Genomic DNA, 122160 nt, shown 5'->3' with positions numbered 1-122160 from the left:
GAATAGATAGCACTATAGAAGAGCCAAAGTTGGGAATATTTTTTTGATAATTTGGATGATGCATATCTATTTTACAATGAATATGCCACAAGAATTTGATTTAGTACTCAAAAGAGCAATGGACATACAACATAAAATATATTAATAAGAAATATGACTTTTTTTATTTTGCTCAGGATTATCAAAAAGATGGACAAATAGATAATGTGAAATATCATCATGACAATGTAATAACTAGATGTTAGGCACACATGCTTGTTGCTTTGAAAGAAAGTGGTCAATATTGCATCACTCAGTTTGAAAATGAACACAATCATGAGGTTATAACTCCAAGCAAAACATGCGTGCTAAGGTTATATAGGAGAATGATAGTGGCCCAAACTACTTAAGCTAATCTTGCAAATAAATTAGGTATAACTCCAAAAGCATGGGCGGTGCCAAGTATGTTGGTGGGGGGGGGGGGTCCTTGGCCCCCAAACTTTTTTGTTAGATAATATTTATATATAGTTACTAAATAGAGGTAAGGTAAAGAATGTAATAAAATGAGTCAAACCTTCCCACTCCATTTTCCTACATAACCTACCTCTTCTACTCCCACCTCATTTTCTTGTTTAACTTGCCACCCCCCAAAAGAAAATTCCTGGCTCTACCATTGTCCAAAAGCCATTATGGAGTATATAGCCAATTAGCTTGGACGAGTTGAGAATCTAGGATTCACTCATGCTGGTTATCATAATTAGATGTGTACAAAGAGATATAACAATATGAAAATGGGTAATGCATGAGCTATTTTAAATTTTTTTTAAGAAGTTGCGAATGGAGAAATCTTCACCCTTCCACTCCATACAACTTGATTCTATATATCAAATTACAAATGCCTTTTGGATTAATACAAGAATGGTATTTGACTATCATTTGTTTTGGGATGTAACTTGCATTGACACCACCTTTAGAACCAATTGAGCTTACAATCATTTGTCGATGTTAATTACCATATCCAAACAGTAATATTTGGAGTTGCATTAATGTATTATGAGACTATTAAATCATTTAAGTGGATTTTTAATCATTCTTGAATGCAATGGATGGGGAAAAGCCAATAATAATCTTAACAAATCAATGTACAATAATGGCAAAGGCCATACAATATGTCTTCCTAAAGGCTAATCATCGCCTTTGCATTTGGAACATTTATCAAAATGCAATTAAATACTTGTTGCACGTTTTTTGTGTTTTCAAGACATTTGAGAATGATTTTAACAAATTGATATATGATAATGAAAAAGATGATGAATTTCTCATAGCATGAGAATTGATGCTTTGTAATTATAATTTGAAAGAGAATAAATAGTTGAAAGGGTTATTTAAAGTGAAAGAGAACTGGACATTAATTTATGGGAGGACCACCTTTCTACAAATATAAAAAACACTTAAATGAGTGAAATCATGAATAATTTATTAAGGGTTATTTGAAGTCATCATTGATCACATCTCGATTTTTGGACCATTTTAAAAGAGTTGTGAAAGATAGGCACAAAAAAAAAACACTAGAGATTGATTTCAAGATGATCTAAAGCAAGCCCCATTTGAGCATATAAGTGTCGTTTCTTCAATTAATTGTAGAGGTTTATACTCCCACAATTTTCAGAGAATTTGAGGAGTATTACAATTCTATGATTTGTTTTATAGACAATAAAATTGAAGTTAATGAAGAGATTAAAATCACTGTAAGCATGCATGGCAAAAAGTAGGAGTATGTTGTAATATTTTCACCATTGAATATGTCAATCTTATGTAATTGCAAAAATCACTGCAGAAATTTTAAGTTTGTTGGTTGCTTTGTACTCATGGGTTGAAAGTGTTTTCTAAAAATAAGTTCATACATCTTCCATCATAGTACATTTTGAAACAATGGACAAGAAATGCAAAAGATGGAGTTGCAATAAACTATCATGGTAATGCAATTAAGATTGACCCAAATTGTAGATATACTATGAAGACAACTGAACTAGTGAGAATTTCATGATACATATCAAATTGGGCTTTAAAAAATGAAAAACCTTACTAGTATGCATTGAATGAGTTTCAAAATATTCGTATTGGAGTCGAGAAAATAATGAAAGTGGATGTTTCAAATGGTACACAAACTATTCATTCTATAAATACTGGAGATGAGTTGGATGTGTATACACAACATGGTAGTCAATTAAGATCTTGTCAATTGGTTGAGAATTTACAAAATGAGGAGGCAAAGAGGAAATAAACAAATGTAATATCATTTTATGATGTCAGAAACAAGGTGTCAAGATTTGCAAAGAAATCCAAGAGTGTCAAGATTAGTTGTGGTGGTGGTAGAATAAAGCAACCATTTGAAAAAAGAAAGAAGAGTAAAAAGAATTCCCAACCCTAGCTACAAATTTCAGCTAGTTTGACAATGGAAGTTCAACCTTCAGCTTATCTTTAGTTATTTTTACTATTACATCTTTAGTTCTTGACATGTTTGTTTATTTTTTTTATATTTTTGTTTAATAAGAGTCATATGGTATTGGTTCAATCATGGCAAATACTCTTGATCTTAATCAATTTGCATGTCAATCATATGCAATGAAAATTGGTACCATTGAATTGGCAAATAGTCTAGAACTTAATAGTTTACTACTCACAACCCATAAGCATGTTAGAGTTGCTAGAGGCTTCATTAGATTCAAGCATAGTTGGTAACCAAATGAGCCAAGTGAAGTTTGCATATTTTGTTACTCACAAACCCATTATTAGCTTGCTATAGTCTTCAATATTTTCTTATTTCTTGTAGGGAAATATCATGAATGCACCTCACTGGTATTTCAATACAAATCTGGATCACAAAAACCAACCAACATCTGAAAATAGACAATAAGACCATGTTGGTGAGCATAATGTTCCCCTTTTTATATATAAGTATTTTTAGAAAATCTTATCTAGTCAATATTATTGAAATAGGGTGAAATTTGCTTATGATTCTACTATTAGAATTAGTCTACAAAATAACTATTTTTCTTATATTTTATTAAAACTACATTAAAACAAAATGAACCAACAAATTGAGCACTAGAAACAGAGACAAGTAACAAATGACATATGAGCAACAAATTTTAGCAATAATGGGCCCTACCAAAATGATACAAAGATAAATGAGAAAAGAAGGCATTCACATCATAGACCTAAAAAGTAGAAGTTTGCTCCCTATTAGCTTGAGAAAATCAAACACTTGAAACCTAATTAGAAAAATCTCATTGCTTTATAGTTACTTATTTGGTAAAATTTAATTCCCATCTTATATGTTTAGATGCTCACAAATTAAAATGCATTCACAATTATACTGAAAAAGTTAATTTCTTCATCTATATGCTTTTACTTATTGTAGTGAATGCTTGATGGGATTGAATTGCAATCGAAATATTTGTTTAGTTAGCTCTACAAATTAGTTAAGTGATGAAGAAGTGGGAGAGAAGAAAAAGAATTACCATTGGGTTCTATTTTAGGTAAAATACAAAAATCCTAGAAGTTTTTGACAATCATAAAAACCTTCCCTATAGTTTCACTGTAACAAAAAAACTCCCTTGAACTTTTAAAGAACTCGACAAAAACCTCCATTCTGTCATTGACCTAGATGAAAAACATTAGACCAATGCATCATTTTTTTTTCAAATACCCATTTTACCCTTTTGTAAATTATTCACATATTTTTTCTAAAATACCCCTATTTGAAAATTGACAAAAAATCTCCCTTCAACCTCTTTATCCTCTTTTCCTATCCCGGAACTCAATTGGAGGAATACAACTATTTTAGACCCTCGATCTTGGTGTAATTAAGGTCCCTAGCAACCTTTAAAATTTGGTGACTTCTCCACTACAAACGCAGTTCCCGCCTTTCCCGTCCAAACACAAGCATAATATGCCATCTTGACCTCTCTAATGAGCTCTTCGGCAGTGTTAGTGAAGCATGCAGTCATAACCTCGACTGTAGCCACTATTATCCAACATCTTTTTAAAAGTTCAACAAAGGAACTATAATGTTGTTTTAATACTATTTTCAAACTATTAAAGAAAAAAATTTGGAGAGGTGATAAAATAAAGTAGAATAAAAAAAAGAAGAGGTACTCCAGTACAGAATCAGAAAACTGCTCGTTGATAACCAACAACGTAACAATAGCCAACTTTTTTCCTTGTTATTTTCTTACTCTTAAAATCAAATAAGCTTGTTTAATGTTTTTGCAACAACAAAGAAAATGAGGTTGCCTTGCCATCTTTGCCATTAGTTTCTTTACACAACTCACGGTGTCAACCTCGTTTATAGAGGCTTCATTGTTGTCGCTGCTAAACCGCCCATGAAGTCTCCTATGGGATTTCTAGGCAGATAGGTTCCCAAATACATTCAAAGTATTGATGAATATTCCTTTTGAAATTAAGAGGGATGAATTGGTCATTTCTCCTACCAGGGTTGACTAGAAAGAGACATCCGACGCTCACTTTATCATGCTCGACGCTCATGGTTTGAAGAAGGAAGAACTGAAGATAGAGGGAAGAGGAGAATAAAGAAGACCACCAGCACCGAGTGAAGCGATCTCATGGCAAGTTCTGGAGGCAGTTCCAACTGCTAGAGAACATGGTAAAGGACAAGTTGGAGGATGGCATTCTTAAAATCTCCTTCGCCAAGCTGTCCCTAAACCAGATCAAGGGCCCAGAGTGGTTAGAATTGAAGGTGGTGAGGGGGAGAAAAAATAGGCAAATGCAGATGACTTCTCCACTCCTCTCAAAGACACCTTCGAGAGGGGTTTTCAGTTGCAAAACTAGGTAGACGTAGGCTGATGACTTTGGGAGAGAGAGATCAACGGTGAGAAAAGAGAGTAAAGGATCCATCTTGCATTGTGCCCCGTTTTAATTGGACAAATATATAGAGTTAGGAATAAAGCTTTGATAGGCGTTCTTGAGGCATTCAGAAAGTCCTCCCATCAAGGACTTTGAAGTCTCTGAACACATTACATTCTACTTTAGTTCTTTATTAATTAATAGGAGTCTATTGATCTCCTACAACATGGTCTTCAACGTTACCACTCCAACAATCAGCACAACTACTCCAACAATCTTCCACTTGGTTTGTTGTTTGTTATTTATTTATTTATTTAAGATTGGGATTTTCTAGAGAAATGAGGCAAGGATGTTAACTACCTTGGTTTTGATGATTTCAACAAATACTTGAGCATGAAGAGATCCTTGTCAATTTAATGCAAACAAAACCCATTTTCATGTTGAAGTACTTACAAAATCACCACCCCCAAGTTACAAAGTTACCAAACTGGGCATAATAGAATCAGCTCACAACCCCAGTAACAATCAACAAACCATAATGGTATATATCATCTAGATATCAGGATGACGAAAGACAACTGGTAGTGATAAACTACCTGAATCAAATGTACACATAATAACAAATATCTGAAATACAAAACAAGCTCCCACTAATTAAATAAATTCATTTACATTACGTACTACCATATCACTAACATGTTGTTTGAATGTTCTAATTGGAAGTCCTTTAGTCATAAGATCTGCTAAATTGCTTTATGAGAAGATATATTTATTGACCCATCATGCACCTTTTCACGAACAAAATGATACTCGACACTGATATGTTTTGCTCTTGAGTGATGTTGTGCATCCTTAGAAAGTGCAGTTGCAGTGGAATTATCATAATAAAGTTACAAGGATTTGGATACAAAGTCAACAACGAGCAATCCTCTTAGAAAGTTTCTCAACCATATGGCATGACGTGTAGTCTCACAACAAGAGATGTATTCTGCCTCCATGGTAGATAAAGCCACGCATGTCTGTTTTTGGCTCCTCTAGCCATCATAAAAACATACCCAAATGTATATTTTCTAGAATTTGATCATCCCTTATAATCAGAGTCAGCATATCCAATCACCTCCAGATTTTCAACTTGGCCATATACGAGCATATAGTGCTTAGTTCATTCAAGGTATCTCATTACCTTTTGATAACTCTGCATTTTGATGCCTTAAGGGCATCAATTCAGGGGTATTTTTGGCCTTAGAATAGTCAAAATATGCCATTTACCCAGTTAAATTCAATGTTGTGACCTCTGAGGGTATATGTGCAAATTCTAGGGAAAACTGGGAAGTTTTCATGGTTGAAATGCATATTTTAGGAAGTTGGTGTGAAGTTCAGCTGAGAGAGGGGGTGTTTTGTGAAAAACTAAAAGCAGGTGGGCGCCTCCTAGCTGCTAAACCCAGTTTGGCGCCCCTCCTACAGTATTAGCATGCTCCCCACGCATTAGCAAACCCTAGGGCATCTTTTAACCCATTCTTTTCACTCTTAACAAACCCTAGCCGCCTCTAACTGCTAAATCCTCACCTTCCATCCCTTCTAATCTCCACCATCCATTCTAGAGCACTCTCTTTTTAGCATTCTAACCCTATGAGCCACCTAACTTCTAATCTTCACCATTCAACCTTTAGTCATTAAATCTCAGCCTTACATAATATTGGGTGTCCTCTCATTCTCTTCTCAACCTTAGGATCATCCCAGAACCATCATAACCCTTCATTAGAAACCCTAGGGCACTCATATCTTTGCTAAAACTCAACTGTCTTCCCCCTCTTTCTCTTTAATCCCAATTATATCCACCCTTCTCTATAAAAAGGACCTAAAGGCTCTTGAGAAAGGGTTGGATTTTGCCCCCAAGTAAGACGGAAGGCTGATCTTGAGAAGTTCAAGGGTATAGGAAGAGGAGGATGCCCAGGCAAGAGGAGGGGTTACTACTTGAAGTTCGCCAACACCACTACTGCCACCACTAGAATCGGATCCCAACCACTTTTACTTTATTTTAGTTTTAATTTCTATTCTTTCAATTCCAGTTTTGTTATTTCCTTTTTGCAATTTATTTTCATGCCGTTTGATCTTCGCTTTCTTTTCTGCAGATTTGGAATTCGGCCAGGTAAGATGGAAGGCCTAGCTCGAGAAGTTTGAGGGTCAAAGGAGAGATACAGAGACTGCTACCTCTAATTGGATTATAGATTTTTATTTCATTTCTTCCGTTTATTTATTTTTGTATTTATTTATGTTTTTGCACTTTCAACTTTCAGTACTATTCAAATTCTATATTTTTCTAGTTAAATTAATTAATTTTTATATTTATGCAACTCCTTCTTGTGTTCTCATGTCTGGATTTGAGTACATATTGATTTTTCCCTCACTTCCCTGTGGACACGACCCGTTATCATCACTTTACTATGTTAGTAGTTGTTTGAGAAACGGTAAAAATTATAAATGTTTAAACAAGTGTTCCAGAGTGTTTAACGACCCGCTTTCGGACACACCACCTTTTTAGCTATTTGCCAATGTTTCCATCCTGGATTGCTTTGATATTTCCACAACATTCCTACCGTAAAACATAAGTTAGGTCTGGTACAAATCATGGCATACATTAGGCTTCCAACTATAGATGCATAAGGGATGTTCTTCAATTTTTGCCGCTCTAAGTCATTCTTAGGACATTGATCAAGACTTAAAGTGTCCCTTTAACAAATGGAGATTCTCCAAAAGAATAAGATTTCATGCCAAATTTCTTCAGCGTTCTCTTTATGTAAGTTTCTTATGAAAGGCTAAGAAGTCTCAACTTCCTATTTTGACATATTTTAATTCCCAAAACATAGGATGCCTCACCAAGATCTTTCATGTCAAATGAGGTAGATAAGAATTGCTTAGTTTCTAACAACATTGACCAATAATTTCCTGCTAAGAGGATATCATCAACATATAATATTAAAAAAGCAACTCTACTTCCACTGACCTTCACATAGATACAATTGTCTAAAACGTTCTCTTTGAATCCAAACGATGTTATGACAGTATGGAATTTGATGTACCACTGTCTTGAAGCTTGTTTAAGTCCACAAATGATAAAACCTTTTCCTTCTATGATAAAACCTTTAGCTTGAAGCATATAAGTAACTTCTTCCAATTCTCCATTGAGAAAAGCAGTTTTTACATCCATTTGAAATAAATCATAGTCATAGTGAGCTACCAATACCATTAATGCACGGAATGAATCCTTCTTGGATACTGGCAAAAAAGTCTCATCATAATCTACTCCTTTTCTTTGAGCGAATCCCTTAGCAACCAATCGTTCCTTAAATTTCTCAATGGTTCCATTAGAGCTTCTTTTGGTCTTAAAGACACATTTACAACCAATGGGTTTACTCCCCTTTAACAAGTCAACCAACTCCCATACTGAGTTATGTTCCATTTAATTTCTTCTTTCGTGGCTTCCAATCATTGCTTAGAATTCTAATGTTTTAAGGCTTTTGAATAATTTCCTGGATCATTAGCAACCAATCATTTGGAACTGCAGGTCTTCTAATTCTCTGAGGTCTTTGTAAGGGTCCAACATCAACATTATTTGGAATAACATTTAGAATGAGATTCGGTAAACTTCATCAATCAAGTCTTCCATTTGAATTTTACCCCTTTCAAAATTGTCATTACTAGTTTCAAAAACTTCACATCCCTAGATTTGATGATGGTAGGGTTTGACGGATCATACAACCTATATCCCTTTGATCTTTCTGGATACCCCACAAAGTAGCAACTAATGGATCTGGATGAAGTTTAAGGTAATCCTAGAGATAAAATCTTAGCTTCAACAGCACAACTCCATACATGTAGGTGATTCAAACTTGGCTTGTTTCCAGTCCATATCTCAAATGGTGTTTTGGGCACCGATTTAGAAGGCACTCTATTCAAGACATAAACTACCATTTTAATAGCTTCTCCCAGAATGATGTAGGTAAGGTGGCATTGCTCATCATACTATACACCATATCCATTAACGTCCTATTTCTTCTTCCAGCAATGCCATTTTGTCGAGGCGTACGAGCTATTGAGGTTTATGAATAATCCCATGCTCTTAGAGAAAGGCATCAAAAATCTCAAACTCACCACCTCTATTAGACCTTACAATTTTGATTCTTTTATCCAGTTGATTTTTTACCTCAACTTTGTAAACCTTGAATGTTTGTAAGGCATCTAATTTTTTCTCATTTAGATATAGATAACCAAATCAAGAACAATCATCGATAAACGTAATAAAGTATCTATGTATACTTCAAGCAGGAACTCTGAAAGGACCACAAATATGAGTGTGAATGATCTAAAGGAGCCCAGTACACCTAGTACCCTTGGGAAATAGTTTTCTAGTCATTTACCCTTAAGGAAATCTACAAAATCACTAAGATTGTCAAAATCTACCCTTGCCAGTATTCCCTCTCTTACTAGTTTATTAAGACGATCTCTAGATATGTGCCCTAACCTTTGATGCCAAAGCATAGATGAAGGTTCCATCTCTTTTCTTTTAAGTGGAAAGCTGTCAACATGACAAGATTCAACATTCACAAGCAATAATGATTTTGCATATGATTGATCAAGATTTAACTTATAAAGCCCATCGAAACAAGTTGCAAAGCGAATATTATTCAAACCATAACTGATAGTAAGACTTCCTCCAGAAAAATAAAATGAATACCCACAAGTATTTAACTTTGAAACTGAAATTAAGTTTCTTCTAATAGAAGGCACATAATAAGTGTCAAAAAGATCTAGTGTGAATCCAGATTCTAAGATAAGTCTATAAGTGTCAATTCCTAAGACTCTGACATGCTCTGCATTCCCCATGTAGATGTAGATGCTCTCCAAATCAACGTTCCTTACGTTCAGGAACCCCTGTAAGGTATTTGAAATGTGAACAGTGCAGCCAGAATCAATCCAAAATGTATTTAAGGGTATATCCACAAAATTCAATTCTGAGCACACTAAAGCTAAGGGATTACCTTGCTTGCTCTCCTTCTTCTTTAACTCCCAACAATTAGACTTGTAGTGTCCTGGTTTTTTGCAATAATTACAGGAAATTCCTTCTACCTTATTCTACTCAGGCTTAGTGAAAATTTGCTCCTTAGGGTTATACTTATGGTTTTTCCTTTTTCCATTCTTCTTAAACTGTTTTTTCTTTGGTCCCAGAGTAGCAACATGTGTAGATTCAATTTTGCCTTTCTTCTGTCTCTCCTCCTCTAGAACACATTGGTTTATCAACTCATTCACACTCCATTTGTGAGTACTAGTGTTGTAATTAACCACATAGGTTTCAAATGACTTAGGCAAAGCAAATAACAACGCATAAACAAGGAAATCATATCTAAGTTCATCTTCAGATCGCGTAGTTGATAAACAATCCCATATACTTTACTGATGAATTCTCTAATATTCCCATGTTGTTTAAATTTTACAACAAAGAGTTGGGAAAGCAAACTCATGATCATGGCCTTTGTGGAGTTTATAAACTGACTATTGATAGTATCAAGGGTTTCCCTAGAAGTATCAGAAATGGGAATGCCAGCCTTCAGTGGTTCAAAAATTCAACTTTGAATAATAAGAAGAGCCATTTTATAGGCTTGTTGCCAACTGGTATATCTAGTGTGAGCTTGGTTACTTGCATTTGTTGGAGGTTGTAAAGGTTCGAGTTGTGTGAGGCAATTGTCATATCCACAGGCTCCCAAGACTGTGTCAATCTGACTGCTCCATCTCTTGTCCATTCAAGAGTTCAATGGAGAATGATTGAAATTGAGAAAATAGGTTTTGAGTGTTCAAGGCTGCCATGCAAATATGAATACCAAATTTACACATTAGGAGTGAAATAAACAAACTACAAATGACAAAGTTATATATAAAATCACCCTCTCTCCTTTGGGTTCAAGAATGATTTCATAATAACCAAGTGAGTTTAATCACACTACAAGGCAAACTACACATGTATATAATGACCATTAATCACTTAAACCTCTGGGTTCAAGTATTTAATAATAAATATACACACATGAAGTTCCCTTGATCACTCAATTAAATCACGATAAATAATGTAACATTTGGGTTAATCATTCACGGGTTCAATGGAATGGTCAACTAATGCAAAATCACAAAGTATCTGATACCAATTTGAGCCCCAAATGCTTTGGCTTTTGGTCCTCAAATTGATCTTAAGAACAAATGAATAGTCAATCATTATATTGCACATTCCTTAGTTTATATATAAGCAGAGAACAAAATATGATTGATGGTAATAATGTCTATGCATGATCATTTAAAAGTAAAATTAATGATATTCACCCTTATAAAAATTTTTCATTCAATTAAATTAAAAAAAGGAACCTTTAATTATCAAATATAATACAAAAAGAGCTTATTTAAGGCTGAACCGAGCATTTTATTGCCAAACAAAAGTGCAAAAAAGCAACTTAATTTAGAATAAATGGTCAAAAATATATTAAATAGGTGTTGATATACTAAATATCCCGTGAACCGGTCAAGAACCGGTCTAAAACATATTGAACCGGTCCCAAAACCTATTTTGGTGAGTTCAAAACCGATTTGGTTCGAATGGACCAAATTAAATTGATCTGAATGGTTCGGTGTGTGTATCGTGCCCGACATGGTACCATGGCCACGATGGCCCACCGTATACGGTACGGGTTTGTCGAAAATGGGTCATAGTTTACTCGAAATTTTCATCTTCTTTGCCCGACTTGCTCAATCGGGTTTTGTGCAACCCGAGTTAAAACACCAATTTTAGACCATTTGTTTTCGGTCATTTACGGCGATTGGTCAGCCTCCAATAGATCGGATATGGACGACAGTCAACTAGGGATCTGACATATATTTCATCGGAATCTGGCCAAATCGCCAGTAAATGCAATTTTCGTTTTTAAGCATTTTAGACGGCTCTAATACCAATTTGTAGAAAAAGAATGTTGGAAATCGACATAACATTCACCTCTAAGCATTTTAAAACTAAAGTGAAAATCAAATAGGCGCATACCTTCCATTTTGGCTACTCAGGACTTGAAGAAAACTCTTACTCAGTTTGCTTGTCTGAGACACTCTCCACTCGACTCCAGGCTTCCAACGATGGGATAGAAGCGACTAAGAGGACGCCTTGCCGAGTGGTGACAGACTCTATTTATAGGTGCTCTTGAGGCATTCAGAAAGTCCTCCCATCAAGGACTTTGAAGTTTTTGAACACGTTACATTTTGCTTCCGTTCTTTATTAATTAATAGGAGTCTATTGATCTCTTACAACGTGGTTTTCAACGTTACCACTCCAACAAATATGTAGAGTGTAAAACGTTCCATATATAAATTTCAAAATTGGGTTAGTTTTGCATTGACAAATTTACCTTCTTACCAAACAGACTTTTAGTGTAATGGATGCAAACACAAATTCCAATAAAGCATATGCATTTTTTTTTATCAAAAGCCCACTTGAATGGAAATTTACTTCTTTTTATTAATGTACTTTTACATCTTATTATCAATGTAAATATGCATTGGAAAATATGTTTCATTTGTCAATGCATAAATGTAATAATGCCAAATACAGGCAAAAGTGAACTAGAGTGCAAATTTACCCCGAATTGGAATTTACACTCCTTTTGCATCGTTTCCAAACGCAGCCATAGCAGCATAGGTTGTTGAACGAGCACCATTTACACTCTCACAATTAATCAAAGGCAATTTTGTAATTTCAACAATTTTCGTAAGAGAGATTTTTATCGAGTTTTTTAAATATTCAAGGGATGTTTTTGTTAAAATAAAACTACATATATGCTTTTTATATTTATCAGAAACCTTAGGCAAGGTTTTGTATTTTACCCTTTATTTTAAAAGGGTAAATTACAAAGACCTTCCCTGTACTATGGGGTCTATGACAAAGACCCCCCCCCCCCCCCGTACTTTATTTTGTGACAAAGACCCCCTTATACTATGACCGTGAGACAAAGACCCCCTTGACCGTTAAATCAGACGACGAAATGCATTAAATTACCAAAATACCCCACTAAACTTTTCTATTTTCTTTTTTTGCCCATTTCTCTTAAAACCTATTTAACTTGTTCTTTTCCCTTTCTTCTCTTCTTTTCCCCTCCCTCACCATCCTCTCTCGTTCTTTCTCTCTCCCAACTCTCCAAAATGAACCGCCATGGCCTCCTTCACCATCCTCTCTCATTATTTCTCTCTCTCTCAATCCTATTTAACCTATTGTTTACATGATCGAAGAAGCCACCGTGCTCGTCGAAGATGGTCTTCTGTGGGTAGCCTAAAGCTAGCTACTTCTTGATGTGGCTGGTCGAACCGTGAGACATTGCAGAGTAGACGAAGAGCCTGTTTGGTTGGGTTGGCCCAGAAATCATGGAGAACCATCAATCAAAGATGGTGAATTCACGCACCAGGGAGGCGTATATGGATACATTTTCGGGTTTGAATCCTTTCATCACAGTGTTTGAGAGATTGGAAGACATTGTCAGAGCTTGTTCGACAAATCCTGACATAGAAGGAATGAGGTTGGATCCAAAGACCTGTTCTTGGACAGCCTTGAATGAGTGTCCAGGATCCGAATCAACAAACTTGGCATCGTCGGTAAAGCAGATTGATTGGGACTATGGGGTTTTAGTTGGCACAGGGTTGCATTCCTTGCTTGTAACTCCATTGGTCGATGGGTTGACAGATTTCTTCATCCACCCGAGCATGTGATTGAAGGACCGGTCCTCGAGGACAAGGATTATGATGGTTTTGATGGGTGACTGGTTAGAAGCAACAGCAGAGGAGAAGGTGATGAGCAGGAAGAGGAGAAGAGTGGAGACATGAGGATATTCTCTGGTTTTGAATCTTTTCATGTGTGGTAATGACTAATGAAGAGGTGGAACTATAGCAAAGGAGATACTCCTCCAATTTCTCTGTGAAGTTTGAATGAACTGGGGGTCTGGGGCGGAAGTTTTCCCAATGAAGTATTGTGGAATTGGATTTTCTACAATTGCTCAAGATAGAGCTAAAATTGTCTTTCCACAAAAGATATTCAGAATTATAAAGCTCAGAGACAATAAAATCATGAGATTCAGTTCAAGAACAGAGAAACCGGGGAGGCTCTGATTGATAGATGTAGGTTGGAGTCTGAGAGCATATTGGGTTTTTTCTTGGACAGATTGTCCAACTTGCGATGTTGTAATTGTAAAAACTAGTAGGCTGGATTTGTTCACATATGAAACTTGAGGTTAAAATTCCTAGCAGCAGTTGATTCAACTCTAATGCTTCTGTGGAGTCACAAGTTCCTTCTGTGGCAATTTCACCTGATGAAATAAAATGTACAATTCTGTATTTGCTCTCATTGAGGAAGAGATGGCTGGAGGCCCTGCTTATTTGGTTGCTATCATTGTTGAGTACTTACGGAGTGCGGCTGTGGAAAAACTCCCAAATCTGTATGTTTTGACTATACAACTACTAGCTCGTAGTGATCATTATGCAGAGCTTATTCTTCTTGATATCGAGTAGAAGAAAAGGGAGGAGAGAAAGGGGAAGAAGAGAAATCGGGGAAGATGAATAGTATTTTTTCCGAATAATTATTACAAAGATAATATGGGGATTTAAAAATATTGCAAGGGAGGATTTAAAGGGAAGGCTAACGAAAGGGGGTCTTTGTCTCACGATCGTAATAACAAAGTACAGGGGGTCTTTGTCACATACCCATAGTACGGGGGTCTTTGTAATTTACCCTATTTTAAAAGAATAACTACCATTTGTGCTTAAAACATAGAGGTAGTTTAAATATTTTACCCTTTTATATATAAACCAAGGGAAAAGCCCACAAAACCGGTTGAAGACGTGAGGTGACAAGTTGTTTAACATGAGGACAAATGTGCTTCCCTATTGGATGTGGTGGATTCCTCCGTCAACGTTTTTTTTTTTGGCTCCAATTAATTACAGATTTACAGTTGGAATTGGGAATTTGGAAACAACTGTGATCACGGAGCTGCGGTGTTGGAAACAACTCATTCCTCCCTCTGCTGCGCAGTGTTTCGCTTTCCCCATGCTACCAGCCTACCAGTAGTCCAGTACCAGACCAGTCTTCTGCAAAACGCGTTGCGCGTTGACTTCTGTTCTGGGTCATCGTCTACACCAAGATTGGTTAAATTGCAACACGCAAATACCAAAACCTACAGCAATTAAGCCCGTAACCGCATCAACAGAGTCTCTCCTGACCTATGTTCAGAACAATGTATCTTCCATCATCGCTTCTATCTTTCTACTTCTTCCTCTCCTTACTTCTGTCTCTGTCCGATCTCTCACACGCCCAACAAGCTTACGTTAACAACAAGCAGCTTAATTGTTACAATAACCTTTCTGTAACAAAAGGGTTCCTCTGCAATGGCCCCCAAAAGTCTTGCAACTCCTATCTCACCTTCCGCTCCCACCCTCCCTACAACAGCGCCGTCACCATCGCCTACCTATTAGGCTCAGACGCTTCAGACATCGCCAAACTCAACAACATCTCCGACATCGATACCGTGCCCATCGACATACTCCTCATAGTCCCTGTGAAGTGCACCTGTTCAGGTAATTTCTACCAGCACAATGCCAATTACACCTTGAACTCTGCGTCTGAGACCTATCTTTTAGTAGCTAATGACACTTACCAGGCCCTGACTACCTGCCAAGCCATGATGGACCAGAACCCGTATGAAAGTCATAACCTCTCTGTTGGTATGCGACTGTTGGTTCCTCTTAGATGTGCTTGTCCTACTAAGAACCAGACTGAAAGTGGTGTAAAGTTCTTGCTCACTTACTTGATTAAACAAGGTGACAATGTTTCTGCCATTGGTCAGATGTTTGGTGTTGATGCAGATAGTATTAATGAAGCAAACGAGTTGCAGGAGAATAGTGTTATCTATTATTTTACACCCATTTTAATTCCTCTTAAAACAGAACCAACCCCGATCCAAACTGCATCCCCCCCGACACTACCGCAGTCTCCGGAACAATCTATTGGCCCTGATAAGGGAAGTAAGGCTTCGAAAAAATGGATTTTTGTTGGAATCGGAATTGGAGTTGGTTTACTTTTTATGGCCTTGTCTGGGTTTCTGGTTTGGTTCACTCGTGTCCGGTCTCGGCAAAGCATGCCAATCCCAGAAGTCAAGAAGCTTGGAACAGACTCTGTCGACTACTCCGCCATATCTGAAAGCCAGCAAGTCGGGTATGTTTCATCTGAAGGGGTTAGATATATAATTGAGTCCTTGATGGTGTATAAATTTGAGGAGTTGCAAAGGGCTACTGAGTTTTTCAGTGAAGACCACCACATCAAGGGATCTGTTTACCATGGTGTGATAAAGGGTGATAATGCTGCCATAAAGAGGATGAAAGGAGATGTGTCAAATGAGGTCAATATGTTGAAACAGATCAACCATTCTAATGTGATTAGGCTTTCAGGTTTCTGTGTGCATGAAGGGAACACCTATCTTGTTTATGAGTTTGCAGAGAAGGGTTCGCTCAATGATTGTCTTCATGAGAAGGGGTATAAGAATTCTTCTTCCCCTCTTGGATGGAAACAGAGAATTCAGATTGCCCATGATGTAGCAGATGGGCTTAATTACCTTCACAACTATATCAGTCCTCCTTATATCCACAAGGACTTGAAGAGTGATAACATTCTCTTGGATGGTAACTTTAGAGCCAAGATTGCAAATTTTGGACTGGCGACAAGAGTGGTTGAAGAAGAGGAAGGTCTGCAATTGACAAGGCATGTGGTCGGAACACATGGCTATATGGCACCAGAGTATATTGAGAGTGGAGTGGTTACCCCAAAACTGGATGTATTTGCATTTGGGGTGATTATGTTGGAGCTTTTATCAGGAAGGGATGCAGTCAGTGCCTCTGATGATGAGAAAAAAGGAGATCTCTTATTGTCTGCAGAAATAAAACAAGTACTTGAAGGAGAGCATGTAAGAGAGAAGCTGAGAGATTTCATGGATCCAGTTCTGAGGCATGAGTACCCCTTGGACTTGGCCTTCTCCATGGCCCAATTGGCTATGAACTGTGTGAATCAGGATCTCTGTTCTCGACCAAGCATACCTGAGGTCTTCATTTCCCTCTCTAAGATTCTCTCGTCTTCATTGGATTGGGATCCATCGTATGAGCTTGAACGCTCCAGGTCTCTTGAGCTTGGAAAGTAAAGCAACTGTTCCACTTATGAAGACAAGGTGGAAAGTTATACAGGATGGAGACTCTCTATGGTAACAACCATGCATCTTGCAGTGAGCAGAACACAGTATCTCCAATGAAGCTACTCTTCTAATACATGCAGAATTCAAAGAATTTATGCTCTACAGTCTGGAGTTCCTTGTTTAAAATAAAGGGACGATTTATGCAAGTCTGCTATATCAGAATACTGTCATAAGAGCAAGAACAACTCCTTTATTGTATTTCTGTATCAATTTCGATGCTTGAAGAGTGGGCATTGGCTCAAACCAACAATGATTTCTTTTAGTTCCATGGAAGTTAGAAAAAGAAGATACTCAAATTACCGTTTTTTATTCTAGAGTTGCTTGTTGTTTTAAATAAAGGAATGATGTATGCAAGTCTGGTGTATCAGAACATTGTATTTTTGTATCAACTTCAATGCTTGAAGAGGCATTATCTTTTTCTTTTATCAGTAACAGTAATTTTATTAAAATATATATGGAAATTACAACCAAATTGGAGGGTTAAGATATCTTAACCCTCTCTTACAGAACTGAAAACACCTATTACAATATAGCCCAAAAGAAATTAGTTCTTCCCACCCCCTGTTTAGCCAAGGTGTCAGCCGCGGAATTAGTACTCCTCTTGGCATTATCTTGAAGAGGCATTATCTCAAGCTATGAGCTACTCACTTTAGTGTCATAGAAATAAAAAGTGCTCAAAATGGCTGCAATTCTGTATCAACTTTGATGCTTGAAGAGTGGGCATTAGCTCAAACTGTGAGTTTTTAGTACAATAGAGACAGGGGCAAAAGCTCAAATTTCCAAGTATTTTATAATGTTATGTCTCCAATTGCATGAATACTTTCTCCTTTTTATGTTTTTCACTTTTCTCCATAATGTGCTTGATTAAAGAAAATAACTGTGAGGATTAGGATGATTTTGATATTCTTATTACATACATTGGATTGTTTGGTCAGTGCTTTACAGTTCAGCATATTCATCTTCCTCCATTAGGGCACATTAAGGCTGTGTTTGGTTTGAAGGAAAAGGTAGGGAAAGGAAAAGAAATGTAGGGAAATCTGTACACACCTTGTATGGGTTTCTCTACCTTTTCCTTCAAACCAAACACAGCTTAAGTGAAGCAATGACCTGGTAATTAATTTCTAAAATGGTAACTAGCAGAAAACATGGAAGATCAAGTATCAGTTTCGGGTCTATTCATGGAGCTGTTTGTGGTATTTTTCTAGTACATAAAAAGTGAAGGGTTTTTTTTTTTTGGAGTCCAACTACAAGGAAAATTGAAACGCTTGGTCGTTTAAATAATATGATAAATATCAGTTGTCCCACTTAAAATAATTATGAGCCTTCAAACAGGAAGCCAGATCTAGTTTAGCCTATGGATATTTTTTTGTGTTGCTTTCTTTCTTGTTTCTTCCACTTCCATTTGCCAAGGTATTATTTCATCCACCAAGGTCCATAAGTGGTTTGTCTCTTCAAGTGACAATCTGCACTTTGGAGATTTCAAGTTCCCCTCATTGTGTACAGTCTATGGCAAACTGCACCACGGTTATGTGTGGGCATACCACATACATATAGAAGCTCATGATCTAGGCCTTACTTGCTAGGAATGGGATATCTACTACATGAAATGGAACTAGTTAGCTAGATTGTAATTAAGAAACTGGAAATAAAGTTCCTATAGCTGTGTAATAAGATGCCTTAAATTACCTGATAAATTTACATTTAGGCTCAGTTTGGAAGGAGTACAAATACAAATATGTAGTGTAAAACCTTGTATGTTGTATTATTTTGTATGTATTTGTACTTTTTCCAAACTGATCCTTATGATTTCATTGTCCTTATGGACCTTATCAAAATCATGTCGTTTCTTTTTCCCCCAGCAACAGTCTCATCACACAAAGCCTCAGTTTCTATGATGCAGGTTAATGACACTAATCCTCTGGTGAGGCCTCAACAATTTTCATCTGTTCCAGTTTCTCTAAATTCTACCACTGGTTTAGTCCAATCACCACCGTGAGGGGAAGATAAGATGGATGTATTACCAAGTAGTTCTAGGAGGAAGAGGAGGAAGCGTATTAGGAAAGAGACATCTGATGAGTTTAAGGTTGCGCCTCCTCTGCTTAAAACTGTACACTCTGAATGGCTGGTAGGATTTGTTTTGAATTTCTCATTTATTCTTTGCAGTTAGACTTTTGGGAGCTTTCTTAGTTTGTTTTGTTTTGTTCTTCCTCGTATTTGTCTATTTGGTATAGAAATATGTATGGTCTTTGCCACCTCATGGGGCACTTTTATATGCCAAGAAAGAGATCAACCATGCCCAGTAGTTACTGATGATCCTGATCTCTATTCTCCTTTGAAATATTTCAATCTTTAAAAAGTAAGTATTAAAAAATTCACATGTTGGTACCTTTTCATTAATTCAGTATATGCAATGCAATGGAATCATTATACTGTGAGTTAAATATGGCAATCCTGAATATCTAGTACAATTAAAAAAAAAAAGGAAGAAGGAAAATCTCCTGTCACTATTTGAAGGGGTAACTTGGTCTAAGAGTGCAGAGTTATGTCTGAAATAACTAAAAAAATTGTACTTGATAGGATCTTTTATATGGCATAGAATTTTGACAACTTTATTTTCAATTCTATGAGAATTTTTATGAAAGCATTTCATTTGCTTCTCTTCAACAGAAGTTTCATTTTCCTATAATGTCTCCTAATTTTTGGCCTAATTCTTGTTCTGATGCAGTTTCGAAAAAAACAAAAAATCTTGCTCTGATGGATAAAAGAACTATGGTTAGCTTCTCAAGAAATTTCCAACTGAACAATTTCATGAAATCTTTTCAATTTCTTATTGTACTATGTTCGACTCACTGTGTTTCTCTTCCATGAAGTACATTGAATATATAGAAATGGCTATAACAGAGTTTCTATTATTAGTAGTAACAACTACTCTGGGAGAAATGTTATTATGTAGTGCGAATGATTTAATAACCATCTTTGTAGCTCTCGATTATTTTAGCTTATGCTCCTACCTATAAAATATTCACTCATTGATGGGGCAAATGTATAACTTCCAAGGAACTTCAATTGTGCCTATATTATTCATCACCATAGGAATGAGGCTGCGAATGCTGCATTCAAATTCTACCTGTTGCACGAGAAAAAGTTTCAATAAATAAACTAATGCAGATATATTTACTGCAACTTTAGTGAAAATGCATAAATAAGATGTTTCACCTAAGTTTAATAGCTAGGAGGAGCCCAAACATGAATCTTTTTTGTTTTTTGTTGCGATTGAATTTTCAGGAGGAAGAGATTGGAAAATGTTTCCCATGTAAGGGTCATTCAGGCAAAGATGTAGTTTTGGAGTATTTTAGACCAAAACAAAAAGGATGTCTTTTGGAAGAATATTCTGAGAAAGAAATAACCCTTGTATGCTCTACTGAGTTGATGCTTTGTGATTATGAAACATGCAAAAGGACGACTTCTCTGTTGGGATGGATGATTTGCAGGAGCTACGAAGCTAGAAAAGATACATGTAGAGTATTTTTCAGTGGGGGTAGGCATGAGGAGGCTATGGGTCAATCTAATAGATGATGAGAAAAAGGACTCAATTTTGATGGATTTTTTGGTTGCAGTGAAGCCATTGTTAGTAACTGCAAGGAGTTCATTGGTGGTTCAAAATGGACATGGTTTTGTTCAATGAGACATGATTTGAAAAAGTATTGATATGGTATTGAACAGAGTTGAGCTATGTAACACGATTTACTTAATAGCTGGGAAGATACACCAGAGGCTTGCTTAATATAGTATATGTTTGGTTCTGTGGGTGCTTATTGAAAAACGCCACCACATCAGCACCACATAGGCGTTGGTGTTTATTGCATATGAAACCACTGTTTGGTTTCACCTTTTATCAAATAAACACTAGAAAACTGAAACACTTTGATGTATGTGCATGGGGCATTTGGGGAAACATCAAATTCATATTTCCCCCAATTCCTGGGCATTTCTTGAAATGAAATGCTGATGTGGCACACTTTATCTGAGGTGGAAAGCAACTTTATAGGGTGTTACTTGAAACACCCATAAAACGTCCAATCAAATAGAAAAAGCAAAAAACGTTTAAAGTAGAGTTTTTTTCAGAGAAATGTTTATCTAAAAAAACGCCTCTCTGGATACTACTACAGAACCAAACATACATATAATTTGATTCACATATGAATAATTTATTCTACTTGGCAATAATGTTCGTGCTGCAGTCAATAAGTGACTTCTAACTTCCTGCTTGCATGAGCCATAATATGTTTATTGGCAGAATGACAGAGATGATTCCTTTGTTGTCACTGGCCTTAATTTGAGTTGTTATAATTGTTAGACTAAAAGTAGTAGACTTCTCACTCTTTTTAGTTCATAAAAGTTACAAATTGATTTTCATATATATTTTATTCTGAGTACGATGTTGTTAATGGTATGATATTCTATCCTAACAGTGGATTATCTTTGGCTTCTGTATGCATATGGTTTCCATGATAATGGTCAGATAGAAGGGTTATGGATGTTAAGACATTGGAATGGTACCCAACCTGTAATACTTGGATATTCTATGTAAATATGACTCTTATTTTTATTTTTTATTATAAAGTATAGAGATGGTTTTGGGATCTGATATATCATGTATATCTTCTTGATCATCAATGAACTGAGTTGGTTGGCCAAACAAGTGGTGTTAGCCCAATGTATATTGGGTTTCTCTTTGATATCAAGCATTTGAGACATCTTTTTTACTTTTGAATTCTTGTTCATCCTTCCTGATTTACCAAGGGTTTCAAACTGTTCTGTGATAAATAGCATTGAAATTCATGCCATTAAGCCTAGTTATACCTTGGAAATATACTTCTATGGCAGTATCCATCTATTATCAAGAAATTGTTCGGAACTTCTATGTGCCTTACATATTGTTGGGGAACCTTTTCTCCCCAAGTTCTTTATGCAAGTACTTTATGTATGAGAATTGATTGGTTTTTCTTTGTCCCTACTAAACTCTCATTTCTTACTCTAAAGGGATGGTTTTCTTGTAAGAATTACTCTCTTTTTATAGATATGATGTCCTCTTGGCATCCTGAAATTATGTCTATTTTACTAATACTGTCATAATGTAGGACAAGACCACATGTAAAGTTTGCTCTCTCTGGATTTGTTGCACTGTTATTTAACATTGAAAGACCCCAAGGTGCAGACTAGCTGGAACCAACAGTGGGTAATGGCCCTTAACCTTGAAAGACCTCAGAAAAATGTCTGATACTCTCACGAAAATTGCTGAATTTGAACAACTAGAGTTGATGGGAACTAAACAATGAAAAATTGAAAAGAAAATAAAACAGAAGAAAGGAAAAACAAAGAAAATAATAAGGATTGTGGCCGGATGAGTGGAACATGAGAACTGGGGAGGGAGTTAAAATATCCAAACTAAATTCAGGACATAATTTAGATTCTAGGGTTAGTAACATGATAGTAAAAAAAGATAGAAAACAAGTTATGAAAGATGAATAGAATTGAAGTGTGATAAAAATGAATAGAAAGTACCAGAAGGTTGCAACATATAAAGTGAAAGCTTTATCTTTCACTCAACATTGATGTGCATTCTAGGGCCTGTACTTTGATAGATAGATGTAGCTTTCCAGGGTTTGAGGGGTGTTGTTTTTTTCATTTTTAGAGTATAAATACAATCTGGCCGCCAGGGGAAGAGACAGTGAATCAAGGGCAGATTTATCTCAAAAGTAAGTACATAAGAAAATTTTGAACTGTTCAATTTGAAAACTAAATAGTAAATACATAAATACTCAATTTCAGTTTGAATAACTGAAACAAATTAGGAAGTAAATTAAAGAACCTAGAACTGAACAAGAGCAATTTAGTTTTCCAAAATAGTGATTCTTGTAACAAATTCACATGGTGTCCACTCATATGACCAGAACTCTCTCAAATAACATCCATCATTCCCTATGCTAATTTAGTAAAATAAAAATAGTGATTTCCATAACAGACTCCTATTTTGTCATACGACTATAGCTCTCTTGGATCACATCCAAATCATGTGACATTGGTAGGTAGACCAACGCCTTTCAATTTTCAAATGATACCAAAACCAAATTCATCTTTGTTTGTGTTAGAAAAGTGTGAATTAACTTTCCAAAAATCTATTATTTGATGATTTATATCCATTGTCTATAGCAAGAAAGGTCTATAGATCCTATAATTATTAACAGGCTGAGCCTCACCACCACACAGCTACCTAATCTTACAATGGCTAACTTTTCTTTTAATTCATGAATCCTCGCTACAACTCATTTTTCTTAATTTGAATTTCATGATAAACACAATCTCTTAGATTTGGTTATAGCCATGCACTACTTGAAAGCTACAGGATATTTTAGTTTTGATAATGGGATGCATTAATAAATGCCCGTATAACTCTTTGATAAGGCATATAGATGGTTAGATACACCATATTAGCATCATTTTTGGAATCAAGAGAAACATGTGTTTATATAGCATGCCAAAAAATTCAAAAACGTTCAACATGGCATCCAGATTGTTTCGACTGCTGCTATAGTAACCCGAACCAGCAAGAGGAAGAAGAAGAGAAGAAGAAGAAGGAAAAGAAGGGATTGTCGAATCTGATAGGTAAACCCTATCAGTCGACCCCTTAATAGTAATTTGTCTCTAATAATTTCTACAAAGACTAAACTGCCCTTACTTAAATGTGGGGTAGAGTGTCTCTAATAAAACTGCCACATAAGCATACAACTTAACAAAGATAAGATGATTAAACTACCCTTATTCAGCTCACTTTAACACTCCCCCTCAAGCTGAAGAATATATGTCATATAATCCCAGCTTGTTACATAGATAGTTCGCTTTCCCTAAGCTTAGAGCTTTTGTAAACAAACCTTCCCACTAATCATTCGAGCCCACATGTTCTGTGCTTATCTCTCCAGCAAGAACCTTCTCCCTCACAAAGTGGCAATCAACCTCTATGTGCTTCGTTCTCTCATGAAAAACAGGGTTGGATGAGATATGGAGTGCAATTTGATTGTCACAGTACAATTTCATAAGTTTATCCATGTGGAACCCAATTTCTTGTAGGAAATCCCTCAACCACACTAATTCACAGGTAGTGTGTGCCATGGCCCTATACTCGGCTTCAACACTGCTTCTAACCACAACCGTCTGCTTTTTACTCTTCCATGTCACAAGGTTTCTTCCAACAAATGTGCAATAGCCTGTAGTAGATCTTCTGTCATTCACTAAGCCTGCCCAGTCTGCATCTGTGTACCCAACTAGTTCAAGTTTTCCTCCTGGTTTATACAATAGTCCACGGCCTGGAGCTCCCTTCAGATATCTTACAATTCTAAGAACTGCATCCCAGTGAGGTATACGAAGGTTCTGCATGAATTGGCTCACCACACTGACTGCAAAGGAGATGTTGGGTCTCGTGATAGTCAGATAGTTCAGCTTCCCCACTAGTCATCTATACCTTCTAGGATCTTCAAATACTTCCCATGTATCACTACTCAACTTTAACATTTGGTTCCATAAGGTTCTCAGCCGGTTTTGCACCTAACAGTCTTGTTTCTTCCAGTAGGTCAAGAACATATTTTCTTTGGCACAGATTTACACCTTGTTTTGACCTGACAACTTCTATGCCCAAGAAATACTTCAATGTCCCAAGGTCTTTTGTTTGAAAATGATTTTGCAGAAATACCTTTAGTTTGTCAATCCCCAATTTGTCACTGCCAATAATAACAATATCATCAACATAGACCACTAATAAAATATTTCCAACCTCTAAGTCATAGCTGAACACTGAGTGATCAACCCGGCATTGCTTCATTCCAAAACTCTTCACCACTTCACTAAACTTCCCGAACCAAGCACGCAACGATTGTTTCAACCCATAAATTGCCTTCTTCAAGTCTGCACACCTTACCATCCTCCCCCTGAGCAACAAACCCAGGTGGTTGCTCCATATATACTTCCTCCACAAGGTCACCATGAAGGAAAACATATTTTATGTAAAGTTGAAACAAAGGCCAATCATACATAACTGCTAGGGAGATTAGCACACGAACAGAGCCAATCTTAGCCACCGGAGAGAATGTCTCTATGTAGTCCACTCCATACAACTGTGAGTAACATTTAGCAACGAGTCTGGCCTCCAGACGCTTCACACTACCATCTGGCAAGTATTTAATAGTATACACCCATTTACAGCCCACAACATGCTTATCAGGTGGGAGAATAGTGAGCTCCCACGTTTGAGTATGTTGAAGAGCAGAGAGTTCCTCCTCCATTGCCTGTCGCCACCCAGGTGAACTAAGAGCTTCTTGGACATTGTTAGGTATGGAAATAGATGACAAAAGTGAAACAAACTGACAATGTGAGGTGGAAAGGCGAGATAATGAAACAAAATTGGAAATGGGATGGAGAGTAGAACTGCGTTTACCTTTCCGTAAGGCAATGGGTAGGTCAAGTTCTGAGGGTTCAGCAACAGGAGCCATGATAGGATCCGCAGATAAGGTAGAAGCTGGAGGAGGGGCCGGTGTCGTTCGACGTGTATACACTTGCCGGATCGGTGGTCGTTCAGTGGTGATCTGTACAGGATGAGGTGATGAGTCTACTCCAACAGCAGCATCCAGAACTGGATCACTGACAAGAAGAGGAAGAGGAAGTAAGGGTGGAGATGAAGGTGCTTAAGGTCCTGAGAAGAAGGGGACAGACTCAAAAAATGTGACATCAGGACAAACATAGCACTTTCGAGTAATGAGATTATAGCACTTGTACCCTTTTTGAGTCTGAGAGTAGCCAAGAAAGACACATTTAATGGAGCGTGCAGCTAGCTTGTCTATTCCAGGACTCAGATTGTGGACAAAGCACACACAGGCAAAGACACGATGAGTTAATGAAAATGGAGATAAAGTGGGGAACAAGATAGAGAAGGGGAACCGACCATGAAGAATGAAGGAGGGCATCCGATTAATGAGGAAACATGCAGTGAGTACAACATCACTCTAAAACCGTTTAGGAACATTCATATGATGAAAAATAGACCGAGCAATTTTAAGGAGCTGACTGTTCTTTTGTTCAACCACCCCATTTTGTTGAGGAGTTGATGCACATGAGGTTTGATGAATAACGCCATGATGTTCTAAATACTGTTGAAATGAAGTAAGAAAGTATTCACGACCATTATCTGAACGAAGAACTTTGATTGGAACACCAAATTGTGTACGTATTTCAGCATGGAATTTTTGAAAAATGGAAAATAATTCACTTCTTTCTTTCATTAAGTAAATCCATGTCATCCTTGAACAATCATCAATAAAAGAGACAAAATACTTGTACACATTATAAGACTCTATTTTGATCGGGCCCCAAACATCGGAATGAACCAAAGAAAAATGACTCGACATACGACTTTCAACTCTAGGACTGAAGGAAAACACGACGATGTTTCCCAAACTGACATGAGTCACACTGTAAAACTAACAAATGACTCAAAGACATAACTAATATCTTGAGTGCCTTAAGAGAAGGATGTCCCAGTCGGCAATGCCACTATAGAGGAGTAAGTGAAGTCTGAGGAGCAATTGATGATCCACCACCATCAAGATAATACAATCCACCAGCTTCATGCCCCCCACCAATCTTCTTCCCCGTCTTGAGATCCTAAAAAACACAAGATAAAGGAAACAAGGTAACAGAACAGTTTAGTTAATTTACTAACAGACATAAGATTGAATGGAAACTTGGATACATATAGAACAGATGATAAAGAAAGAGAAGTCATGTCAACATTATCTACACCACAAATGGGAGATGAAGAGCCATTGACAAGTGTAACAGTTTGTGATGTGGAAATTTCAAAAAGAGAAGAGAACACACCGGGAGTCCCAATCATGTGATCAGAGGTTCCAGAGTCAATAATCCAGGGAGAGGTTTTAGATGACATGCAAGCAATACCTGAGTGGGCAAGAGTAGCAGTGGTATGCTGTGAAGTGGTTTGAAGGAACCGTTCATACTCATCACGCGGTACACTCACCATCTCCCTCCCAGAAGCAGATGTAGATGTGGAAGGTCTGCCTGTTTACTGTCACTGATATCAACCTCACCAGCTACAACATGATTATCCCATTTAGAGGGAGGGATCCAGGGTTTGATGAGCCATCTACGTGAAGGGTCCAGGGTTCCTCATCCCAGTTCGCGCTTGGCCTAACTAGGAGAGAGGCAGCGTTGGTTGCTACTTCACGACGCTCGAGCTCAACCAGCTCGGGAACCCCGGGCTCACTCGCACTGGGGGCCTCGTGTTCCACCGGCCTGGGGACTTCGGAGCTAAAGGTGCATTCTACGACAAAATCTGCCAAGGCTTGGGCCTTGATAGCAGTTCGCGGCTTATACTGGAGTTCGTATTCGCTAAGCTCGATGGCCCACTTTGTCATCCTTCCCGAAACTTTGGGCTTGAGCAATACTTGCCTCAGAGGTTTGTTGGTAAGGACAACGATGGTGTGAGCTTGGAAGTACGGGTGGAGCTTTCGGGCTGCTATGACCAGTGCATAAGCTAACTTTTCTATCTCTAGGTACCTTGTCTCTGCTCCCTGCAACACTTTACTAACATAATAAACGGGTCATTGGACCTGATCTACTTCTCTTATTAGTACCGAGCTAACCACCTCGTCACTTGCCGAGAGGTATAGCTCTAAAACATCACCCTCTTCGGGTCGGGTTAAGACTGGGATGCTGGCGAGGTGCCTTTTGAGCTCATCGAACGCGAGCTGGCACTCTTCAGTCCATTCAAAGCCTTTGCTTTTTATGGCCTTAAAGAAGGGCAGGCAGCGATCTACCGACTTGGACATGAAGCGGCTCAGGGCGGCTAACCGGCCATTCAACTTCTGAACCTCCTTTAATTTCCGGGGTGGTCTCATTTCTAGGATGGCCTTGATTTTGTCCGGGTTGGCTTCAATGCCTCGCCGGTTAACGATGTACCCTAGGAATTTACCCGAGGTGACACCGAAGACACACTTGTTCGAATTTAGTTTCATATTAAATCTACTCAAAATTTCAAAAACTGAATGTAAATCTTGTATTAAATCAAGTGAAAATTGGGTTTTGACGACCATGTCGTCTACATAACACTCTATGTTTTTTTCAATTAGTGGCTCAAACAGTTTATTTACAAGTCTTTGGAAAGTGGCCCCAGTGTTTTTCAACCCGAAGGGCATGACCATGTAACATTACAAGCCGAACTCGATTATGAAGGCAATTTTTTCTTCATCAGCTGGGTCCATCCTGATTTGATTGTAGCCCGAATAGGCGTCTAGGAAGCTCAGCAACTTGTGCCCCGAGGTCGCGTCCACTAGACGGTCGATCCTGGGAAGTGGGAAGCAATTCTTTGGGCAAGCTCAGTTCAGGTCGGTGTAGTCGATGCAAATGCGCCATTTACCGTTAGCCTTTTTCACCAGAACGGGGTTGGCCACCCAGCTCGGGTAATGAACTTCCCTGATAAAATCGGCTACAAGGAGCTTCCCGACCTCCTCGTCGACTACCCTCCATCGCTCTGGGGCTAGGTTGCGTTTCTTCTGTTTAACGGGCCTAACTACAAGATCAGTGTTGATCCTATGAGTTATAATGTTGGGGTCTATGCCGGGCATTTATGCCACTGACCATGCAAAAACATCTAAATTTTCGAGTAAGAAACTTACCAGTTGAGACCGCAAGGGTTCCTTAATAGAAGCGCTGATCTGAAGCACCCGAGCTGGGTCCTCTACCGAAACCGGGATGGGGATGGTCTCTTCGGTAGGTGTGGCTCGCTCCGCGAACTGCTCCGTAGGTCGCTCTAGCTCGAGGTCGTCTACTACCTTGGCCTTTCCTTTGAGGGTGGCTACGTAGCACTTGCGGGACTCGAGCTGATCGCGCCGCGTCACTCTGACTCCAAAGTCTGTAGGGAACTTCATCACCAGGTGGTAGGTGGAAACTACTGCTCGTAAGGTGTGGGTGATGGGCCAACCTACTATTGCGTTGTACGGGGAGGGGGTCGCGACCACAAGGAACTCATGATTGAGCCGTACCATACTAGGCCAGGTGCCAACCTCCACCGGTACAGTGACTCTCCCTAAAGGCCTGACCTCCTCCACTGAATCCCACAAGTGAAGTGTTTGTGGGCTTCAAGTCACTTTCCTGGAGCTGGAGCTGATCGAAGACCGCCTTGAAGAGAATGTCTGCCGAGCTGCCCGAGTCGACTAGGACGCGCCTGACCTCGAAGTCGTTGATCTTTATCTTTATGACGAGCGCGTCATCATGGGGATAATGGACCCTTCGCGCATCATCTTCTATTAAGAAGATCAGTTCCTCCATCCTTGGCCACTTCGGGGGGGTTAAGCTCTTCCCTGGCGGCCTCGCGGGCTGATGACCGAGCTGCAGCTGAAGTGCAACCCACGACAATTGATCCTCCGACAATTACATGGATGGTTCCCCAGACTGGTCTCTCATCGGGAGACTGCCTCTGTGACTGTTCTGCTTGTCTGCTGGACTTGGGAGCCTCTTTACTTTGCTTCCCCTGCCGACCTACTTTATTATTATTGTTCTGTACAAAATTTCTCAGATATTCGCGACGGATAAGTTCTTCTATCTCGTTGTGGAGGTTCTTACAATTTTCGGTACTATGACCGTGATCTCTATGAAAACTACAAAACAAATTTTTATTCCTAGCACTGGGATCGGCCTTAAGCCGAGGTGGCCACTTCACATATGGGGCGTCCTTGATCGCCATGAGGATCTCGGCCCGCTTTGCGTTGAGGGGTGTATAGTCCCTTTCTACTGATGGAGCTCGGAAAGGCTGAGTTGGCTTTGCCCCCCGAGCTTGGTCCTTCTTCTTCTTGTTGTCACTTGGAGCTGACTGAAACTTGGCTCCTAGTTGTGACAGATGACACCTGAGATGAAGAGGAACGTGAAGGATTCCCGGGGAGCTCTCCCGGCGGGAACACTCTGATGGCTAAGTTAGAACTCTGAGGAAAACTCAAGGAAAACACAGAGAGTTAAGAGTGCTGAAAGTGCTAGCTTCAATACCTTTGCTTCATGGGGGTCGGGGTCCTCTTATACCGGAGCTCAGTCACATCAGGTGTAACCGCCACTACCCTAACCGTTATTGCTAGGGCTGAGGTGGCAGGTGCAGGCTATTGCTACAAGGTACGGACTCATCAGGCGTGCCATGCTTTTCAGAGACGACAGGCACAACGCCGCCTGGCAAGGGATGCAAGCACTGCCACCGGATCCGGCAGGTACGGATGTCAGGTGGATCTCCCCTGCAGGCTGCCGAGCTACTTTGCACCGAACCACCTGGGGCTGGTTTGCCTTGCACCGAGGTGCCGAGGTGCTCGCAGTGGAGGTGAGCCTTAAGCAAGTACAAACAAGAGTCTCAACGGTGCTGCCTCAAGGTGTTTCTCCCTCGGGACACTTAGCCAAAAGCTAGGGTGCTCCCTTCTTAGGAAGGGAGAGCTCGGAGCCTCTTAGGAGGAGCTTGGGTCTCAAGGGGAGCTTGGGTCCCTTTGTACGGGGGGAGCTCGAGGCACTCCACCCTCAGGCTTGGGGCGAGTTGGGCCTTGCTTCTCGGCGAGTTGTCACACCCGCCGAGTCGTTTGGTCGGGCCTCGGCGAGCTTGTTACGCCGAGTTGTGGCCAGGCTATTGCGCTGAGTTGTCACTTATGCCAGGTCATATCCACGTGTCCCCGTGCTATGAGGTCGGGCCAAATCACCCTACATCAACGACCACAAGGAACTCGGCTAGGTCAATGCATTACACTTTACACCACTCGGCCACTTACAGTAGCCCTTACACCACTCTGCAACTTACAGCAGCCCCTACACCATTCGGCTACTGTACACACAACCCATTCTTGAGATTTTCTCCAAGAACTAGGGCAACAATAAACCTAGTTCTCTAGGTTCTGATCAATACTAGCAGGTTCTTGAAGATTTTCTACCCAGAAATACCAGCAGCACAAGGAGAAGAAATAACCGACCTTCTTTTGAGAGTCTCAACTAACCATTCACTACTTAGGTCGTTTTTCTTAATGAAGAAGGTTATGCGCAGCAGAGAGAGATGAGCTTAGATGTTTCAGACCTAGGACGAACCAGTTTTCTCCATTGATAGCCCAAAAACGAAGAAAGAGAGGTCACGAACACTGCTAAGATGTTTAACGAACTGAAGTAGGTCAGGAACATGGCTCTGATACCATGTTTCGACTGCTGCTACAGTAACCCAAACCAGCAAGAGGAAGAAGAAGAGAAGAAGAAGAAGGAAAAGAAGGGACTGTCGAATCTGATAGGTAAACCCTATCAGTCGACCCCTTAATAGTAATTAGCCTCTAATAATTTCTACAAAGACTAAACTACCCTTACTTAAATGTGGGGCAAAATGTCTCTAATAAAACTGCCACATAAGCATACAACTTAACAAAGATAAGATGACTAAACTACCCTTATTCGACTCACTTTAACACAGATTAATTGCACCTTAACCAGTGTCATTATGAACTTGTGAATACATCCCTTGAGAATTATGCTTGTATTAGTCTTTGATTCTACCAGTTGTGACCTAGTATGGTGTTTTCCTCCCCCCTTTTCTTTCTATAATTCATAACAGTTGCTACTCAGATTTAACTGCTAGCTTACTCATATTTAGGCTTGATATATATAGCTCTCATGTTTTATGAGTATGAAGTCACTAGTCGTTATGAAATTTGACTTATGTCTCCAATTGCATGTATACTTTTTCCTTTTTATGTCTTCAATTTTCCCTATAATGTGCTTGATTAAAGAAAATAACTGTGAGGATTAGGATGATTTTGATTTTCTTATTATATCCATTTGGCTGCTTGGTCAGTGCTTTACATTTCAGCATATTCATCTTCCTCACTTAGGGCACATCAAGTGAAGCAATGCCCTGGTAATTTGATTTCTAAAATGGTAACTAGCAGAAAACATGGAAAATCAAGTACCAGTTTGCTTGTGATAATTTTCTAGTTCATAAAAAATGAACTGTTGTTTAGAAAATGGCATTAAATCCTCATCTATGTTTTATTTCTAAAAATTAAAAGAAAAATGCTACAAGAGCAACAATGGCAAAGATGGTGGTGAATCCAACAGGTTTCGTCTCAATTCTTCTGATAGACTCTTCTTGCTATTAGTTGTCCCTGTGGTAGCCCGAAGCTAAATACAAAATACTATTAAGTATTAAATGGAATGGAAGGGATAAAACTGTCCTCAAGAAATCAAAAGGGGTATACAGTATACTTCCTCAAAAGTATCATCCATCATGTGCATATTATCTATCGAAAGTTTTGAACACGAGAGAGAGAGATTCTTACTTTGGAATTAGGTTGGAATTCAACTTCTCCCTCTATATCTCCGTTAAGTTTGAATAAGATCTTTCTTAAATTTAATATAAAGCCTAAAGCTTTCACATTATCCCAAAAATATCACAGGTAAAAGTCACAAAGTGGCCCCCTCCTCCCCCAACGCATTTATGAATTGTGAATTACATTTATTTTTCCTTATCATCGTTGTGGTTATTTTTGGTAAAATTAGTGGTAATGTAATGTAATTATCTCTCAGGTGTCTTTAAATCCCAACTCCCAATGGAGTAACGCTTTGCGCGGGAAAACGATGTAAAATGAATTCATCTGGTACCCATCGCTTCGCCTCCCTCTGGACTGTGTTTCAGGCTTTCCTCCATTGCATTTGCACAAAAACTTTTGCATATCATTGTTGATTAGTGGAATAATATTCCGTTATTTCACAAGGAAGAAATATATATATATATATGTTCTTTGCAAGATTTTGCATTATTATGAAATTAATATGGGATGAAACTTGAAAGAAAGGATGGCCTTTTACTGAATAAACTCATTGACCCCCAAACTCTGGTATGCAAAGCTCAGAATTACATGCTTCAGCAGGAACAACAGCTAGAGCAATTGGATTGGACCTAAATATTGAGATAAGTCAGTGCCAATCTCAAGAAGAGCTCACCATTAAAATGTTTACTGATGGGTATTTTGATCCAGCAACTAGTAATGATGTTTTTGGGTTTGTTATATTCTCCAATCAAAACTATATTATTGCAATGCAAAGCCAGAGGAAGTTCTGATGCAGAATTATGAAGCATAGTTCAAAGTTTCAAGGCAGCATAACAGTTGAGATACATCAAGGTCACTGTCTTTTTTTATGCTAAGAGTATAATTAAGAATTTAGCGGGCAGAGGCAATAAATTCAATTGGATGGATCTTATATAGATAAAACAAGTTCAGGATATTGTGAATAGTATGGATCAGGTTAAATTTGTATATATTAGCAGGTATTGGTGATGCTTGTTCTGATGAAAATGTTGATGTATATAATCAGGAGGTGATGTACCACTCTCCCTGTCAAAGAAAGGCCGAGAGAAGCTCTGCTGCAGTATGTCCTGATTTTTTTTTGGGTGCTCTAGCTTCCACTTCCAACTGAAGTTTGTCTGTTTTTTAATTTTTGGGCTTCGCATAAAACACTTCATCTGTAAGATTTCTGTTTCCCGCTTAAAGTCTAGAACAGTACGGACAACGAAAATAAAGACAAAAAAGGGGAGACAACCCAGCCCCAGCAAAAGAACATAAATCTTAATTAACTAGGTTTTATATTACCGATAAATGATAATTAGGTTTTGAACCCTGTAATCCAAATTGATTGAATATTTCGGTCAGATTACCAAAATCATCACCCGAATCTGAAATTCTAAACATCAAAAGCAATGACATAACACAAAAAAATCATAAAAAGAATGGAAAACCATGAATACCTAAGGAGAAATGAGAATGGGGTTACGTTAAAATAGTAAAATCTCATACCAAAAGACCATGAAACAGATCGAAACAGGGCATTTAGGCAGTGGTGCATGACACTCAGAGAAGAAGAGGGTGATGATAAATAAACCTCTCAACTCATAATCTGGGAGACTGAAAACTCTTGCATTCAGTATTCCAATAATAAAGAGAAAAACTAGGAAGAGAAAAAAAAGTTGGAACTTGGATAAACAAAGGGGAGAACACACTTAGGTCAATGTTTTGAAAACTCCACAGCCATGGAGGCATTTATCATGATATAGAATTTCCCCCAGAAGGTACAACAAAAAAACAATTGAAAAGGAAACATGAAAATAGAAGCGGATTAAATTCATCTGCCTGCTTTAATACTTGAGAGATACTCTGTGTAATAGTACAAGCAAAAAGCCAGGTTCAATGTTTCAAATAAAAGCTCTAGACCCTTTTTTTCCATTACCAGTACATAAAAATCGCTCAGAGATGGTAAGACAAACAAGATCCTAAAAGGGAAAGGAAATAAATATGAAACAAATTGATATTTGATACTAATTTTTCACCACATCCAAGCTAGCTAGCTAGCAAGCAAGCACTGAGGATGAGAGGCCAAAGTGTTTACACAGAAAGCAAAGAAGGGGAGGGCTTGAAGCCGAAAGAGTGACAGGCAACGAGGTAAAAGGCGACCTTGTGCTTCAACTTCCTCTTGAGAAGGAAAACTTTGCCCTCACTCCATCGAAGGACGTAAAGGACTCGCTCTTTCAGTACATTAACCTTTCCAGCTTTTGAGACTTTGAGCATCCCTTGTGTCGTTGCATCTGCGTGTTCATCATCGATGACCTCTTCGTCGTCCCAGTTAAGAGGGTAGCTCCTCAAGAACACCCTTCTGTTGTTGTAGTCTTCGTACCTGAAGCTTCTCACTCTCTTCTCACTTTCTTCTTCCTCCATGATCGAGGAATCCATTATTTGGGAAAGCTAGGAATAAAATACACTCGACAATGTTGGTGGGCTCACTGAGAGAGAAGAGGAGGAGAGAAACCCGACAAGGTTGATGATGATGGGGTTTGTCTGTCGTGTTTGTGTGTGTATGACGGAGAGCGAGAGAGAGAGAGAATGCCCTGATGGCTTATCCAGATTAGAAGAGAACAAAATGGAATGAGATCTGCCAAATTGAATAACACGACAGACACAAATTCATTCGTTTATATAAGCCAATGCATCATTGACGTACGTTGTATGACCGTTCCAAGTCGTTGATTAGGAATATAAGGGGAACAGGATCTGAAGGAGTGTTCAAACTTCAAAGCTGTGGGATTCAGGTTGTCGATTCGATAAGGCTGCAACTTTGGGTCGGGTTGGTTGAATTCAATCCGAATTGATGCTCGGGTTAGGGTTGAAATTTATGAATCTGCTTTTATTTTGGGTTGGGTTAGGGTTGATCTTTTGGATAATCCAACCTAATCCAAATCCCACTCTATAGTATATGTTATATACAAATATATATGTTATATATATATATATATATTATATATCATACATTGATTTTTTTAAATGTATGAAAGTTGTATAGCCCTCACTGCATACTATCATGTATTTTTTTTAAGATAATCATTTCACTTAATCCTAAATGAAAATACTAAAACCTTAGTAATGTATTTTATGTTTTTTGAATATTTTATTCTTCATCTCCTCTTTAATCTTTGGCGCCTATAAAAGATCTATCATAAATCATAGTAAATTATAGTCATTTCAAACACTTATTTTTCTGATTTTGTACTAAAAGAACCAATAAAAACATCAACAAACAAATACTAATAAAACATAGGACTAATATATATATATATGGTGAGTTAAGATTTAGATTAAATCGTTTGATGAGATTTTAAGGGATGGGAAGAAGGTTGGGTTGGGTTAGGGTTGAAGGTCGGATTGGGTTAGGGTTAGGGTTGGGGGTTTAGAACTTAGGATTGAGCTAGGATTGGCCTCAACCCGATTTAATCTGGCCCAACTTGCAGATCCAAACTGCCCATCTCATTAGTTTGTTAAAAAATGTGGGAAAACATGGACTATAGCCATGGCTCAGTCATTTTTGACTTCCAAAACTTGAGTTGAGATCTTCTGTCAACAAAACACGTTCCAACCCTCTACCAATTAGATTTAACACCGCACTATCTTATCATGAGGTTGAATCCCACCATAAAAGTGGGATCCGCCCCACACCCCTACAATAAATCTCAACCGTGAGAAACATCACTCATTAATAACTTGAGAGATGTTCCCAATGCACGCTGAGATATACATATGAGGCGTTTGTGGGACACAGATGTGATCTTAGAATCCAAACCCATTTAAACCAGCAAAAAACACCGTCCACTCTTGCTAGTGCCAAGTCAGTACTGAGTATGTAGAAATCCAACTAACAGTTGGACTTTGGTGGGTGGTGGATAACAGGATAAAGCCCAGTAGAGAGCATCATAAGGTTATAATTGTAAACAAATTAGCGTTCCTATTCAGGGCGTTGTGAAGCCTAAATTAAAATACAACAGGCTCATAATCTAATACAAGTTTACATCAAAAGCCATTCAAGAGTTATGATCATCAGACAGGCATGGTTTAACAATATGATATGTCTCCTCTCATATAAGTAAGGTTCTAATACAACATTCATTTCACCTTTGCCAATACATTTGGATGTATCGATACAATCTGGGCACAAAACGTAAGCCATCGGAGGGTCAGTTTTACTGATTCAGATTCTCTGAACCTGATGGTTACACCGTTAAATGACCAAAGCATATGTCATTGACCATGACAAATCCAAAGCTGATCTTCAAAGTATAGAAGACCCTCCAGTATTACAAAATTCAAATTTTGTATGCCTTCCCCCCTCCCCTCTTTCCTTATGTGTGATGTGAGTATATGTTCTTTTTCCTTTTCTTCTTAACCTTTATTTGTTCTTCTTTGGCACTGAATTCAACAGATGAAAAGGTGCAAAAGAAACGGAATCGGATATTTGGAAGATCTCCTGACTCAAATAGAAACTGCACATTTCTTAATAATACTTGCCAAAGGTTTCTGCATAAGCTGACAAGCAGACAACTCAACTACAAGTAGCATACATCTTCCATTTTGTTTCCAATTCAATAATTCAGCTACACAACCCCAAAAACCCAATAATTCAATTGGCCTTCAGATGAACAATAATTCGGTTGCCCTCTATTTTTATTTCTTTTCATAAATGGAGCACCATGCTTCTCCATAAAAGGTTCATTGATGATGTGTGGAATCGCCAACCACCTTACTCTGCAACCCAGAGAGATATTGTGACCAAAACAAACCACCATCCATTAAATGGGAGAGCTAGACCACACAAATCTTATACTTCTTAGTTCAAAACACCCTGTATCATATATTTGGGTATTCAATACACTTATTCATAGGTGTTTTTAAGAATTTATTTTTTAATAAATAATATATAATTGAAAAAACATGTAATTTAAGGTACTGATGCATAAATTTATTGATACTTTTAAGAGAGAATGACGGTTCAGCTCAGGGTCAGAATTCTTAGGTTTAGAATACAGTTGGAGTAGGTGATAACTTGAAATTGATGCCAATTCACGGGAAACGTTGATGTATAAAATAGAGGTATTTGATATTTTGAATATTTATAAATTTAAATTAAAATTCAGAAATCTGTAATAGACCTATCCTTACTTTGCCGTACTTTTTAATCAAGCCATAGCCCATATGCGACATCTTGTACGAGCGACTTTCAAGTATTTATCAACCACATCTAAGCTTGTCCCAATTATACGGTGAATCCTATTTCACCCTTCCATTTAGTTGAGTGTCATATCCTTTAAATTATATCGGCCTTCTTATTATTTCTAAATTCCGCCAAAGCCCTTCGCTTCTCCGGTCCCTTCAACTGCTACACATTTTTTTAGACATTTGTGCGACTTTCACAAGTAATCCAACAGAAAATTGATAAGCAAGGTTCACAATCAGTCGATGCATATCAGTTTTCAAAGCCACAAATATGATAAATACAACAATTTGGGATAAATGACCATGGACCTTTTGAATAACAGTCAAGAAGATAATATGAAAATTGAACGTTTAAAGAAAGATGTAAAACAGATATTGAACATTCTATAAAAGCATTTGGCAATTGATTTACCTAAGAATAAATTTTAATTCCATTGGAATTATTTCATTTTTTTATAAAATCTAAAATGAAAAATGGATTTTGAAATTTCAACACAGTTCATATATTCGAATTAGATCCAAAAAGATAAAAATAGATAGATGTATCTAGGGAATAATTGCTTCAAAGCAAATCCTCGTATGCTAAAGCTTGCAATGTAAAACATTTTTTCTCCCGTGTTACACCCTTTGAATCACATTCTATGCAATTCTTGCGTCTCACAACTTGGAACCTTGACTTAAGTCTCCGTTTGGTTTGGGGGAACTGGGAAGATTTGGGTGGGATGGGTTGAGAAAATATAAAAATTTAACTTTCCATTATTTGGCTTTATAAGAGAAAATAGTAGGAAAAGTGCCCATCACAAAACAGAGTCCACCTTGCATCCCCATTTTTTCCGTCTCGTAGGCATTGTCATGATGAGCAGAGGAAACGAAGCTATGCTTGTTGCATCCATTGCTGCAAAGTGCTGCTTGAAGACCGGACCTCATCATGGCCATCGTCATCATTTCTTTGCCTTCACCATACCTTCTTCCATTGCCACTTCCACCATTTCTGCCTCTGCCACCACTCCCGTTAAACCCATAATCTTGCCACCATACCCACCACTACAACCACATTGGCCATCACCGTAACCATCCCTCCTGCTTCCCTGAAACAAGATCCACTGAGGCTGGTCACCATCGTCCAAGGTAATTGCAATTCGTCAAGACTGGTCACCTAAAATAAGATCCCTGAAACACGGATCAAAATTCCGTCACATATCGGTCCGTATCAGTAGATACATATTGTATCGTGCCCTTCCCAATATGCCCCTACAGGGGGTGTATCGGGCCAGGCCATTGTTCAGAGGGTAGCCAGGGCTTAAACCAACCCCTCTAATCCGATTTTGAAAAAAATAAATAAAACACAAAAAAAAGCATTGATATAGGCCGATACACCCTACAACCTGTATCGATATTTAGAACCTTGCCCTAAAATACCTACATCTTCGACAGTATCAATCATGGATTCAACCTTTTCTCACTCAGCAAAGCTCCAAAGCCCTTCATCCCGCTAAACCATTTCACAAACTCCAGTTGTTTTGGCACTCTCCCGAGCCATGGATTTGATCTTAACTTTGAACGAAATGTCCAAAAAAATCACCAGAGATCCGACCGTTGGGACAGGTAGAGGTTGAACCGTTGAAGAAGAATCTCTCAAAGGCTCTATTTGATAAGGCCCAAGATATTTTCTCAAATTTTCTCACCAAGGTCACACTGTTTTGGTGAGATCCTGATTAGACAATTTTGGGATCCTGCATCCCACGTTTTTCTCATCCCATCCCCTTATTTCCCTCAAAACAAACAGAGCCTAAAGACTATACAAAGGAACAGTGTTGCAACTTTAAATCCTGATAATGAATTAATGGCAAAGTAGGAAACGGTCTGATTATGGCCTTATGGGCAAAGTTCAAAGTATTGATACGTATCAGCCTGTATCGATCGATACGTATCATGCCAGTGGCTTGTTCTGACTGATTCACAGGGTGGAGGAGCCTTAAACCAGCCCCCCGGTTTTAAAAAAAAAAAAAAGCAAAAAACACTCTATATCGCCCGATAGCCCCTACCAGTGTATCGGGCGTATTGATATTTTGAACCTTGCTTATGGGTACCTCACGCTTCTACAACTCCTATGGATACTGCATGAAGTGGATATCATACTAAATTCTTGTAAAAGCACAAGGCTATATTAACAAAAAAAAAGGAAAAAAAAAATTAGTGACAACGACCACTAATACCTCGGCTAGTATTCCTCGTGAATGAATGTCGCCCAACTGTGCTCCCTTAGTCCTGAATGATCAACCAAATTAAATTACAGAAGCGATGACAATTGACAGAAACAAGCATGCATTCTCACACAAACGCATGGAAGCCCCTCATAGTTAAAGCTCATTGGCTCAATAGTCTAGATAATAAAACAAATTATTTTTCTGTAAATTTCGGGCACCCACCACAAGGAGAAAGTAGACAATGCAGCTACTAAATGAAAATTGGGTTAGGGTGTTGTATCAACCAGGTTCTTGCAAAATGAATAAGCTCTAATTGGAAACTTGTGGATGGTAGATCTCCTGTATTCTATTTGCTGAATAGCTAACAGCCTAATACTTGGTTCCACCCAGCTTAAGCGGCAACTTCAGTACAACTATTACAAATAGGCAAAGCCTTCAAATCCAGAACAAGGCACAAGGTCAAATCTTCAGGACAATAAATTCAAATAGTTTCTTTCCAGGTTGGGCTGAATAGGAAGTTGATGAATGTGCTGAAAATTGGCAAATTAGGATCAATCCATTACAAGTGTGTGCAAGCAAATGAGGAAATGCTTGAGACAACCTCTTGGGTCTATAACAATGTAGGACATTGAGAAAAACTAGGATAATTAAAATAATTGTGATTAGAACAAATCCAATTTTTGATAGGGGGCATACCCCTGTGAAAAGAACGGAAGTGATGCTTTGAAAAGACAGGCAGGCACTCCTATGCACCTGTGTACTTTAATGGGAGTACTTGTTTGTCTTTTCATAAGGGATGTGCCCCCTTTATGCAGAACCTCATTTAGAATTTAGAAAAACTGAAAATGCACAACCTCAGAAATCAACCAGTCCACTTCTGCAAAACTCTCCAGTATCTCAAACAAGACGGATTCAAATGAATTGCCCGGAGAAGCCACTTCTGCGAACTTTGAAAAGACTCCACGTAAGAAGAGTCAGAAATAGAGTCGGCCTGTCTTGCAAGCACATGCATCTGAAAATACACTTCAGCTGGCCTCGTCTCTGCAGGACAAAAGAAACAAAAATTAAGCAGAGAAGAATCACAAACAATGTGAAAAACAAGTAGCATTTAATATGGCATCGCATTTAATATGGCATCAAATACAGAACTTCATTTTTGTGCAGAATAATACATGCTTCTCACTGTCATCCACCAACCTTGGCCAATATAAAAGCAACACCAATCAAATGAACCCAACTGTCCCAAAAAATCACCACCATTCAGATGGTAGAAAAAGAGACAAGCAACTTGGATATTAGCATCACCAAGTACATAGAGATTTAGGGCCATTGAAAAATCTAAAGCATCATGAAAAGCAACCCTTCCAGATAACTAGAATATACATAGGTGAAATAAATTTATACCTGGTGGCCAAGAAAACCATTCAAGACGGAGGTTTTTTTCCCACTTTGCTCTGGAACCAAGGCTTGCCTCTGCTTGAGCCAGCAATGTTGAAACAATAGGTAATGGAATGATAGAGGCCTCTTGAGCCTTGGTGAGACTGCCCACTGCAAGCGATAAGAATTGAGAGCCACACTGCTGCCTAGCAAGCTCCATACAGATAGCACCTATCAAAACACACAACTAAATTAGTAAGCTAGTGTAAGAGTGAAGTAATATATATGGAAAAATCTTGTTGCTGGAAAGGCATGATACTGTAAGAATTTTGACCAATCAAATACATGATTATTTACCACTTTTATGGTACAGGTTGATTGGTTACTAGTTCTTATAGTATCATAGTCGAACCATAGTAAGAACTATCTTCAGGCTCAAAGAGCAGCATATACAAACATATTATTCCTTTGGGTCTTAGAAGACTTCAAATGTCACTGGCATTTTCAGAGAATAACTACTAAAGGTTAAGAAGTTGAAATTTCATTAGCCTTTGGTTTAAACACCCCAGAAAGAAACTACAATGCAAAAGCACTGAACCAAACAACCAAATGAACAAGTACTGATATATAGATACCATGACAGAGAAATAGGCAACTTTCAGCACCCGCCAATGAACAAGCATGTGCAAGAGCCTCCTCAGCAGAAATATAATCATGACCCCATATGGAACTCTGACCCTGCAGTAAATTAAAGATGGCCATCCATTTATCCCATGAACTCCTGTTTTCCTTCAAGCTTTCCTCAAAATTCAACTCTATCTTGTTAACATCAATTTGTAGTTTATGTCTAGATTCAATTAACTTGAGGCATATCCAACCAATTTCATGGTTTGTCTTAAGTTGCAAGCATTTCAAATACTCTTTGTGCATGTTTGGAAAGTCCCCCTGTAGTGCATAGGCACGGCATAAGAGCAAATGTGCAAAGAAGAGATTGCCATCAGGAACCAGAAGCTTTGATGCATTTGTAGCATGATTTATACAGTCAATGTGGTCCCCACTTTGCAAACTGATCTCAGAAGCACATAGTAAGATCTGAAACTTTTGATAAATATGAGAAGCATCTTTCTTCAAGTATTGTTCTTCATTAAAGAGAGCAGACAATACTAGCCGCTTTAGTGTAATACATAGATGCCAAGGAAATCTCTCCTTACGAGCTTTCTGAAGAACGTTAAGTAGAAGCAAGTACCTGGCATTATGGTTCCATGGTTCTTGATGCAACCATCTGCCCATGCAAAGTAAAGAAAAAATAATTTAAGATGTAAACGCCCAGAACAATAGCCTAGAATGAAGCCACAAATCTCAGTGTAGGAGTTGTTCATCATTTGGCAGAATGTTATTTCATTTGTTGGTTCTATATCACAATAGGCATGAATTACAAAGACAGAATTTAAAAGAAAAACAAAAAAAGCATTCATATGCACAGATCCCATAAACTAATGAACAATACAATATTCTAATACCCGGTAAGAAGAAAAAAGTGGATTGAAAAATCTTGGAAATTATCTTGACATTGAGAGAACAGAGAGGAGGGAATGTGAGAGCCTTGTAAGAAAACTATAATATACCTCTGCATTTTTTGCAGTGCTCGTGCTCCATCCATGCACTGATCCTTACACGTATGGAAAGAGAACCTCTGGTCGGTAGTGCTACTGGCATAGCATGCAACAGCTGCAGCACCTAAAATCCCATATCCTGATTTTGAACCTCTCACAGCTGGACAATCAGGAGGATTAATGATGGAACACCTGGTTGCAATGTGAATATCTTTCCATTCTTTACTGGACAGTAAAAGATGCCCAAGTTGGTTCCTGGCAGCAGCAATTACCACTCAAAACAAATCAAAAAGAAGAGTATTTAACAACTAAAGTATAAAAAAACAGGTCTTTTGAAAAGCTCAACAACGACATCCAAAATTGTTGTACATCCAAAAAAAGGTCTTTCCATTCTTTACTGAACAGTAAAAGATGCCCAAGTTGGTTCCTGGCAGCAGCAATTACCACTCAAAACAGTTGGTACATCCAAAATTGTTAAATAAAAAAGTTCTGAAAAGCTCGACAACCAGTTGGTACATCCAAAATTGTTGTGAGAGGCAAACCAATATCTTGGAAATTCAACCAAACCCACTTTCACAATGCATTTTGGTATTTCCTTTTGATTTTGGTCGACAATAAGCTTTCAGAACAGGTTTGCCATGTTCTTTTCTCTGGTGTATAAAAGAGCTAAGTGTATTTAGTATTTACTTGAGATAGAAAGACGGAGCCAATCTGCCAGTAACCCATATGGTGAAGGTAGGCGTGGTTTGGAAAGGACTAAATGTTTACCCTCAAAAATTTCATAATTCATATAAGCTATTGATTCATTTACGGATCTTAGAGAGCTTGATTTGGTTTAGGGACCATGGAGAGGCATAATGGATTTTGGATGAGTTCCTTTTGGAAGTTGTTCTAATTTTTCATCCTTGCTACCTCATTGGTTTGGAGCTTGGCGGATGCCTGGGGTTTGGCTGGAACTCTTGCTTGGTTCAACAGACATTCTCTTCATTAAAATTAAGAGGTATATTTTTCCATTATTATAATACCTTGTTAATTTTGTATATTTGGTCAATCACATGCATATGCATTATTGCTGCCAGATGAAGATTTTTTTTATAATAACAGAAAAAGGTATTTTTATTAAAATAAAAAAACACAAATTACATCCTGGTGTAGAGATTACACCACAAGCCATTACAAAGAACATATGCCAAATAAAAAACATATGCCAGATGAAGATTATCTTGTGAGTATTTGTACAATTAATTACTATCACCTATTCGCCACATGATTTGACCACCAACAGCACCATTTAGAAGAAGTGATTTGTTACACATTGAAGGGGCTATAAGAGCTCGAGGTAGACCAAAAAGTACAATGGGTAGAAGTAGTAAGAAATGATTCAAGCACTAATAGTTTAACAGTGGATATGGTTTTAAATAGAATGGATTAGCGAAACAGAATTCATGTAGCTAATCCCATATAGTTGGGATAAGGCATGGATGATGATGATGACCTATTCACCACCTGGTTTGATGATTTAGGGAAGCTAAGTATCCGGATCATACATTGGAAGTAGAACTCTCCTGAAATGTCTGCTAACTTCTGCATTGATGCCTTAACCTGCGTGGGAAATAGTAGACCATTCTTTGATACAGTAGATTAAAGAGCTATGCTTTTGAAGATTTGGGGGCTTTTCTTGGAAAAGTAAAGGAACAGCAATGGACTAGCTTCAATAGAAATGCTTTACTGTATTATATAGAGACTGTATACTTCTGTAACTGCTGTATACACTGATGCTTGTAAAACTCACCTCACCAGTTACTGATATAAAAAAGTCAAGAGAAATAGCATTCAAAAGAACCACCAATAGTTCAGTGGTTCCACTACTAAACTACTATCAGAAAATGAAACATTTTACGTCAAAAGCAAATCCTTCTAATTACCACATCAGCTTACCTTATCAAACTACTATCAGGATACATGTGAAGAGCTTTTCTGAGGTGATTCACTCCACTCTGAATTACCAAGCTCTCTTCTGATCCATGTCTAACCTATAAAAAATAACAAAATGTATTCACTTGTACCAAATTCTCCAAAAGCCAATTCAAGATTGAAATCTCAAGAAATAACTAGGAATGAAAAACTTACTAGTTTGCTTATGGCAATTAGAGAATGCATTCCAGTAATCTCTTCATAAGATTTAAGAACATGACGAGTACTTGGAATAAGCGACTCAAGCCGTTTGCTATGATCCAGAGCATTAATTGCAGAGACAATAAAACTTATCTTTGAGCTCTGCAATAATTCCTTGGGCATTTTCATGATGCTTGTTATTGCAGATACCTGCCCAGAAATGTGGTACAGCAATTTACAGATCAAACTTATAGAGACTACACCAGATGTTCGCTCCATTGTGGGAATACTTGCTGCTAGATTTCTTGACACAGAGAGGGCCAGATCATTCTTTCTAAGCTTCCACAAGGAGATAGCATATATTTGTAAGACCCTGCTATCAAGCATACCTAGGATGTTGACAAATATGTAGACTCATCAGTAGAATGAAATATGAAGCAATCATGTATGACTCATTGGCTCTGCTCCAAAAGTATTGTCATAAGATAGAACAAGAGAAAAACAGATACATTCATATACTTGAATAGCTTCCATACTGTAAATATTAGTATTACTTTTATTAAAAATATAAATAAATTTCACTCACCTTCATCTATGACAATTTTCATCTTAAAAACAGAAATGGACCAAATTATCTGACTCAGAAAATACGGGGCAGTTGAATCAGTGATCCAGTGACTTTTCTAGGCTCCAGTTAAATGACAGTTCATACAGTTTGAATGGGATAAGCAGCTTGTTAACTGATAAAACCATGACCCAGTGAGCATTCCAGTTTCTATAAAACCTAAATGGGAACTTCTTTCTAAACTACAAACCCAGACTGACTAATGCAATTTAGGCAAGCAAGCATCTAGAAGTATAGTCCAAAAAAACATAGAACTGCCGAAAGAATGTGCAAGGTACAATTATAGTCAATGGCCCATACCTTCTTTCTTCAAAAATTCACATTCTTGTGCTGCATCAAGGGCATTACCTGCCTGGACCAACCAGAAGAATTCATAAACAGGTCAATTGATAAACTGAAATGATTATCACAAAATTCACAACAACTTAACTCTAAGATAAATATGCTTCCTTTTTGTGTAGACAAATAAGGGGAAGACAGATAAGCCAGCAAGAAGCCACCACTGGCAGCATTTCGAGTACAAAGATCCCACTTATGCAAATTGATGTTAAGGCAAGTTTTGATCCAAGCACAGTTCAAAGTATTGATACACCCAATACACACGAACATGCGTATAGATGTTTTGATTGCTTATAACTTCTTTTCAGTTTTTTTCTCAAAAACAAATGACTCAGGGGGTCAGTCTTAGGCCTGCCTACCCCATGAAAACACTCAAAACTGCAATGGCATTTTATTTCTCATATCGGGGCATATTGTATCAAAATTTTGAACCAAGCAAAGATCTTACCATCCGTGTTAGCTGGCTCGTTCAATTTAACTACGTTTCCTTGACAACGTAGAAAAACAAAAGAAAGAGAACTTTGGAAGAATCCGTTTACCTGACAAAGCGACCTGGCCAGATTAATTGATACATCATAAAAATGGGACTTAGGTGCACTGATTGCTAAAGTGCTGATGGCGCATTGTGCTAGCTTATAAGCAGAAATTGCAGACTCGTAATCAGACCGTGCCTCACAAATCAGCCCATTCAAATTATGGGCCTCGGGACAGTGAGGTGCATGCTGCACAGCCTGTTGGATGGCTGCAAAAACCTGTAACAGTAATTACCCGTATGCTTTTATTGAAAACTCCTAAAATATCCACATATAAACATATCTCATACTGACAGATCATATATCCCCCCAAAAGGAAAAGCAGGTAGGTTTTAGTTTCAACACGACCAATTTTAGACTGGATCTTAAGCATGTAGCTATACCTGTGAAGATACAAGTTGGCCTGAATCAAAAGCAAGCTTTCCAAGACCAATTTGAAATTCTGCAAGCTACTAGAAAACAAATTTGTAAGTACATTATGGAACACTAAAACAGAAAGCAACATAAGCTATACAACTACATGCACTATGCAGCACTCTATCAGGATTCATTTAACAACTCTTTTAAAACTTGCTTTATTAACATGGTAGAAATATAGTATTATACTGCAATAGAAATAAATATTAGAGAAACATAGTTCTCTGTTTTATGATTGAACCTTGGTCAACAATCTTACCCATTTATTTCCTTTTAGTGTTCAAAATCCCAGTAAAGGTTGCTAACAGACTAGAAAATATGGTGAGAGACTTCCTTTGAGAGCCGAGAGAGGAAAAGAGGGGCCATAGGGTAAGCTGGAAGGTGGTGACCAGGAGCAAAAACAGTGGTGGATTAGGGGTTGGGAACATTAGAAAAAGGAATTTGGCCCTTTTGGCGAAATGGTTGTGGAGATTCCCACTAGAGAAGGAGAAATTATGGGCTAAAATAGTGGCAAGCATACATGGGTTGGAGCTAAATGGATGGGATGTTGGACTCCAGGCTAGGACCACAAGCGTTCCGCCTTGGAAAGCCATTCATGATCTATTACCAGTTTTCTCCCCTCTTATCAGGTATCAATTGAATTCAGGTAACTCCATAAAATTCTGGGAACAAACTTGGGTGGGGAATGCCCCTCTAAAGGACCAGTTTCCTTCTCTGTATGCCCTATCTGTTTTTAAAAACTTGACAGTTTCCTCTTTCATCACCCCTTCCTCTTCCAAATCTAGGTCTGATTGGAACTTGGGTCTGAGAAGGGCTATGAGAGACTCAGACCTTGACACTGTTTCGAGTCTCCTCCAAATTCTTGATAATGTATTCTTAGACCCAGCTAAGGAAGACTCTAGAATTTGGACCCACACCTTCTCTTGTGCCTCCTTTAAATTGTTAAGTCGGTCCACCAATCCTGTAACCCCCCCCCTTCCCTGTTAATGAGGTTTGGTGCAAACCAATTCCTCCTAGGGTTGGTAGTTTTGCTAGGAAGCATTTCTGGAAAGAATCAACACTGGTGATCAAATCTAAAAGAAGAAACTCAATTCTTGTTTGTCCCCTCGTTGGTGTGTTCTTTGTAAAGCTGATGGGGAGACTGGTTTCCATCTACTGATGTCTTGCCAATTTGCAAAATCTATTTGGGAGTGGGCTTTCTCTCTATTTGAGTGTACTTGGAATCCTCCATCAAATATGCAAAGTCTTTTTGCTCCTTTCTTCAGGTGGCGTATGAAAAGGGGAAGGACTATGTGGAGAGGACTAAGGGCAGCAGTCTGCTGGTCTTTATGGGAAGAAAGAAACTCCAGGATCTTCTCTGAAGAAAAGAGAAGTGTTGAAGATCTGAGGGCCCTGATCCATATAAGGGTTGTACAGTGGATGAAATCCCTAGAGCTATTCATAGACTTTACAGTGGATGACATGCTGAGGAAGTGGAATGAGATTGCTAGTTGTACCCAGACTAAAGCAGTAATGAGTGTGTCTTGGACTCCCTCACCTGTGGGGGCTTCATAAAACTAAACTTTGATGGAAGTAGCAAATGGAACCCTGGACAATCAGGGATTGGGGGTGTTTTTAGGGACGAGAATGGGGTTGTTTCTGCCATGTTCTCAGGCCCAATTGGAGTGGGTGACTCCCTTAGAGCTGAGATCCATGCAGTCTTGGAAGGAGTCCAGAAAGCTAGGGAGATGAATCTCAGAAAACTCATAATTGAAGGGGACTCGAAGGTGGTGGTAGGGTGGCTGAATAAAGACGATAGTGGTTTATGGAGATATAGCAATATGACAAGGAAATTCAGATGGTCGGTTCGAGAAATGGATGTTAAAATCAGTTGGGTAAAAAGATCAACTAATTCTTTTGCTGATGGGTTAGCTAAACAAGGGGCGGACAGGGAGTCAATGTTCTGGGCACAGTTGTAATTTAAATCTGTTTTTTTTCCTTTTTCCTTTTCTCTTTCTCTCTGTTTCATTTCTTGGGGCTCAAGCTGAAGTTGAAAGATAAGAACGTTTGTATTTCCCATTGTGATAATTAATGAATTGTGTTATTGATCAAAAAAGAATTCTATAATACATATAACACAATGGAAAAGACAAGCATCCCAAATGTCCACTTTCTGTTTTAATACTCAAATAATACAAAAATTAGGACTCCATATTAATACAAAGTTTAGTTGATGTTCCTTTCGTTGATCTCTCAGGAGGGGCTTCTAAAGACTACTGCTTTGTTGCATAAGTTGTGTTCATGAAGTATGATAGGAATTCACATGATGTTGATATCAATCAAACAAAAACAAAAAGAAAATTCAGTTAATATCAAAAGAGATGAGTATCACATATAGGGCTGCAAACGGATTGGATTGAATTGAATCAGATATAGGTAAATCCGAATTTGATTCATTTATATTCAAAATTTCGAATTTGAATTGGATCATATCCATCAGATTCTAATCAAATTTGTATTACAATCGAATATTGAATAGTGTTAATAAATTAAACTAAAAGTGATCAAAATATCATATATTTTGATGGAAGCAGCATGGGTAATCCTGGATTATCCGGAGTGGGGGGTGCTTTGAGAAATGAGAAGGGAGAGATTTTGTTGCTCTACTCAAGTCCCTTGGGAATTGGGAACTCCATCAGGGCAGAACTTTTAGCTGCTGTACAAGGGGTGCAATTTGCAAACCAGCTGGGGGTACAACACCTAATAATCGAGGGGGATTCCAAAGTGGTGGTGGGTTGGTTGAAAAATTCTGAAGAGGCTATGTGGCGATACAAGAATGAAATGAAGAAATTTAGTTGGTTGACAAGGAATATGTTGGTCACTGTACAATGGGTGGGGAGATCAGCAAATACTTTGTCAGATGTGTTAGCTAAGCAAGGGGTAAATAGGGAAGAATTATTTTGGGCTCAGTTGTGATTCTTGTTTTTCTTTCCTAGATTACTTGTAAGATTCAAGGAGGGGCTGCAGCTCGTGCCTCTCGTTGGGATGATGTATGAACTCACTCTAAAGTTGCTGCTGAATCAATAAACTTATTATTATTCATCAAAAAAAAATATCATATATTATAAGGGGACTCGTGAAGACCAAAAGATTTCAGAGGAGGGTTCAAAAGGAATGCTCTCAATAGTGTCATTGTTGGGAGTTTTGGAGTGTACTTCTAAAGTTGCAATACAGGGTGGAATTGAAATGCTACTAGAATATGGCTTTTGGTGCTCAGCAATGCAAAGATGCCAAAAGACTAATACAAAAATATGAAGATGCCAAAAGGCCGAATATATGGAAGACAATTCCGCTTTTAGTTTTCTTTTCTTTTCTTTTCTTTTTTCTTTTTTTTTTGTGGGGGGATCTGGAAGCAGCATAGCAGGTTTCTTTGGAGTTGCTTCACAGAATATCTGAGGACATCAATTCTTTTATTATGATCAGTATTGTATTAGAATAATCAAAGATACATGAGTCAGCTAGACATTCTGTCATTCTCATATCCATTCTTAGTGCTTTAATTCTTGTTTAACAATATTGTGGAGATGAGGGGCAACGGAGAATTCAGAACAGCAGGTAGGTGGCGATCTGAGCTGGTGATTAAAGCAAAGAGTTTCAGGTTCAAACAGGGTCAGTCCAAAGGTAAGAGTTTACTGAAAATTAGAGAAGGTAATAGGGCTACCAGAGGAGGCAAATTTATGGGTGAAAGGATTTGTCAATATAGCACTTAACTCCTTTAAGGAAGTGGGATGGAAAAACTCCATTGTCTTATCCAGGAAAAACTTTGAAGTGGAACTGAGAAGGAATGTGAAGGGATGGTATATTACTGTAACAGAACTTTTTGACACCAACAGAAGACAAATGGTAATGTGAGTCAGAAGGGAAGAAGGACATGGGATGGAAGGCCTTTGCCAATAAATTGCAGCTTTTTCTTGTAGCTGCAGAGAGGAAGGAGCAAGAAGAAAAGGTTTTCATCAACAGAGGTATTGAAAAACAGGGTCAAAAGGACCAGGGGGATTTTAGTAAGACTGATAAACATGAGAACACTGAGGAACAGAGTCCCCCACCCCCTGGACTTTGCGGTGGTCTGCTCAACTGAACATCGCAGAGTAATGATTGAAGCTGGGAGTGAAGAACTAGACAAAAGCCTTGGATGCAGTAGCACAGAAGATAGGAATTGATGTAGATGCAATCCTGCTACCGTTTGCAGAAAGAAAAGCAGTTCTTGATGTCAGTGAGATGGAGCTGAGCCTCAATATGGTAACTGTAGACGGAATTATGGTCCAGATCCAAACCTGTACTCCAATCTGCAACGAGGTTGAACTCAAAGAAGGTAGCACTCTGTTGAAGTTGCTAGGATTCCCTTTTAATCTGTGGAACGAACCTGTCCTTGAAAACATTGTACGAATGTTGGGAGGTGTTCTGCTGGAAATAAACCAAAGGAACCTAAATGCAGTCGAGCTTCGAGTTGCAGGAATCAAACATGAAAACCTGCCTCGTTCGTTTGAAATATGTTCCGAAGTTGCTTGGTATCGGGTATGGGTGGCTTCAGGAGTTGAAGTGTCACTGTGGCGAAGGCGAGCTGAGGTTGAAAACGATGCTGAGTTGGCAGGATGGAGAACATGCGGCTGTAGGGGAATGGAGGAGAAGATTGACTTGCAGGAGAAGATAAAGAAAGAAATGGAGCAGTCAACAGGGGAAAACCTACCGACAAGTCATCCAATTATGGAAATTAACTCAAAATTTTTTGACTCATAGAAACCGAGTGGGCAAGCTCTCTTATGCTAATGTGGCCAGAAAAAGCTGTGGCCTTGACAAGTTAAGCCGAGCCGCACTGTCTGAACCGTTTGGGGTTATGGGCAGTCTAGTTTCTGGCCCAGGTAAGAAACAACCCGACCCACATGACATGGGTCGGGGCAAGATAAGGGAGAAGAGGGAGACTATAGACGGAAACTCCTGTTTATCTTCATCTAAAATGAGATGTGTTGAAGGAAAAGGGGTGCAGCGGTGGAAACCAGACCGAGAAAGCTCTCTATAGTGGGTTCCTTGCCAGAACTCAGATGAAGAAAACAATGTACTTCGTTCCCCAGAGCATCCTAACCCTAGATATGCAAGGAAGAGGCTGGAAGGGAGGGAGAAAAAAGATGAAGGGTGGGTTGACTGTAGCTTGGAGGAAGAAGATACTGATGACTCCACCAATTTAGGAAGTGTGAGAGATGGAGGTTTTTGCGATGAAGAAAATATGGGAACTATCAATCTCGAAAGGTTATTTAAACGGGAAATGGAGGAAACACAGCAGGCCCAATCGGTGGGTCAGAACGGCATGGCAAGGAAAGAAAATGAAGCAGAAAAAGGCCAGGAAAATAGGGAGGAAAATCTGGGCCCAAAAAGAAGTGACTATTCTCCAAAGTTTCAATATGCCCAAGGTATTAACAGGGGAGCGAATCAGGATAACCTGAGGCAAAACAGGAATACACCGAAAGGGGGTAAACCACAGGGTGAAGGAAGAGATTACCATGTTGACCAAGTGACAGGACTGTTTTCTCACCAATGCAAGGAGACAGATAGAAACCAATCCTCTAAACAGGGAAGGATAGCTGAAAATGCTAGTCTATATCTATCTCCCATCTCTCGGATAAACCTAGGTAACCAAGTGAATTCAACTTTTGCTACTGATGAGTACTCTGTGTCTCGTGTTCCAGATTCCCTTCCCATCCCAGATCTGGAAGCCCATGGAAGAGAAGCCATTGTAGCAAAGTGTTCTTCCAAATTGAAGGAGATGAAGGTTAGGGAGGAGTGGAAGAAGAAGTGAACAGAAATAGGAAGGTGTGGGAAATCATTGAAAGAATAATGAGAGAGTTTGAAGAGAATGAACTATAGTCTATAGAGGGAGGATATAAATGGGACATAATGGAAAGATGCTGATGAGAAGGGAGTTAGGGATAAGAGGTGAGTAGGAGGGAGGAAAGGGCTAAGACTAAGAAGGACTCCAGTAGAGAGGATTCTGTATCAGAATTTGTGGGAAAATTGGGGTGTAAATTGAAGGATCTGAATGACTTAAAAGTTTTCCTATAAAAGGAGGAGAGTAGAACTAAGAAGAGGAATTGAGTGAAGTTTAGAGGCTGAAAAGAGATGTGGAAGGAGACAAGCCGTTTGGGGCAAAGGGGGATAGGAGGAAAGGGGTGAAGTAGAGTCCAGATGTGGGAGGGGGGCAAGGAACAGGTTAATATGAGGATTCTTAGCTGAAATGTGAGGGGTTTCAAAAGTCCAAGGAAAAGAGCAACAATTAAAGAGGTGATGGATTTTGATAGTAGATGGGTAAAAAGTGTATGAAGAGCCAAAGGGATCAATTGGGCAGCTGTTCCATCTTGGGGATCCTCAGGAGGGGTTGTGACTCTGTGGGAAAGGGATGTGCTTGTGGGGATGGGGGAATTAATTGGCAAGTACTCAATGTCTTTGAAATTCAAGCAGGTAGAGAGTGGATTTGAATGGGTGTTAACGAATGTATATGGACCAAATGACTACAGGGAAAGAAAGAAAATGTGGGAGGAACTGGGTGATGTTAGAGGATTATGGGAAGGGCCTTGGTGTGTGGGTGGAGATTTCAATGTGGTTAGGTTCACAGAGGAAACTAACAACCCTAATTAGAGAGTGACAACATGTATGGGGAAATTCAACCTCTTTGTGGCCGCTTTTGAGCTTAAAGAGATCCCATTAGCTCACAAGACCTTCTCTTGGGGGAGTTTAACTTCCAGGGCACTTCCTAGGCTCACTTTAGATCATTGGCCCATAGTGATTTGCAAGGAGGAATGGAGAGTGATAGACCTACTCCATTTATTTAGAAATATGTGGCTACTCCACCCGGGGTTTACTAAGAAAATCAGAGAATGGTGGGACTAGTGTAATCCTTTAGTGAAATGGGAAGGCATGAGATTTCACAAGAAGCTCCAATTCTTGAAAGTAAAGATTAGGGAGTGGAACCTATTGTAGTTTGGTAGACTACAAGAAAGAAAGTGAATATTGATGGATCAGATTGAGGAATTGGACTTGAAAGAGGAAAGGGGAGATTTTGAAAGAGGGAGACAAGGAACAAAGAGGGGGATTGAGAAGGCAGTTGGAGGATTGCTTGCACAAGGAGGAAGTTAGTTGGAGGCAAAAATCTCAATGCAAGTTGTTGGAGGGAGATAGAAACACTGACTTCTTTCTTACTGTGGCAATAGGAGAAGAAAGAATTCTATTTCAAGATTGAAAGTTTAGGGATCAATTTTGACCCACTCAGATGAGATAGCAAGGGCCTTTATAGATCACTTTAAGTCCATATTTAGAAGGCCTTTAAGTGGGAGGGTGTGATTAGAAGGGTTGAATTGGCCAAATTTAGGGCAGAAAACAAACAAAGGTTGGAAAGGAGATTTGAATTTAGGGGAACAAAGGAGATTGTGTGTTCCATAGACAAAACAAAAGCTCTAGGCCCGGATGGATTCACAATGGCTTTTTACTAGGACTGTCGGGAAATCTTGGAGAGGGATCTAATGCTAGTGTTTGATGAATTTCATAGGAGGGGAGTAATTAATCCTAAGTTGAACTCCACCTTTATTGCTTTGGTCCCAAAGAAGAAAGATGCCTCTCATCCAAAAGACTTCAGACCGGTAAAATACTTGTAGAAGATAATTGCAAAGGTGTTGTCTCTAAGGATAAAGCAAGTCCTGCCTACTATTATTGCACAAAAAGAAGGAGCTTTTGTGAAGGGGAGATGGATAGCTGATCAAATATTAATTGCAAATGAGAGTGTAGAGAATTTCAAAAAGATCAAGAAGAAGGGAGTGGTGTGCAAACTATAGATTTAGAAAAAGCTTATAACTTGGTTGATTGGTCCTTTCTGAAGAAGTGATGGTTAATTTTGGGTTTGGGGAAAGATGGTGTAAATGGATCATGGGATGTGTCAGGAATTGTTATTACTTTGTGCTGGTAAATGGGACGATAGTAGATTTTTTCCCAACAATATGGAGAACAAGGCAAGGAGATCCACTCCTCCTTTCTTGTTTAGCTTGATTGCAAATGTACTAGGAAGATGGATTCATATAGAAGATTCAAGGGATTTATTAAGAGGGTGGAGATTAGGAAGGGAGGAGATCCCACTTATCCACTTACAATTTGCAGACGATACAATACTTTTCTGTTAATGAGGGAACTTGAGATTGATCAGAAACTTGAAAATGGTGATACAACTCTTTGAACTGATGCCCAACGGCCCCAACCTTAAGGAGAATTTTGAGAAAAGTAGTGTAGTGGGAATGAACATGGAGGAAAGAGAGGTTAATGAATGTGCAGAGTTATTAGGATGTGTAGTTTCAAGTTGGCCCCTAAATTATCTAGGATTACCCCTAGAGGATAAACCCAAGAAAGGATGTTTTTGGAATCTGGTGGTGGAAAGATTTGAGAATTGACTTACCTCTTGGAAGAAGAAATATCTTTCTCTGGAGGGGGGGGTCACACTAACTAGGGCTACCTTAGCCAATTTACTCATCTATTTCTTGTTAATGTTCAAAATTCCAACAAATATGTCTAATAGATTGGAAAAACTGATGAGAGATTTTTTGTGGGAGCCAGGAGAGAAGAGAAACCATAGAGTGGGTTGGGAGGTGGTGATTAGAAGTAAGAAGTTAGGAGGACTAGGGCTTGGGAGTTGGGAACATTAGAAAAAGGAATGTTTATTGGGGAAGTGATTATGGAGGTTCTCTTTAGAAAAGGAGAAATTGTTGGCTAAAATAGTGACTAGCATTCATGGGCTTGAGGACAACGGATGAGATCTTGGACTTTTGGCAAGGACTAGAAGTGCTTCACCTTGGAAAGCCATCCATGACCCATTACCAGCTATCTCCCCTCTTTTTTTTTATCAATAACATCATTTTCATTAAATTAAGAGAAGAGAGGGAATAAGTATACAAAGGGGGAGATAAAATAACTTAGCTCCCCAAAAACAGAAAACACAGGGAATGCAAAGAAAAATATTAAAAACTAGCCCAAAAAACAGCCTCCCTATTCACTCCTTGCTTGGCCAACCCATCCGTAAATGAGTTGGCACTCCTTTTCACCCAGCTGTACTGAATCTCAATGTCCCTACCCAGCCATAAGAACAGTTTTTTTTCATTGTTAAAGTTCCACAAACCACTGTCCTCTGTCTTCAACCAACTAACCACCACCTTCGAATCACCTTCCAGAATCAAGCGACTAATATTTAATTCCTTTGCCTTTCGAATACCTTCAAGCGCTGCAAGGATCTCAGCCCTAAGAGAGTCACCTTCTCCAATGGGCCAGAGAATAAAGCAGTAACAATCCCTTCCTCATTCCTGAAGACTCCTCCAATCCAGAGAGCCCTGGATTCCTTATGCTGCTGCAATCAAAATTCAGCTTTATAAAGCCCGAGGGGAGAGGGGACCAGAACGGACAAAGAGTCATCTTGCATCTAGCAGTGGAAGCAATCTCTTTCCAATTTCTTAGCAAGTCATCCATAGGAAAATCTGAAAACAACTCCAAAGATTTTAGCCAGTGGACAGCTTTCGATCTAACAAATCTTCCAAAGTTCTTTCCTTGTCAAAAAAAATGCGTGAGTTTCTTTCTTCCCACAAAGACCAGCATACCGCTGCCCTAATACACCTCCACATAGTCTTCCCTCACTTCTTAGGCCAACTGAAAAAAGAAGGAGAAAACAAACCTTGGATAGTCTCCGGAGGATACCAAGAACACCCAAAACGGGAGAAAGCCCCCTCCCAAACAGTCTTAGCAACCTTACAAGAGACCATGAGGTGGTAGCCAAATTCCCCATCAGCTTTACAAAGAGCACATCTATTAGGAAGTAGACAATAGTTGGGTCTCTTTCTCTGAAGTAAGTCTAAAGTGTTGATTCTTTCCAGGAAAATTTCCCAACAAAAAAAACCAATCCGAGGAGGAATAGGCCTGCTCCAAATTTCCTAAACTGGAAAGGACAACCCCAAGGGAATAGGAGGTTGAGTTAAGGTTTCAAAGAATGAAGCACAAGAAAAGGTACCAAAGCTTGAAAGGGTCCAAAATCTAGTGTCTTCCTTATCAGGGTTTAGGAAGACACCCTCAAGAGAGGCTAGCAGAGCTACCAAGCTATCCAAGTCTATATCCCTAATTGCCCTACGCAGGCCAAGGTTCCATCCAAAGCTAGAAGTGAAGGCTGAAGGGACCAAGAAAGAAGATATGGGTTCATTTTTCAAGTCTGAAAGAGCATACAATGAAGGAAATTGGTTTTTCAGAGGAGAATCCCCGACCCAAAGTTGTTCCCAGAAATTTATTCGGTTACCAGAATTTAGACCATACCTAATCCAAGGGGAGAAAACTGGAAGCAGATTGTGGATGGATTTCAAAGGAGAAGTAGCTGAAGTCCTTGCCAAAGATTCCAGGATCCCAGCCATGGTCTTCTAGCCCATGAATGCTAGCCACAATCTTAGTCCACAATTTATCCATTTCCAAAGAGAACCTCCACAACCACTTCCTTAGAAGAGTCATATTCCTTTTCTTGAAATTACCAATCCCAAGACCTCCTAGTTTTTTACACCTAGAGACCACCTCCCAACTCACCCTATGATCTCTCCTCTCCAGGCTCCCAGAGAAAATTCCTTATTAAGTTTTCCAAAAGATTTGAAACCTTTGAGAGGATCTTAAACACTGACAGAGAGTAGACGGGTAGGTTAGCTAGGGTAGACCGAATGAGAGACTCTTCCACCTAAAGAAAGATAATTTCTCTTCTAGGCCGCTAGCCTCTTCTCAAACCTCTCCACTACCGAAGCCCAAAAGCTAATACTCTTAGGATTATCTCCTAAAGGGAGGCCCAAATATGTCAGGGGCCAGTCCGTAATTGCACAACCTAGCTCACCTGCAAAATCCCTTAGGTCTCTTTCGTTCACATTCACTCCCACCACACAACTCTTATCGAAGTTTACCTTGAGGTTAGATATCTGCTCAAAAAGTTGTATTGTCAACTTTAGATTTCGGATCCAATTGAAGTTCCCTCCTTCACAGAAAATGATAGTATCATCTGCAAACTGTAGAAGAGTTAAGGGAACTTCTTCCCTTCCTACTCTCCAGCCTCTTATTAGATTCCTCGAGTCTGCTCTATGGATCAATCGCCCAAGCACATCAACAATCAGGGTGAAAAGAAAAGGGGAAAGAAGAGCTCCTTATCTTAGACCTCTCAACGCAGGAAAGAAGTCAACCACAATCTCGTTCACCAGGATAGAATAATGGCAAGTCCTAACACAGCCTCAGATCCACTTACATCACCTGTCACCAAAACCAAAACTCCTTAACACCTCCATCAAGAAAGACCAATCAACCAAGTCAAAAGCCTTCTCCAAATCCAATTTGCAAACCACTCCCTTCTTCTTTGACTTCCTAAAGCTCTCCAAGCTCTCATTTGCAATGAGAATCTGATCGGTGATCTGTCTTCCCGCCACAAAAGCACCTTGGTTGGGTGCAATAATAGAGGGGAGCACCTTCTTTATCCTGAGAGAGCACATTTGCAATGATTTTGTACAAGCTAGTCACCATACTAATAGGTCTAAAATCCTTAGGTTGAGAAGCATCTTTTTTCTTTGGGACTAAGGCAATGAAAGTTGAGTTCAAGCCCGGGTTTATTACACCCCTCCTGTGGAACTCCTCAAAAACCGAACTAAGATCATTCTCCAAAATATCCCAACAATCCTGGTAAAAGGCCATTGTGAACCCATCTGGACTCGGAGCTTTTGTCCTATCCATAGAGAATACTTTACCTCCTCCATATCAAACCTTTTTTCTAACCACTCTTTCTTCTCTACACTTAGAGTCGGCCTATCCAAACCCTCCAACCACACTCTCTCATTCATAGGCCTTCTAAAAATATATTTGAGGTGGTTTACTAGAGCCTCTGCAATTTCAGCCAGGTGGGACAAAACTGCTCCATCAACTTCCAAATTAGAGATGAAATTCTTCTTTCTCCTTCCATTTGCCACTGAATGGAAAAACCTTGTGTTTCTGTCTCCCTCCTTTAGCCACTTACACCTGGATTTTTGCCTCCAACTGATTTCCTCCTTAACCAAGATGTCCTCCATCTGCTTCCTCAAAACCCATCTCAACTTCCTTTCTTCCTCTCCAAAGGGGCCTCTCTCCTCCTTCAGGTCCAAATCCTCGATTTGCTCCACCAGAACTTGTTTTCTCTCTTCTAATCTTCCAAACTCCAACCTATTCCACTCCTTTAATTGTGATTTTAAGTATTGGAGTTTCTTGTGGAACCTCATTCCTTCCCAATCAACTAACGGATTAGCTTGCTCCCACCACTCTCTGATCTTCTCAATGAAACCCGGATGAGTCAACCACATATTTTCAAACTTGAAAGAGGTAGGCCCTACTCCTCTTATTTCCTCCTTGCCCAACACTATAGGCCAGTGGTCTGAAGTAAGTCTAGGGAGAGCAAAAATCTGTCCAACTTAGAGCAAATTGGCCTTGATTGAAGGTTGGACCAAGTGAAATTATTTAGGAGAGGAAGTTCTTTGAGTTCAAAAGAGCCCACAAATTGGTTGAACTTCCTCATACTTGAGCACAAACGACTCTTTACCATTTTAGTCATGTCAGCATAGGACGGGCCACCCTCTTTAAACAACCCCTCTTCAAAAAAAAATTGAATTAGAAGCCTTAAAGGGAAAGCTTCGAGACTTGGGGCACCCCTGCGACTGTTCCCCTTCCTCTATATTTCGCCCACACACATCAGGCTTTCCCGCCAGCCCCTGAAGGCCACGTGTACACCAACCTGCAAACCCGTCAGTTCCTTCAACCTTTGTTCGTCTTCCCCAAAGCAAGGCCTCATCTTCTGAAGCTAACCAGACCTTGTACCAAGCACCTTCTGAGAGAACTTCGAAGGCCCGCGGCAAGTTCTCCGGCTTGATCCCAGCAACCTTAAGTTCCACAGCTCTCAAGTTTCTTAAGTCAACCTCCAACAGATCTCCACCCAACGCTCTAACAATTTTCCTCAGTATTTGATCATTCCAAAGGTTGAAAGGAAGACCGAGAAGTTTAATCAAGAAGTTGCCGGCGCTAGATTCAACTTCGTTGCAGTCTGGAGCCCAATTTTGGGCCTGAATCAAACTTCCTTCTACAAGGAAAGTACTGAAGATCAGTTTCTTATCTCCAATATCTAATAAAGCTTTCTTTTCAGCAAAAGGCAACAGCATTACATCTTCATCTAATCCCGACCTCTCTGCAATTACTTCTAAAACTTTCGTCCAATCTTCTATCACCCTGTCTGCCACTAGGACCACCCTCTTCTCCTAGCTCCCACTCCCTTCTTCCAAAGCTACTCGTTTGAGGACAGTCGAGCTGGACACCAAAACTTCAGGGTAATGCTTAAAGCAGGGCACCTGATTACACAGGACAGAAAGATGACAATCCTTCAAGCTAGGGGCTTCTTCCACTCTCCCTTCAACCTCCAAGAGAAAAGCCTAAAGATTAAAAGCGAAGGAAGCTCACCCTCTCCGCTTCAGGCCTTCTGGAATACACAACACTTGCCTTTTGTTATTACCAAAGAGTTCGGTAACCATTATGAACCACCCTTTTCCATTCCTTTTTAGCACAGATTCGAATCTCTTGTTCTCACAGGTCAACGAGTGTCTCCAACCTTCTTCCCGTAAGGAATTGACAGTTCCATCTACAAAACCTTTCAACCACACACAGGCCTCCTCTGGTAGGAGAATCGTCGCCCTGCTCCCTTCTTTGATTTTCAAGTGAGCCTTCCCCTTTGTCCTTCCCTGCTCAAACAAGAAAGATTTGGCTTCAGTGAACAACTCTAGTCTCCATTTCCCCGCCAGCTTGTACTTCCTCTCCATTTCCCCTTTGTCCTTCCTCTCCAGTCTCTCAGCTATCTCCCCTCTAATCAGGTATGACTTAAACAGGCAACCTCATAAAATTTTGGGAACAAACTTGGGTGGGGAATTCCCCGTTGAAGGACTAGTTTCCATCCTTGTATGCTCTCTCAGTCCTGAAAAAAGAGCTCATCTCCTCTTTTATTGTCCCTTCATCTTCAAGCTCTGGGATTGGATGGAATTTGGGATAAGAAGGGTTGTTAGAGATACAGATTTGGACAGCACCTTGACTCTCCTAGGTATTCTTGAAAATGCATTCTTGGACCCCACAAAGGAAGACACTAGAATTTGGACCCCCTCCCCCTTGGGCTCATTCTCGTGTGCCTCTTTCTTTAAAATCTTAACTCAACCAACCAGCCCCGTAGGCTTATCTTTCCTGTTAAAGAGATTTGGTGTAAGCCAATTCCAACTAGGGTTGGGAGTTTTTGTTGGGAAACCTTCCTGGAAAGAATCAACACTAGTGATCTCCTTTAAAGAAAGAGACCCAAGACCTGTTTATCCCCACATAGGTGTATTCTTTGCAAAGCTGATGGGGAGACTAGTTATCACCTATTAGTTTCTTGCCATTTTGCTAAAACTATTTGGGAATGGGCATATTCTCTTTTTGGGTGTAGGTGGAACCCCCCTTTCAATGTGCAAGGCCTTTTTCCTCCTTTTTTAGGTGGCATTTGAAGAGATGTAGGATTATGTAGAGATGCCTAAGGTTTGTTGTGTGTTGGTCAGTGTGGAAAGAAAGGAACTCAAGAATCTTCTCAGAAAAAGTAGGAGCATTGAAAATGTAATAGAACTGATCCACATAAGGGTGGTACAGTGGTTAAAATCTTTGGATTTATTCATAGAATTTACTGTGGATGATCTGCTGAGAAAGTGGGAAGAGATTGCTAGCTTTGCCCAGGTCAAAACAGGTCTAAGTCTGTCTTGGATCCCTCCCCCCACTGGTTTTAAAAAGCTAAACTTTGATGGCAGTAGTAGAGGGAACCCTGGGCAATCTGGCATTGGGAGAGCGTTCAGGGATGAGAATGGCACTGTCTCAGCCATGTTCTCAGGCCCAATTGGAGTAGGTGACTCTCTCAGGGCTGAGGTCTTTGCGGTCTTGGAAGGTGTCCAAAGGGCAAATGAAATGAACATTAGGAGGCTTGTAATTGAAGGGGATTCGGAGGTGGAAGTAGGGTGGCTAAAAGAAGACAATGCTGAGTTATGGAGCTATAGCGATGAAAAGAAAAAATTCAAGTGGCTGGCTAAGGATATGGAAATAAAGTACAGTTGGGTGAAGAGATCTGCTAACTCGTTTGCTGATGGGTTAGCCAAGTAAGGGGTGATTAGAGAATCTATATTCTGGGCTCATTTGTAATTCTGGTTTTTTTCTTTTTGGGGAGTCTAGCCTCTGTTGGGGGAGTTAAGATAGTTTATCTCCCCTTCTTTGTAATTAATTATTCTTTTTGATTAATGAAAGTTTTGTTATTGATAAAAAAAAAAAAGATAATGAATCAGCTAGACAGAGACTAAGAGATGATGAAGCATTGACAGTGCACCTTTGTGCTTTTTGTATAGTAGTCTACATGCAAAAGAAACCTAATTTACCTGGTACATTTTCTCCACATATATAGTGATACTTCCTGTTACCATCGATTAAAAGAAAGACTTAGTCTCTTGTTTTAATAGTTCAAATGTCCTAGACAAAACTCTAGGCCAGCATTATTGTTCTAATTATTTCTGAAGAGCTGTTAAAAACTGCAAGCACAAACTCAAAAAGCACTATCATATAAACAATACCAATCTTCAGCTACAAGCTACAGAAGTAGGGACTGATTTGGACATAATCCTTTTTGATAGAGGTGGCACACTCCTAATCATTAGTGAAATATACATGCATCAAAAGACAAAATGCACCAGCGTGTTTTGATTTTTTTTATCGATAACAGAAATAATTAAATCAATATATTAATGAGAAGAGAGTGAAATAGTTAGAGGAGCAAGAGAGGTAAACTCTCTTAACTCTCCCCCAAAATAGTGTGTTTTGATTTCACTGGCTGTTCACTCATCTTTTCACTAGAGACATCCCTGGTTTACCAAAATTGGTATGTACCCAAAACACTGCCTAGAGAAAACTGATTAGGACAATAAGATTTCCATAAAACAGATAAGAAGAAAATTACATTTACAAAAATATATCATATTCAGGGAAAAGGGAGGGAAGAAAGATGAGAATATGTGATAGGTAATAAAGACTAAAAAGTACAGCAAACTTACAGGCAATATCTGTACAGCCCGTAGGCAGCTTTCAAATGCCTCCTCTGGCGTGCAACCCCTAAAAATGAAATTAAAAAAAAAAAATCTAAGGGAAGATTTACAATCTGAACAAAATCAGATATTTCATTTACAACATTGAGACAAGCATTTACCTAGAATGGGTATCCACTGACATTCCCGCCCATGGTAATGCAAGGGAAGGATCTATGCTTCTAGCATGATCAAATGCTTGGCGAGCTAACTGCTTCTCACCCTGTTTTCTGTAAAGCTGCAAAGAATACCAATTCTCTAGTGTTCAGGCAACAGGATACATATATCTCAAACATATGTAATGTTTATGAAAATAATTTGCAATTTATGAAAAATTATGTATTCTATTATACTACCTAGTTTTTTTTAATGTAGAAATTAAATCTTATCAAAAAAATTAGTGAATTCGGTAACCTTAACATTTTTTGCCCCATAACTAAAAGAAAGACCTCCCTGCATGCATTTAGTCATTCCATATTGTTTGTAGGGGGGATAAACATTTTCACAGAATTATTTACCCCCAGTCTAATAGATACGAAATTGCAAAAGTACCTGTCAAACATTTATTGGAGTTCAAAACTATTTACCAAGAAGCAATACCAATGAAAGAAAACTTTTAATCTAGAAGCTAAAAAAAAAGTCCTCATGAAAGTTACTCTGATCGCCTACAAAAAACACACTCATGAGAACTATACTAATAATTATTTATAGCATTACTTTTCCCAGGTATGCCCATGCAACAGCAAGAGATACATCCAACTGCAATCCTCTGACAAGAGCATGCTGCTTCAATGCATTGTTGTCTGACAAGCATCCTAAAGACACCCAGAAGTCATCATTGTCTCCTTCAAGCAACAAGCCACCTAGGGACATCTTCTCAGGCAGCTGCCTGATAAGCAAGTAATCAGTGTAAATGGCCATATATAGGAAAATAAATGATCTAATGAAAACAGTATGCACAAAATTCTTACCAAACATCTGACTCAGGTCTACTTCTTTCCTCCAATGAATAAATGAGATCTACAGAGATTGCAATGTCTATGTAGATATTAGGCTGCCATGGTGCCAAGTGTAAAGCCCGCTGATAAGAATGACTAGCAGCTATTGCAGTCAAATGGCACTTCCTTTTCCAGGAAAAGATGGAAGTTCTAAAAGCCTCTTCGTTGGTTCCTAATTTCTGGCCTTCATCCACCCATGGCAAACATTTTGCATATGTAAGCTGGGAAGGAGGGGGAAAAAACAGAATATACTTCAAACCACTGCCATCATGTAGAAATTTTAAACTTTTAAGTTCTTAAAACATATAGTGACACACCTAGTAGATCAAAATGCACCAAAATCTTTAAGCAGTAATCAATGAAATGCACAGACCATTTCTGATGAAAGTATATCTTAAGATAAGATAGACAGGAAAAGAACAAGGAAAAAGAAGGGTGATGTAGAAACTTTGAAAAATCTTGAAAATGTGCAACAGGTATTTTCATTAAAAAAAAATTCAGTGGAAGCACACTCCGAAAACCATACCTGGATATCACCACACAACTTCCAAATGCAGGTAATATTTCCTGCTAAAAACGTACTTTTTTTCACAATATCAGATGCTTCCTACAATCACAATGACGAAAATCTCTTTATTGCTGCTTGCATTTTCAATGGAGAAACATGCAATTTCAGAATATTCCCAAGAAAACAAACCTCCAGTAATGAAGCTCCCCAACTAAATGCACCTGAATTTACACACTCCTTTGACAAACCAAGCAACCCAGAAGCTAGACCATAATGTGCAGCTATGTTGCAAGGTGAAGTTTCCAAAGCCTGTCGAAATTGCTCCACTCCCTAAAGACAGAAAGCAAGTAATATCACACCTCCTCCGTGTTCATGTAAATAAAAATATGATTAGATGCAAATAAAGATCATCTCAACAAGCGCAAAACTCAAGTCCATGAACCATAACAGCAGCCCACAAGTTTTCTAAGTGTTACAGAAAACCTAGGCTAATGGTATCTAGGGTATAACTGCTTCTAAATCAGAACCACAAGGATTCTTTAGTAAACATTGAGGATAATCTTAAAATAAGTGACCATACAGAAATATAGAGTTTTTAATTATTATTGTCTGATTATCCATGTCAGTTAGTTCCATGTGCAAAGGGTATATACCTTTAGGCTCCGTTTGGGAAGAGTGCCTTTTTTAAATAGGTAAGGTATAATTTATTAAAAGAAAAGCAGAGCATACAATAAGTATACAGAAGAAAGAAGCTGAAGTCAAGATCAGCCTCACAAAAAAGACAAAAAAACAACAAAATTCCCAAGCCTAAAAATGGACAGAACCAACCCAATGGAACCAAAACCTCAAAACAATGCACTACAAAAAACAAAAAACAACCCCACCTGGGCTAAGACAACAAGGACCAAAGCCGGGAAAAACTACAGGAAACACTTAACCCCTCCCTCCCCTTCGTCTCCTACCCCTTCCACACGTGCTGTGGGGCTCCCTACTAGAGGGTCTGACCACCACATCAACATAAAGATCTGCAACGATCTTAGACATTATGCTAGCAGGAAGGCAACCCAAACCGTTGACAGAGCAGTTAGAGAACTCGCTATCTATATCTAACTCATTCCTTGAACTGAGGTCCAAATAAGAAGATACACAACGATCTTAGACATTTTGTACTTCTGTGAGCATTTTTTATTAGCAGCCTTTCTCCCGATCTCCTTTCTCTCCTCTACTATCCCAGGAAAAGGAGTGTTACCCTCCTAATCCTTGTTTTGCTCCTTCCCAAGTTCTTCCTTCACTAGGATCCTAAAAATCTCCATAATCACCTCCCAGATTCTTTCTCCTTCCTCTTCATCAACTTCTTTCAACTCATCAGTAACCACCACCTCTGTCAAATACTTGCAGTGGCAATCTTAGAGGTATTTCTATCCTTGTATAAAGTTAGGGTAACACAGTCTGTCCTATCTGTCCTATTATATAACTTAAGCAGGGACAAAAGAGTAATTCTAATTATAGTAAGAAATGGACTATGGAAAAAAGTAAGATGCTATCTGTCCTAACACAGTTTGTCCTATCCTTCCAATTTCAAAAAAAAAAAAAAAAAGTAAGATGCTACAACACTAATGTCAAACCAATGAGGTGAGGCAAACATCCAGACAAATTCCTAGAACAGGTATGGACTATGGAAAAAGGAACAAAGATCCTCCAATTCTTGTCCTTTCATAGGCACCAAAAGATAACAAATGGTACCACTTTCTACATATGCAACCACAAAACACAAGATGCATAATGACTATGACTCCAAAAGTCCATGCAACTGTGAAGGACATTCCTATACCACCCTGAACAAGGCAATAGAATCCTGAGTTTTTATTCTTAGTAAAGTTTTTGTAACAATAAAAAGAAGAATGCCTTTATATTTATACTAAATAGCTTTTTCAGCTGCAACTCCAAACTCAAGTATTTAGTTTTGACATGTAGACAAGAAAAAGGAAGACCAAAGACTTTATTTGCAAACTAAAGACACATTTGAGCAGATGGGAAAAATCAGGCAAGGTAAGACACATTTGTATCCCAGAAGAACCAGTTTCCGGTGGCTGGAACTCTTTCATCCAGTTTTTGGATTGGGCTGTTCTGCCTAGAGGAAACCCCGCCATTTTAATCTCACGCAAGAAGCCTTTCCCTCGCTCGAAGTCAAAAGCAGAATCAAAAAATCCGGACGGTCTGCGTTTCTTTCGATTGCACATCAGGGAAAGCCATTTGGAAACTGGAGTTTGGCTTTTGTCTGTACGAAAACACCTGCGTTAAGTTGAGATGAAGTTGAAGCTGGACTGTCTGCAAATTTGCATTCTGAATCCCTGTTGAAACTGCGCCCTTTTGAACAAAATAACGCAGTGGGGTTTGCCCCTTCGGAAGACTTGATTATCTCTTGGACCAAGCTCAAAGCAATCTTCGTTTTTGGTGACTGGGTTCAAATTGAATGTTGGTGGCCAAAGATTAACGCAGTCCCTGATCAGTTGAGATTCAACGGATGGCTCGAGTTGAGAGGGCTTCCATTCCACCTCTGTACGAAGGAAAATTTTTCTCTGATAGGAGACACCGGCAAAGGTCTTGAAGACATAGATCCCTGATCCTTGAATCTTTCTGAGTTAAGTTTTGTCGAAATCAGGGTGAAAAACCATGGTATTCATGCCATCCCTCGTTCAATCCCAGTTCTGGATAGAAACGTCTGGTTCTACAACTCTGTGGAGGTGGAGAAGACAAACAAGTCACCTTCCGGACTCTCCGACCCAACTCGCTCAAAGGTCTCTCCTCCACGTGGCACTTCCACCTTTGTTGCTCAGAGATCTGGTCGCAGTAGAGGCATGCACAGAGAAGGTGGAAAGTCGGCAGTGGCTCCTCGTGCAACTGCGCAGGAGCTCTCCTCCATCCCCAAATCCAAAGGCCTTGTGGAGCTCAAAAGACACGAAGAAGATGGACAGGCGCAACCCCTCATTAAAAAGTCTCAATTTTCAAAAGCCCCCCCTAATTCCTGGATTTCCAATATTGTCCCAACTCCCAGCCGGTTTGAAAACTTGGGCCGCTCTTCTCAAACCCAAGGCCCACTTAAGTCTTCCGGCCCATCTAGCACCTTAAGCCCACCAGCAACCCCCACCTTCAGTCAGGCGGTTCCCGAAACTCCTCTCAGCTCGGGCTGGCATCTTGGTAAAGTTTTCATGGCTCCAACTCCATCCGTGAGTTCTGGCCGGCCTGCTGCCAGTGAGGAAGAAGACACAGAGGATGACCTCAGCTCGTACGCTACTGAAGCAGATCCAGACCCTCGTGAGTTTGCTCTTAAAAGAGTAAAAGACCTGTTCGCAAACAAAGGGAGTTGGGGTTGTGTGGAGATTCTCGAGCAGACCCAGTTGATCGATCCAGGCTACGGAATGTCTTCAGAATCAGACCCCCCTGTTAGCAGACAAGGGAGAGATTCATCAACCTCCTTTCCTGACCAAAACCATAAATTGCACTCAGGGAGATCTCCCGCCCCCCATTCGGTTCTGTCTTCTCTTCAATCTCCTTTTTCTTGCTCTGTTTCTGCATCTCACTGCCTTTTCTCCTCTTCCACTCTTTCAGGTTCACATGAGTTGCCATCCCACCCAATACAGATCGTTCCAATTCAGACAGCTGTTCCATCAAGCATTGACAGGAAGGAGAAAGAGAATTTGGGAATTGACAGTATAGCCGGAACTTTGGAGATTGTGAGAATTGACAAAGAAGATGAAAAGGAGAGAATCTTTAACAAAGAGGTGACTAAATCTGGAAAGGTCAGTTCAAAACATTCCATGGTGTTTACTGGGTGATTTCAATGTCACCAGGTTCAGTTCAAAACATTCTAATGGTAGAACCCCAACCAGAAGCATGAGAAATTTCTCTAATTTTATTGACAGACACAATCTGTGTGATCTCCCTCTTACCAATGGACTTTTCACCTGGTCAAACATGCAAGAAAATGCCATAAGCTGCAGACTTGACAGATTTTTGCTATCTCAGGATTGGTTGGAGAGATTCCCAAACCTGTGTCAAGAACTTCGTCCAAGATGTACCTCAAACCACTGGCCCATATCGCTGAACACCGAAAGAACCATCAAAAGAAAGACTCCATTCAGATTGGAAAAATTCTGGCTTCAACACAAAGACTTCAGTAAAAAGGTTGCAACATGGTGGTAAGAAGAGAAAGCTTTGAAGGGAAGAATTTAAAGCTTGGGGGAGAGAAGAATTTAAAGCTGTTGAAGAAGAGAAAAAAAGAGTTCTTTCGGAACTAGATGACTTGGATAATAGAGAGCAAAATGGGACCCCCAATGCCTTAAACAGAAATAAAAGAGCAGAATTAAGAAAGGAATGGGAGCAACTAGTTAGAAGGGAAGAGATCTATTGGAGACAAAGATCAAGAGTGAGATGGTTGAAAGGAGGCAATAATTCCAGATTTTTTCACACCTATGCCTCGGGAAGAACTAGGAAGAACTTTATTTCCAAGCTCAATCTCAATCAGAGAGAAGTGGAGAATTCTGAGGAAATTTCTGAAGCTTTCCTTCCTTTCTTTAAAACCCTCGACTCCAAGGATAGTGAAAATCAGTTTACATTACATAATTGGGATGGCACTACCCTATCAGCTGAAAAGAGGGATTGGTGGAAAGAAGCTTTGACGAGGAAGAAGTCAAGAAGACTATTTTCAGCATGGACGGAGATAGGGCTCCAGGGCTGGATGGCTTCCCTATTCTTTTCTTCCAAAAGTGTTGGGAAATTGTAAAGTCAGATCTCATGGAGTTTTTCAGGGACTTCCATTCATTTGCCATTGTTAACAAGGGCCTTAACTCTACCTTTCTCTGCCTCATCCCTAAGAAAGGGGGAGTTTTGGAAGTTAAAGACTTTAGACCTATAAGTTTGGTTGGGAGCATATACAAAATTTTGGTGAAGGTTCTGACCAACAGACTTAAAGAAGTCCTTGAAAATCTAATATCCCCAAATCAGTTTGCTTTTCTAAAAGGAAGACAAATTGTGGACATCATTCTTATTGCAAATGAGTGTGTGGAAGACAGAAAATCCTCGAGGATCCTGGGGGTCCTTGTGAAACTTGATCTTGAGAAGGCATACGACAAAGTGGATTGGGACTACATTCTTGACTACTCAAGGCTAAAACAGTGTTTTAAAAGCGCATGGTGCAAAAAAGGCGCAAGGTGCAAGGCGAGGCGCAAGCCATTTTGAGGTAAGGTGCACAATTTAAAAAAAAATGCAAAAAATTCGAAAAAAAATGCAAAAAATTAAAAAAAAAAACAAAAAATTATAAAACATAATATTAATAAAAATACTAACTTAAGTTTTAAAACAAATGTTTCAAAAAACCTATTATCTAAAATTAAAATACATAAATATAATATGTAAAGCATATTCAAATGAGAATTTAAAAATGAAATCAAACATATAAAACATTTTCAAGCATATAAAACCCACAATCTCTTTTTTTCTCAATTGCATCAAGTAGCCAATGCGATATATTAAATTCCTAATTCTACGAGCCGCCTTTGTGCCACGCCCCTCGAGGCAAGCCTAATTCGCTCGCTCATCGAAGCTTCAAGAACCCCCTATTTGGTAATGTTGTCCATTCATTCATCTTAATAAAATATCTTCTTAAAAGCAATTCAAACTATAAAATTATTATTTTGTGTGAAACCTAAGAATTTAAGACCCTAACATGGACTTGTTTGGGCTGGCCTCGAGGGGCGTGGCAAAAGGGGGTCGGGGGTTCAGCGGCCAGACTCAAAAAAAGGGAAAAAGCGGTAAATTTTCAAAAGGCACACGCCTGGTGCACCTTTTGAATGGGTTGCGCCTAGAACCTGAGCGAGGCGCCTACCCTAAAATGCACCTCGCCTGAGCGCTTAGGCGCGCCTTTTAAATCACTGGACTAAGAGTTTTTGGGAGAAACTGGATAAGGTGGATTAAAGGTTGTATTGGCTCTCCTTGGTTTTCAGTATTGATAAATGGTGAAGCGAAAGGTTATTTCAAGGCTAGTAGGGGTAAAAGACAAGGTTGCCCTCTTTCCCCATTACTTTTCACTTTGGTGATGGATATATTTAATTATCTCTTTGACAAGTCAATTCTTCTCAACTTGGTGAAAGGTTTTGAAGTGGGTAGGGATAAAATGCACATCTCTCACTTACAGTTCGCCGACAACATAATCCTATTCTTGGATGCCTCCATAATCAACATCACAAACACTAAAATGGTAATCGAATGTTTCGAGATTCTAACTGGTTTGAGTGTTAACTTCTGCAAAAGTAGTATTGTTGCTATTAAATCAGTGGAAGTGGAACTTCTAGAAAATTTCAAATCTTTATTGGGGTGCAAAGTGGAGAATCTCCCCATTACCTATCTTGGGATGCCTCTTGGAGGGAATCCAAAATCCTTCCATTTCTGGAGACCAGTGATGGAGAAATGCGAGAAAAAATTATCGACTTGGAAAAAGTGTTATCTCTCCAAAAGGGGTAGGCTTACTCTCTTAAAGGCCTCCTTATCAAATCTACTGGTCTACTTTCTTTCTGTCTTCCAGATTCCGACCAAAGTCAGAAACCAAATTGAGAAGCTTCAAAGGAACTTTCTTTGGGAAGGTGGTGGAGATAAGAGAAACCATTTGGTCAACTAGAAACAAGTATACAGACCAAAAGAGGAAGGTCGTTTGGGTATTGGACAGCTAAAGAGAAAAATTCTTCTCTCCTAGGCAAATGGCTCTAGAGATTTCTGAAATAACCAAATGCTCTTTGGATAGCTGTCATCTCAAGTAAATATGGACGAAATACAAACGGGTGGGATTGCAATCTCCATTTGAACAGGATAAAGGCCACAAATCCTTGGAAAGGTATATGTTCCATTCATACTTCTTTCTTTCCTTTTATAAGGTATAAAGTGGGAAACGGTTCTAAAATTAAATTCTGGAAAGATCTTTGGTGGGGGGAATCTACCCTGGAAGCCTCTTTCCCTAGGTTGTTTAACCTCACCCTTGACCAAGAAGCCTCTATTTCTTCTTGCCTCCCAAACTAGACCGCCGAGAATTCTTTAAACCTCCACCTCAGAAGACCCCTAAGGGACTCAGAGATTTCTGATTTAATAGTCTTAATCCAAACCCTCAAAGATGCCGACATATCCCCCTCTCATTCTGACACCCGAATATGGACCCTTCACCCAAATGGCAAATTCTCTTCTAAGCCTATGTTCAGGGCTTTGACTGCTGAAGATCAGCATTCCTCTTTTCCTTACAAGAAAATCTGGTGCAGCCACATCCCCTCAAGAATTTGCTTCTTTGTATGGGAAGCCTGTCTCCAAAAAGTTAATATTTGTGATCTCCTACAGAAAAAACTTTTGGGAAGATGCTCCATTTCTCCTCATGTTTGTATTTTATGTCTCAGCGAGGGTGAATCTGCAGATCACATTCTTCTTCATTGCAGTTTCACTCAAAGGATATGGTCCCACTTCTTGAATATGGCAGGGTACAGCTGGGCTTTTCCAAAACACATTATGGACAACAGAATCAATGGCAAGGAATAGGGCTTAGCAAAAGGGGTAAAGTCTTTTGGCAATCAGTGCCTCATGCAGTGATGTGGGGTGTTTGGGATGAAAGAAACATCCGTATCTTTGACAATAAAAGCAGAACCTTGGAGGAGTTAATCTCAGATATTACCATCTTTGCATCTTTTGGTCAGTGAATTCAGCTCTGTTTAAAGGACTTCCGGTTAATGATCTTATCAAAGATATTCACCCCTTTCTGTTTTTGCCTCATCCCCAGCAAACTTCCTCGAGGCATCCCGTATCCATCAGTGAAGGTGCGATAACCCTTAATTTTGACGGTTGTGCCTTAGGTAATCCGGGCCTTGCAAGTATTGGTGGTATAGTAAGGGACGAAAGGGGCAATATCTGCTGGACTTTTAGTGGTCCAATCGGTTGGGCTGACTCCACAAAGGCTGAAGTGATGGCTGCTCTCACCGGAATCAAGATAATAAAGAATTTGGGGATTCAGAATTTGATCATTGCAGGTGATTCAGCAAATACGATAAAATGGTTAAGAGAAAAAAAGGGGGCCCTTGGAGACTGTATCACTATCTGACTGAAGCTTGGGATTCTTTGGATGGTTTAAATGTTAACTTAGTTTGGATTCCTAGGGAACACAACCATACTGCAGATGGCCTAGCTAAATTTGGTGTGTATTTGGAGCATTTGTATAGCGACAAGCTTCCTCCTTTGTAACTTGTAGGAGTTCCCCCCCCCCCTGCTTTGTATATCTCCTCTTGATCCCCCCCCCCCTTTCTTAATAAATTCTGGTTAAATTTTCTCAAAAAATAACTTCACACTAAAATGAAGCAGCCACAATATAGCAAAAAATAAAGGAAAGAACCCAACTTAATCTTACCTTTCTGAAGGAACCAAGCGTCAACAAAATGTTTCCACTCTCAATCAATGCAAAGACTCTTGAATTCTCCAATTCAATGGCTCGCCCATATGACTGTTATGGTAAATATAAAAAACAATAATTAATTAAACTTCCAACAAGGTTTTATTGTAATAGTTATGATTAACTTAGAGAGCTTTTGGATCCTTGTATGCATTCAAAAGCTGTGGCAGAAGACTAATTCCCCAATAATAACACATTTTTTCGTCAATCAAAATGGTCATCCACAAGAGCATTTGATTTAAGGCAGGCTTATTAAACTGAGAAATAGTTTCAAACAGATCTACAGTCATATGTCTGATTTGCTACCTCCTTTTTTATAAGTATATTTGCTACCTCCTTTTTTATAAGTATATTTGCTACTTCCTTTCTTATCAGTAATAAAAACAAGCAAAAACTTAGGCCGCATATTACTGCTTCTAATAACAGCTACATGCAATGCAGCAATTAACGAATAAGATGACTAAATAACTTACTTTTATAGCAGCCGTAAACATTCCCAGTCGCTGGTATGCAAGACCAAGAGCCTGAAATGAAATTAACATGATAGACATTAAGTGAAACCAAAAGTATTTAAAAAGTCGCAGCCAAAAAATATATATTAAAAAACAGATAGAAACCATGAAATGGAGAACTGTTACAAATAATAATGCATACTTCCCATAAATCTGCACATGTAGGGTAACCCCTTATAGCATGTTGAAGGCTCTGTACGGCTTCAGACCATTTCTTTTGATGCACCTGAGAAGTTTAAGTTAAAAATAAATAAATAAATAAGAATTCTTAAACAACATCCAAATTTTAAAATAAAAAAACATATTTCAGACATAGGACATAGCCAACAAGGAACAATTAAGAAATTACAATAAAAGGGAATTTGCCCAATGCTTGCCCCAGCTACCGGGGTCTTGGAAGGGGTGGACTGTGTTATGGACCTAACCTCCACCATGTTTTGATGCACAAAGTGGCCACTCTCAGAGTAGAACCCACATTCTCACACTTGTCATCCCAAGTTTTTACCATTGCACAAAGGAATGGCAATTAAGAGAAATATAATCTAGAGATAAAAGGTTCAATCAGGCAAAAAGAGACGAAAAGAAAACCTGCAGGTAACCTAGCCTCCACCATGTTTTGATGCACAAAGTGGCCACTCTCAGACTAGAACCCAGTCTCCCGCTTGTCAGCCCAAGGTTTTACCATTGCACCAAGGAATGGCAATTAAGAGAAATATAATCTAGAGATAAAAAGTTCAATCAGGCAAAAAGAGATGAAAACAAAACCTGCAGGTAACCTAGCCTCCGGAAAGCCCAAAAAGCCCTCGGTGACTTCTCTGAAGCTTCTTTGCACACAACAATTTCCAAACTCTCTTTGCCTTCATTATCCAATAAATCACACAGAGCTTCCTGCAAACGAATGAGCATTCAAATTTAAAACTAAACCCGTAAAGAATAACAATTCCCATGATACACGCAAATAAATAAATAAGAGGGGGGCAAGTCTTCAGTTTCCAAAAGGTGATAACAAGGAAAACGATAACTGACCCCAGATTCAGAATCATTGGGATTGAGAGTGAGAGCTCTCTGGTAACACTTAGAAGCTCTTTGTGAGTCAACCGATACTCGACTGTAGTAGTGGCCTAAGAACTGAAAGGTATGACTATTGTTTGGATTTAGTTTAGCTGAAATTACGAAATGCTCTACTGCTTTTTCCTTCAATTCCTTCGTGTCTTCCCCCTTCTCCCACAAGAAAAGCCCCTGGAGAAAAAAAATAAAGGAAAGAACCAAAATTTTCAATTTCCTTATAGAAACCTCCAAAACTAGAAACTTCAAGAAGAAAAACCAACCCCCTAAGAAACTGAACATGTCAAATAAGATTTCCCAATTCGTTGCGAAAACAAACAAATAAATAAATGTCGAAGTTCTCGGTTTTATTTCTACATTTCTAGAAAGAAAAAACGAAAAATCGAAAAATGCAACGCAAAACTATATAAAGCAAATATTGACTTTTCGATTTTGTTGCGAAAATCTACAGAGATTGAAAAAAAAAATCGAGGGAAAAAAGTAACACAAACCATACAAAAGCGAAGAAAATATAAAAACTTTATTTTGGTTATGTGATTCTTAGAGAAAGAAAGCAACGAGCTGGAAACTTCAAAAAAAAAAAAGCAAAGTCCCCCTAAATTTTTAATTAAAAAAAATGGTTATCAATTTGGTTCAGTTCAGACAACGGTTTGAAATGCAAGTCGTACGAGATTGTAATGGTGGGAATAATTGTCCGGGTCGGAATATATGGCTTCCTGCAATTCTCTTAACCGATCTTCATCTTCCTACAAAACATAAATAATAAATAAATAAATAATGAAAATAAGAAGAGAGAGAGAGAGAGCACTATGGTAGAAGAAGATGAAGGAGTTAGAAATAGTAGAAGTGAAGTTCAAAAAAAAACAGACTAACCGTATTTTTCATTTCAACAGGTAAAACCCTAGAGAGGGTTTATGTGCGCGCGCTGGAGTTGGACGAATACAAGAAGAGAGACGGGAAAGCGGAAGTATTTTCTTACATGTTTCATCAACGGAGTTTGCGAGCGCTTGACTATTTGAAAAAAAAATCTTATTACTATGTTGTACTTTGGGCCTAGCACCATTTTGTATACAGTGCAATATAAATGCAGAATTCTGAATGACAGCACCTATGTATTAGTAGCCCCCTTATAATGTATTAGTAGCCCCCTTATAATGTGTATTTGGCATCAATTCAGGATTAGAAAATTTTGATTGTTAATTAGTCATTAAATGGCATTTGAAAAAGATACAAATACCCTTTGAGTGTCATCTAATTTTTTTTAACAACTATCTAAACATTGACAAAAATTTAACAATCCTACATTCTTACTCTTTTATTCAAGAAAGATGGGGTCCAAGATGCTCACTAAGACGTGACCCCAACTTTCTTGAATAGAATAAACAAATATTTTGGATTGTTAATTTTTTGTCAATGTTTGGATTGTTGATAAAGAAAAATAGATGACACTCAAAAGGCATTTGTATCTTTTTCAAATGTCACTTAACGATTGGTTAACGGTAGATACTAGATTGACACGTTTTGAAAGTTTGGATACTCAATCATAACATTTAAAGTTCAAGGACAAAAATGGCACTATGCCCAAGTATAGGGTACTAATCATAAATCTTTCCAAAAAAAAGCGCTTATTGAATCATGTTTATTCATTCGTGTGTTGATGATACTTTGGTGAAAAAGCACTTATTTCAAACAAGAGATTAATACCTGGTTGTAGTTTGGGCCCAGTCTCGATTTGGTCCCTTAACTTTAAAACGTGGACACAAATATCCTTTGGGTGCTATTTAATTTTTTTACCAAACATTTAAATGTCTTTGGGGTTTTGTACGATAAGGGCAACTTTTGGCCCCTAATATCAATCAAAATAAATTTATAGGCTAACTTTAAAAATTTATCAAATAAGGGTAAAGACATTGTTCATCTCCTTACTCCTCTGGAAAGGTGAACAATGGCGGCAAATATTCCCCACCTCTCTCTCTCTCTCTCTCTCTCTCTACATTGCATAATCAATAACATACATTGAATTCCTTTGTTTCTTGGCTCTATATTTGACTTTTGTTTCTATGCTCTCTATTTGATATGGTATCAGAGCTCTGATCAAGTTTTGCATCGATCGAACTCTACACCGCTACAATGACACTGGCGTCGTCCATGTTTGATCTTGATCCAACATCACCATACTATCTGCATCCATCTGAAAATCCTGGTGTGGTATTGGTTTCGTCTCCGCTTACGGGGGAGAATTACCCGACATGGCAAAGAGCAATGTGGATCGCATTAGAAGCCAAAAACAAGTTTGGCTTTGTCGATGGGACAATATTAAAAGCTGAAGAATCTCCAATAGAAACAAGAGCATGGATCAAATGCAATAGCATGGTCACTTCGTGGATCTTTAATTCTCTTGCATGAGAATTCGATGAAAACGCTGCATATGCATCTTCTGCAAGGGAGATTTGGTTCAACACTGAATAAAGGTTTTCCCAGGGCCACAGTCCCTGGTTATATCAACTAAAGCGAGATCTTTCCCTATTACACCAAGGAACCATGTCAGTGACCTCCTATTTCACACGGACGAAATTGCAGTTCTTTTTGAAATACTAGAGTGTTCTTGTGGATCTGCAAGAAAATTGATTGCAAAAAGACAGAAAGATCAAGTTCTACAATTCTTGATGGGTCTTGCAGACACCTTCAACAACGTCCGATCTGCCATCCTTGCCATGGAGCCAATTCCAAATGTGAACCACGCCTATGCCAGGGCCACACAATAAGAGAGCCACCAAGCCATGGTTTCTTAGAAGGCGCCACTAATTGACATTGTTGTTGTTGCTTTCTCTATGAGTAAATCTGGTATTCAGAGTAATGGAAATCCGACCAAACCCAAACCCAAATGTGAGTATTGCAAAATAACAGGGCATACCAGAGATAGGTGTTTTAAACTCATCGGATATCCTAAAGGTTGGGACAAAGGTCGGTCAACCAAGAATTCCCAATAATGGAAAATCAACCCATGCAGCTTGTGTGAAAGGTGAATTACCTAGATCTCAAGAAGTGGCACCTATATCTCTCACCATAGACCAATATAATCATATATCGAGGCTACTAAATGATGATAATCATGGCCCATTGGCTACTTCAACCATGACTGATAAGGATCCTTTCACTTATTCAATACATTTGAGCATTTGGATTTTGGATTTTGGACAGCGGAGCTTCAAATCACATGACCCCTAACAAAACCTTGTTCACTCACTGTGAAGCCTTAATAACTCCTTTCTCTATTAGATTACCAAATAATTATCTCTTACGCGCCACTCATATAGGAACAGTTACATTGAAACCTAATCTTGTAATTTAGAATGTACTATATGTGCCTAACTTCAAGCATAATCTATTGTCTATAAAAAGACTTACAACACAATTAAACTGTGTTGCTCTCTTTTCCTCCACATCCTGTGTATTACATGACCAACACTTGAAGACGATTGGCAAGGGACATTTGTTTGATGGAGTCTACTACTTGGAATCTAGTGCTTCAATGGTTGTTTCTACTACATCACATATAGATAAAGATGGATATACTTCATGGCATACTAGGCTTGGGCATGCTCCTGCTCGTCAATTGTCTTTACTATTAAACATGCATATCACAAATGACAGTAACGGGGTTTGTGATGGTTGCAAACGAGCAAAACATATTAGAATTCCACTTCCAATAAGCTCGTCAAGAGCAACTTCAACCTTTGCTTTGATACATATAGACATATGGGGTCCTTATCACGTTGCTTCTCATTTAAGCACAATATATTTTTTGACCATTGTAGATGATTACAATAGATGCACTTGGTTATACTTGCTAAAACTTAAGTCAGAAACATTTTCTTTGCTTGTGTCATTCTATAACATGGTAAGAATTCAGTTCAAATGTAATGTTCAACAAGTGATATTTGATAATGGGAAAGAATTTCTCTCTAATCCCATTCAGTCATTATTTGATTAAAATGGGATTGTACATCAAAGAACTTGTGTCGATTCCCCACAACAAAATGGGAGAGCTGAGAGAAAACACAGGCACTTGTTAGAGGTTGCCCGTGCTTTGCAGTTTCAAGCTTCATTACCAGTTAGCTTTTGGGTGAATGTATGCTCACTTCAGCATACATAATCAACTATTTGCCAGCCATTCCCCTTCAAGGTAAATCACCATTTGAGTTACTTTTTGGAAGACCTCCCACTCTCAATCACTTGTGCATCTTTGGGTGCTTATGCTATGCCTAGGAGCGACCATTAGGCACAGTTTGCACCTCGGGCAACCCGGTGTATATTTTTTGGTTATCTGTACGGACAAAAGGGATACCGAGTGATGTGGGTTAGTTTGGCCTAGCCCATCGCGGGTTGGGAAGCCCAGCCCACTAACGTCTAACAGCGTCAACCACAGCAGGAGGGAGCCCTACTGCCTTTCTACGGAGCCAACCACATGACGGTCAGACATATCTACCAGGGCCTACCGCTTGACCTCATACGGCTCTCATCCGAGGCGTTCATCTTCACCTACCTCTAGCACGCTCAAGTATAAATAAGAGGTAACCTCCCCCCTTAAAGGGGGATTCGGAACAGAAAATCCTAACACAACTTACTCATTTAATCCCGGCACCTACCTTGCCTCCTTAGCATTTACTTTGGGAGATCTGGTGCATCCAAGGACTATCACCAAGGCCTCTCCTGCACCCTCTCCTACTTTACACCTCGTACTAACTTGAGCGTTGGAGCCTCTGCCCCGGGTACTCGCCCGAGGCCTCTGACATTCCCTGTCTTGCAGTATCTCTAGTCACTAGGGACCTCGCCTCGGCCTACAGTCATCGGCTACCACAGTCCTCAGAAGGAATACCTTGCCTCGGCCTGTAGTCCTCGGCTTCGGCTCACCTCTTCCGAGGCCTTGAAGTCCTCGACCAACATAAGGAACCTGGACAGTGAATTTACCTCGTTTCCCCCGGTCAATTCGTGCGGCAACACCGAGTATATAGCCTCGAGACTCATCGAATTTTCACCTCAAGAGATGTAACCTTTTATGAAAATATTTTCCCATATGTTAGTGATTCCTTTAACCAAACCCATAATCCAAACATTGTGTTCCCGCTCCCTCAAACTAAACAACAGACAGAACCCTTTGTGCTTAACCATTTAGATCAATCCACTGAACCTGTGGCATCTCAAGATAACGTTGAGACTAACTTGCATTCATCTCCCAAGCATGTTGAACTATCTCGGCCTCAACGTGCTAGAAAACCACCCACCCAACTCAAAGACTTCATTTGTAACCTGCCACATTCCACATTCGCCTTAGCCTTAGCCTCGTTTAAACCCATTGAGACGAAATCATATGCTCAGGCGACCCATGGTCCAAATTGGAAACATGCCATGAATGAAAAAATACAAGCACTCAAGAGAAATAAAACATGGTCCACAATCGACCTTCCTCTAGGAAAGAAGCCCATTGGAGCAAAGTGGGCATGCAAATTAAAATACTATGCCGATGGCACGATAGAGCGCTACAAAGCCCGCTTAGTGGCAAAGGGATACAACCGGGTAGAGGGATATGATTGTCATGATACATATGCTAGTGTGGCAAAGCTAGTCACACTCTGCTGTTTGTTGACTATATCGACATCAAAGGGTTGGGAATTTCACCAGTTGGACGTAAACAACGCTTTCTTGAATGAGGATTTTGTAGAAGATGTGTACATGAACATACTTCCCAGTTTTCCCAAGCAACCGCAAAATAAAGTTTGCAAGTTACACAAGTCTTTATAAGGGCCTAAACAGGCCTCACACTGCTGGTATGAGAAGTTTGCAAATGTATTGACAAATATCAAATTCAACCAGTCCACAACAGATTACTCCCTCATTACACTAAAGCGAGATGAATCATTCACTGTGGTTTTGATGTATGTTGATGACCTGGTCGTAATCGGAAATGATCCGTCCCGCATACATGATCTCAAGCAACATCTCCATGAATGTTTCTCGCTAAAAAACTTAGCACCACTCAAATATTTCTTGGGCTTGGAAATTACACGTAGCAGTTATGGAATTTTCGTATGTTAGAACAAATATGCTTTGGACATCATTTCTGATACAATAATGGAGAATTGCAAACCTGCATCACATCCTATGGTGCAATAAAAACACTTTGTTGATGACAATAGTCCACTGTTGGATGATCCAAGTTAGTATAGACAATTGGTGGGTCAGTTAGTCTACATAACCATCACTAGGCCATAACTCAATTTTCTAGTACATATACTAACACATTTCTTGAGCAAGCCACGCACATAGCATATTGAGGTTGCTAAAAGAGTGGTCAGATTCATCAAAAACAATCTTAATCATGGAATATTCTTTCCAACAAACAATGAGATGCTATTCCGAATCTATTGTGTTTCTAATTGGGCCTCTTGCCCATTAACTTGGAGGTCCATTACAGGTTATGTTGCGTTACTTGGCATCTCCATCATTTAGTGGAAAACTAAGAAGCAGTCAATCGTGTCATGTTCATCTGCGGAAGCTGAATATCGGGCCATGGCTATTGCAATATTATGGCTTAAATGCCTACTCTGAACTTAAACATTCCCATTTTCTGAGCCTATGTAACTTTTCTGTGACAATCAGTTAGCCATACACATTTCTACGAATCCCATCTTCCACGAGCGCACAAAACATATTGATATTGATTGTCATTTTGTGCGTGAACATGTTTAAGATAAGACCATACAGCTCTGGCACACTTCTACCAAGTGTCAAGCCACCGACCTTTTCACTAAAGCTTTGGACGCAGAACAATCATCTCATCTCATGTCCAAATTGGGCATCACAAACACTCCAACTTGAGGGGGGCATATTAGAGACTAGTCGGTTACTATCCAACTATAGTTTGTTAGACAACTGGACGGTTAGTCAAGTTGTTGTAGGTTGTTAGTCAAACATCTACCAAGACTCATCGCATAATCAATAACATACATTGAATTCCTTTGTTTCTTGGCTCTCTGTTTGACTTTTGTTTCTCTGCTCTCCGTTTGATAGACCCAAACAGTCGATCTTCATTATAGATAAAGGAACAAAAGAATGCATTTGCTGCTTGTTAATAAAGTGGTCTGCATGGTTTCATCCACAGGGTTGTCAATGGGGAGATAGGATTAGCTGAACACAATAGCTATTTAACAGGCTATGGAATCAATTATAATACTCTACATCAATCATAAAATCACAACCATTCAAACTCTCAGTGTGAGCACCATGTATTTTATAATTATCATTGGTCCCATAGCCTGCTATACAGCTAAAGGGCCTAGCTAATCCAAATTTATAGAGGGGTTGGTTCTATATAACCATTATATAATTTTATTCTGGTTAATAATTGGATTGGTTCTGATTCTTCCACGTTTTGAATCAATTAAGACTCAAATGAACTATTGATTTAATAATATGTAAAGGTTTGCTAGTTTAATTTCTTGTAATTCTTATTATATTTTATGTCAAAGGTAAGTATGATAGATAAGATAATTTTGATTAAAACACTTCATTTGTTAATGTATAAACAATTCACAATTTGACGGTAGAGATAATCTATGGTACCAGAAAATTCAGAGAAAAAACAAATTGATTGATTACCACTTTTATGAACCATTCGTTTTGGTTTGAAGTTTTTTCCAACATGATATGATGTCTTTGAATCCTTTTTTATTAAGGTTATAAAAAATGAAGTTTTAAGTTAAACTACCCTTATGGTTTAGCTAATTGACTAAAATTACCCTTACTATTTAAAAATTGACTAATGCTATCTCTACTGTTTATGACAATTGTCTAACTCTACCCTTACCGTTAACCTCTGTCAAAACTCATGCAAAATGCCTAAACTACCCTTTTATAGTCCAAAATATTCGGTTTTGCAATGGTCCAAGAGCCTGCGGCTTAAAAAATACAGAGCTCAAAGACGATCTTGTAACTCACGTCATTGGGCTTAAAAAATGCAATGCCACCGCAGAGGTAGAAGAGAGAAAGAGAAATACAGATCAAAGTTCAAAAGGGATTACTGCCGTCTTCAGTCAAAGGAAGAAGAAAGAGAGAAAGAAAGAAAGAGAGATGGGAGTTTAGAGGGGTTGCTGCTGCCGTCGCCCCGAGGTAGAAGAGAGAGAGAAAGAGAGATCAGACTTCAAAGGGCTTGCCGCCACTATCGCCTAGAGGAAGCGGAGAGAAAGAGGAAGAGAGATCGGACATTAGAGGGATTGCCGCTGTCGTCGCTCGAAGGAAAAAAGAGAAAAAGATCGGACTTCATCAGAGGGGGTTGCTATCGCCGTCGCCCATAAGAAGAAGGGAGAGAGGAAGAGAAATCGAACTTTAGAGGGGTTGTTGCCGTCATCGCCCAAAGGAAGAAGAGAGAGAGAGAAAGAGAGATGGGAGTTGGGTTGCTGCCGCCACCGCCCAGAGAAATAAGAGAGAGAGAGAGATCAGACTTATTCTTTCTGTTTCCCTCATCAAAACCCACAAGTAAACCTTAAAAATCTATGCCCATCTCCTCTTTTTTCTGGATAATTCCCTTCGTCCTCTCTGCTGTTTCCCTTTGTCCTCTATGGATTTTGCAGAGAGAAAGATAGAACTGAACGTTATTTCTTGAATTTTCAATTTCAATAACCCAAAATTCCTCATCCCTGTAGTATATAAATCCAAATTGAACGGTATTCCTTAATGTATATGTATTTGTCTTGTTCGTGTTGTTCCTATTAAAGCTCAAAGAAATCTTTTATAACATCCCTATAGTTTTTTTCCCTCATCTTCAATGTTTTTTCTTTTAGGTTCTTGACTGTGAAAAGATCACAGTTTTTTTTGGTTTTTTCTGTTTTGTTATATAGTACGAATAAAGTGCAGTTATCTCCGGTGATATGGTGTTGACGGAGGGTGTGTCGAATTGGGAGGAAGGGGACAAGGCCAAAGATAGCATTGGGTTTTAAAAAAATTCAAACGTCACGTATGTACGGACTTTGATGGAATATTAATCGATGTTAATAATAGGGTAGTGTTAGTCAATTTTCAAACAGTACACATAGTCAATTAACTAAACGAAGGATAGTTTAAAAAAATTACCCTTTTTAAGTTATTTATAACATAAATATTTGGAATCCGATCCGTCTCACGCACAACTATATGTATTGAGCTCAGGCTTAACCTTTCTGTTCAGCCGTTACAGTTGCGTGATTGAAATATACATGGGCGCGTAAAATAAAAGAAAGTGAAGACGACGGTCGACGATGGCTTCAATTATGGGCACGTTCACCTTGGCCATGGCTGTAGAAAACCAACCTCCATGTCGACAGTCGAATCCATCACCTGGTCCTCTCTCCAACAGGCGCATCGCGTTCACCACTCCGGTAAACTATGCCAAGAGGCTAGCTCATCTCCTGGAGCTCCGCGGTTCCACCCCTCTCTGGTACCCAACCGTTGTCGTCGAATCCACTCCACAATGCAAAGCCTCTATTAGATCCGTACAAACTTCGTTGGAATTCTTCTCCGCCATCGCCTTCACGTCGCGAACCGGAATCTCGTCCTTCTCTGAAATCCTCGATGATCTCGAAAGGGAAGCGCCTCCGTTGTCCCGAATTGGCGATCTGTTCACGATCGCCGCCCTCGGCAAAGACGCCGAGCTTCTAACAGAGGCCTTCATCGCCAAGCTATGCGAAAGCCCAGGTCGAATCAGGGTTCTGATTCCTCCCGTTGCAACTCCATCGAGCCTCGTCGAATCGCTCGGTCCCGGAGCGGGGCGCAGAGTTCTCTGCCCAGTTCCACTCGTGACCGGAATTGAGGAACCCCCGGTGATCCCCAATTTTCTTCGGGACCTCAGGTCCAACGACTGGGTTCCTGTCAGAGTTGCGGCATACGAGACGAGGTGGGCGGGACCGAGATGCTCTGAGGGGTTGGTGAGAAGCAAAGAGGGTTTAGATGCAATAGTGTTTACGAGCACGGGAGAGGTAGAGGGGATGCTTAAGAGCTTAAGAGAGATGGGGTTTGAGTGGGGAATGGTGAGGGAGAGATGGCCGGGGTTGATTGTGGTTGCTCATGGGCCGGTTACTGCTGCTGGGGCTGAGAGGTTGGGGGTTGCTGTTGATGTTGTGGGGTTCAGTTTTGATAGTTTCGAGGGTATCGTTGATGCTCTAGTGATGAAGTGGGGAGCTCTGAAGAAAGCCGATAAAGGAATTTAGTACTTGACAGTGTGGCCCGTAGGTAACTAACGCGTTTCTGTGATGGAGTCGTTGAAGCTGTGGCTATTAAATAAGGAGCTTTGGAGGTCTATGGTTCAGTATTTTGCTTTGTAGTTCTATAAAAAAAAGGGATAGTTGAAACGCTTGACTAAAGTTTGGATTTTGGAGAATTAAGAAAAGACAGAATCGGGTGATATGTTGGTGTGGGTTCTGGACTTCTCGGTTTCATAGTATTGGTGGGTTCGTTGAAGCTATTGGGCTGAAATGGGGAGCTTTGGATGGAAAGCAGAACCCGATGGGGAAAGTGCAAACTAAAGTGAGAAGCATGGTATTACACCTGGTAAGAACTAAGAACCCTGGACTCCTTTTCTTTAATTTTAATTTCGTATTTTTTCTATAACATCCGTTATTAGTTTGGGATCTTTACCTTCTTGGCATGGTGAAATAATGAGAAGCATGCTTTCTATTACAATTGCTGCTATTATAAAAAAAAATTATAATTGCTGCTAGTTTGTTTCTTGCCATGGTGAAATAATGATCTTTTTGGTACTTCTGTTTCATTCCATTTAAATTGTATGTTTTGTTTTGTGGGGGAAACAAAATGTCTACCATATCTGCTGGTAAGGTCAGCTAATCTATACTATACTATTATAAAAAAGTGGGAATGGTTCCCCGGTGCCCAATGCTTCTGGACTTTTATTTGATTAAAATACTCATTTGTTTGAATTTAGTCCTTCTCTTTGTGAGGGCAGAATTTCTAATTTGGATACTACGTTTTGATTCATTCCATTCTTTCTCATTGAATCTCATATTTAAGGTATTAATTCTAATTTACTCTCATTGAAATATATATTCAAGCTGTCTTTATTTCTCATCATTAAATTCTGTCAATCAAATCCATGGACAATATTTTAGTAGTGTAAAAACCTATAGTTTTTAGAAGATAAAGTAAAATTTATTAAAAATAAAAGTATAGAGTATACACAAACAGAACAAAAAAGAAGCCTCCAGACATGAGACTCCAAAAAGGCCTAGACTCAAAGACCCCAAAAAACACTAGGTCCAAGGCCCAACCCAGAAAATGACTAAACTGACCACCATAAATGCACAAGGAAAACGCTCAGAAAAACCACCTCAACTTAACAAAATGACAACATCAAGCCATAGCCCAAACCAGCATGCAAACAGAGTAGATAGCCAGAAGACCAAAAACTAATGAACAGCACAGACTTTCCTTTGCCACCTCTGCCTCTTCTTCTAGAACTTCGCATTCTTCTGCCCTTTCCTCTTGAACTTCATGTTCCCTTGCTATTAGGAACAACCACAACCTTGTCATAGAATTCTGATAGTTTTTTTTCCTACTCCTGAGAGAGAAAGCTAGACTAACAGAGGAGTCATCAGAACTTTTGCTAATATGATCCAAACCATCTTCTGAACTCACACTTCAAGACACGGTTAAAGAAAAATTCCTAAAACCCAAGATCTCCTTCGTTCTAAACCAATCATGAATTTGAATTTCTTGATCATCAATGATTGACATGCCAAGAAACTTGCCAAATGCAAGTGCTTGCTCCACTCGATGCTTCATGTTGAGAGTATTTTGGGTTAAGAGGCTCAAGCCACTTAACTCCATGGCTCTGAAACTTCTACTAACGGAACCACAACCTTGGTCTGGTTGTCCAGATTGCAAGAGAGATGTGTCAACTGAGTTCAAGAACTCAGCGTGCTTGTGCAACCTGCACCAGGGATTTCCTTCTTACTTACTACCTCCTCAACTAACTTGTTCTAAACGGAGTAACGTGTGAGAGATCATGTTTGAGCCTTTCCTAGATTCTGCCCATCAGAATCAAACATTGAATTTGTGAAGGAAGCGTCGGCATCTTAGGCCTTGTTCGTTTTTCGCTACCCAGGTAAGTTGTTCCCGAGCAGATGTTGCCCGGGTAAATTTCAGTGGCAGTGTTCGGTGGGTGCTTCAACTTAGATGGGTAAAGAGTTCAGCGGTATATGATTACATTTTCTATGGGTGGGTAAGTTGTATCAGTTACTCGGGTAACTGATACTCTTTGAAAAATTTGTTTTTCGCGGGTTCCATTATAGCAGCAAGCGAACACGGGTAAGTTGGTCAATTATCTAGTTGACCAACTTACCCCCATGAGATACCGACAAAGAACGATGCCTTAGAGCAAAGAGAAACAACATTCAATGGGCAAGGCTTGGCTACAAAAGAAGAAAACACTGAAATGGGGACCACACTCTAGAACAAAATCTAGGTTGGGCTTGGACCCAGAATGGAACCCCACATAAAACTACTTCCCTCACCCATTTGCCAACAAGAAAGGGTGCCTGTTCAAAATTTAAACAGGGTGCCAAACTCTTAGTGGAAAAACAGGGGGAGAATAGGATGATTTGAAGGTTAACTGTCAACCTGTCTGTTGGCGTCGAAAAGCTGTTCGCCGCCAATGCCTAAGGCTCATGAACAACTAGATCTGTTCACATGTTGGGCTCTACCCGATAATCGGGCTAGATCTTGAGCCCGCGCCTGGCCCTATATAAAGCCCAAAGCCTGATTTTGACAGGTACTTTGTAATATATTAATTATATGTTATTAATAATATGCTATATATATTATATGATATTTTATATATTTAATATATAGTACTTCTTTTGCTATTAATTTTAATAAATATATATTATATATTATATATTATTAACATATATATTATTATTTCTATTATACATATAATATTATCATGCCACTCTCAAACTCGGTTGGGCTTATTTGGGAAAGCCTGAGCCTGAGAGCTTAAAACTTTGTCCAAGCCTACCTGGCTCATTAACAGGTCTATAGACAACATCACCGGCCACGGAGGTTGCCACCCTTATGTTTTTCTTTCTCACAGGAAGATGGCTTTGTCACCTAAGAAAATCATGTTGTCATGAGCCTCCAAATTTGAATGCTGTCCACAAAAGGCACCTGAACCTCCTAGCCGAAAGCTATCTTGACCCTCTATTTCCACCCTAACTATATTAGCAAAGTTTTTTTTGGAGGGGGGACTTTGATATCGTCGGGCTAGAGGTATGCTTGTGGAGCATCGGTTCCAACTTCCTTCTAGATTCACTGTGTCTTCCACACGATGCTCAATAAGAACTTAGTGCCCCTTGCAATCAACTCTAAAGGTTTTGGAATGTCTCTATCTGCTATGCTCCACACAAGTAATTGTAGAGACTCAATGATGTTCCACAAGAGATTTTCCAGATTGGCAGCTATGAAACCTTTTTTTTATCAATAACAGAACCAATTTTATTAAAAGAAGAAATTTAGTACAAAGAAGAGGGAGGGATAAACACTCTTAGCCCTTCCCAAAAGGAAGATTACAGTACAACCAAAAATAACTCATTCCTTCCCACTCCTTGTTTAGCAAGTGTATCAGCAACAGTATTTGCATCTCTTTTAACCCGATTACAAGCCACCTCTACCCATTGCGGCAATTTAACAGCTTTTCTCTTCTCATTAATGTAGCACCACCATCCCTCTTCCTCCCTTTTTTGAAGCCAACTAATTACAAGCTTCGTCACCTTCTATCACCAACTTCCTGATATTCAGCTCTTTAACCTTTTGGATCCACTCCATAACAACCATAATTTCAGCTCGTAAGGAATCCCCTTCACCAATTGGACCTGAGATAGTGCAATGATATTTCCTTCTTCATTCTTGAAAACTCGTCCAACGCCAGAAGGACCAGGATTGCCTTCACTGCTGTCATTAAAATTAAGTTTAATGAACCCACTAAAGGGTAGGAACCACAATGGCCTGACCACCTCCTTAGCTGGAGCAGAATCAGCCACGTCCCTCCACTTCCTCATCACCTCAATGCCAAGAGCATCTCTGAAAATATCCAAAGGCTTTACCCAATGGACTACCTTGATGGTGATAGCTTCAATGACAACTTCTATACTTTTTGATTTTTAATGGATGAGCCTTTGATTCCTCCCCTCCCAAATTGTCTAACACACACTACCCTTGTGCATCTCCACAGTATTGTTCCCCTCTTTTTTGACCAGCTTAGGAAGTTAGAAGCGAATCGGTTTTGTACACTAGGTGGAGGGTTCCACCTACACCCAAACAAAGAAAGGAACCATTCTCAAATTGACGAAGAAAAAGGGCAAGAAATTAATAAGTGATAGCAATTCTCACCATTAACTTTGCAAAGGGAGCACTAGTGAGGGGTGTGAAAACCTTATTTAGTCCTAGGTTACATTAGAGAAGAAGAGGAGAAGAAGAAGAAGGGTTTGGCCAGTAGAAGAAAAATCAGTCCTCTCTCTAGTCGACTCACTTGTATTTATCTTCAATAACATAGTTACAAGAAAGACCATATTGTCCCTCATAAGTGATGGGACACATAACTTAAACTTAAATAAAACAAACCTTTCACTCTCAAATAAATAAACCCAAATGACCAAAATACCCCTGTTTTGTGTACTCTAACACTCCTCCTCAAGATGGAGAGTATATGTCATATAGTCCCAGCTTATCACAAATATAATCTACTCTGCCCCGAGACAATCCCTTTGTAAAGAGATCTACCCACTGATTTCCTGAGCTCACATGAGATGTGGTTATCACTCCACTTATCACTTTCTCTCTCACAAAGTGACAATCGACCTCAATATGCTTGGTTCTCTCATGGAAGACTGGGTTGGAAGAGATGTGAACAGCAACTTGGTTATCACAATATAGTCTCATGGGTTTGTCAACCGAGAACCCCATCTCTTGTAGCAAGTTCTTTAGCCATACTAGTTCACATGTGGTATGAGCCTTAGTTCTATTCTCAGCTTCTGCACTATTCCTTGCCACTGTAAATAAACCCTATTCGATTCTAGGTTGAAGTAGAGAAGAAGAAAGGAAAGAGAAAGAAGAAGAAGAGAAGAAGGGTTCGGCCAGACTAGAAGAAAGGAAAAGTCACCTTTCCCTAGCCGACCCACTTGTATTTGATCCAAATAATAGAGTTACAAGAAAGATCATATTGTCCCTCATAAGTGATGGGACACATAACTTAAATTTAGATAAAATAGACCTTTCACTCTCAAACAGATAAACCAAAATGACCAAAATACCCCTGATTCGAGTATTCTAACACTCTCCTTCAAGTTGGAGAGTATATGTCATATAATCCCAGCTTGCTACAAATATAATCTACTCTGCCCCGAGACAATCCCTTTGTAAAGAGATCTGCCCACTGATTTCCTGAGCTCACATGAGATGTGGTTATCACTCCACTTATCACTTTCTCTCTTACGAAGTGATAATCAACCTCAATAGTTCTCTCATTGAAGACTGGGTTGGAAGAGATGTGAACAACAACTTGGTTATCACAAAATAGTTTCATGGGCTTATGAACTGAGAATCCCCTCTCTTGTAGCAAGTTCTTCAACCATACTAGTTCACATGTGGTATGAGCCATAGCCCTGTATTCAGCTTCTGCACTACTCCTTGCCACCACTGTTTGTTTCTTGCTCTTCCAAGTTACAAGATTGCCACCAAGAAAGGTACAATACCTTGTAGTTGATCTCCTGTCTGATATAGAACCAGCCCATTCAGCATTTGTGTACCCTGCTATCTCAAGGGTCTCTCCACTTCGGTATAGCAAACCACGACCTGAAGCACCCTTTAGGTACCTAACAATCCTCAGAACAACTTCCCAATGAGGAACCCGAGGATGTTGCATAAACTGACTCACCATACTCACAGCAAATGATATATCTGGTCGGGTAATGGTCAGGTAGTTCAACTTTCCCACCAACCCCCTGTATCTTCCAGGATCATCAAACTCTTCACCTGCATCAACACTCAACTTGGCATTGAGTTCCATAGGTGTCTCTGCTGGTTTAGCACCTAACAGCCCTGTTTCTTCAAATAGGTCAAGAACATATTTTCTCTAACATAAGTTAATTTCATGTTTTAACCTTGCAACTTCTATTCCCAGATGACAATATCATCCACATACACCACTAGCAAGATTTTCCCATCTTTTGAGACATGGCTGAACACAGAATGGTCTACCTGACACTGTTTCATCCCAAAGGCTTTCACCACTTCACTAAACCTGCCAAACCAAGCACGTGGAGATTGTTTCAGTCCATAAATTGCCTTTTTGAGTCTACAAACCTTACCATCCTCCCCCTGAGCAACAAACCCTGGTGGTTGCTCCATAACACCTCCTCAATGAGATCACCATGTAGGAAGGCATTTTTTATGTCAAGTTATACAAGAGGCCAATCATACATAGCATCTAATGAAATCAACACCCGAACTGAACCAATCTTAGCCACAGGAGAAAATGTCTCCATATGGTCCACACCATACAACTGAGAATAGTCCTTGGCCACTAACCTGGCCTTCAATCGCTCTACACTGCCATCAGGAAGATACTTCACTGTGTAGACCCACTTACACCCAACAACATGCTTAGCAGGAGGAAGAGCAGTGAGTTCCCACGCGTGATTGTGTTGTAGAGCAAAGAATTCCTCTTCCATGGCTTGCCACTACCTTGGGGAGGTAAGGGCTTCCTGGACAGTCTTGAGAATGGAAACAGATGAGAGTAATGATACAAAGTTGCGGTGAGAAGCAGAAAGGTGAGCAGTTGAAACATAGTTGGAAATAGGATGAGAAGTACAAGTACGTTTACCTTTCCGCAGAGCAATAGGAAGATCAAGATCTGAGGGAGAAGAAGCAGTAACAGGATCTGTCGACGAGGGCTGAATTGGAGGAGGGTCCGATGCACTTCTGCGGGTATACACTTGTGTGATTGGCGGCTTCTCAGTAGTAACTGGCATGGGATGTGAATCTGCACTAGGAATAGGAGCCACGGGAAGGGGATCCGCAACAGGGACGGGAAGAGGAATTACGGAGGAAGGAGAAGAACCCACAACATCTGAGAAAAACGGGACTGATTCAAAGAAGGTGACATCAGAGCACACAAATGACTTATGAAATTTAGGGTTATAGCACTTATACCCTTTCTGAGTCATCGAGTAGCCAAGAAAGATACACTTAGTGGCTCGTGCATCTAACTTGTCTAAACCAGGCCCCAAGTGTTGAACAAAACAAACACAACCAAAGACTCTTGGGGTGAGAGGAAATGGAGACAAGGTGGGAAACAACATCGAGAAGGGGGATTGACTTCCAAGGATGGACATGGGCCTCCGATTGATCAGAAAACAGGATGTGAGGACAACATCACTCAAAAAATGCTTTGGGACATTCATATTGATCATCAAGGACCGAGCAGTTTCAAGGAGATGTCGATTTTTCCGTTCAGCTACACCGTACTGTTGTGGGGTGTAGGCACAAGAAGTTTGATGAATTATCCCATGGTGCTCTAGGTATTGCTGAAATGGTGATGAGTTGTACTCTTTGGCATTATCAGAGCGAAGAATTTTAATATGAACACCAAATTGAGTGCGTATTTCAGCATAAAATTTTTGAAAAATAGGGAATAATTCACTACGGTATTTCATAAAATAAATCCATGTCATCCTTGAAAAGTCATCAACAAAAATTGCAAAATACTTATAGCCATTGTATGACATCACTTTGATTGGATTCCATACATCAGAATGAATTAAAGAAAAAGGACTTGAGATACGACTATCAACTCTTGGACTAAATGAGACTCTATGATGTTTTCCCAATTGACATGACTCACAATCTAAAGATGAAAGATGACTCAAGGAAGGGACCAGCAACTTCAGAGCCTTGAGAGAAGGATGACCAAGTCTGTAGTGCCATTGAAGAGGAGTAAGAGACGATTGAAAAGCTACTGGAGGGCCACCACCATCAAGGTAATACAATCCACCTGCTTCATGCCCTCCACCAATCTTCCTTCCCGTCTTGAGATCCTGAAACACACAAGAGGAAGGATAAAATGTTACAAAACATTTAAGAGACTTAGTTAATATACTAACAGACATAAGGTTAAAGGGGAACTTGGGAACATATAAAACAGATGATAAAGACAAGGAGGAGAGATCAACATCACCAGCACCACAGATGGGAGATGTAGAACCATTAGCAAGAGTACCTGTTTGAGATGTGGAGGACCGAGAAAGAGAAGAAAATACATTAGGAGTCCCAGACATATGGTCTGAGGTTCCGGAGTCAATGATCCAGTGTGAAGGCTTGGAAGCCAAGCAAGCCATACCTGAATGGGCAAGGGTCGCTATGTTTTGCTGAGAAGATGTCTGAAGGAACTGTTCATATACTGCACGGGGTACACTCACCATCTTCTTCCCAGAAACACTAGTAGATGTGAAGGGGATCGGGTCAGTTTGTTGACTTTCAGTAGCTGTACCACTACCCTTGGTCACAACATGGTTAGCCCAAGTGTTGGGTGGACCATGTAAATCATAGCAGAAGTTAACTGTGTGCCCCTCTAATCCACAGTATGTACACTTCCTAGGGGCATTACTTCTTCCTTTACCACGACCTCCCCCTGAGTCCCGACTTCCACTCCGGCCACTAGCACGGTTAAACCTGGGACCACCACGGTTACCTGGAAGTCCACGACCACCACCACCATCTCTATTTCCATGACCTCCCCCTCTAGTCACCACAAAACCAGATCTGTCTGAGAGAGAAGAATGCTCTATAGACTCAATAGATGTCCTCCTTAGATGGCAAAAGCTTCTTCAAGTGAGGGAAGAGCAGACCCCCCCAGTATTTGTGCTCGGACAGGCTCATATTCAGCCTTCAAACCCACTAGAAACCTTGTCACATCAAGTTGCTCACGTTGTTGTTGCTGAATCTGAACATTCTGTGTCAGAGGATGATACACATTGAGCTCATTTCAGATATTCCTTAGACTTGCATAGTATTCCTCCAAGCTTTGACTGTCTTGCTTCAGATTAAAGTACTCTTGGTACAATTGATACACCCTAGTTATACTGTCTTGCCCGGGATACAGTTTCTTAGCATGATCCCAGATTTCTTTAGCTGTATCTAGGAACATAAAGTTCACGCTAATTTTTGGTTCCATGCTATTCCACAACCATGTCATTATTTGTTCATCTTCCTGTTCCCAGTCACTAAACCCTAGAGAACCAGAGGAGGGTTTCTCCTCTCTCACATGTTTTACTTTTTTCTTGGCTTTTAAAAGCACCTCCACAAATTTTGCCCACGGCACATAATTATCACCATTCAACTTAATAGATGTCATTTGAACATTTAGGTAATCTGGAGAAATCATAACGCTTGTTTTATTGTCATTCCCATCTCCAATCGATGCCATCTTAACTAATTCACCTTACCTCACAAATAAATCATTGCTATATGTAGATTATTCACCTTCAAATAGATAAGCCCAAATGACCAAGATACCCCTGTTTTGTGTACGATAACAAGGGGAAAGTCACCAATTGGGTCTTTTTCTTTGTACTGGCTCACAAGTATTAATTCTTTCCAAATGCATTTCCCAACACAAGCCACCCACTCCAAGAGGAATACGATTACACCAAATCTTTTTGGACGAAAAGGAAGGCCCTTGGTTTTCACTTGAATGAATAAGGGCTGAAAAAATGAGCTACAAGAGAAGGTACCTGAGGGTGAGGGGGTCCATATTCTCCTATCCTTCTTACTACCTTCCAAACACACCCCTTCAAGTTCTATAGGAGGTCAATGGCAGCTATGAAACCTCCTGCAACATCTCCTATTTCTTTGAAGACTATTGGGCACCAAGCATGAAGGGGCACCCCAAAAACTCGAATCCACCACCTGTCAAAGCCAGAACATTGCCTTTAAAGGAACCCTATTGGTTTCCACCTTGACAGAGATACACACTGCCCGTTGAAACAGGTGATGCCAGAATACAACACTTCAATAGCTTTGGCCTCTGAAGAAAACAAGGAGCCACTTATTTCTACCCATTCTCCTAGCTCTCTGCTTTTTCAAGTTTCTCCAAGACACAATTGCCCATCTCTCAACTTCCTCAAGGACTGGACAATTTCCTATAAAGAGGACAACCAATCATTGAAGAAGGAAATCCTCTTGCTCCCGTAAACCTTCTTCAGAAATGAGCACATAATTTCTTTTCTTTTTTGATCAGTAACAGCAGAATTTATTAAGAATAAGAAACTTTAATTACAAGAGGGGGAGGTAAACTTAACTCCCCCATTTTAGCAAAACAAAAAATACAGGATTAGAAATGAGCCCAAAAGAAAGATCCCCTATTCACCCCTTGCTTGGCTAACCTATCAGCAAGTGAGTTAGCAGTTCTCTTTACCCACTGTATTTCACTTCAATGTCCCTAGTTGGCCACTTAAATTTTTTCTTTTCATTGCTGTAGTTCGAGATACCAGAGTTATCTTCCTTTAGCCATCTCACCACCACCTCTGAGTCACCTTGAAAAACCAGTTTTCTTAGGTTCAGCTCCCTTGCTCTTTGGGCACCTTCCATAGCCGCAAGGATCTCAGCCCTAAGAGAGTCTCCTTCACCAATAGGGCCTGAGAACATGGCTATAATAAGTCCCTCTTCATTCCTAAGCACTCCCCCTATACCAGAGAGCCATGGGTTCCTTTAACTACTTCCATCAAAATTCAGCTTCATGAATCCGGGTAGGAGAGAGGTCCAAGAGGGAGAATAAACCGTATTAATTTGGGCAGAATTAGCTATCTCTAACCAATTCCTCGTCAAGTCATCCAAGGAAAAAACTGTGAATAGGTTTAGAGATTTCAGCCAATGAGCCACCCTTAAATGCATCAACTCCATTACATTCTCATTGGTTCTTTCCTTTTCTGAGAAGGTACATGAGTTTCTTTCTTCCCAGATAGACCAGCAGACTGCAGCCCTCATACATCTTCACATAATTCTCTCTCTTTTTAAAGACCAACTAAAGTAAGAAGGAGAGAAGAGGCTTTGCACATTCAAGGGAGGGTCCACCTGCACCCAAAAAGGGAGAAACCAATAGGTGGTAACTAGTTCCCTTTCAACTTTGCAAAGAATATACCTATGTGGGGATAGACAAGAATTGGGTCTCTTTCTTTGAAGTAGGCCACCTGTGTTAATTCTTTCCAGGAATGCTTCCCAACAAAAACTACCAACCCGAGGAGGAATGGGCTTGCTCCAAACCTCTTTAATAGGGAAAGATAGACCACTAGAGGCAGAAGGCTGAGATAAGGTCTTAAAGAAGGAAGCACAAGAGAAAGTACCAGAGGAGGATGGGGTCTGTTGAAGTTTGACCTGCCATAGAATTCTGTCTTGTTCGTTGACTGTAGAGTAAAGTAGACAGCAAGAAGTAGGAGAGGAAAGAAGAAAAGAGAGAAGAGAGAAAAGAGAGAAAGGCTGGTTCGAATTAGAGAAAAAAGTTAATCCCTTGATTCGGCCAGACCTATTATTATATTATTGACTTATTGAAAAAGACTTGAGTGCCCTTCTTTAAGTAAGAGGCACTCGAACTAACATAACAGTACACATCAGCATTCTCAACAAGTACAAAGACTGAAATACCCCTTCACTAACACCACTAACACTCCCCCTCAAGCTGGTGAGTATATATCATATAATCCCAGCTTGTTACATATGTAGTCCACTCTCCCCCGACTCAAGCCTTTTGTAAACAAGTCTGCCCACTGGTTTCCCGTACTAACATATGCAGTTTCTATCACCCCATTCAGCACCTTCTCTCTCACAAAATGACAGTCAACTTCGATGTGCTTGGTTCTTTCATGAAACACTGGATTGGAAGAGATATGAACCGCTGCCTGATTGTCACAGTAGAGCTTCATTGGAGTACTGATGTCATATCCTATCTCCTGTAGAAGGTTCCTCAGCCACACTAGTTCACAAGCAGTATGTGCCATGGCCCTATATTCCGCTTCTGCACTGCTTCTTGCCACAACTGTTTGCTTCTTACTTTTCCATGTTACCAGGTTACCCCCCAGAAAGGTGCAATAGCCTGTGGTAGATCGTCTATCAGACATAGAACCTGCCCAATCAGCATCGGTGTATCCTTCTACTACCAGTTTTCCACCACCTCTGTACAGCAAACCACGACCAGGAGCTCCTTTCAGATACCTCACAATCCTTAGCACTGCATTCCAATGTGGGACCAAAGGTTTCTGCATGAACTGACTCACCACACTAACCGCAAATGAAATATCTGGCCGAGTAATGGTTAGATAGTTTAGTTTTCCTACAAGTCGTCGGTATCTGCCAGGCTCTTCAAACACTTCACCTATATCACTGCTCAGCCTCGTATTTGTTTCCATAGGTGTCTCAGCCGGTTTAGTACCCAACAATCCTGTTTCTTCCAGTAAATCAAGCACATATTTCCTCTGGCACAAATTAATGCCATGCTTAGATCTTGCTACCTCTATGCCCAAAAAGTATTTCAACTTGCCAAGGTCCTTTGTCTGAAAGTGTTCCTGTAGGAATGCCTTCAATCTGTCAATGCCCATTTTATCATTCCCAGTCACAACGATATCATCCACATACACCACCAATATTATTTTACCTGCCGAAGAGTCAAGACTGAAGACAGAGTGATCAACTTGGCACTGTTTCAGACCAAACTTCTTGACCACCTCACTGAACCTACCAAACCATGCTCGAGGGGACTGTTTAAGTCCATAAATAGCCTTCTTAAGTCTACATACCTTACCATCCTCCCCCTGAGCAACAAACCCAGGTGGTTGCTCCATGTAGACCTCCTCGAGCAAATCCCCATGCAAAAAGGCATTTTTGATATCGAGCTGATGGAGAGGCCAACCAGACATAGCTGCAAGAGAGATGACGACACGAACTGACCCTATCTTAGCAACCGGGGAGAACGTCTCCGTGTAGTCAATGCCATAGGTTTGGGAGTACCCTTTGGCAACCAGCCGCGCCTTCAGGCGCTCAACACGACCATCTGGCAAGTACTTAACACTATACACCCACTTACAACCGACAGCCTGCTTCCCAGGAGGAAGAGCGGTGAGATCCCAAGTGTGATTATGATGCAAAGCAGAGAGCTCTTCTTCCATAGCACGGCATCACTCTGGAGAGGTAAGGGCTTCCTGGACATCCTTAGGAACAACCACGGAGGATAACAAAGATATGAACTGGCGATGGGAAGCGGAGAGGTGGGTAAGTGAAACAAAATTGGAAATAGGGTGAAGGGTGCAAGTACGCTTACCTTTCCGTAAGGCAATAGGAAGATCTAGGTCGGAGGCTGGTGTCGAAGCTGGAGCTGGATCTGTCGACGGTGATGAAGCTGGAGGAGCTGCAGCCGGTACACGTGGGCGATGTGTATACACGTAACGGATGGGTGGACGGTCAACCAATGGTGGCACCGGAGGCAAGGACGTAGGCATGACTGGAACCAAAGGAGGTGGATCAGCCACAGGAAGAGGAAGAGGAGGTGGTGATGTGGGGGAAGCAGCAGCACCGGACCCCACGAAGAACGGAGTAGACTCAAAGAATGTAACATCAGCACATACCAAGGAACGACGAGAACTAGGATGATAACACTTGTACCCTTTCTGAGTTCGGGAATAACCAAGGAAGATACACTTCATGGAACGTGCATCTAACTTGTCAGTCCCGGGACTCAGATTATGAACGAAGCAGACACACCCAAATACCCGAGGAGAAAGCGGAAACGGAGACATGTTGGGGAATAAGACACTAAAAGGAGAACGACCATCAAGGATAGACGTGGGCATCCGATTAATTAAGAAACAAGAGGTGAGCATTGCATCGCTCCAAAAAGTTTTGGGAACATTCATGTGGTGCATGAGGGAGCGTGCCGTTTCTACAAGATGGCGGTTCTTTCTCTCAGCAACCCCATTTTGTTGCGGAGTATAGGTACATGAAGTTTGGTGTATAATGCCATGTTGGTCCAAGTATTCTCGAAAAGATGAAGACAAGTATTCACGACCATTATCAGAACGGAAAATTTTGATGTGAACACCAAATTGATTGCGGATCTCAGCATAAAATTTCTGGAAGATGGAAAATAATTCACTTCTTTCTTTCATTAAATAGAGCCACGTCATTCTTGAACAGTCATCAACAAAAATAACAAAATATCGGTATCCATTATATGACATCACTTTATAAGGACCCCAAACATCTGAATGAATTAAAGAAAAAAGACTCGACACACGGTTATCGACCCTAGAACGAAAGGGAACACGATGGTGTTTCCCAAATTGACAAGACTCACAATCTAAAACAGAAAGTTGACTCAATGAAGGGACTAAGGACTGCAACACTTTCAGCGAAGGATGACCAAATCTACAGTGCCACTGGAGAGGAGAAATGGATGACTGAAGAGCCGTTGACGTTCGTCCACCACCATCAAGATAATACAGTCCACCGGCTTCATGCCCTCCACCAATCTTCATCCCCGTCTTGAGATCCTGAAAAACACACATAGAAGGGTAAAAAGTGATGGAGCACTTAAGTGACTTGGTCAGCTTACTAACAGACATAAGATTAAATGGAAGCTTAGGTACATATAAAACAGAGGATAGGGATACAGGGTCTAGGTCAACATTACCAACACCACAGATAGATGACGTGGAGCCATTAGCAAGGGTAACAGATTGTGATGTTGAGCAATGAGTGAGAGATGAAAACACACCTGGAGTTCCCGTCATGTGATCGGAGGCTCCAGAGTCAATAATCCAGGGGTTGGGTGCGGATGCCAAACAAGCCATACCTGAGTGTGCAAAGGAAGCTGTGTTCTGCTGCGACTTGGATTGAACAAACCTCTCATACTCATCACGAGGAACACTCACCATCTCCTTGCCTGGACCATCTGAGGGAGTAGAAGGCATCGGGTCAGCTGACCGTTTCTCCTGTGTAGGGCTGAAACTGGTGTCACTAGTCATGGCATGGTTGGCCCACGTCGAGGGAGGACCATGTAAGTCATAGCAGTAGTTAATGGTATGTCCATCCAAACCACAGTGAGTACACTTCCGTGGACCCGAGCCACGTCCTCTACCACGAGCTCCCCCTGAATCTCTGCCTCCAGTACGACCACCACCACGGATATGTGTAGATCCACCACTACCACTCCTGCCAGGCTGGGTTCCTCGAGTCCCACTTCTGCCACCTCGGCCTCTTGACACTGCAAATGCTGATTTATCGGAGACATTAGAGTCCATAGATCCAATGGAAGCCCTCCGAAGACGAGCAAACACCTCCTCTAAAGATGGAAGAGCAGATCCCCCTAGTATCTGGGCTCGTACTGGTTCATACTCAGACTTCAGCCCCACCAGAAACCGTGTTACATCAAGCTGCTCTCGCTGTTGCTGTTGAACTTTGACATCTGAAGTGAGAGGATGATAGACATTTAACTCATTACGGATATTCCTCACATTGGCATAGTACTCCTCAAGGCTCTGATTTCCCTGTTGCAGATTGAAGTATTCCTGATACAGTTGATATACCCTGGTGGTATTATCCTGACCTGAATACAGTTTCTTGGCATGATCCCACACCTCTTTGGCTGTGTCAAGAAACATGAAGTTCACACTGATTTTGGGTTCCATACTGTTCCACAACCATGTAATGATCTGTGCATCTTCCTGTTCCCAGTCTTCATACTCCTGAGAATTAGCGGGGGGTTTCTCCTCTCTTATATGCTTCACTTTCTTCTTCGCCTTCAGAAAAACCTCTACAGACTTGGCCCAAGGGACATAATTCTCTCCATTCAGTTTAATGGAGGTCATTTGGACATTCAGGTAGTCAGTAGATATCATGACACTAGGTTTACTATCACTGTTATCTGCCATTGCCGAACTCCCTTAATTCTGAGCACTGAATTAGGAGCACTACACACTGCACACTACACACAGACACTTCATCGAAATCTGCACACTGATTTCAACAGCTGAGAACTGCAACACCACAAACCCTACTCACCGAAGTCTGTACACTGATTTCAGCAGTATTAAATGTTGAAAACTACAACACCACAACCCCTACTCACCGAGGTCTACACACTGATTTCAGCGATATCAAAAGCTGAAAACCACACTTGTAACACCACCAACATTAATCCACAACTATAGGAAGCTTCACCATTAAGTAGACACTATTGCCATTCGAATCACACACAAACCAGAATAAACCCTAGCATAAACCCTAGCATACTGCAATCTGAGAACCCATCATGCGAACTGTACTACACCTCTCATGTATTCCATAACGAAAAAAAATATATAAAAAAAAAAAACTTTACCTCATCGCCTGAAGGCCAACCATACGAAGGGCTGAGACACCACTGCACCACACGTACCAGCCCTAACTAGGGCTTAGAAACCACAGCAACCAATCACCAACGACACAATCGGAGGCATAGAGACCTCCTAGGGAAGAGGGCGATCACTCCTTTTCAGCCCTTTTCCCAGTCTCCAACTCACAACTGAGAACCCCAAGTGAAACCCTAATTCGAATGCGCAGAAGGCAGAATTCTAGCAAGTCTGATTTGGTGAACCTAGCTCTGATACCATGTTGAAGTTTGACCTGCCATAGAATTCTGTCTTGTTCGTTGACTGTAGAGTAAAGTAGACAGCAAGAAGTAGGAGAGGAAAGAAGAAAAGAGAGAAGAGAGAAAAGAGAGAAAGGCTGGTTCGAATTAGAGAAAAAAGTTAATCCCTTGATTCGGCCAGACCTATTATTATATTATTGACTTATTGAAAAAGACTTGAGTGCCCTTCTTTAAGTAAGAGGCACTCGAACTAACATAACAGTACACATCAGCATTCTCAACAAGTACAAAGACTGAAATACCCCTTCACTAACACCACTAACAGGGTCCAAATTTTGATATCTTCCTGAGAGGCCATCCATGCCAAGGTAAGCTTTCTTTAGATTGATAGTTTTTGATTGAGACATTTAGTGTATCATCGTTGGCGAGGGATGAATATACAATCACATTGTTGAAATCATAGTTTTCAAGGCACCAAGTAGACCCTGTTCATGGGTTGGGCCGGGCTTTGTATATGTATCAACAAAATACACTTAGGACCGAGCCCGAGCCCAGCCCTCATATAAAGCTCGAAGACCGAGCCCGGCTAGAAATTTGAAAACATAATTTTTCTTTTTCCTTTTTTTATTCAATAAAAAAGTGTTTTATTTATATTAAAAACCTTCAAAACTCAAAAATAATAAACATCTCACTATTACTTGAAAAAAAAGAGAAGGACAAAGAAAAAATATTATATATATTATTAAATAAAATATAATTTTATTATTTGATATATAGTATCAAGTCGGGCTCGGGCTCGGGTTGGGCTTTTTTGAGAAAGCCCGAGCTTAGCCCGAAAAAAGTCGGGCCCGAGCCCGTTCCCGCGGGCCTAAAATTATGACCAAGCTCGACTTAATAACGGGCCAGATTGGGCCAGCCCGTCGGGCTACCCAGCCCATGTACAGGTCTAGTGCCAAGGCGAGGCTAGGCGACAAGGGGCGCCTTGGCAATGGATATTTTTTTCAAGTAAAAACATGTATCATAGGGTAGCTCCCTAGGTTCCATAATCATATTTCCTTAATAAATATCCATAATTTTCATAAGAAAAGTATCAACTTCTTGTTAAAGTATAGAAAATCAACATATTCCAACATATTCATGAGAAGAAAAAGAAGAAAGAAAGAAAATTCAAAAAATATAGGGGCTGAACCCCTATTTCTGTTATAGGAAAAGAAGAAGAAAAGTTTGTTATAAGACGCTATAGAAAACTGCTTGGCGATTAGGCAAGGCGAGGCTCCAAGGGCGCCTTGTCGCCTTGACAACTATGGTTGAAATACGAAAAGGTTCATAGTGGGAAGATTCTTATACAAATTGTTTCCATGAACTGAACTAGGAGTGGCTAGAATCCTCGTGTAAACAATGAGGAAGTCCTCCATCCGTGCATCATGCAAAGAAAGGAGAGACCAACTGTCAACCCAATGCATGGTTGCGAGACCAAGAGTGATGTGTGATTGTGTGTTTGTATGATTCTGTGCATGATTTTGTTTCCTTGTGCTTATGAATTTTTTGAGTTAAGATATTTTGTCCCATTTAATAAAAACAAACAGAATGGCATACCATGTCAAGGCACATGGTATTAAATAGTGAACAAAGAAGATAAAGTCATGTCATTTTTTTTTATGTAAGGAGTCCAGATTTCCTTAAAGCAAAAACTTTCTTCTCTTAGTATTCAGTTGCATATTGGGAATATATCCTGTACATTTATGGTAAATTCATGGGGAGATGTTTCTAATGTGTGGTAGGATTCCCATGCTTTCACAATGTGCAGTCTTTTGCTTACAAGGAATTCCATCACAGAATAGGCATAGCATTGCAAGCACAGTGAATGAGCACACAATAAATATTGTAGACCTGTATCGAAATTTGAATTTAACCTTTTTCAAAGGTAGGCTGGGGGTATTTTAAGGGACAGGTTTCGAAAAAGCTTCCAATTGCTTACTCAACATGCTCAGAGTGAGTGCCTGCCTGATCCAGACTGTTCAGAAGTAGGGCATTGATATCATCTAGGAATGCAAGTGGGGTCCAGTATGATCAGGTTAAATGTTTGCCAAAATTTGAATGGGTCTGTCCAAGATCCCGGGCCCAGTATTGTGTAAATTCTTTAATCCTTAATTTCCAAAAGGCCTGATTGGTGAAATTTTAATAGATTTGAGAGGTGGGTTCTTTCAATAGACTGGATGAGTACATCTCTGATTCCATGGAAGAACATTGTTGTTTCTGGTATAAAGATGGTAGCAAGTTGAATTTCCAGAGGAGATGAACAGCTTGCTTGACCGGGCTCCAAAGATAGTAGATTCCTTTTTATAATTGGAATGAAGAGAGAGAGAGAGAGAGAACAGAATCCAAAAAGAATGTAATGAGTCTTTTTTTTAAGCCTCAATGACAGTCATTTTAATTCTTTGTGATAATGTATGTATGCCGAGCTTTTCTATATGCATGGAAACTGAAGTAATACCATCAATGCAGTTTGACAGTATGACTACTCTGGATCAATCCCAATGTCACCATGAATATGTCGTAAAGAAAAAATATGGCTAAAGCCATCTCGGAAACTGCATCTCTATGGATCAATCCCAATGTTTGGCACTTTGACTAAGGTGATGCTTGCTTGAAAGGGAGAAAGCTTGCCAGATTATCTCTTCCCTCTGTGTAACAGAGACAATCTTCAAATCATTTGTCTGTTCTGTGTGATTATTCTTAAGGCAATTCTTTTTCTTGTTGCTGCCCAACTTTGGTTAGGAAACTTCTTAGGTGGCTGGAAAATACAAGGCATGTCTAAGAAAGGGAGCATGCTGGGCAGTGGTACCTCTAGCAGTCATGTGGGCTCTATGGCAGGAGAGGAATGGTAGAATATCTGATCAGAAGGCCAATTCTGAGGAGGTGGTTAATAACATTTCAGTGGATTTGATCAAGATCTCGATTTCAAATCTTAAATCTTTTGCTGGAGAGAATTTTTCATCTTTTTTGAGAATAGACTTTTGGGGGTCCTTAAAGGGTGTATATGGTGTACAGAATCTCTTTGTATAGAAGAGCATGTATACTTTTATGATATATGTTTACTTTTTCAAAAAAAAAAAAGGAATTCTAATTCACCTACTAGGATCAAATTAAGCTTCATAAACCAAACAGGTCCTTTATAACTTGCAGCTAACTTCTACTTGCTAAATATACCTATTAATATTCTATTTACCACAGAAACCTACTTCTGACCTAAATTGGTAAATCACTATTTTTTATATGAACACAAGTGATAGATGGTTTACCTAATATGAACCCACTTTTCTCCTTGTCAAGTCCATGTGTATTTAATGTCATTAACAGTGTTGAATTATTTGAACTCTTGGTGAGAATTGAAACCGTGGACTATCAAATGGAGCAAACTCTTGATTGTAAAGGCAAAGTATGTGTGACAGGGGCATCAGGTTTCCTGGCCTCTTGGCTTGTTAAGCGACTACTCTTGTCAGGATATCATGTGAAAGGAACGGTTAGAGATCCAGGTCTCTCTCTCTCTCTCTCTCTCAACACTTAACAACTATGAAACATAGAGATTTTTTATTGCATGTGGTTTCACTGAGCAGGGAATGACAAGAAAGTAGCACATTTATGGCAACTGAAAGGAGCAAAAGAGAAACTTCAATTGGTGAAGGCAGATCTAATGGAGGAAGGCAGTTTTGATGATGCCATCATGGGATGTGATGGTGTCTTCCACACTGCTTCACCTGTGATTGGACCTATCTCCGACCCCAAGGCATGTCCATTACTCTTGTATCAACTATCAACTATCTGGAAAAAAATTTACTTGTTATGTTAGGTCATGTTGTTACTTGTACCATGATCAACTGGGCAATTTGAAATTTGAATATGCTTTTTAAAAAGGGTAACAACTAACAACGCTTTGAATGTGCTGATGTTGTCCCAGTGGGGTGGCAACCAACCAACCAACCCCCCACCCCCACCCCAAAGAAAAAATGAAGCTTGTTTCAAACCTTCATTAATCAAATGAAATTTGGATCGCTATTGTTGAAATCTAAGTTGTTTCATCTGATCATTAACTAGGCTGAAATCTTAGATCCAGCTATAAAAGGCACCTTAAACGTCTTGAGGTCATGCAAGAAGAATCCATTCCTCAGACGTGTGGTACTCACATCATCTTCTGCAGCTGTGAGAGTTCGATATGATTTTGATCCTAAGATACCTTTGGATGAGTCGTCGTGGAGCTCGGAGGAACTCTGTGAAAGGCTTCAGGTAATCGACATTACTATAAATTAATCACTAATTCTTCAAATGGTTTTATACTTTGATTGCATGCATAGTTTTTTCATTTGCAGTAAGGCTAACAAACCTTCTTTTGCCATGGTGCTTTTCAAAAGGTTTGGTATCCATTGTCAAAAATTCTGGCTGAAAAGGCAGCATGGGAATTTGCCAAAGAAAATAACGTCAACCTAATTACTGTTCTCCCGTCTTTCGTCATTGGGCCTAGCTTGCCATTCGACTTGTGCTCTACTGCTTCTGACATCCTTCATTTACTTAAAGGTACCCTTCAAAATAAAATTAACATGAAGGAAATAATGAAAGAAAGAAGGCCTGGTTCACACTCCACAATCAACTTGGTTTAAAATTTCATCCGTATTGGCTCGTATCGGCCGATATGTATCGTATAAGTGGGTCATTGGTATGTGAAAAAGAGGGATAATTAGGCCTTTTACCAACCCTGCTGAATATGTTCGGAAAAAAACTAAAAAAAGTAAAGCATGTTATTTTGAAGTCCGTTACAATCGGATTGTATCAATGCTTTAAACTTTTTAAAAATAAAATCTAAATTGATTATTATCGTTCTGCATGTATTTAATAAAAAGTAGCATATTTCCATGCTGGAAATAGGTGACTCGGCAAAATTCTCATATCACGGAAGGATGGGTTATGTTCATATCGACGATGTAGCACTCTGCCACATCCTTGTTTATGAAAACATCAGCGCTCAAGGAAGATACCTCTGTAGCTCAAAGGTCTTGGATAACATTGAATTAGCATCCTTGCTAGCAAAGCGCTATCCGTTGCTACCCATTCCTAAGAGGTTAGTTTTCTTGTCTTGCAATTTCTCTTTCTCTAACTGCAACTGCATCTGCATCTGCATCTTTTTTTTTTTTTTTTGGGTTAGAAAGATACTGCATCGCATCTGTACCATAGGAAACAATTTATATTAAGAACGCAAAAGAATTGGTCTTGCTCCTAGATATCATGTTTAATTAATGGATTTTCTAATTTGGGTTGTTATTAATTTCATGTCGGCTTTCAGGTTTGATTCAGTTTTTGGCGATAGGCCATACTATGAATTCAACACCTCAAAGTTGGAAAGCTTAGGTTTCAAGTTCAAAAGTATTGAAGAAATGTTTGACGACTGTGTAGCGTCACTCAGAGAGCAAGGCCATCTCTAGGCTCTAGGCTCAAACTAGACCAAAAACGCCACTAACTGTTACTGTTGGAATGGAAGTTGTGACAATAAAAATCCTTTCATTGGACTTCTGTTTGTATTTTAACCGGTATTGTCAGTATGCCATAATTGTCATTTTGTTTCAAAATCATCTATCTACACAGTTCGGATCTCCTACCCACAGGACGTCGCAACCACATTTGGAGAACATTTCCTCTACTTGTATGTAATTAGAGGCTGAATCGGCGCACTGGTCTCACAGCATATCGCATTGGGAACATCTTCTATACTTGTATTTATCATTCATGGGGAGATATTCCTAATACATGGTGGGATGTGATTGTGAGGTCAGTTTGAAAAACATTCTGTGAGGATCAGATCCTAATTCATGTAATCATGCATGGGGAGATGTTGTCAATGCATGGCCATAGAGATTCCAATTGTTATTTACATGCTGCATATTTTTCCTTGGGCAAATTATTAATTCTTCTACATCACAAATTTGTCATTGTTTGGGACATGGTTTTTAAAACCTAACCGGTGACCAAACCGGTCAGGGGTCTGGTTACCGGTTTGAACGGTCCAACTGTTTGACCCAAACAGCTGGCCCGTTTTGACTAAAAAAAGTTAAAAAAAACTAAAAAATGGTCAAAACCATTCGAACGGTTAACTGGCCAGTTCAATGGTTTATTGATCAAAATCAATGGTTTTGGGGAAAAACGGAACTGGTCAAGTTTCGGTTTTCTCGGTCCAACCGTTCGATCCGGTCCGGTTTTGAAAACCATGGTTTGGGAGAATCTAATACAATACAAAGAGAGGGTTTTGTAAAATAAAATAAGATAAAAATTTGTAAGGTGGAAATGTGGAATAAATCATAATTTACCTAAAAGATGGATAAACCATAATACAAGGAGACGGTTGTAGTTGAGGGCTTCTCCCACCCAAGTTGTAGAAACCGATGTCAAAGCAGAACCAGATTTGACGCCACAAGATGCCGATGAAATTTTCAGGAAAATGAAGGAAATGAGTCTCATCCCGAATGCTGTGGCAATGCTTGATGGCCTCTGCAAGGATGGGCTGGTCCAAGAAGCCATGAAGCTGTTTGGGTTAATGCACGAGAAGGGTACGTTCCTGGAAGTTGTAATCTACACGGTTGTAGTTGAGGGCTTTTGTAAGGCTTAGAAACTTGATGATGCCAAGAGGATTTTTAGAAAGATGCAGAATAATGGGATTTCACCGAATGTGTACAGTTACACTGTCTTCATTCAGGGATTGTACAAAGGGAAGAGATTGGAAGACGCCATAGACATCTGCATTGAGATGTTGGAGGCCGGTCATTCTCCAAATGTGACAACCTTTATAGGCCTGGTTGACGCGATTTGTAGGGACAAAGGTGTGGAAGAAGCGAAGAGCACCATTGAGAGATTGGAGAAGGGATACTTTGCCGATGAGAAGGCTATTAGAGAATATTTGGACAAGAAGGGGACGTTCTCACCATTAATTTGGGAAGTTGTATTTGAGAAGAAAAGAAAACCAAAATTTATAGACGAAAAGAAAACCAAAATTTTTTGTTCACCGCTTACAGGACCTGTAAGAACAATTGTAGGAAGGGAAAAGCAGTGGACCTGTAAGAACGACTATATTAACTATACACCCAACTCTGTTGGCTGGCTTTTGCTCACCGTGGAACGTCACCGGTGGATCTGCAACCAAACGCTGCCGCTGCCTGTTGTTGTAGGGTTTTGAATGGAAGAAGAAGATGATAAATTCGAGTGGTGGTAGTTGTCATTAAAGAAAAAACAGGGACATGCTTGTCCCATTCGAATGAAGAAGCACATCTTCAAAAAGTGCTAAAAAAAGCCACATCCGTGTCACTTTTTTAAGTACTTTTTTTAATAATAAGTACTTCTTACCCTATTTTTTGCCAAACACCCATAAGTACTTAAAAACCATTTAATGTGTGATCTCATGTCTTAAAGAAGTACTTGTTTAAATAAGTACTTCTTTTAAGTGTTCTCAAACACTACCTTAGCCCGCATTGCCCCATAACCCAAGCACACATAGCTCTCCCTCACCATCTCAGGCCCACCCAAAGAAAAAAAAAGAAAAAATAAGTCTAACAAAACCTAATTAATTCTAAGGATAGGCAAACCCAAATTATCTTTGTGAATAAAACGAGTCAAATCTCTACGAATTTGGGAATTACCACTGATCACTTTAAACGTGCATCTTTCATCAATTCCTTTGTTAGCTAGGAGATCAGCACAATGATTTCCCTCTCATAAGATATGGGTCCACCTAATATTCATTCTCTGCACTAAGTTCTTAGTCTTGCACAAGATGTAAACAAAATTCCAAAGATAATTCGATCTACCCATTAAAATGTCAATAATTATCATGTTATCACTTTCAACCTCAATCGCTTTATAGCCTTTTTGCAAAGAAAGGCTTAGACCATCATACATAGCTAAAAATTCTGCTTGAATAGAGATAGACTGACCATAGCAACAGTGAAAAGCAAATATGAGGGTTCAAAAAGAGTTTCTAAGTAAACCCCCACCTCCTCCTTCACCAGGATTGCCACGACAAGCCCCATCTACATTCATGTTGTAAGCAAAATTACTTGGAAATAGAATAGGCCATTCTAATTCTGATTTCAGATCACTATTCCCACGAGCCAAATAGACCCTTAATTTAGTTCTCAAATAAGATAAAAATACGGTCCAAAGGCTCAACTTAATTTAATTTCCCATGTCATCTTAAAAGAGAAGCGAGACTTGACTTACACTTAACCAGGATGCCAGGAACATGTGCCATTCATTAGGTAGTTCTTATTAAAATGATTAAATGTGGATTATTTAGAGTGGAAAAAGAATTCGAGCTCACATTCCATGGACCCTTCTTTATTGGTCCACCTTTTACATGAACCCTTCAATAAAAACTTGCCACATCATCTTAAAAAAGAAGATAGAGTTAACTGACAACTAACTGTTTTCTACTCAGCCTCTTCCTTCAATTGAGAACTGACTATCAGAAAGATCCAATGTTTGATGCAAATTTCCCACGAAAATCCAAATATAAAAATAAAACCAAAATGAAAAGTAGAACAGAATAGAGACTTCGGATCTCCTGCTCACGAGAACTCTGCCCACAACACACTACCCCCGTGAATTGGGAACATCCCCCCCTACATAATACTATGCAGAGGTTGAGATAATCTCCACGTGTGGCTGTAATAAACGTGGGCAGAGTTTGTGTAGGCAGGAGATCCGGACTCATGAATAGAATTCTAGGTGGGTGTACAATTTCTTTTATTTTCTTAACTTGTCCAAGATTTGTGAGATCCCCAATTTTTCTAGAGTTCTTGACAAAATTTGGCTTGAAGCAAGCAATGTAGGCCGATATGCGGGTTGGGGCATATTAGGCAGTATCAAACCGCTCTTTTTTTTTTAATTTTTTCTTTAAACTGGTTAAGGGGATCAGTTTAAGACCCGTCTACCCCTTAAACCAGGTTAGACCCCGAAACACCCACTATAGGGGCATATCGGATGAGTTGTCATTACAATAAGTATTGGCTAATATGCCCCAATATGTTTCGATACTTTGAACCTTAGCTTGAAGCTTTCTTGCAATGTCTATGAGTTCGGCTTCAGTCAGTGGAATGCCTGTTCGAACAGCCTTTACAGCCTTGCATTGGAAATATCTCTGTATTTATGTGCTTTATTTCATAGGAGATATTCCCAATACAAGGATGCAAGAGGCTGTTGGCACGGTGTGAGCACGGGCTTCCCCATATTGCTTGGTGAACAAGATGCAAAATTTTCCCACTAAACACTAAAACCATATTTAGTTTGAAAGAAAAGGTAGGGAAGCCTTTCCTTTTTCTACCTTTTCCTTCAAACATAACCTCCTGAATTATTGTTTGTGTTTTTTGATGCTGCTTCATATGTTTCCTTTTTCTACCAAGTCAAGTACGTGATAGAAATTGGAAAATTTCGCTTGGAAGCGAAGACACTATATAATCCAAACCAACATTATTTCCCTGCCACACCTACTGTGACAACCTTTGATAAAAGCTGCCTACCGGCAGATGCAACCCAAAATTATAAAAAATAAAAAGAATAAAGAAAAATCTTACTTTATTGTTATTTAAAGCAAATTCATTAGTTGCATGTGATATTGTTGTATGGTGGAAATAGGACCACCCTTTCTCTCAAAAAGGTGCGGGAGAACCACGGACAGTCGGGCATGGATCAGACGTTCGGGTAAATGATCAGATCTGAGTAACCAGTTCAAATAGAAGGTGACAAGATACAGCCAAGAAGGGTGTTTCAATACTTCCAATCTTTCACTTTTATTTTTAGTCTTTTTAAAAATTTCATACAATTGTATTATTTTATTTACTAGAAAATAAGTTTATTTTTTAAATTCCTCTAAAATAACTGAGAGTCAAACAGAGCATATAATATTAAAATTTTGAATTCACATTGACCCCCACATGCATAAATAGAGTGTAAATGCTGGTTTTGTATAAATATGCATTCTGGTTCAGTTTTTTTTAGTATTTGACAAAAATGCATTTATGCTTTGACAATGACATAAAACACAATTTTCAAGCATTTACACTCACTCGTACTCCATATCTCATAGGATCCTTGGCCTTACACAGTTTCTTTGCAGTATAATTTCTTTGGGGCTTGAGGTCACTTGATAGATGGTGACAATTGACAATTGTTCTCTAGAGTGTTTTTTCACACTATGAAGATAAATGATTTTCAAGCTAGAGAATCTTAATGTATAATCAAAGGATCCATCAGATGAAGTAAAGCGGTTAAAATCACTTTGTTTCACCCTTTTACCCCTAATATAAACTATAAATAGGGATGACATACTTCAATTGTAACTAAATTCAATATTCATTTTTTTTTCGTAATTTAGGCTGTGTTTAATTGCAATGCAAATAAATTTGAACTGATGCAAAATCATGGCAATGTAAATGATTTTAGTGTAAATTCCGATTTATTTTTGTTTCAAATTTTAGTTTATTTTATTTGACTGTAATACAAATGAAGTCAATTAAGATATGAAGCAGAATAGATTAAAACTCAAAATAAAATTAAATACGAATTTACATTTTTTTTTTCATTTGCACTCTCATGCATTTTTATTAGTGCAAATAAAATTGCACTGCAGGTTCGTTAGTGGGTATTTTATAAGGGGTGTAATGTAAAATTTTGTGTTGAGAATCTTAAGATTCTGGTGGGTGGGCCTTGTTATTGTAATTTCTAAAAAATTTTATAGTATAGAGGAAAGTTCTGAAGTGCTCTCTGTGGATGTACGTAATTTGGCCTAATTGTGTTAAATTTAATATTTTTTTCTTCTCTTCCTCTCTTTCTCTAGCTATTTACATTTTGTTTCCCAGCATCTCTGGGATGATGACAGCCAACAAGTAGGGAATGAAACCGATTGTTAATGCCTTATTCCTTGTCCAAAGATCTATTTGAATCTCGATTTTGCGCTGAAGACACACCCTTTGCAACGACATCCCAGAGATGCTCGAATAATGGATGAGAAATTCCGTTGCAGAGAATTTTACAATATAGGGCAGGCCTTTCCTGGTTCTTGCCTTCTTCTCTAACAAAAAAACAGTATTGACCACTAGGCTAGAGAGAGTCAAGGCGAGTGTTGATACGTGGTCCCACGTTAGAGTTGATCGATCTTGTATGCAGATTTTGTACTGAGTACTCAAAGGTTATGGTGTTATATGTATGGATGATACTGCACTAGAGAAACATTTGATTTACTGGGTGATTGCCGTTCTGTCCACTACAGATTTTGGTGCAGGGGGCATGGCCTCATGGGTGATGTTGGATGGCCATGACAGAGACCTAAGATCTCTTTATTAAAAAAACAATTACTTTGGCTGTGCTTGGGAACGATGCAAATAGAGTGTAAATCCTGGTTCAAGGTAAATTTACATTCTGGTTCACTTTTGTTTGTATTTGACAACATTACATTTATGCAGTGACAAATGACAGAAAACACATTTTTCAATGCATATTTATATTGATAATAAGATGTAAAAGTACATCAATAAAAAAGAATTAAATTTGCATTCAAGTGGATTTTTGATAAAAAAAGGCATATGTTTTATTGGAATTCGAATTTGCATCTATTACAGATAAAAGTATATTTGGTAAGAAGTTAAATTTGTCAATACAAAACTAACCCAATTTTGCAATTTATATGGACCATTTTATACTCTACGTATTTGCATTCACACTTATTTGCATTGTTTCCAAACACAGCCTTACATAAAACTTCAGTCATCTCATCCAGTCAATGGATCAAGATGATGGAAGGTTTATCATGGAATATATAAGCCAGGTATCTTTGTGTGCTGTGTTTTGTATGTATTCAAGAAGATGACCAACATTTCATATATCCTGTGTGATATCAGAGAATTATTTCGTTATAGAAAAATTTAAGGGTTTTTTGTCAAAATATATAATTTGTTTTATAAAACAAATAGAAAGTATCATCACCATCAGCCTTATCCCAACTATATGAGGTCAGCTAATATCATGAGAATTTAGAAAAAGTTTTAGTGCCGGCTACCAATCTGACACACCCTCCTCTTTTATTTGGGCTTAAGACCCGCGGTATAAGACAAGCACACACCGGCGGAGTTAAAACAAATAGAAAAGATACATCAACAAAATAACATTGTTTTTCATGTTTTAAAAAGAGACCCAGAATATAGGAGGGCTGACTGACTTTGTGATCTAATTTGAGATTATTATTAGCTTTCCGTAAGTGCCACATAATAACTGCTATCTCCTCAAAAGTCCATCTCCTTTACATTAGACACTGAGAGCGAGTGAAAGAGCCATTCAACTAAGGGCCTATCAATCTCTTCAGATCATATAGATAAATCCATGGCTGAAGGCCCCCCAAACAGACTTTGCTAAATGGCAGTGAGAGATGCTCCAATTACTCTTCCTTAGAGCATATATAGGAGACAAGAAGGATAAACATGAAAGCTTCTCTTAGCAAGTGGATAAACATCTCCATATGAATGTGATATAACCTGTGGGGGTAAATACTTGCAAATCCACAGTTTCTTTCACAGATTTGACCTAGTGCCAAGGCATATTCTTGGCCTTAAAGTGGTTGATGACCTTGAATTGTTGGAATCCATGGGTCATGATTCATAGTAACTCTTGAGAGTCGAGCCATCTCTCATTAATCAACAAGCCCCACGAGAAAGTATAAGTGTACAACTTAAGATATATTAGCATCATTAGTACTGGATTTCAATATTTCATATCCCATAACTTGTTTTACCGCCCAAATACCTATCACACTTTTGCATTTCCTTCACCTCTAATATCTATCTATCTATATACCTTTTGAAGGACTACACAATGGGATAGTCTATATCCAGCCATCCCCTAACCTGGTATAGGGGGATTCGACCCCAAGTCTTATTACAATCAATAGGAGACCTTACCAACCAGCTGATTAACACCTTGCTTCACCTTCAATATATGATTAAATCTTCGATAGAAACATTGATTGATATTAGGACTGTGTAATAAATAGCAGATTTAAAATAATTAACAAGTTGTCCTAACCACCTAAAATATTGGTCAAGTGTCTGAGTGATGATATCAATTTTCCTTCAAAGTGGTTTGTCCAAAAATATTAAGATCCTATACAAACATTAGGTGGGAAATAGGTGGGTTATGTCGATTAGGCTTAATATACTATGGATTTGGTGGGCCTCTTGCAAGCAGCTTAGCATTCTTGATAACGTTTCAATAACCAACAAGGAGAAAGAGGGCATCCTTGTTGGATGCCTGTGAAGGCTGAAAGTAATTTATTGGAGACCATTAATCAGAATGGAGATTAATGAAGTAGCAACGCACATATTAATAAGAGAACAAAAATTTGTAGAAAAACCCAAGTAGGCAGAAAGCTTTGTCCAGGAACATCCAGTTCACCCTATCATATAAGGCTTCCACGTGTCCAATTTCAGCATGAAGGGACCCACTCTTCTTTTCTTTTCCATAGTATGGAACTATGGATAACCTCCTGAACAATTATGTAATTGTCATAAATCAGCCTACCAGGAAAGAATGGATTCTGAAATGGGGAGATGATTTTCTAAAAACAAGCCTTAGCCAGCTGGCAAGTATTTTAGCCACCACATCCTAGCTGGATTGCTAGAGGGCCCATGCTAAAAAAGAACATCTTTGATTTCTTCCACTAGAGGTACTTAATGTTTGTACATAGAAAAGAATTTTTTGAAAAGTAAATTATAGTCAACCGTAGAATTCTGAATTCTATTATAATCTATATAATTTAAAATGACAAATACCCCACCCTAAAACATCTATACCCACTTATGAATTAGCATTAATTTCGAATTAACACTTACTCCAACTATATGGGGCTAAAAATTTTTAATATGTACTGAACAGTCATTCACCCCAGAATTTTCCTTTTATGTAATAACAGGAGGAAAGAGATTCATACCATCCGAAGTGATATGTACATAGGGAATAAGGACTGATTAGAAATCCTAAAAAGTGGTCTTAATATTTTCATGATCAAATTAAATCACCACAAGCCAAAGTTTAGAATTGAGCTTCACATGTTAGGTGTTCTTTCCTTATTCAGAGAGGTATTGGGTATCTAATAAAAAAGACGATTGTGAATAAGGGGCTAACTGGCTGAGGGCGTTTTTTAAAAATAAAATCAAGAAAATAAATGGGTTGGCTCTCTCTAACGTCCCCATGTGCTCTTTGTTTTGATGTTATCTCACTCGGATCGGATGTTAAACGGTAAGGTAAACCATCCTGATTAACGGAACACGGGTTCGACAGTTAAACCGTTCATTTTAACTGTTTAACTAGCACAGACCTCAAATACAACTTTTGAAAAATAAAAAATTAGAAAAGTGGATAATGGTTTCCAATTATGTTTAAATTTTATTTTACATCAAAACGAAGCTTGGAAATATTGGAGCGGTGCATTGAGAACATCTCTTTGTCCTTTATACAAGTGCAATGGCTGTTGAGAGCAGATCCAGTCTGTTATTGTTTTTGAATAAATTGCATATTAATATCTTATACTTTACGGTTGGTCTCACTTTAATATCCAAACTTTAAAATATGTCATTGTAATATCTCAATTGTATTCCCCAAAACTGTTTATTTAGCATCCACCGTTAGCAGTCCACAAGTTAATTGTATTACGTGACAGTATGTGTTACTTTATTTTTTAAAAATACCAAAACTATCATTTTTAATGTTTTTGAGACCATTTTATTTTGATCGTCTTCCCGGGTGATGGCAATAATTATTTGTATTCTCAACAATCAACATTTTCGAATTGTCATTGACTCGAATGATCGGACCGTTTGGACCGGAAACCGGTCATTCGAACGGTTTCGGGTTTATCTCAAATCATCTTTCAATGAAAAAATGTAGAAAAAGTCAAAAAATTGTCGAACTGTCAACTCGTTCGACCTGGGCGATGGTTAGCGGTTTGGCATTTTGTAAATTTTGTTTTTTATTTTTATTTTAAAATAAAAATAAAATGACAAATACCTTCAAAAGTCTCTTAGGGTTTTGTTTTGCCAAACCCAAAACCAAAAGCCCCTTGCCCCTTTTAGGCGTTCACCGAAGACGATTTTTCAAGGAATCGAACCACCATTTGCGCCGGTGACCACTCCATTGGAGCTGAGAGCCACTGCAGAATCTGAGGTTGAGGCATCCCTTATTTTTCAATTTTGATTTAAAGCTTAAACTGATATATTACTTTCTTATTTGAAGCTTCAAGCCTTAAAATTTGGATTTTATATAATGCATCTTGCATTGTTGGTAGTAATAAGTCTAAAACAGCATAGAGAAACAAGATTTTTTTGTCACATTTAATTGGCATACTCTGTAAAATTCGAGAGACGAGATGGAGAAGTTGAGGGTGCATGGAAAAAGGAAAAGGCAATGAATAATGTGGGGAAGAGGCCTTTAGCATTCAACAATTAATTATTGACTGCATTTGCAACATCTGTGGGTGGAATGGAAGGCATCCCAAAATGCATAATCCTTCTGGGTGTGCAAAGTTTTGAGTTTGAGTTGGGCAAACTAACAACCCTTGTTGATTGGCTTGATTCAAGCATTCTCCTTTCTTAGTCTTCACAGTTCATCCTCTGGGCCTGGAAAGGAATTTATAGTATGTAGCCTATGGCCTTTCACAGTTCTCCTTTCTTTGTCTTCACACATCCTTTGGGCCTGGGAAGGAATTTATAGTATGTAGCCTATGACCCTTCACAGTTCTCCTTTCTTAGTCTTTTGTATTTTTTGGATTTTTTCTATATTTTTTGGAATTTTTTCTGTATTTTTTGTATTTTATTATTTAGATATTTTTATTTTTTTCATATGTTGTTCTTTTTCTTGTATTTTTCTGTGTATTTCCTGTATTTTATTTAATTTTTTCCTTTTGTTTTTAAGTTGAACCGCTGAACCGGAAAACAGTAGTACCTAAAATGGTTCCATTTTTAAGTCGGTTTTTAAAATCTTATTTTTATTTTTCAGCCTCATGTGGGTACAAATCATATTGGTAGCGGTTGGGATAGTTTTTATTGTGAACAGATCCGCAGCTTATGGTAAAGAGTCACAAACAAAAAAAAAAAAAAAAGAGAAACGACTATGAGTTATGAGACTATGACTAATAAAGGATAAATATGCCAATATAGCGATAATAGCATCGGTTTCAGCAAGTAGCTCAGCAAGGCGGTCACTAGTTGTCATCTGCCCTTTTCCTTTCTGTTTTGCAGGTGGATGCATTATTTCATTTATTTCATTCAGGATAGGGCCGTAGGGGACGGGGAGAGACAGAGCCCGTGAAAACTATTAGTTTGCATTGGCAGGTAAGGCCCTCCCTACGTTCTATTGCATTCACCTCTGCATTATGTTCTTCAGATCATTAATACCGACTGCACTAGAGTATCAAATATTGTACATTTGCACTTTATTATGCTTCCTTTCATATCGAAATGTTCAGACTTCAGCAATCCGGATCTGATCCTCACAAAACGTTCAAGCTACACATTAGGAACACTTTCTATACCTATGTATTTTTATTCATGGGGAGACATATTCAGTACATATGCTGTGAAGTGCGGTCCTTGGGATTATTTTGAAAGGAGTGCGAATTCAAATATGTAGAGTATAAAATCTTGTATTTTGTATATATTTGCACTATACACATTTGTATTTGTACTCCTTTCAAAAGGAGCAAATCCTGATTCATAGGAAGATCTCATTCCCAAGTAGTGCTGTGGGGGCCGGGCAGTCTGGACTTCCTACTAACTCTCCTCTATTCCCCTCTCTACTAACCCAATCAAATGATTCCAGTTGTTTTTAATCATGTTAGAGGAGTTCGACTTTAACGTAATAATTAACCAACAGCTTGACCCCTCCCTTAAATACTCTTTTTAAAATATATCAATCCTTTCAACATTAATTAACCCTTTCTTTAAAAAAAGGGTAAAAGACTTAAACCTCTCCCAATATTTCACCTAAATACTGAAACATCCCCTCATTTTTTTTTTTTTAAATTGGACTTACACCTCCCTTCTCAAGTGACATCATCAAACAAATACCTCCCTTTTGGTCAAGATATCTCTGCCCATGATTTCATGTGCAGGTCAAATCTATACTATTATAAAAAGTATGAATAGGGGTATAGAACTTTTTTTGACTAAAATGCGCACATTTGTTATTTAGTCAATCTCTAATTATGAAGGTTGAAAATATAATTTCAATTAATGCTTTTTACTTCATTTAATCATCTCTCATTAACTTTTCTATTTAAGGTATTAAAATGCTTTTTATTTCATTTAATCATCTCTCATTAACTCTTCTATTTAAGGTATTAACTCCATTTCTCTCTTATTAAATCTCATATTAAGTTATTTTTCACTAATAAATGCTACTAATTAGATCTATGTTCAATATTTTTAACAATATAAACCCATATGTTTTAAAACTTACTCAAAAACAAAATCATTCTTTATCCAAGTGATGACTAAGCAATTTAATTATCCGAATAAAATTAGTCAACTCATAAAGTCATAGTTAGATAATAAAATTTTTAAATATAAATAAATATAGAAAATTACAAAAGTGTAAAAAAGACATTTATGGTATTTTTATTAATCAAATTAAAAAAAGAAGTGTAATAAACAAAAATTATTTTTATTAATGATGAAAATGAAATACATAATTTTAAACTGACCAAAAATTAAATTATTTTCCTGTTTAGTGGAGATCAATAGTTCAATTTTTTGGTCAAAACTTTCAACCTTTAATGTCATAATTAAATAATAAAAATTAATAAAATAGAAAAACACAAAAAGAAAAAAAAAATACATAAGTTTTACAAAAAACATCTAGGCACATGTATAATATTATATTTATCATATTAAACAAAAAATAAGTGTACATAACGATGTTATTTCTACACACATAGAAATAAAAAATTATAGAAAAAATTGAACACATCTATAACTCCATATTTACACTACTATTAAAAATATGAATAAGATTGTGGAATTTTCTTTTGACTAAAATTCTCATTTTTTGAATTTAATCCTATTTAATTGTGAGGTTTAAAATGTAGTTTGAAATACAATTTTCACGTCATTCAATTCCCTCTCTTTAAATCTTTCATTTTTTTTATAATGAACAAAAAATATATATATAATAAGAAGATAAAACATTACAAAAAGAAGAGTCTGGTCAAGTATTGTAGGTTTGTCAATGATAACCAAAACTTTGCAGCCCAATATAAGGTGCTTACGAGATCAGATTCAGATTTTGCAATATGCATCCGATTTATAGTGAAAAACAAAAATATAAAGAATAAAATATACATGAATTTTATAAAAATCTTTGGATACATTATTCCTAAATTTCATTATCATCATTTAGAATTGCCACATGCACACTTAGTAGTTTTTTTTTTAATCCAAATCTGTCCCTCTTTTCCATCATCCTTTTAGAAATGTATACCCTTGATGCCGTAGTGGAACGGTATCCTTATAGAATCAAATTTTATTGCTGACATTTCTCCTATATGGTTGTATCTTCTTTTCTCAGGTAGACTACGAAGATGTTAATACCAGGCTATTGAAGTTGTTGCATCTATAATTTGCGGAAAGTCTATTAACATTCCATTTGTTGGCAAGCTTGTGTAGTTTAGAGTCACAAATAAACTACGGCTGGCTACGGTGGAAAAGACCATTCGATTGTAGATGGTCAGCCCCACCACACCACTATGATCCAACAAACAGAGCTAGGCGTCTTATCTTTTTTTTTTCTCTTCAATCTTCTTCTCTGCCAGAGAGCTACACATATTTAAATCAATCTCTGTTAAGCTCCTTTTAGGAGTACAATATGTAGAACACAAAACCTTATATTTTATATATATTTATACTATACATATTTATATTTGTATTCCTTCCGAACTCAGCCATGGTGATTGAGTCATTGGATGATCTCCAACTTTAACGAAAAGCTTCTTTGTGCCCAAAATCACTTACAAGGCTACAACCAACTAGGCCGGATTCTCAAGATTGTGATGGTTCAATTCTTTTAGACGACACCCCTGACTTCATCAGATTGAAGACAGAAAATCCCAACAACAATTATGGGCATTGGGGTAGTAGATGAAATCAAACCATGTGGTATCCTGTGCAAGACTCTTAGCTGGAATAAAAGTTGAAGGAAATGGTAATATTCATACAATCAAAACCAGAACTGAGTGTCTTGTTTTTGGTTTCGTGTTGTAGTTGGGACGTCTATCATACTAAGATTTACTTGGAAGAAGAGATTCAATGATTGCTATTAAGGAAGATGCAAACAGGATTATTTTCCCACTTTGGTTTTTGATTATGCAACTAGTTATTATGGTCACATTTTTATAAATGTTTATGCCTCTTTCTTTACAATTTCAATGGATTTATTTAAAAACTTTAATAATTATAAAGGGTTAAAATGTCTTTTCATTGATTCTATCAAATTAAATGGCTTCTTATTTTGATGGGGGAGGTTTTAGTCCTATTAGAAATAGGAGGGGAAGTTTAAGTATTTATCTTAAAGGAGGTTTAAGTCTTTTACCCTTAAAAAAAAGGCCCAAATTCCTCTTCCCCATCCTCTCTCTTCTTTGTCCCTACTCATAAATTTTCTGTTCTGTGCTTGATCGTTGATGTAGAAAAAGGCCCTTTCGTATTTCTCCAAGGATTAAGAAAACAATCTTTGTAGTTCTAGCCACAATCCACACTAGGGGTGAACAAAAAGACCCGAAAAATCAAATTGATCGAAACCAAACAAAAAAATCAGTTAATCGAATCAGTCGGTTTGGTGTTTTTAAAAAGACAAAGGTATCGGTTCAGTTTCGGTTAATCAATATAAAAAACTGGCTATTAACCGAACCGACCGGTATACATGTTTTTCTATATATTTTCTATATATTTATGCATATTATATATATTTGTTATATATTTTATATATTATAAATTAATAAATATGCATTATATATGTATATATATATTTATAATGTATTATATATTATATATTATTTATTATTTAAAATATAATATTTTATATATTTTTATATTTTTTATTATATTTATATATATATATATTATAAAAACTAAAAAACCGAAAAACCGGCAAACCAAACCGACAGTTAACCAAACCGGTCAACTAGTTAATCGACTGGTTTCGGTTCAGTTCTGGTTACTGATTTTCCAAAAACCGATACTATTGGTTCAGTTAAAAAAAAAACGCCCACTCTTCGGTACCCCTAATCCACACCAATCGATAGAAAAGTTATACTAATTCTCTTGTGCTATCCATCACTATAATTGCGAGGATAGCACCTCCAACCATTAACTTCAACTCACTCTAAAGCCATCTCACTTGTTTGCCTTGCCTCTAGAAACCATGGCTGCACTCCGCACGTGCGTAAGCTCTGGAAGGTGAAACGACCTGATTGTTGGACTATACGATCAATAGTCAAGTTTTGAAACCTTGAACCGGTGCCACATTTCTCTGAACCGGTTAGACCGCACTTCAACAGACTCACAAAAAT

At 39.1% G+C, this 122160-nt stretch overlaps 4 protein-coding genes and 1 pseudogene across 11 annotated transcripts; 4 read left to right on the top strand and 1 right to left on the bottom strand.

Annotated features, from left to right (window-relative positions):
• Positions 1 to 14885: 14885 nt before the first annotated feature.
• LYK5 (Protein kinase superfamily protein) lies at positions 14886 to 17582 on the top strand. The gene has a single exon (XM_010272336.3). It carries the CDS (start codon positions 15141 to 15143, stop codon positions 17103 to 17105), a length of 1965 nt encoding a protein of 654 aa, XP_010270638.1. The 5' UTR covers positions 14886 to 15140; the 3' UTR covers positions 17106 to 17582.
• Positions 17583 to 38220: 20638 nt separating this feature from the next.
• LOC104606906 (Tetratricopeptide repeat (TPR)-like superfamily protein) lies at positions 38221 to 75905 on the bottom strand. Of its 4 annotated transcripts, XR_736860.2 has the most exons (24): positions 75680 to 75861; positions 75475 to 75552; positions 74768 to 74980; positions 74507 to 74629; positions 73884 to 73967; positions 73703 to 73753; positions 73188 to 73280; positions 64946 to 65086; positions 64775 to 64855; positions 64222 to 64469; positions 63968 to 64139; positions 63373 to 63488; positions 63221 to 63278; positions 47006 to 47071; positions 46629 to 46841; positions 46051 to 46102; positions 45141 to 45514; positions 44949 to 45043; positions 43023 to 43265; positions 42033 to 42679; positions 41425 to 41628; positions 40875 to 41061; positions 40030 to 40081; positions 38221 to 38983 (listed from the first exon to the last, which is right to left on the bottom strand). XR_736860.2 is itself a non-coding variant. In XM_088889747.1 (23 exons), the coding sequence occupies exons 1-22, from the start codon at positions 75689 to 75691 to the stop codon at positions 40883 to 40885; spliced, it is 3543 nt and encodes a 1180-aa protein (XP_088745873.1). In that variant the 5' UTR covers positions 75692 to 75861; the 3' UTR covers positions 38847 to 38983; positions 40875 to 40882. The 4 variants fall into 4 exon arrangements, 2 of the variants coding, with proteins under 2 accessions (XP_088745873.1, XP_010270637.1); XM_088889747.1 differs by lacking the exon at positions 40030 to 40081 and having other exon boundaries at positions 38847 to 38983; XM_010272335.2 differs by lacking the exons at positions 38221 to 38983; positions 40030 to 40081 and having other exon boundaries at positions 40487 to 41061; positions 75680 to 75905.
• Positions 75906 to 76936: 1031 nt separating this feature from the next.
• LOC148791163 (uncharacterized) lies at positions 76937 to 77571 on the top strand. The gene is made up of 2 exons (XM_088890412.1): positions 76937 to 77179; positions 77278 to 77571. The coding sequence occupies exons 1-2, from the start codon at positions 76937 to 76939 to the stop codon at positions 77569 to 77571; spliced, it is 537 nt and encodes a 178-aa protein (XP_088746538.1).
• Positions 77572 to 83973: 6402 nt separating this feature from the next.
• On the top strand, positions 83974 to 107469 carry LOC104606905 (dihydroflavonol 4-reductase-like1). Of its 5 annotated transcripts, none has more exons than XM_010272334.3 (7): positions 83976 to 85387; positions 104910 to 105058; positions 105140 to 105309; positions 105618 to 105806; positions 105932 to 106094; positions 106443 to 106635; positions 106858 to 107469. In XM_010272334.3, the coding sequence occupies exons 2-7, from the start codon at positions 104932 to 104934 to the stop codon at positions 106994 to 106996; spliced, it is 981 nt and encodes a 326-aa protein (XP_010270636.1). In that variant the 5' UTR covers positions 83976 to 85387; positions 104910 to 104931; the 3' UTR covers positions 106997 to 107469. The 5 variants fall into 5 exon arrangements, 2 of the variants coding, with proteins under 2 accessions (XP_010270636.1, XP_019054899.1); XM_019199354.2 differs by having other exon boundaries at positions 104028 to 105058; XR_016077693.1 differs by lacking the exons at positions 105618 to 105806; positions 105932 to 106094; positions 106443 to 106635; positions 106858 to 107469 and having other exon boundaries at positions 83974 to 85387; positions 104975 to 105058; positions 105140 to 105369.
• On the top strand, positions 107319 to 108822 carry LOC104606942 (uncharacterized; annotated as a pseudogene).
• The last annotated feature ends 13338 nt before the right edge of the window (positions 108823 to 122160 follow it).

The sequence above is a fragment of the Nelumbo nucifera genome, chromosome 6 (genome assembly GCF_055504915.1).
Source record: "Nelumbo nucifera cultivar China Antique chromosome 6, China Antique-T2T, whole genome shotgun sequence".
NCBI lineage: Eukaryota > Viridiplantae > Streptophyta > Magnoliopsida > Proteales > Nelumbonaceae > Nelumbo > Nelumbo nucifera.
The sequence above is the reverse complement of the archived record's forward strand: the minus strand, read 5'-3'. Positions and strand labels throughout refer to the sequence as shown.

Bases quoted from the DNA above. Each gene is read 5' to 3' on its own strand.
- LOC148791163 (XM_088890412.1), top strand. From the start codon at position 76,937: ATGACACTGGCGTCGTCCATGTTTGATCTTGATCCAACATCACCATAC. The intron at 77,180-77,277 runs GTCACTTCGTGG...CACTGAATAAAG, and splicing joins GGATCAAATGCAATAGCATG to GTTTTCCCAGGGCCACAGTC.
- LYK5 (XM_010272336.3), top strand. From the start codon at position 15,141: ATGTTCAGAACAATGTATCTTCCATCATCGCTTCTATCTTTCTACTTC.
- LOC104606905 (XM_019199354.2), top strand. From the start codon at position 104,830: ATGAACCCACTTTTCTCCTTGTCAAGTCCATGTGTATTTAATGTCATT. The intron at 106,095-106,442 runs GTACCCTTCAAA...TGCTGGAAATAG, and splicing joins CATCCTTCATTTACTTAAAG to GTGACTCGGCAAAATTCTCA. The intron at 106,636-106,857 runs GTTAGTTTTCTT...GTCGGCTTTCAG, and splicing joins TTGCTACCCATTCCTAAGAG to GTTTGATTCAGTTTTTGGCG.
- LOC104606906 (XM_010272335.2), bottom strand. The intron at 73,281-73,702 runs GTAAGTTATTTA...TTACCATAACAG, and splicing joins TGTTTACGGCTGCTATAAAA to TCATATGGGCGAGCCATTGA. The intron at 64,140-64,221 runs GTAAGAATTTTG...CTTGCTTATCAG, and splicing joins AGACCTGAGTCAGATGTTTG to GCAGCTGCCTGAGAAGATGT.